This window comes from Xyrauchen texanus, chromosome 8 (genome assembly GCF_025860055.1).
Source record: "Xyrauchen texanus isolate HMW12.3.18 chromosome 8, RBS_HiC_50CHRs, whole genome shotgun sequence".
Lineage (NCBI taxonomy): Eukaryota > Metazoa > Chordata > Actinopteri > Cypriniformes > Catostomidae > Xyrauchen > Xyrauchen texanus.
In genome coordinates this window covers 31,712,412-31,851,393 of record NC_068283.1, presented here as the reverse complement: position 1 = coordinate 31,851,393, position 138,982 = coordinate 31,712,412, and the positions used below count along the sequence as shown (strand labels likewise).

The window sequence follows — 138,982 nt, the reverse complement described above, 5'->3', positions numbered from 1 at the left end:
TCCACATGAAGTAAGCAACATATGCAAAGTAAGACAGGGCCCCGAGGAAGAGCCCCAAGGAACACCATATGCACGCATAGCAGATCTCAGGCGCAGATAAATGAAAAATTAAGTGCATGGTAAATTATATTCAGCACGTAGATCACATAGATCATTAAACATTCGTAAACCATTGTCACCCCAAACATCAGCCAAACCTGAATCCCTCTATCACTCCAGTCTGAGAAAACAAAAGGCTTATTATCTGAAAGAAGGCCATGATTACGGAATAATGGAGAATGAGAATGCCATTTATAGTCATCATGGGAATACTTTGAAGCCGCCCGCCAGGTAGAAAGAAGTTATGCTATTATTATGCCAAAACGCTGTTTTGCACTCTTCAACAGAGAATCACAATAAATTAAATCCTGTAATCTATAAGGTAAAACCAGATTAAATTCAATTGGTTGCCAAGATACAGCAGAGCCAGGTTTTAACCATACCGTGAGAGGTCGTAATGTAAAAGCCCAATGATAAAGCCTAAAGTCCGGAAGTGCAAGTCCACCAGCATCCTTGCAACGAGTTAATGTTGAATACTTTATACGGGGGGGACTTCCCATTCCATATGAATTCATAAACTAATCTTTGCAATTTAGACCAGAAATCTAAAAGGTGGAGACAGAGGTATCATAGCAGAGAAAAAATTAACACGAGGCAAAATATCAATTTTGATGACAGAAATCCGAGCTTGTAAAGATAAAGGTAGTGTTTACCAATGAGTCAAATCCATCTCTACATGATTATATATACCCTGGAAATTTTTCAGAGCTATTGTGTGTAGAGACGGAAATATATCCACACCCAAATATCTAAAGCTGGTGACTGTAAAAGATGGCAAAACCGACTTAGAGGATGAAGTATTTAAGTGCATTAATGAAGATTTGTTCCAATTAATTTTATACCCAGAGAATTGGCTAAAAGAGTTAAATACTGACATTTAACTAATAGACACAGCAGTATCACTAACATATAAAAGAATGTCATCTGCATATAACGATATTCTATGAGAAGTGTTAGTATAAGTGATGAGACTAAACAAAGAATGTTGACGAACTTTCTGTGCAAGAGGCTCAAGATAAGAGTGCAAACAAGAGTGGCGAGAGAGGGCATCCCTGACGAGTCACATGTAATATAGAACATTTTGAAGAGGTGATGCCCACTGTCATGACCACAGCGGAGGGAATGGCATATAATACCTTTACCATATTAATATAATCTCTGCCTAAACCAAGGTGCTCCAATACTGACCAAAGGTAATGCCATTCAAGCCGGTCAAGGCTTTCTCAGCATTTAAAGACAGAGTTGCACACAGTATGTCTATTCCACTGGTCACGTGTATGATATGCAATAACCGGGGAACATTATTGGCCGCAAGATGAGATTTAATGAAACCAGTCATGAATGCATATAAACGGGAGGCCAAAACTTTGGCGAACAATTTCACATCACTGTTTAACAGAGATAATGGTCTATAATTCCCGCACTGGGACAAGTCTTTATTAGGCTTAGGTAAAAGAGTAATAATGGCCATATTAGCACTATTAATAAAAAAAACCCCACCCGAATAGAATAATGAATCATATTCAACAGAGGCTGCCCCAGCTCATCCCAGAAAGAAAGGTATAGTTCAGGTGGGATTCCATCCCATCCCGGAGACTTACCCCTCTTCATACGTACAAGAGCATCCCTTAACTCATCTAATGCAATATGAACATTTAAAGATGTACCCTCTGCTTCCGAGAGAAATGCAAGAGTCAAATCTTGAAAACATTTGTCACATAAAATTTTACTGAAGACTAAATCTCTCTCACTATATAAATTCTGATAAAAATCTTTAAACTCTCTATTTATAGCTTTAGGTTCACTTATCAAGCTATTAGGAGACTGAATTGCCATAATATTTGAATTATTTTTACCATTCCATAATCTAAGTGCTAAAAGGTGACTTAGTTTAGCACCACTGAAGTAATACGTTCTTCTAACTTTGTGCATTAAAGACTCAGCTCTGTGCCGTAATAATGATTTAAGTTCTGTATGCATCACCTTTATTTCTTTCTGAACATCTTCAGAGTGACAAATTTGCTGACAATTCTCCAGCCTGTTTAATTTTGTCTCGAGAGTGCCTATTTATATCTAGACTTATTTAATTGGGATGCAAAAGAAATGGAAGACCATATGCAACCCTTAGTAGCATCCCAGAGAAAGCGGGGATCGTCCACCGAACCAGCATTTATCTCTATAAACCAGCTCAACTCTTTTTTGAGCATTGCACAGAAATCTTTATTTTGTTACAGTGTGGTATTAAAACGCCAACATGACGCTCTAGAAGGTGCAGACACGAGAGATTTTAGCTGAGACCACACTACGATCAAATAAAGGACATGACTTTATATCAACACTGTGTAATTCTGAGTATGCAGCATGAGATATAAGAATATAATCCAACCTAGAATAACTTTTATGTCTGGCAGAGTAGGAGGTGTACTGTCTCTTTGTAGGATGAAAAATGCGATATACATCAATTAGACTAAGAGCAGACATAAACTTACGTAATTCAGTAGATAATAAAGATTGCGTTGGATAATTTTGCATGCAAGAACAGTCAAAAGAAACATCAACTACTGTGTTCATATGTGCACAGATTATAAGAAAACAATCTTGTATGCGCAATAAAGTTGTAGTGAGAGCTGGAAGAAAATTTTGATCAAAACGGGATGGGGGCATATATTGAAATAAATACAAAATTCTTATCCGCAGTAACTGTTTTAATGTATGATACTCTGCCTTCCACACAACTATATCTTTCTAGAATGTTAAACGAAAGCTTTCGTTTTAACACGACCAAAGTACCCCTTGATTTACTATCTATTGAGGATGAGGTGGCTACATAATAAAACTTGTTAGAAAACCTTTGAACATCAGACTTTCTTAAATGTGATTTCTGGATAAATGTCAAATCAACATGTTGCCTATGTAAGTAATCCAGACAGGCAGTAAGTTTAATGGGACCATTTATCCCATTTGTATTCCAGCTAACTATATGAAGCATTTCTGCAGCCATGAATTAGCTATAGAATAGCATAAAAATATCAAGAATACAATTCACTGGGCATAAAACAATAAACAGATGCACCAAAGAAAAATACACTCTACAATGGGAGAAATACCCACCCACCCTAGTCGCCACAACCCAAGAGAACACCCAATTACCCACAAAAAAGAAAAATATCTAACAAGGCATCCGCTAACAAAGTAAAATAATAAAAAAAATGAAATATAACAAAAGAAAAAAAGCAATCGGGTGACCCATTAACCACCTTATGGAAAATGTGACCCCGAGATGGGCGGCAGACACAATGTCACTGCTCCCCACTCATTATTAATATGTTAATGACCAAACTTTGCAATGAACAAAATGAACAGAGAAGCTTACACTAAAAGGCAAATTTATCCTTCCTCATTCTCCTGTGTTACCAAACCATTGAGAAAGTCTTCAACCTCCAAAGGAGACTTGAAAATGTGCTGAGCCAAACCTTGCGTTAACTTCAGCTGTGCGGAGTACATTAAAAAGGTCTGAAAGCCCATTTTCTGAGACTTGTTAGTAGCCTCCATAAAAGGAACACCGCCGGTTGGTAGTGAAAGCGTTATAGTCCGCAGCAAATCGGATATCTTTCCCATGCACCTTGATTGGAGATTTTTTGGAAGCTCGGATAATTAAATCACTATCCATATAGCGTAGCATCTTCATAATGACAGAGCGAGGCCGGCCAGAGTTGTTGGGAGGGCCGATGCGATGAACTCTCATTATCTCCGGTTTAGCACAGGCCAACGAAGGGAAACATATGGGTAAAGATCCAGAGATGTATGCCGTGAGATTCGTGGCTTCCACGCCTTCCGGGAGATTCGTAATACGAACATTATCCCTACGGCTCCAGTCTTCCAAATCAGCAATCTTTTCCTGGAAAGATTTTGCGATTGACACAACCCTAAAAATGTCTGACTCCAGACCCCCAGACTACTGAACTAGGGAGCTGAGTGAGAAGCACCCCAAGAAAGTTGTTGCTTGTGCTTAAATGGTGCTTGTTTAACAAAACCAGAGTAGATTATTTTCGAGGTTGTTGTTAATATGTCATATATATATATATATATATATATATATATATATATATATATATATATATATATATATATATATATATATATATATATATATATATATATATATATATCTCGAGTCACAGATGCCAACGTTCCCGAATGAAGTATGTCCAGAATCTATACTAGCATGCCTAAAGAACGAGCTGTTTTAGGTGTGTCCTTCAGCAAAAACGGTACATACTCAGACAGTAGCCTATGCCCTACGTGATTTCGGACGAAGCTACAGATTAGTTGATGAACAAAGACTAGTACTGCTAGTGAAACTCAAATGTAGCGACGTATGATTAACCAGTTAAAAAAAAAAATCTTGTTGCACTTAAATCCATTTTGAATGCTATTCTGGTGCTAGTGAAACTTTGTAGTATGGCACTTTTCGTACAAATGTCTCCTTTAGATGATTTGCTTATGTTTTCCTCTTTTGTAAGTCGCTTTGGATAAAAGCGTCTGCCAAATGAATAAATGTAAATGTATGACGAAGCACGTACACAGTGTGTTGTATGTTCAGAGGTGCTTGCAAATTAGTTTAAAAGCAGTTAAATTAATAATAAGACACTTACAAAAACCTTATGATCAAAGATAGGCCAGTAAAGTGTAGGATTAACAAGCCAAAACAATGACCAGCAAAACTGCAGTGTGAAGTCACATTTACCGCTGATTTTAATTAAATAGTGGAGGATGATTTACAACTAGCTGTGTTGGGGAATTTACATAAACAGTGTTGGGTAAGTTACTATAAAAAAAAAGTAATTTACCACAAATTACTTCTGAAAAATTGTATTCAGATTACTGGCTTTAATGATTATTTAATTAAAAATTAATCAAATTACTAGTTTCTTTTAACAGTAAAGCTTAAATGTTTTTCCACTTAATGAATTCAAAATAAGGTCTATATTTCTTTCTTGTTCATTGACATGTTAGGGGGCACACACCCTATGTCATATAAACACAAACAGATGTTCATATAAATCTAATTCAGCCACCACACTAAACTCTGTCAATTAATAATTAGTTCTATTTATTTTATATCATTATGTGTAGCTCGCACATTATTGTTATATTATTTAAATAGTATGTCAAATGTTTTAACACACATTTCTTAATGGATTATGGAGGAACATTCGGGGGGCGTGACTCACATTCAATAAAAAAACACCTGGCATCCCCCATGGTTGGGGTATAGTTATACAATTCAACCAGCAGGGGGAAATATTGGACTGCTGAATGCCAATGCATTGAACACTCATTTTATTAGCATGTGCTCAGAAGCTAATGCGATAACTGCACCTATTTTAAATAAAGCCAATAAAAACTTTTGTGTGCTTGTTAACAAATCAGATACAGTAAAAAATGCTGGATTAAATACAACACAATTTGGGTTATTTTGGCAACCCAGTGCTGGGTAAAAAAAGGGAAGAGCTCAGCACTGGGTTGCTTTGACCCAGCTGGGTTGGATTAAATGTTTGACTCAGCATGCTGGGTGAATTTTTTTAACCCAACTATTGGTTAAAAATGACTAAATTGCTGGGTTAAACTTAATCCAATTGGGTTGGAAATTTATGGACAGAAATCTTGGTCATTAAAAGAACACACAAACTCACGCACGCACACACGCACACACACACACACAAGAGTAACACTAACAGGCAACAGTAATAATAAAATGGTAAACATGCACAACTAAAAACTGTTTTCAGTATGTGCATGATTTTGTGCAAATTAAGTGAATTATAAAGGATACAAAATTAATTTTTGCATTCAACCAATCTTTCTAATATAACACACTACAAGCAAAGCAACAAGCACAGAAAAACTGTCAAAATTATATATATTTTTTGTAGTCATAGTAAAATTACTAATTCTTAAAAAACAATTCATATCAGTTTTTTGCCCTTGACCCTGGCTCTGCACTGACAAAACTCAATCAAAATAAAACATTTTAATTATAATGTAAATGCTTAAGATGAAAACACTGTTTTGAAAACGTTATACCAAATGTGTAGAATACATTAAATGCAAATATCTACAGCAATATAAGAAGTTTAGACAGATGTATGAGATATGTATGCTTGCAGAATCTTTATAGTGGGGGATTCCATTCCAGGAAGTCCATACACCAAAATCTGTAAAACTTCCCACACTGGGGAACACAGTTTGGGGAAATTGACATCTAAAGTGTAGAATCTCTTAAAGCAAACATCTACTGCTGCCAGCAATGTGTTTTGCTCAAGTGGTGCTACGTTTATAACAACAAACGGTTGAAAGCACTAAACAAAAATTGCATTTTGTTTCTATTTAGAACTGCCCCAAAGAAGCTATTTGACATAACACATCCTCACATATATTCCACAAGACTAAATAGTAACTGAATGTTACACATGATCCTATTAAGTTTACATTCCCGTGGTTTCTAAAATGGTGTGTTGCTTTCTTGATGATCAATGACTGTTTGTGTAATAATTGTTTATGAATCCCTGCTATGTCCTGAGCAGTGAAGATGTGCAAAAATTACAGTAAATTTATTTGGTTTCTCTGCATCTGCACATTTGAGTTCTTCCCAAAAGTGGCTATATATGAGGTCCAGATTTTGACAATTGAGGGACTAATACACAACTATTACAAAAGTTGTAAACAATTATTGATGCTCAAGAAGTCAACTGAAGAAGAACCAAAGGGTGCAAACTTTTGAACAGTATATAAAGTTAATAAGAGTACATTTTGTGTTATGTAGCTTTTGAAGGGCAGTACTTCATAAAAAATATAATTTCTTACAGGCTATTTGTATACATTCTGAGAGGGTTATGCAAACTTCTGCATTTAACTGTATAGGCTATATAGTTTTTGAACATGTATATTTTATTTTAGATTTCGTTTTTTCATGATTTAACCACAGTTTAGCTTCTTTTAATGTACAAATTCCATGTAGCCTATACTATCCATATGATGCCATATTGCATGTGTAATTATGAAACAACTTAAAAAATAATTCACAACATTGTAACTAAAAATTCAAAATACAACCCCCACATCTGAACATACTATAAGTGCTTGTACTACATACAAAGTGCATTGTAGCTGTCTAAATGTGACATGGTCTGATTTACCTCCGTGCTCGTGGGGAAATTAACATTACAGAAAAATACTCGCTTACATATTCACGTGCTGCATGAAGAAATTGATCAGCTTCTTTCAGCTCGTTGTTGAAATTTTTTTTATTGGTGCATTTCTACTTGTGCTGACTGACAGGATGACAATGCGTATGACGTATGACATCATTGTCATGGTATCCAAATTTCAGCAGATTTGCAGAAAGACTAGAATGAAAGTATCGTCAAGTCAATGTGCAACGCTTTTGCAGAGAAGAGAAGCAATTTCAAAGACAACAGAGAGAAGGAAATTTAGTATACCAAATGTCAGTAGAAAAAAAAATTATTGAGCCTACCAGCTGAAACCAGAACATAATTACAATGTTTAGAGAACTGTCGGGAAACTAGAACACACCTCTTCAAAACGGGACGTGTGGTCACCCTATACGATAAAACAATCCTGCAACAAGAAAACAATCCCTCATACAAAATGTAATGCCATGACCTTATCAACGAAGTTAACAACAAAGACTTGTTGTTCCGATTTAAGAACTTTTTAAGGCCCTTTTAAGACCCACGGAAACCCTGTATACTGTAACTGCATCAATGTAAGAAGAATACAGTTCTTGATTTTTTGGTCATTACACTTAAAGCACTCTAATTTCATTGAAGTAGTTAATGTGACTCACAATTACCTTGTATGCTGCACAGTATACAATGCTGAAATCCAACATGGTAGCTTCAACAATAAAATCCATAACTTCCAGGCTGGCCCAATCGGCGTACGACTCTTGTATTATGACTATTTCGAGCATTGCATCTAAGTCTTCCTGAACAATCTTTTTCTTGTGTTCTGGAAGACTATAGGGGCGGCTACGAACCACCACACCCGGGGTGGTCTCGATATGGTGCTCTATGAGGTTCGTGCGACCGGGTAGGGGTGAGAACAAGTCCGTGAATTCCGCTTGCAACCTGGCAAAATCTGAAAGCTGCGACAGTGAGAGATGGTCTCCGCAAGGGACCGGGGTGAATGAACATGAATTTGGGAATACCTCAAGCCCCAGCTCCGCCCTCTCCGGAACTACAGTCACCAGTGCTACAGGTACTGCCTCCCTCCCTAGTTTGAGGAGGTTGAGAGGTAGGTTTGACGTGCCCCTCCCTTATCTGTTCGCATAACCTCATAATCGAGATCTCAGACTCATCGTGTGACCTCAAAGGGTCCTTGCCACTTGGCAAGTAATTTGGAGCTCAAGGTGGGCAGTAACACAAGCCCTTTATCTCCCTGTGCAAATTCCCGTAGTCGAGTGCCCCGTCATACGGCGTTGACGTTCTTGCACTTGTAGCAAATTCTCTTGTGTTACCTGCCCCAAAGTGTGGATATTTGTTCTAAGGTCAAGAACATATTGAATTAGATTTTTACTATTCAAAGGTCCTTCCTACCAAGCTTCCTGTATGACGTCAAACATGCTACGTGGACGACGCCCATACAGCAGCCCAAACAGGGAAAACCAAGTGGAGGCTTGTGGAACCTCTTGTACAGCAAACAGCAGGGGTTCGAGCCACTTATCCCAGTTTTTATCATCTTTGTGTACGAACTTGAAAATCATATTTTTTAAGGTCTTTATAATCATTCGACCAACCCGTTGGTTTGCGGGTGGTAAACACTGGTGCGAATCGACTTAATGCCTAATAATTCATATAGTTTGCAAAGTGAATGTTGTGCCTTGGTCAGTGAGGATTTCTTTCGGAATCCCCACTCGGAGATCATTTTGAAGAGTGCCTCCGCAACACTATGTGCTGAGACGTTGTGCAAAGGCACTGCTTCCAGATATCGCGTTGCATATTCCACCAGAACTAATACAAAGCGATGCTCTGCGTGCAGTCTTCTCTAATGGCCATACGAGATCCATGCCAATTCTCTTGAAGGGTATCTTGATCAACAGCAGTGGGTGCAATAGCGCTTTTAGGGTGGCCGGTGGATTCACCAACTGACATTGATGGCACGCTGCACACCACTTGCGAACGTCTCCGTGAATAACCAGCCAGAAGGAACGGGCCATTATATGGTTCAAAGACTTTTCGTGACCTAAGTGGCCAACCATTGGGTTATAGTGAGCCGCCTGGAAGAGTTTTTCCCAACAGCTTTTCGGTACTAACAGCTGAGTTGTAGTCTCTTTGGTTTGAGTGTGCTGCATCACTCGATACAACCACTCTTTAATAATAGAAAAGTACAGGTATGTGAGTGCAACACCGGGCTGGAGCTGTTGAACATCAATTACTTTCACTTGATCAAAGGAGTGCTTGAGGGTCATCACACCACTGCTCCAGAGGGAAATCCCCCTCGGGGAAGCCCCTGAGGACGGGAATCCCCTAGTCTGCGTCATCCTGATGTGCAGCTGCTGTTGACAGCCCTGGCACTGCCTCACCAGCACATCATACACATCAGCATAGATATTTAAAACCGGGCCAACTGGTTCCCAGAATTAGTTGATGGGTGAGGCGGGAATTAGTCGCAGCCTCGACTCTATGCCATTTTCCCCTGAATCGTATCTCAATGGTAACCACTGGATACTTGTGAATGTCACCATGCACACACCTCACCCTCACCAGTTTATTTTTATACAATGCCCTGCCTTGCACCAAGCATAGACCTTCCCCGACTTCCTAGGTTGCCTATAACAACCTGTAGACTGATTTTTACGTAAAGGGAGCGGGTCGGTTTTGCCGGGAAACTGTAAAGAATGTGACGTACATACGTGCTCCCGAGAGTGCCTCTCTCCTCTTCTACAGCAAAAAACAGTGTGCAACACTAGCTAATGTTAGCTTAGAGATTGAATCCACTAAAAAAGTGTCTGCATGAGAGTGAGCACGAGCAACAGGTAGCTGGCTGCAGTTCACTTAATGACCATCGGTGTCATTAATAACATTAATAACGACTGGACTGGTAAGGGTTTAGAAATTTTAGATTTGATTACAATCTAATAGTTGAAAATGTTTTATTTGATTTAAACATTACTTAAAGGTGCAGTATGTAAGATTCAGAAACCCTTGTTATTAATGACACCTGTGGCCGTTAAGTGAACTGCAGCTAGGTACCTGTTGCTTGCGCTCGTGCACACACTCCATAGGGATGCGAGCCAGTGAGCATCGACAAAAACAATGACGTAACGTACAAAGAGACAACGTGATTCACCGACATAATGCTGACAGATGAGGAAGCATAATTAAAATTAAACAATTATGATTGTTTTAATAAAAACTTTTAAACTGTATATTAGCCTATATTTGACTGTCCAGTGCTTGAACAGGGCTAAAACAAAGTGTGGATAGTAATCACTTTTTTGAAGTAATCACTTTTCTTTGCATGATACATTGACTGCATTTATACAATAGCTTATGTCGGCATTAGCTAGCTAGTCAGCTTTATCAATAGCTGTTAGCTTAATTTGGTGGATGATGACAGTAGCTGTTTATAAAATAGACTGTACATTATAAATATGTTGAAACAATTCAGTATTGATGTGATTTCATCACAACTGTGTGTCTTTGCATGAAAATGAGTGTACTGGCTTCAATGGACAACCTAAGAAGTCCGGTAAGGGCTAATTTTTTAAGTTGGTTTACAAGCCGTTAACACATTGGCAAAAAAAGGGTGGATATTACATAAAAGATTGTTACATCTTGCAATTTTAAGTTGTTGCACACATCCCTAACACACACACCACCCATCATTATGGTGGATATCTAAACAGCCCTTAAAGAGGAAATCACATGCACAATCAAACAATCAAAACCTATTTTATATATACCTGGAAAAACCAATCTGGTTCTTTCTCTAAATTCATCTGATAAACCAGGAGTCTGTCTTCCTCTGCAGAGCCTTTTCAGTATATTCCGAAGATGCTCCTAAAGGAAGCCTGTGGCAGGTCTGTGACTTCGATCTGGACTGAACATGCTTCCTGAAAAAAGAAAAAAAAAAAAAAAAAAAACAGCATCAAAATGTGACAGTTTTGGTTACAAATGTGAAGATCTGTTAATCCGGTGATTAAAAAAAGATTTCCATTTAAGTTCAGCAGAAGGTTATTTGTTATAACCATTACGTTTTTTTTTTGTTGTAGCACCTCGTATGGCCATAACTGGACACATTTTTCACAATGTCACTGTACTCACATAGCCTTTACCATGGCTGTCCTTAAGGCATGGAAGCTGTTCAACTATTGATGAAGCCAATTTGACTTTGGTATCTGCAGTTGGACTAAAAACAGCAATGATATAATTATAATTTTAACAATACTAAAAAATATAGACATAAACACATCCACTCTGAAACTTTAAACATAACACAAAAAGTATTTTATGGGAATAAAGTATTTTAAATTCTATTCAAATGTGTACTTACTTTTCTGCAAAGCACTTCATCAGATGTGACACCAATATCCGTACCATGGCTTGTCAACCTTGAAGTGAAATGCAGTACTTTTCTTCAATATTATCCAACATATCTCAGAAGTAAGAGACATCAGAAGGATGTCTCTTACATTCTAAAAAGAAAAAGTTTAAATAACCCCACATATTGCTTAAAAAATATCTTAATTAAAACAGGTTTCGTTAATTAATTATTAAAAACAGACTGGTCTTGTCTAGTAAAACAGACAAATCTAGACTGGTCCGAAAAAGTAAACCTACAAATGTTGCTACTTGCTCCACAGATATCCTTTGCTCAGGGCCATGTTGTTTTTCTCCTAGTATTATGGGTTCTTGTCTGGTAGCAGTGCCAGGATCAGGCACTGTTCTTGATTCCGTTAAAATAAAATATAACTTTTTTATTGGAACTACTGGAAATTTTCAGTGAAATATTTCTTTCAGTGAAACTTTCAAGATCTTCATGACGCCATCATTTTAAAAACCTCTCACCATCTATTGGGATGTGCCATTGATTATTTATTTGTTCACAATTAAGGTAGCGTTTGGTAGTAAGTGCAGACAAGCATTACTTAAATTAATGACAGTTTTGCCCATTCTCGATTAAGGCTGATGATACATTGTCACATTTTGGCTTGAACTGGAAAAATGCCGTAATGTCAGAAATCTTATTTCCTTAATCATGGATGGAATAAGCAGTATCAATCATGTGCTTTTCAAACTGTACTGCCAAAATTAAACAAAGTATCATCAGCCTTCATGGTTGCCTTTAAAATAGCCTGATTACCAGAGAAATGTAATGTCTATTGTCATTCTCCTTAAAGGACATCACAACATGGAGAGGGTGGAAGTCATCAATAGTCCAGTAAGTCAAGTGCAGAAGAAGGAGACACAGAGAAGGCGAAAAAATATCTGTAAAATCCTACTGTGTCCCATTTTTTCGCTATTAATTTGACTTTGGATTCAATGACCACAATGCTTAGAATGGTTCCAAATTGGGGTTCACCATCAGCAGAGTGAGAAACAAAGTGTCATTCCTTATCTGTAGGCAGTGCCCTTACCATTTAATCCATGATGGCAAATAGACATCTGTGAACAATGGAATGCCCTCAAAACCAAATTATACCTTCTCAAGGTGTGGGGTATACTGGACCAACTTCTCACAAGTCATGTGAGAACAGCTGACCAGAGAGCAGGGTGTAGCACAACATAATTTGGTGTCTGTAAGCCTGTGTTTTGCAGATATTGTGAAAATTGCAGGTGACATGACTTAGTCTTTTGGAAAAAAAACATGCTTTGCCTCAAAACGCATGCACCAAAACTGAACCAAAGGTCCAGGTTTCCTGATGGCTCCAGAATAATGAAGCATAAATTGGTGTTTCGGCTTTAGATATCTGTCTGGATAAAGCTCCAAAAATAGCCTATGGTGTTCCTCAGTCAGATGCCCCAAAAATATAACTGCCTCTTCAGTCAAGGCTGGAGAAAACACCAACTTCATACAGCCAAGTAATGAAAGGAGTAGTTCCCAGTGTTTGTTACATTCTGGAATCAAATCTCCTATCATAAGAGGCAGCAGCCTTAGAAGGCACCACATCTGTGCTGCTGTGGCCCTATCAGGGTTTTTAAGATTCTGAGGTTTGATGGCAGATGGCTTGTTGTGACTGTCAGAAAACCCATAATCAAAGCTTGTCAGTCTATTATTCAGCTGATCAAGCATCAAGAGTTTTTGTTCAATCAAAGCATTGAGAACAAGTTTGATTTCATAATCTCCAACCCCTTCCAGAATGTCATGCATTGAATCTGGAGTTTCATTGTCAGTTACATGGTAGTATCAAAGTTTTTTTATTGCACCCTCTCTTGATGCCAGTTTCAGTTGGATTATTCTGAAATAAGTCAGAGTGGTAGTTAACCCTTTTGTGCATCACTGACAGATCCTCAGTACCCCTCTTTGTAGCTGACACCATCAACATACAGTTTTGCCTGAGAAGATTTCTGTGTAACCTAGAATGCCATTAAGACCAAGGTCATCCCCACAAGCCTGTGTGACTCCTGCTTTGACATTTCCCTTGAAATTTTTTGTGTCAACCTGAATTCCTTTCAACTCCATGTCCTTAATCTCACACACAATTGGGTCCAAAACAGCATTTATTCCATGAGATTTTACATAATCTGTCTTGTACACTGCCATCAAGAAGTGAGAGTTTAGGCTAGAAAGACACTCAGGTGGCAAGCTGTTAAGAGTGAAATTAATAAAACCTAGCTTGTGAACTGAGGATTTTGAACCAAGTGGATTCACCATAACATTCATCACTGTAATGTACAAGTGGAATGGACAACTCTTTGTAGAAGAGGTAATTTGTTTTAAAGATTGTCCCATCTCTAAAATCTTCAAGTGTAATACATTCTTGATTTCTCCATTCAAAGTTTTACTCAATTGTTCCTGGACTTTCTAAAACCTGCTCCAGCAAAGGCTTTAAAGGAACACGCTGAAAGGTGTCCCGGACTGCCACTTTTCTAACAGTCCCTGTCAATGTGTCTCATTCTTGAATGTATGAAAATCCAGGGAGAGGTACTTCCTCTGGCTGCACAAAGCATCCAGACTGAGTAAAGTATTTCATTTGTTTGTACTCTGTCTCAAATCCCCTAAATGGTTGAGCTGCACATTCAAACTGTTCTAAAAGTTCCTACCCTACAGGACTCTCACTTTAAAAAAGAGGCTGTTTTTCTCTGTAGATATCCAACAACATCTCCAATAAGGCTAGATGTGTGGTCAACCACATAATTAACAGCACTTAAAGTCTGGGAGGAATTTGATCTTAATTTTGCCAGAAACAGTTACTCTGTCCTTTATATTTTCCTCCCCTAAATCATCACAGTTGTCTTCAGCAATTTCTTCACAGTCTTCGTCGCACTGCTCAACAGTATCAGAAACTGGAGTGGATGAATTGTCTTCAGGCTCAACCAAAGGGGTTTCCTCCATGTCATTTCCAAGCTCATTAGCATGATCCAGTAGGTGTCTCCTGAAGGATCTAATGAGACTGAATGAGCGATAACATCCAGCTTGAGCACACTGAAAATAACAAGATGTAGAAAATACATGATGTGCAACTATCAAATGTGCAAAAAAAACTCTGATATCGGGTCCCAAAGACCTTTTTCATTTAAAGCAGATGTAAACCATGCCTTCTACACCTAAAGCCTTGCACTTACGTCAAGCATGTTCTTGAGGTACTTCTGGAATTTTAGACAAGGTCCAATAACAGACATGGAGTGTGACGTGCTGAGTGAAACAGAAAACACGGGGCAGACAACAAGGGAACGTGACATAATCCCCCCTCAAAAGGACCGGATTCCAGACGGTCCTAAGAAACAAAAAAATAGCAAAAATAAACAAATGTTCAAGGAGAGAGGGGCTAGAAAAGGGGGAAAACAGACAGACCAAAGGGGGCACAAGGGACACAGAGACAGACCAAGGAGGCACAAGGGACACAGGGACAGACCAAGGAGGCACAAGGGGCAATCAGGCAGTCCACGGAGGCACAAGGGATGGACAGGCAGACCAGGGAGCCTGAGAGGGCCGACAGGCAGTCCATGGGGATATGAGACAGGGACCGGGTCAGGTGGCCTGGGGGGCGTCCACCGGGTTGGGATAGGTTTAGGAGGTCAGGGTGGCATCGACCGGGCAGGGACAGGTTTAGGTGGTCTGGGAGGCGGCCACAATCTGGGGACAGGTTTGGGTGGCCCAGGGGCTGACCACAAGGCAAGGGCCGGTTCAGGGGGCCTGGGAAGTGGCCACAGGACAGAGGCCGGTTCAGGGGGCCTGGGAGGAGGAGTGGCCACTGGGGGAGCTGGCGGAGCCGCGTGAGGCGGAGCCAAGGAAGACTTCTGAGGCGGAGCAGTCGAAGACTTGGGTGGTGGTGCCGAAGGAGGCACAGGTAGGACCGCAGGAGACCCTGGGGGCCGAGCAGAGGCAGGCAGAGCCATGGGGTACATTGTGGGCAGAGCCGTAGAAGGCTTGGGAGGCGGCGCCGTGGAAGGCGTAGGCGGAGCCGAAGGAGGCGATGGCGTAGAAGGCTCAGGAGGCGGAGCTGAGGGAGCCACTGGAGGCTAAGCCGAGGGAGGCGAGGGCGAAGAAGGCCCTGAAGGCGGTGCCGAGGGAGGCTTCGGAGGCGGAGCCGTGGTTGGTGGAACCATAGAAGGTTCTGAAGGCGGAGCCGAGGAAGGCTTGGGAGGCTCAGGAGGCTGAGCCGAGGGAGACTCAGGAGGAGGAGCCGAGGGAGGCGGCACCATGGAAAGCTCTGGAGGCTCAGGGGCACAGCCATGGGAGGCTCAGGAGGCAGAGCAGAGGGAGGCTCGGGAGGCGGAGCCCTAGGAGACTCGGGAGGCGGAGCCCTAGGAGGTTCTGGAGGTGGAGCTGTAGGAGGCTCGGGAGGCCACGGGGGGTTCTGGGGACGGAGCTGCGGGAGGCGGAGGCTGGAGAGCAGAGGACATTCCCCTTCTCCTCTTCCTCCGGACGGATGAGACTGGCGACGCTGGAACGCTGTGCGTGGTTGGCGTGGCGTCAGGCTCGCTGACCGTGGCTGACGTGGGCTCAGGCTCGCTGTCCATGGCTGACGTGGGCTCAGGCTCGCTGTCCGTGGCTGACGTGGGCTCAGGCTCACTGACGAGGGCTCAGGCTCGCTGACCGTGGCTGACGAGGGCTCAGGCTCACAGACCGGGGCAGGCGTGGGCTCAGGCTCACAGACCGGGGCAGGCGTGGGCTCTGGCTCGCAGACCGGGGCTGACGTGGGCTCGGGCTCGCTGACCGTGGCTGACGCGGGCTCAGGCTCGCAGACCGGGGCAGGCGTGGGCTCTGGCTCGCAGACCGGGGCAGGCGTGGGCTGGGAGGCGGAAGCCCGTCTTCTCTTCCTCCTCCGGGCGGACGAAGTTGACCGCACTGGCTCATGGAAGGTGACTGGCATGGGGGTTTGCTCACTGACCGGCGGGGCTGGTGTGACAGGGAGGGCTGAGGACGACTGGAGAGTCACCGCCGTGGATGGAGAGATAGGGTCCTCCTCAGCAAGTCAAGTCAAGTCAAGTGGTTTTTATTGTCGTTTCAACCATATACAGTTAGTACAGTACACAGCAAAACGAGACAACGTTCCTCCAGGACCATGGTGCTACATAAAAACAACAAAGGACCAACATAGGACCACATGAGACTACACAACGAAATAAAATACCTATATAAACTACCTATATATACCTATATAAAGTGCACGTGCAAACATGTGCAAAAAGTACAGGACAGTACAACAAATTACTGACAATGAACAGGACAATAGACAGTGCAGCGCCGACCAGTACTCAGTAGTGCAAAAAGATGACAGTTTCTAAAATGTAAACATAACATACTATGAGATAATGTTCTATGCACATAGCAGTTATTGAGGTAGCAGACAGTTATAAAGTGACAGTAATTAAAGTGCAACTCAGGACACGTGTGTGTCAAACCAGTCTCTGAGTATTGAGAAGTCTGATGGCTTGGGGAAGAAGCTGTTACACAGTCTGGCCGTGAGGGCCCGAATGCTTCGGTACCTCTTGCCAGACGGGAGGAGGGTAAAGAGTTTGTGTGAGGGGTGTGTGGGGTCGTCCACAATGCTGGTTGCTTTTGTGGATACAGTGTTTTTTGTAAATGTCTTTGATGGAGGGAAGAGAGACCCCAATGATCTTCTCAGCTGTCCTCACTATCCTCTGCAGGGCTTTGCGGTCCGAAACGGTGCAAGTCCCAAACCAGGCAGTGATGCAGCTGCTCAGGATGCTCTCAATAGTCCCTCTATAGAATGTAGTGAGGATGGGGGTGGGAGATGTGCTTTCCTCAGCCTTCGAAGAAAGTAGAGACGCTGCTGGGCTTTCTTGGTGATAGAGCTGGTGTTGAGGGACCAGGTGAGGTTCTCCGCCAGGTGAACACCAAGGAATTTGGTGCTCTTGACGATCTCCACAGAGGAGCCGTCGATGTTCAGCGGAGTGTGTTCACCTTGTGCTCTCCTAAAGTCAACAACCATCTCTTTTGTTTTGTCGACATTCAGGGACAGGTTGTTGGCTCTACACCAGTCCGTCAGCCGCTGCACCTCCTCTCTGTATGCTGACTCGTTGTTCTTGCTGATGAGACCCACCACGGTCGTGTCATCGGCGAACTTGATGATGTGATTCGAGCTGTGCATTGCTGCACAGTCGTGAGTCAGCAGAGTGAACAGCAGTGGACTGAGCACACAGCCCTGGGGGCCCCAGTGCTCAGTGTGGTGGTGGTGGAGATGCTGTTCCCGATCCGGACTGACTGAGGTCTCCCAGTCAGGAAGTCCAGGATCCAGTTGCAGAGGGAGGTGTCCAGGCCCAGCAGGTTCAGCTTTCCAATCAGGTGCTGGGGAATGATTGTGTTGAATGCTGAGCTGAAATCTATGAACAGCATTCGAACGTATGAGTCCTTATTGTCTAGGTGGGTGAGGGCCAGATGGAGGGTTGTGGTGATGGCATCGTCCATTGAACGGTTTGAAAGATACGCAAACTGCAGTGGGTCTAGTGAGGGGGGCAGCTGGGTCTTAATCTGCCTCATGACGAGCCTCTCGAAGCACTTCATGATGATGGGTGTAAGTGCGACGGGACGGTAGTCATTGAGGCAGGACACTGAAGACTTCTTTGGCATGGGGATGATGGTGGTGGCCTTGAAGCACGTTGGAACAACGGCGCTGCTCAGAGAGATGTTGAAGATGTCGGTAAGAACATCTGCTAGCTGGTCTGCACATCCTCTGAGCACTCTGCCAGGAATGTTGTCTGGTCCAGCAGCCTTCCGTGGGTTGACTCTACGTAGAGTTTTCCTCACATCTGCCGTGGTAAGACAGAGCACCTGGTCGTTGGGAGGAGGGGTGGACTTCCTCGCCATCACGTCGTTCTGCACTTCAAACCGAGCGTAGAAGTCGTTCAGCGCATCTGGAAGGGAGGAATCTTTGTCACAGGCAACTGATGTTGTCCTGTAGTTGGTGATGGCCTGGATGCCCTGCCACATGCGCCGCGTGTCACCGCTGTCCTGGAAGTGACTGTGGATTCTCTGGGCGTGTCGCGCTTTGCCTCTCTGATTGCCCGTGACAGTTTGGCCCTAGCTGTTCTTAGGGCTGCCTTATCGCCTGCTCTGAAGGCGGAGTCTCGGGACCTCAGCAGCGTGCGCACCTCCGCAGTCATCCACGGCTTCTGGTTGGAGCGTGTGGTGATGGTCTTGGAGAAAGTGACATCATCAATGCACTTGCTGATGTAGCTGGTCACTGATGCTGTGTATTCCTCCAAGTTGGTAGAATCGCCATATGTTGCAGCCTCCCTGAACATGTGCCAGTCAGTACACTCAAAACAGTCCTGAAGAGCAGACATGGCTCCTGCTGGCCAGGTTTTCACCTGCTTCTGAAGCGGTTTTGTGCGTCTGACTGAGCGGTCTGTATGCTGGAATTAACATAACAGAGATGTGGTCTGAGTAGCCGAGGTGGGGGCGGGGCTCCGCCCGTGCAGCGCCTGGGATGTTTGTTCGCACGTTACGCCCTCTCGTTGCAAAGTCCACATACTGATGGAATTTAGGGAGCACTGTCTTGAGATTTGCATGGTTGAAATCTCCGGCGACAATAAACAGTCCGTCGGGGTGAGCGTTCTGCAGTTCGCTCATAGCCCCATACAGTTCACAGAGCGCTTCCTTAGCGTTAGCGCTGGGGAATGTAAACTCCGGTTATGCAAACAGTGGTGAATTCCCGTGGTAGATAAAAAGGTCTGCATCTAACAGTCACAAGCTCCAACAGCGATGAACAGTAACTAGAGACTAGCATAGAGTTCTTGCACCATTCCGTGTTGATGTAAACACACAAGCCACCACCGCGAGTCTTACCGCAGAGAGCTGTATTTCTGTCGGCACGAAACGAGGCGAGCCCGTCTAGCTGAATAGCGGCATCCGGAACTCTGTCGCTGAGCCACGTCTCCGTGAAAACAAAGACGCAGCAGTCTCTAAACTCACGCTGCGTAGCCTGCTGGAGTCGGATATAGTCCAGTTTATTGTCCAGGGAGCAAACATTTGAGAGCAGGATAGACGGGAGAGCCGGCCGGCTAGGGTTTGTTTTTAGCCTAGCATGGACCCCCGCCCTCTTTCCGCGCTTCCGCTTTCTCGCACACCGCTTACGACGTCCTCTCCCCCGGCCACCGGCATCAGGCGACACCGAGGGCTGGAGGCCTGGTCTCCGCAGCAAGCCGAGTACGCGTAGCGCCTCCTGCAGGTCATCATGCAGCTTGGTTTTTGCATGAGTCTTATATTTGAGTAGTGTCTGGCGATGGTAGACACGAACACTGGTTGCTCCGATGTCCATGTGTTGCAAAAGTCGGGCTTTTTTAACAAAAATAGCACCATTGTGGATCCAGAGTGGCCGCTGCGTGCTACCGCGCCGCCATCTACCGCGGAGCGGTTCACATGAGGCGCGGTAGCCGGTGGCAACGCCCACGGCGAGTCGCAGACCAGTAAAGTCACCTCCATGAAGTTACGGAGCGTCCAGTCGCACGTCGCCGGTGGCAACCGCTCCTTGATTGAATTATTCAAATTGCCCCTGAAGAAGACCACCAGGGCAGAGTCCGGGAAGTCCGAGACATTCGCCAGGTCAAGGAAGTCGCGGATGTGGTCCTCCATCGGTCGGTCCTCTTGCTTTAGGCCGAGCAGCCGGTAGTTCTCTTGCTGAACCGCTGGATCCATTGTTGGTCGTTCGTTCTGTTATGCGTGTGTGGGAAGCAGGAGAAGGCAGACGGGGGGTGCGGATCCAAACGCGGTTTTATTAACAAACAAATAATAATAATACAAACACAGGAACAAAGGAAAAGTCCACAATGGGAAAACTAAACTCAAATACAAAACGACACACAGGAGAACACAGGTTGGGTAAAACATCCACGAAGGGTAAGTAGAAGACAGCAATCACAGGGTACTTTGGCAAAGAACATGACACGTCAACGAACGACAAAGGAAAGGGAAAACAAGCGGGTTTAAATACACAAGGTGATGGAACTAAACGATAAGCAGGTGAAAACAATGAGTGAGTGCTGGCAGGTGGTGAGGGCAAGGAAAGATGGGAAGTGTAGTTTTCTTAGACAAGGACTGGTGAAAACATGGGCCGGACCACTGGGGAACGTGACAATGAATTGAATGTTTTAAGTATCTTTAGATTCTGACCTTGTGGATAAAGAAAATATTTGTATATAGTTCTATAACATATTTAGTATAATATATAATATACTTGATTTGGAATGTTTTGAGGGTTAGTAAATGATAATTATAATAATAAACAGTTTTGGGTGAACTGTTGCTTTAAATGTCATGTTTCTGCCCTTTACATTTGTCAGTGGTGTTTCACACATAAAATTTAATTTAAAATCAGTCTGATCAGTTCATTATGTAGCTATTTGAAGTTGCCAATTTGCAATGACTACAGGAACCCTGTTACATATTATAAATTAATCCACACCTTCAAATTAACTCCTCAAGATCCCACTCTGTCAGTTTACTTTTCACATATTCATCCATCTGTAAGAAACTAAATACCAGTTAAAAGGCATCTTATCATTATGGCCACATTTTAATTATATCCCAATTAGAATGGCATGGCAAATTTGACAATGAAAAGTAGCTAAAACCTGCTAAAAAAGTCACTAAAAGCACAAGTGGAAGAATACAAAATTAGAGATATTTCACAGGGCATGGAAGGATAGTGTCTGTAGGAACAGGCACTAAAAGCTGCCAGGTCAGCGTATTTTAGCGAACTCATAGAAATATTTTCCTCATGTGCAACTTCAATCCTTCGCTGTCTAAGGTCATGAAGTGCTAACAAAACTTATCGAAACATCAAAAGCCACAACATGTTTGCTAGATCCAATACCAAACAAACTCTTAAAAGAGGTATTCCCTGTAATCTCAGAACCTCTTCTTAATATTATTAATTCCTCGCTATCCTTCTAACATGTCCCAAGAAATTTTAAAATGGCAGTTATGAAATCGCTTATCAAGAAGCCACAACTTGATCCTGGAGAACTGGCTAATTATAGACTGATTTCAAATCTCCCATTTATGTCGAAAATACTAGAAAATGCAGTATCCTCCCAAATATGGTCATTTCTACAGAAAAATAGTATGAACAATTTCAGTCAGGATTTAGGCCCCACCACAGTACAGAGACTGCACTTATCAGAGTTACAAATGACTTGCTCTTATCATCTGATCGTGGCTGCATTTCTCTTCTAGTGCTTTTAGATATTAGTGCTGGCTTCGATACCATAGATCACAACATTCTCTTGAATAGGCTAGAGAATTATGTTGGCATTTGTGGAGTTGCATTAGCATGGTTTAGTTCATATTTAGCAGACCGCTACCACTTTGTCTATGTAAATGAGGAATTGTCAAACCAAATAAAAGTAAAGTATGTAGTGCCACAGGGATCAGTTTTAGGGCCTCTGCTTTTCTCATTGTATATACTTCCCCTGGGAGATATTATCAGAAATCGTGGAATAAGTTTCCACTGTTATGCCGACGATACCACACTTTATATTTCCTTAAAACCAGATGAGAATTCACAATTCTCTAAATTAGCAGAGTGTTCCATGAAATAAAAGATTGGATGGCCAGAAATTTCCTTCTACTCAATTCCGACAAAACAGAGGTCCTAATTATTGAACCAAAAACTGCTAAAAATAAGCCGCTAAAATATAATTTGACTCTCAATGGATGAACTGTTACATCATCTTCAACATCAAAGAACTTAGGTGTTATATTTGATATCAGTCTGTCCTTTGAAAATCAAATTACCAATGTTTGTAGAACAGCATTCTTCCACCTCAGAAATATTGCTAAATTACGACATATGCTCTCAGTTGCTGATGCTGAAAAAGTAATTAATGCGTTCATGATGTCAAGACTTGATTATTGTAATGCATTACTGGGAGGATGTCCAGCAAGATCAATAAATAAACTTCAATTGGTTCAAAATGCAGCAGCCAGAGTGCTGACGAGAACCAAGGATTATGATCATATTAGCCCCATTTTATCATCGTTACATTGGCTACCTGTTAAATTCCGTATTGATTTTAAAATTCTGTTAACTACATACAAAGCTTTGAATGGTCTAGCTCTGCAGTACTTAAGTGACCTTCTACCACGATATATTCCATCACGTTCATTACGATCGCAAAATTCTGGCCTGTAAATAGTTCCTAGAATATCATAATCCACAAAAGGAGGAAGATCCTTTTCATATTTGGCTCCTAAATTATGGAATAGTCTCCCAAACACTGTTCGAGATGCAGACACACTCAGTTTAAGTCTAGACTAAAGACTCATATATTTAGTCAGGCATACACCTACATTATCCTTCATCTCACAATTAAGATGCTTTAGTTGGGTCTGCCGGAACCAGAAACAGTGATCATGACCTATAAATCTGCAATAAATTGAATGGCATCTATGATAATATTATTTTACTTGTTTCCCTGTCTCAACCTCAAGACTCCTATCCAGAGGTCACCAGAACCAGCACCATTCCTGCTTCGTGTTGGACTCCACTGCTACGTGTCTCTGTGTGATGATGACTATTAGCAGCCGGTGCCAGCCAACTTCTGCAGTTAATCCAGGATGGGCTTCAAAGACATTAGTCATTAATCTTAAAGTGCATACTAAATCTTTGTTTAAACACTGACCCTTAACTCTTAGTTTAATCATTTTAAACTATGGCTTGTACAATGCACAAGTAATATTGGCATTATATTCATGTTAACCAGAGGGGAACCGGCCCCCACATTGAGTCTGGTTTCTCCCAAGGTTATTTTTTTATGGAGTTTTGTGTTCCTTGCCACAGTCACATTCGGCTTGCTCATTGTGGTTCTAAATACAATTATTATTTAATTACTTATATTAAACACAATTCACAATCGCATTACATCAAACTACACAATGATAACTCTTAAGACACCAATGAAATTACATTTTTATCTTCTGTTACTGTCTGATGTCCTGTAAAGCTGCTTTGAAACGATGTGTGTTGTGAAAGGCACTATACAAATAAAAATGACTTGACTAAAAGTCTCTATATTATATCATGCGGTAATTAGCATATTCATGATCGTCATAACGTCGTATTTGCATTCTGCCTTGTGTCGGCCCTTTAAATCTGTTTGCTTCTCTCCTACTTTTTGTGCTCACATACTGCATTTTAATACAGCTGAATTCCCAAAAAAGCTGTTCTCATGTACTTATTTGTTCTGTTGTCATACAATGGAACGAGTATGAAATAGTGACTGAAAGGCCACCCATTAAGACTACATTTGAACCAGTAGTCACTTCCAAAACTGCTGCTCTGCACAGCTAAAATCCTGATTTTATAACATAAGTTAAAGACAACAGCTGTGCTGTGATTTCGGCTATATTTACATGTAAAATTATCACTCAGAGAGAAAGTTAGAAGCGACAGGATGTTTTATTTTTTCTCTCACAGATTATTGATTGGTCCTTGGCAACTCTGTTTGCACATGTGCAGCTCATTCATGTGTATCAGCTGCCGTGCGGTCAACTGAATGTGCTGCTCCTCTGTCTGTCACTGAACAGAGTAGACACAGAGAGGTGTGCGGAAAGCAAGACCTCCCGCTCGCACAGCACTACTGGCGACTCTTCTACAGAAAGTAGCTAAGATTTGTCCAAAAAGTCGCTAGATTTGTCGCTAGGTGCTTTTTAGAAAAAATTAAAAAGGCGCTAAAGGGGTCTAAAAAGTCGCTAAATCTAAAGTTGGCAACACTGGGCACGGGAGTCATTCAGCTATGGGGCCAACGAAGTAGTCGAACTAAACCCAAAGCATTAGTCTTGCTGTCAAGATGCACACAAATTGAAAGATTCTCTGAATAAAGTATGTGAGGGATCGACATGATTTTAGCATCTTTACATTTAAAACATTTTTAAATCACTCCTTTCAAGGTCCACTTCAGCTTTTATATTTCCCACGCACAGGTCACCGCATCTGCAGTCTTGGTGTGATAAAAATTACTCCAACCAAAACTGGCCAGCTTTAAAAGAACACGCTTGTCCCTGCAGACAATTTAACACTTCTCTCTCCATTCCACTTTGATTCACTATTTTTAATTTTACACACTGTGGAGCGGAGGGGGGTGGGGCCGGGTCGGAATATCGGATAAAGGCGGCCGGTGACGATGGTTTGAGAGAGAGAGAATTACGGGCATGTCCGTCATGTGTGTGTTGATGTTTGTGCTTTTGGTTTGAGTTTAATTAAATTATGATTTATGTTGACAAGCCGGTTCTCGCCTCCTCCTTGCCCATCTTTTAACTGTGTTACATTGGTGCCGAAGCCCGGGAAGGAGGAGGGATGCCCGTCGCAGAGTCCTCGACACTGCCGTCCACCTTGGGGAGCGCCGCTGCCATTTGCCGGGTGACGGAGTAGCCCGACCGCCTGGATGCGGTGAACGGCCGCAGTCTGCGGGGCGAGTAGGGACTGGATTCCCCGACCTCCTGGAGCGATGGAGCCACTGCCAGGGGCGGAGGAGTGCCCTGCCGTCCCCCAGAAACGTGGAGGGGTTGAGTGAAGACCGCCGTCCGCAAGGGGAGGAGGGAAGTAACTCCCCGATCGCCTGGAGTGGTAGGGCCACTGCCAGGAGCGAAGGAATGTCCCCAGGTCCCGCCAGAAAAGCGGAGGGGCGTTCTGTCCGCTGGGGGTCGGAGATTTGACTCCGGTTCGCCTGGAGAGGAGCGGCTGTCGTCCGCCATAGAGTGTGGAGGAGTGTTCGAGGACCACGTGACGGTACATCAGAGAACTGGTGAGTGAGCTTTTTCTCTCTCTCCTCTCTCTCTCTCTTTCGCAACGTGTTGGCCTTTTCCCTCGCCTATTTTGTTTTGTTGTTGTTGTTTTTTCCCCTCCTGTCTCCTCCCAAGTCGAGGAAGGTGGGGATGACCACATGGGACGCAAGATACACCCCGCCCCAGGGATAGGGGGGATGTACATCATGCCGGTGGCACCCCGGCCTGAGATAACGCTGGGAGGAGTGTGGAGCGTAGGGGGGCGGGGCCGGGTCGGAATATCGCGCGCGAGGGATAAAGGCAGCGATGGTTCGAGAGAGAGAATTACGGGCATGTCCGTCATGTGTGTGTTGATGTTTGTGCTTTTGGTTTGAGTTTAATTAAATTATGATTTATGTTGACAAGCCGGTTCTCGCCTCCTCCTTGCTCATCCTTTAACTGTGTTACACACACATATTCCTGTCATGAGCCTTGAAAACACAGATGGGCGGAGTGATACTATATGAACACGCAAGAGAACCGTTGGAACTTGTTTAATGTCAGGTGCGTGCTCTCTATCACGTCTGCACTCCCAACCCAGTGCTGTTGGGTAGACAAATTGGGTCAAATCAACCCAGCTTTCTTACCCAACAGTCTCAACCCAGCGGTTGGGTAGACAAAATAACCAAGCATTTTTTAATGTCTCTGGTATATTCTGCTTTGACTGAAGATATGAGACATGAACGCAATGGAGCATGTACTCTTTCTTTCTCATCTCCTAAACCATTGAACACGACTTGAATCGAGTCAAGCTATTTTCTGTCTGCAGTGTTTTGATCACAGCTTGCATCCATCCGCACCTTGCGTTTACAACCTGGATCCAGTTTTCTCTGCTGCTCTTCACTCGTCTCTGACATTCATTTTAAATAATAGTTTTCAAAGGATGGACGAAGGCCATGAGAAATAGGGAGTTGCCACACTGCCAAAAGTTTATGTCCCACAAGGTTTGGCCGTTTCTCAAAGCCGTACTCTCCTGTGCTGCTGGGTAAAAGTGCTGACCTCGCAGCTGAACCCACTCTATTCACAAGCAAACTTCAAAGCAATAGACATTGTATGCATACTTTCAGTGCTTGAAGCGGAAGGAAAAAGTGTAGGTACTCTCCGTAAATTAAGAGTTGGATTTATTTACTTTTTGGTAAATGATACTTGGAGACCACTTTTGTTCACAACATATTTTTATTTAAAAAATTATTAATTTGGGGGTTTCTATATACGGCAGACCTTTTTAACTACTTTCTTCGTGTACTAGATGATCCAGATGAAAGCTCAATGGAGACCAAATATTCTTCCATATTTTTATACCCAACACTTTCATTGGAACTATTTGTTAACATGAAAAATCAACCACTGTTACTAATGAATGTTTGTATACCTTAAAATAGCCAGGAGTATTTAATTTATAATTTTTAAGGTCTGGCCATAAATTTCCTTTTTAAGATCTGGCTAAAGAACAACATTGAACCCTCAAATAACTAATAGATTGTAATTAACTTTAGTTTTGAAAATAAAAACATACAGTAGGGTAGCTGTTTATGAAAACAGAGGAAGAAAAGTCTGTATCTTTGGCAATATTAACACACATCAGAAAACAATGGCAATCTAATGTAGAACTGTCTTTGTTAGATAAAATAATGATAAAATAAAGTGGTGTAGGGGGTAAAGTTTATGACATCATAAAATCGATGTATTCGGACAACAAATGTGCAATATGAATTGGCAACATACAAACAAACAAACGGAGTTCTTCACCCAGAAGAGAGGAGTGCGGCAGGGCTGTAGTCTGAGTCCAACACTGTTCAACATTTACATTAATGAATTAGCGGTGCAGTTGGAACAGTCTACAGCCCCTGGACTCACTCTGCAAGACAAAGACATTAAGTTTTTGCTCTATGCAGATGACCTGGTGCTGCTGTCACCCACCCCACAGGGACTACAGCAACATCTAGACCTGCTGGAGAACTACTGCCAGAACTGGGCCCTGGCAGTCAACCTGAAGAAGACAGACATTATGGTCTTTCAGAAAAAGCCCAGATGTCAGTAACACAGATAACAGTTCTCTCTAGGCAGCACCACCCTAGAGCACACTATGCAGTATACTTACCTTGGGCTGATTATCACTGCATTAGGGAGTTTCAGTAAGGCAGTGAATGCACAAAGTAAAAGCTTGAAGAGCTCTATACGCTATTAAGAAAAAGTTCTATAATATTGAATATTGAATTCCAATCTGGTGTAAGATCTTTGATAGTGTCATACAGCCCATAGCGCTGTATGGAAGTGAGGTTTGGGGTCCACTCAGTGATCAGAACTACACTAGATGGGACAAACATCCAACAGAAGCCCTACACACAGCCCTACACACAATTCTGCAAATTAAATGTGAAATTACAAAGGAAAACACCCAATAATGCATGTAGGGCATAATTAGGATGATTCCCATTGATTATTAACATACAAAAAATATCTCAAAATTTTTGGATGCATTTAAATTCAAGTCCCACAGAGTCGCTAAATTTTAAAGCGCTACAAACCCAAGAACTGAATCCTGAAAACAGTCCCCTCAGTCAGCTGGTTCCGAGACTCACTAACCCGGTTAACACTACAAACATTAACTAGACTCAGACCAGCACTGCTTTACAACCAAACATCAGAATAAATCAGATCATCAAACAATTTGAAATCACCTATCTGGAACATTGGGATCAAGAAACTAAAACACAAAGCAAATTACAATTAAAAAAAAATCAAAGTATGAATTAGAATGGTAAATGGTCTGCACTTATATAGCACTTTTTTCTAACCTCAGAGGTTACCAAAGCACTTTACACTGTGTCCCAATCACCCATTCACACACACACTCATACACCAATGGCGGCAGAGCTGCCATGCAAGGCGCTAGCCTACCATTGGGAGCAACTTGGGGTTCAGTGTCTTGCCCAAGGACACTTCAGCATGTGGAGTCATGTGGGCCGGGATTTGAACCACCAACCCTGTGATTAGCAGCCGACCCACTCTACCACCTGATCCACAGCCGCCCCTAAAGAAGAGTATCTCCTGACTGTCAGAGATACGAAGCAGAGACAGATCCTGAGCAAGTACAGGCTCAGTGAGCACAGTCTCACCATCGAGAGAGGCAGACACAGAAAACATGGTTACCCAGAGAAGAAAGGGTGTGTGCTCACTGTTCGACAGGTGAGGTTGAGACAGAGGTGCACTTTCTCCTTCACTGCCCAAAATGTCAAGATACAAGGGACATTTATATAGATAAAATAACAAACAGCATAGACAAATGTATAACCATGACAGAACAAGAAAAAATTTATATACTTGGAGAGGGACACACAGCAACACTGGCTGCCAGATAAGTTTTAACGTGTCACAGCCTGAGAGACAGTGGGTGAATCTTTTTGATATGTTTTACCCCCGTGTGTCACCCCAATGTTCACCACAGTGACCCTCAATTTATGTGTGTATATTCATTTATGTGTAAGTGCTCTTCAGCTATTTAAACACTGTGGTCTTCAGCAGTTCTGAACTTGTTTTTGTATTTATTTTTATTATTTATTTACTTTTATATTTGTTAAATTTGTTAAACTAAATTTAATTATAGATGAAGGTGTAGTTCTGTTTTTACGCAACCTCTGCTTTTTATTGTATTATTTACATTCATGCCAATAAAGCCACTTTGAATTGAATTGAATAAAATAATGAAAAAATTACAATGTCTGTTCCTTCTTTTTCTCTATTATCCTCCCATTCAGGAGGGGAAAATGAGCCTTTCCTTATCCTGCACATATGGTGAATTTGTGCAGGAGACAGATATTTGTGCATATAGTCATTGGTAAATGGAGAACAAACTGATTAGACGATGTTTTGAGATTGAGAACTCTGGCACACGTCTGATTATTGAACCAAACACAATCAGGATATATCCATTTATGCAGGTTTAATGATGCTTAATGTTATAATTTTTAACAAGAATGACTGACCCTAAACAGATGAGACAAGCCTGTTTAACACTTGAAGAATGGAGATTAAAGCAAACATTTGTGTATTTAAGGTTTGGTTTTCATCATCAATGTATCTTATGTAGAAAAGGTTGTGCATTTGAGCTGACATCCCTTCTGTAACAACTTTTAGTGAAGTATTTTTAAACCTGTAGATTTTACACCTATGTAAATACATTTGTTTGAATGAGACGCAATTACAATGTGCTCACTTAAAAGTTGCTGGTTCATGTTTTAAAGAGCAGTGTAACTGAACTATGCCCAGACAAGCTTAAACACACACGCTCCAGTTCAGAACTGGACCACGAATCACATTTGACGACTGCTGATGCACGCACCGGGTCAGATAATTTGGCGAGCCGCATCAAATCATCCACTGTATTACAATAAATAAAGATATTACATCGTACTGGGAGACTGGGTGGTATGCAAAAAAATGTCCGGTAGCTTATTTTGTTGACTAAATTAGAGAAGTGCAGATACTGTATACAGGTGAGTAGAACTACCCACCCAATTCAAGCGCTGCATTCTTTACATGTATGTATAGACTGCAGCACACTAGAGTTACCTGCATCAGGATCAGAATTTAACTTTTTTTTTCTCTTTGGGGCAGTATTTGCCTCCTTAATCTGAAAACTCTGTGTCATCCTTTTGCGTAAAATTCTTTAATTTAATCAATCCATTAATATTAATTCCAAATAAATCCATAAAAATTACTTTTGTTGGTGTAACCTAATTTGTCAGCCAAATGTACTCAAATTAAATAAAAATGTACAATTCAATAAAACCAGTTAAATCATAGATGTTATCACATTACGGACATATATTTAGCGTGGCTAAAGGCCCCCTGTGCCCGTATCCGCGCATGCCCAATCAGCAGTCCTCGCACTCCGCTAAATAACCGCCTCGCGGCTTTCCTGTAAAACCACTGAAACGTTTAAAATAATTAGAGGTCCACTACAGTTCGTCATAGATATCATATTATCCATAAGCCATAAGCTTTTAGTGAGCGAGTTACCCGAACTTTGCGCATTTCCTTGCACAAGCTGCTCTCCGCTCACCAGTGAAACTACACCGGAAGCGGGCGGTTAGAGAGAGAGAGAGAGAGAGAGAGAGAGAGAGAGAGAGAGAGAGAGAGAGAGAGAGCGATACATGAAATTTCGCGAAGCCCACTCGAGGTTGAGATAGACGGGGCAGAGAGGTTGCCTTTCTGGAGGTTTGCTGTACTTTATGCGAAAAGACAGCGGATTTTAAAGACCTGCCGAGGTAGGTTTCATACTTCCACGCGCTTGTAGCGTGCCTTAAATATTGTTGGTCGATGTCAAATGTTGTTGTTCTAAGGGCATAGTTGGCTATAAACAAATGTGCATGGCTGATCTTGTTGAAGATTCGCGGGGTTGGACTTTTAATGCCGAATACGGTGCTCTTATGACATGGCTGAAACATGTTATTTTAAGAGTTCCTGTTCAGTTCAGACTGCGCGCATTTGGCACCGGTGTTTCGCAAGCCACAAGTTCTTGCTCCCTGTTTTTATCGGATCAACAGGCAGGGAGACCAGCCCCCCTCCTGCACGGCTGTCAAGCCTCACGGACAGTCCAGCTCACATTTCCAGCTCCATTCCAGTCTCTCCAATAACCAATTCAGCTCCACAATCGCGCGCGTACTTTGAGCGTTTATTCTGACATATTTAACATTTGACGGAAAACAAAGCTGCGCTCTGGGCGAAAGTTTTCTTAATTATTATTATTATTATTTTAATGAAGCTGTTGAATTTGTTATAAGGAGAGAACATGAGCGCTTGTGCGGCTCTTTGGTGCTCCTGTTTGATCGATGTAGATGAAATTTTATACACGTTAGCAGAGTTCATGATTGAAAAGACGAAATATTTCTTTATGATTGATCGTGATGTTTTATAATCGCCATGACACGTTATGGCTGTATACAGAGATTTAAATAGGACATATGTTGTTATTAAAGCCATGTATCTTGCTGAATTGTAAACTGTCCTTCCGTTTGAGGTGTCACATTCATTTCGCCACTAGACAGACAATGTGCAGCCAACTCGAGTTACGGATGAACAAGTACAGGAAAGCTGTGCATGTGCGCTCATACGAAATGAGCTTTAACCGTTAGCCTATGTGAAAGGCATGAGAGCCTTGTATCATCCTTTCTCAACATACTATAACTACTTGAGTTTATTAGTTCCTGACACTTAGCAGTTGCACATCCGACACACTGCCATACATAATGAGAAAGTTGAAGGCATGCTTTCTCTGTTTTCCACATTTGATTTTATCTTCCGCAGCAGATTCTTTTATCTCCCATCATGCACTTTTAGTTTCCGTTCAACAGTGTGGCAAGTGCGTGCGTGCGCTTTTGTGCGTTCAAATACATGTACATATATGCGCGCGATTTGTTTATATCGATGTTTTGTTTGTATGTTTGTTTTGCACGGGTGAGCACGTGGCTCATACATTGCGTTTGTTTTAAGGTCTTGGAATAGAGACAGCACGTTTCTGTCAACCACATCTGTTGTTAAAGTTAGATGTATTGCCTAAAAAAATATCAATGTACCTGGTTTTGTTTTGTTTTTTGGTAGCATGAGATCGACGATATTTTTTCTATAGTCTATGTTGGTGAATTAATTATAGGATTATTTAGATTTTTTTTTAATATTAAGAATACAAGATTCATTTGAGAAATTAAATGACCAAAGCACTGTAAATGTTAAAGCATCTTCAGGTTTGTCAACTAACTAATATTGTAAAACATGATTGCTGAATATCCACACTTCCCTGCTATTTAGTATGGCAAAAACAGTAGGCCAGTGGAGTAGTTCAGCCGTGGCCAAAAGTATTGTCAGTGACATAAATCTTGTGTTTTGCACAGTTTTTTGCTTCATTTGTTGTGGTGTTGATTCACATTGTTTCTATATTATTGTGCAGAGTGATCAGATGCATTTTAATTAATTGCAAAAACTTAATTAAAGGCCAAAAAAAAAAAAAAAAGAACTTTATCACAAAAACCCAAATTTCACTTTTTTTTGGCTTTGGCACAAAATTACCAGCTAACATCATTTCACTAATCATATCAGCAGCACATGGGAAAGTGTGAACGAGTACTTGTCAGGTGAAATCACTCTATTATTCTGACTGGATTATAAGAGCAGACTGATTTCTATAAAAAGATGGAAGAAGTGCTTCCAATCATTGTGTTCTTGTTAGCAATGGTTACCTCTAAAGAAAGACGTGCAACCATCATCGCGTTGCATCAAAATGGACTCACGTGCAAAGAAATTGCTGCAAAGAATATTGCACCTGAAAGAACCATTTACCGGATCAACAAAAACTTAAAGGAGAGAGGTTCAACTGCAGTGAAGGCTTCAGGACGTGCCAGAGTGGCCAGCAAGTGCCAGGACTGTCTCCTCCTGAGGTGTCAGCTATGGAATCGTGTCACCACCCGTGCAAAGCTTGCTCAATATTGGCAGCAGGTTGGTGTGAGTGCATCTGTACACACATTGAGGCAAAGACTTTTGGACAATGGCCTGATGTCAAGAAGGGCAGCAAAGAAGCCACTTCTCTCCAGTAAAAACATCAAGGACAGACTGCAGGAAGAACAAGGATTGGACAGAAGAAGACTGGTGCAACGTTATTTTCTCTGATGTAGCCCTCTTCCGACTGTTTGGGAGATTTGGAAAATCGATAGTCCGGAGAAGAAAAGGTGAACGCTACCATGAGTCTTGTGTCATGCCAACAGTGAAGTATCCTGAAACCATCCATGTGTGGGGTTGCTTTTCATCCAAGGGAGTGGGTTCTCTCACAATTCTGCCCAAAAACACTGCCATGAATAAAGTATAGTATCAAAACGTCCTGCAAGATCAACTTCTCACAACGATCCAGGAGCAATTTGGTGATGATCCGTGCATTTTCCAGCATGATGGAGCACCATGTCACAAGGCAAGAGTGATAATGAAGTGGCTCGGAGATCATTACATTGAAATTTTGGATCCATGGCCAGGCAACTCCCCGGATCTTAATCCCATAGAGAACCTGTAGTCAACCCTCAAAAGGTGAGTGGACAAGCAGAAGCCCACAAATTGTGATCAACTCCGAACACTAATAAGGCAAGAATGGATCGCCATCAGTCAGGATTTGGCCCAGAAGCTGATATCCAGCATGCCAGAGCAAATTGCAGAGGTTATGAAGAACACTGTAAATATTGACTCTTTGCATATATTTAATATTTTTGCCAATAAAAGACTTTCAAACTTATGACTTATCATTGTTTTCCAGTATACCATAGAAACATGTGAAAAAAAAGACAAATACTGAAGCAGCAAACTTTGCAAAACACAAAATTTATATCACTGCCAATACTTTTGGCCATGGCTGTATGTTCGAATCCTCAGTATTCATAAAACGTCAACTGAGAAATACCCGGCTGAGCTACTATTTCTGGCGAGATTCTGAATTTCGGACTAACTGGATAGTTAAAAAAATCAAGTACTTGTAATTGGATTAAATTACATTTTAAAATACTCGTAATCAGACTACAGTTACTTTTTATTGATTACATGATTACATATTAACAAGTCAATAGGAGTAAATTGTTAATCATTTATTGATCATCCTAATCAATCTCTTTTTTTTCATAATTTTAAATTTTTCACTCTAAATCAGCATACCGCTGATATACGTTTGGTTAGACCATGTGTTTTTGGAAGAGAGGGGGAGGGTTGTGTGTATTGCACTCAGAACTGATACTCGCTACTTGCCAGCCAGGTGAAGATGGAGCTGTCTGCTTCAGCATTTAACCACTGGATCTATAGAGATAATTACATTTTTAAGAATGAAATTGCACCAATGGTGTGCAGCTCACACATTGAACTTAATTGCTTCCAAGGATCTAGTGGATGCCATCTCTAATGGTCCTGCCATCAGGGTTCACAATAGTTCAACTGTAAAATGTGCAGCAGTATAACCCATCGCTTTACGGTTACTGCTGAGGCAGTGAAGTCTACTGCATGAAACTTGACATAAAACTTGACAACATTCACAATTGCATGAAACTTCACAATTTTGTGACTCTGTGGAATCAGGGACTATTAGCAGAGAAAGGGCACTTCTATTAAAATGAATGGGAGAAATTGGAAAACCCAACCAAGGAGCTCTAGTGCCCAATGGTCAAAAGATGTGGAAATTAAGCCCTGCCTTACAGGTAAAAGAGCCAATCAGCTTTTAGGTACAGACATCGCCTGTTGATCAACTCAAGAACGTGCACAACTATACAAGCCGGGAAAATAGCTGTTTTTATAGAGGTATATGAGACAAAGAAGTACAATTTATGATACAACTTTGTACGATTTTTTTATGAAAATTGTATCTATGAGATTACGTTACCGATTGCATTTTTTGTCATGTAATTTGTAATCAGTACCGGATTACAATCAGTACTGGATTACAATTCACAAGTAATCTGCTCAGCACTGCACTTGCAAAGCTTAAAGTGCTCTGATGCTGTTTGTTGCTGGAAGGAAGCGCTTTTTAAAAGGTAATAACATTTTAATTATCAATTTATATTTTTACACAAACGTATCGATTTGCATCAGAAGACATTCATTCATTTTACTGGAGTTGTGTGGTTTATGCTCCCTAAATGTGACTTTTGGACCGTCAAAGTGCTAGCCCGTTTACTTGCACGATAAGGACCTGACAGAGCTCTATCTTCTGAAAATCTTAATTTGTGTTCTGCTGAAGAAAGACAGTCATACACATCTGGGATGGCATCAGAGTAAGTGAATAATGAGAGAATTTTCATTTTTGGTCAAACTATTCCTTTAAGAACGCACTGTTTAACCAGCGGAGAAGTACATACATCATCAAATACAGTACAAACAGTGAGAGTACGTGATTTTGGTCACAGCTGATAACTTTCTGTTCTACACTACAATATTACAATTCTGATTAATAGGAGAGTGCAGATAGTCATAGTTGTCCTTCACAGCAAATATAAACTAATATTTCTTTCTGCACTTTGACTTGCATGTCATGTTACCTCTCGTGCAGTGTGCTCAACGACGATCAACTGCCAAACACTTGCACTGAGGAGAGTGTTTAGGAGCGAGACTTTGGCGATAGGACATCACTATAGTGGTCAAATTAAACTCCATAAAGAGATGGGGAAAGAAAATACAATATTGAAAATATAAAAGAAAATATTAGGCTCATGATTTAATAGATTGTTGGTAAGAACCTCAAGTCTGTTGAAATATCACATTTCTTAAATAAGTGAACAGGAGGTGAATTTGAACATTTGGTCCTGTTGGCACACTGCAAATTTTTTTAGCTGGACTATACAACCTTGTATGACCTATGCTGCCAAAGTTTGTGCGGTTGATGTCCTCTTCTCTGAGTTGACACAGCATTGGACAGGTTTGACTGGGACATGATTGCTGCACAGGGAATATACTCAACATGTTGACCAGCACACTGTGTACTGAAACAGAGCGAAAGATAGAAAGCCAGAGGGAGCTGAAAGAAAGTCTATATATCTGTTGTGTGCTGTGGTTGGCTACATATTTTGTTGGGCATTTCCAAGGATCTAAATGATCTGCTTTATCCAGCACTTGGAAATGAGAGAGGGTTTCAAAGTCTGTACAGCAAGATCAGGACAATATCAGGTAATATTATCATCTTTTTCCTGACTTATTGCATTGGCCAAAGAAGGTAAAGCTTATAGTTGAAGTATGTAATATAATTGCAAAAATAAAGTTGTTTTCAAAACAGCTTTCTGAATATGCCATTGGTCAAACAAAGATATAGTCCCACCCGCAACTCAGGCTATTGTTTGAATAACGTTGTTGGGGCGGGTCACTCAAAACAGAGACATTTTTCATAGTGCCATAAAGACACAGTGCTTACAGTTTTCGAGACAATTTACCTATTAATGGCTTACTTATAGTTGTTTCTGCATATCAAAGGAATAGTTCACCCAAAAATGTAAATTCTCTCATCATTTACTCGCCCTCATGCCATCCCAGATGTACAGTATATGACAATCTTTCATCTGCAAACACAAATGAATATTTTTAGAAGAATATTTAAACTCTGTAGGTCCATACAATGCAAGAGAATGGGTGACAACATTTTGAAGATCCAAAATCCACATAAGGGCAACATAAGTTCTCCAGATGACTCTAGTAGAAAAATCCATGTCTTCAGTAGCGATATAATAGGAGTAGATAAGAAATAGATCAGTATTAATGTCTTTTTTTTCCCACTAAAATTCTCCTCCCTGCGCAGTCTCACAATCTCCACATTCACTTTCTCATTCTTCTTGTGTTTTTGGGGATTCACAGTCTGCATGCATATTGCCCCCTACAGCCGGGGTGGAGAATTTATTTTAAAAATTATTTAAATATTGATCTGTTTCTTACCCACACCTACTGGAGTCATATGGATTACTTTTATGCTTGCTTTATGTAGATTTTGGAGCTTCAAAATTTTGGCACCAATTTACTTCCATTGTGAGGACCTACAGAGCTGAGATATTCTTCTAAATATGTTAATTTGTGTTCTGCAGAAGAAATAAAGTTCTGCATATGTAAGATGGCATAAGTGTAAGTAAATCATGAGAAAATTTTCATTTTTGGGTGAACTATCTCTTTAAGCTGGGATAGGCGAAAGTATTTTAACACAGAAAAAGTTACACACTTCAGCTTTAAGATGTAGATTCCATTTGAAATTCATGGAAGCTAGTACCATATGTTTTATCATTAAAGGACTCTCTAAGGAAAGCCTCACATGCACAGGTTCATTCTGGATGCTTTAAAGAGGCCCAACTATGCTTTTTGAGGTTTTACATGTCCTTTAGTATGTAACAGCTCTTTGTGCATGTAAAAGGTCTGCAAAGTTACAAAGCACAAATTCCACGCAAAAGCGATTTATTGTCTCCCACAGACAACATTGCTCAAGAACTACATGAAATGGCTGGTTTGTAGTCCAGCCATTTCTTCCGTATAGTATCTACATGTCACTATGTAACACATTTGCATAAAGTCTGCCTGAGGGCTACTTTGGCCCACCCTCAAACAAACACAGTTATAGCCGAGGTCAAGATGAGTTGGGTTAGTGTTGTCGACATGTCGAGAAGATGCTGTTTTCTTCACTGCAAAAGCAAAACCTCTTTGTTTGGACTTCCAAAGGTAGACGAATTGAAGTATCAGTAGTTAAAATGTATTTTTACCACTGTTCCTCAGCAGTACATCCACAACCAATGCTGGATTTTCAAGTCTGTTACCCCTGAAAGATGGTGCAGTTCCTACTTTGTTAGGACAATCTGGCACTTCAGGATCACAATTTGTAAGTTTGCTTGATTATTTGTTGGTTTATCTGCTACCAAGTGTTCAAATATGGAGTTTTGTGTTGTAGCAACGGTGTACACCCAGTGTACAGATGTAGGCCCCTGCTAACCTGTTAGCTTATGTTATTGTGTTGAAATAGTTTTGCTAATCAGCTGCGGGCCCACGTTTACCTACAATTATGATGAATTATGCAGATTGTTTGTCGTTCTTACTATCATGAATAGTGATCAATTGTGGAGATGTATTTATTTTTACAAACTGTCATTTTACGTCTGTAACTCAGTTATGGTAAGGACCGTTACATTTCCGACACACGCTCTATGGGGTTGACCAATCACAACAGATTAGGAAAACTGACCAATCATAGCAGACTGGGCTTTTCGGAAAGGGGGGCTTTAAAGAGACGGGAGGTAAATCAGAGAGTATGAAGAGCGGGGAAAATAAATGTACAGTATGAGAAAACATTTTTATTCAAGTAGAAACCCAAAATAAAATTATCAACCTGTAAATTAGCATAATATGCGCTCTTTAAATATGTGTAATAAGTGATTTATTTATGTTTGAAGAGTTTACATAATCGCCCTGCCCCGAACGGACAGCCCTCACAGTTTTTGCCACATGGACTGTTGGATAATAGTCCACTGTAATGTTCACATCAGTGCAGGCTCAGCAGAAGGGTGCATTGAGGGTGCGCAACGGCCACAAAGGGGGCACTCGTGAGCACCCATTGGAAACCGAAAATGACAGTTCTTCTGGATTCAAACATGTAACGCAGCATTAAACTTTGTTTGACATTTTATTGGGTTGGATGTTAGTGTAAAATGTGAGCGGTTGAAAACTGTGCAATGGCACAGAGCCACCAAAAACTAAACAGCTAAACAGAATACCTAGCACTGACCAACATCATAAGATTTCAACAGTGTGTTCTACTTTTTAATTTCCTCTAAAACTATATTTAACTAGGTCTCAAATGCTCTTTCACTTTCTCTCTCTCTCTCTCTCTCTCTCTCTCTCTCTCTCTCTCTCTCTCTCTCTCTCTGTGTGTGTGTGTGTGTGTGTGTGTGTGCATCTTCGCTGGCCTCTTCATCTACCTACCTTAACCTGAGTGTTTGTGTCTGTTACTGGGGTTAACAGATTATCCAGTGAGTTGTGTTTGTTTTGTGTTTCATGTGATCTTGCAACTGACCTTGACTACCCCACCTCTCTCCACCCACTGTTTGCCTTGTTCAGTGCAGTGCTCGGATAGACATCGGAGCATCAAATGAGAAAAAGAGAAACTGCTGTGGTTCGTTTTAGACTAAAGCCTGTTAGCAATCACTCAAATGTAGGGTTGGGTATTAATACAGATTTCACGATTCGATTCCGATTCACAAGCTCTCGATATGATTGGATTCAATATTGATTGATATAAGTTTATTTCAGTTATAATGTCCCTTTTGCTTACATATAAAATAAATTATCTAAATTATCTTATGCTGTGAATCATACAGGGGTAGGTACAGTAGGAAAATATTAATTTGACTAATTATATATTATACAAATGTATTTAATCAATAAATAATTTATAAAATATATCTCATATATATATATATGCATCTGATTCTATGAGAGTGCAGCTGTCAGCTTCTCTTCTCGTAACCTGCACAGGTTATAGTTAAGTGGTTTTAATGGCACAGTTGTTGCTTCAGAAATGTATCAAGCATCACTTATGCAATGTTGTTGGCATGTTATTACGAATAAACTCTCCCACTTATATGTGCATGAGTTTGTGAAAGAATTTCGGGATTGTAGTTTCATTTCAGGGCACAAATGATCATGTGTTTTATACACCTAGTCTGTACGGAATTAGCTTTAATAAGTGAATTATGATTAATTCACTTATTGAATTGATATTATTCTCATGGCTTATTGAAAATAACATCACAGGTATTTAGGTACAGCTTTGAAGCGAAATCTTTTAGAAACAGGGATGAGATTATTTATCAAAATATACCACAGTCAAGTTGTCTTTGAACACAGACTTTCTTTATTACTATTCTAAACATAAATCTAATCTAACACATATACATAAGGGTAGGTTCACAGGTTGGTGAAAAGAGTGACAGAATGTGAAATAAATGATCAGTAAGGTGAAAATGAACTTTATGGAGTCCGTTACCTTAAGAACCATTTATCCTTCTTTGAGGCTACATCGATTTGCTATCGGATTACCCAAATGATTTAATTAATACACCAGCACTTTGAGCACAATATTGGAGATTACTTGCGTGTCTTTGTCATGTTTCCTTGCGTTCTTTGTGTTGGTTGGTTCTTGGCCCTAGGTCGAAGTTTGTTCCACCGATGTTTTTAACTTCTGTATGATTGAATTTATTGCCTGTATGAATGATGATATTAGCTTTGAAGAGAGGCTTTGCTGTAAAGTGTATTGTGACATTTAAAAAAAAACATTACACCACTCATTAATGAACTCATGCTGGGGATCCATCAGTACAGGAGAAATTCACGTGCCAAAGGGATAATAGGATGAGAATACTTTGTGTGAATTTATTGTAAAGAAATGTAAAACAATGTAATGTCCTCACTGCAAAATATTAATAAAAATGTCTTCTGACCAAGAGCTGCTAATTTGTGTTGGTGTCGTCACAGGGCTCAACATTAACACTTGTCCACTGGTCTGGGAGAAGTAGATTGTTTCAGGGCCAAGTGAAAGAGAATTTTACTTGCCTGACAAGACAAGTAGCCTGAATAGAACGTCAATAGTGAGAAAATAACTGGTTATATTTGTGATATAGCCTTGTCCTGTGTCACTTATCACAAAGTTAATATTCAGCTGTTGAAAATAATTTTGAGTGTGTAGACTGCTGGCTGTATATAGTGTAAGCTAGAGGTGTCTTTCCAATGTGCAAGTTAGAACTAGCAGTTGTTTGGGGACAACAATAACACTTTGCTTGACCAATCAGAATTCTATTTGACATTACCTCAGGCAGCGAGCCACGTAGTCTTAATTTTCTAATTACATAGCGATCTACTCATTGGCAGCAATGTTTTGCAAGCCTCTGCAGCCCGGCCTAGCACCTAGTAAAATGGCAAAACCCCAAAATAGAACCGTTAATCAAAAAGAGGTTACCAATCTAAAAGGTAGAGGAAATTCTTCCTTACCTGGAAGGATACATTTGGTTGGGTGCGGTATGAGGAATGCATACGACTTGGCTGACTAGTTGATTGACTAGGCTAGACTATGTTCTCAACTTGGAAAATAAGTGGCTAACTGACGATTGAGATCAGATTAAGACGTAGAGATAGGGGACGTACATACTAAAATTGTGGCACTGTCTTTCTGCAATATGATCTTAATGTGATCCTTACTAATAAATTATGGCGATATAAGCTTTTCTTTTTTTCTCCCTTTCATCCTTTTTATCTTAAGACAAATCACTTTCTTACTCTGATGAATGAATGCCCAATTTACTTGTCCTAAGGACAAGCACATGACAATGCTTAATGTCAAGCCCAGAGTCAAAACAGTTGGTCAATAACAAGCCAAAAGGAATAGTTCATGTCTGGATGATATTATGTTTTAGGTATATTTGTGACATTGATGTTGTGTTATACATGTTGTATTACTGACCCCAGTATGTATGAATAATTACTAAATAATTTTAAATGCTAAATAATGGTATGATTAATGATAACTGCATTCTATAACCAAAGTGACTACATAAAATACAGGAGCCAGAATTGCAGGTTACGACTAGTTGTTTTCATGCTATACATCAGCACGCAAAGAGTCACAGTCAACCCTCACACATATACATTGTTATTATACACACTTTTTATATCTTGGCAGGAATAGGGTCATTGTGTGTTCTGAGAAGGAGATGACTCCTGTTTGGGCAGAGAAGGGAATGCAAAAACATTTTTAAATAGCCTGTTATGCCAAATTGTTTAGAATTAAAAGTAAATCCTTAAAGACACAAAGTCTTGATATTTAGCTTTCTGTCAATTTTTATCACTATGGTTATTAGCCATTGCTAAAGCCTGTTTCGAGTTAAGATAAAGGGTTTGACTTCAGTTGCCTGATCATACAGACATTTGATCTGCTGCTGTCTGATGTTGTATGTACTCAAATCTCAAAAGAGTTACACTTAGTAAATATGGTTGTTGGCCCCAAAAGCTGAGGAAATGTTGACATAGCCATTTCATCTAACACTGACGGGAATATTCCACTGGGTTTGGGAAATGACTAGGTATTAATAATAATAATAATAATTCCTTGCATTTATATAGCGCTTTTCTAGGCACTCAAAGCGCTTTACATAGTATAGGGGGAATCTCCTCAACCACCACCAGTGTGCAGCATCCACCTGGATGATGCGACGGCAGCCATAGTGCGCCAGAACGCCCACCACACTCCAGCTATTGGTGGAGAGGAGAGAGTATAGTTATGTAGCCAATTCAGGGATGGAGATTAATATGATGCCATGGTAGATAGGGGCCAATGGGGGGTATTTGGCCAGGACACCGGGGTTACACCCCTACTCTTTACGAGAAGTGTCCTTGGATTTTTAATGACCACAGAGAGTCAGGCCCTCGGTTTAACATCTCATCCGAAGGACAGTGCCTTTTTTACAGTATAGTGTCCCCGTCACTATACTGGGGCATTAGGACCCACACAGACCGTAGGGTGAGCACCCCCTGCTGGCCTCCCTAATACCACTTGCAGCAGCAACCTTGGTTTTTCCCCAGGAGGTCTCCCATCCAGGTACTGGCCAGGCTCAACCCTGCTTAGCTTTAGTGGGCAACCAGTATTATTTTTTATTATTCACTGGTCGTATGCACTGCATAACTGGATAGTAATAATTGTATCCAATAATTGTTAATCTTTTTTTATGTGTGCGTATGCAGTTTCAGCTGGTCTACCGTAATATTACTAGATTTCTTTATTTACATTTGTGTCCAAAGGAAAAGATGAAAGATTTGTATTTTCTCAAAGCACACAAGTTCATGAATATTTAGCATTTTCCCAAATGCACTGTTTATGTACTAAAGATAGATTGTAAAAGTAAGTAGCTAGTTTTATGTAACAATATACAACTGTAGGTGTGAAGACATTTATTTTATGTGGATTGAAATTACATACTCATTCAAACAAATTCAATCTTAAATACTTTGTAATCTTCACGCTTGTTAAAACTTGGCATTTTTTACCCTCATAGAGCGACTGCTGCAGATAAATCTTTTTGGGGAAATTTTAATCAAAATAAATTTGACTCAAAAAATTTAATAGGCATGACGCTTCTAAACATCAGGCATTTGTGTGGAAATCAGTGTGTGCTGCTGACAAATGGCTCGGTATTTAAAATGATATAAAACGAGTATGTATAGAGATTTAGGCTATTTCTGAAACCGAAGGCAGTTGCTTTGCTTCCTCACTGCCATGTCAGATTGAAATATTGAAATATTTGATTCAAAAAGATAAAAATATCTGATACGTCATATCTTGTTGTGAATCATAAGCATTTTACTGTAAGAGGACAGCATCACATAGTGAGAATGCTGGAGCCGATGTGTGTGTGTGTGTGGTGGGCAGCAGATGTCAAAGTTCAGAGCAGAGGCCTGATTAGATTATCTGACCATCAGGTTCAAAAAGCGGTCAGTTTACCTAAACTGCAGATGACCTGATGCAGCTACTTTGAATATGTGCTTATTTTCCAATCATCCAGACAGAACAATATATTATCTATCTCTCTGTCTACCCTTCCATCCATGTATCCATTCATGTATGCATCCCCTGGCCAATCTTTATCAGTTCATGTTCTGTTATGCGGTATGCATCAGTGTGCATGTATGTGGCCAACATTGTAGATCTGTTCCAGTTGACTTGAAACGAATGAGTAAATTCTCTCCTGACTGCTGTCTGGCGACCATGCTGTGCCTGTTTGTTTCTCTCTTTTTATCGCTGAGAATAAATCAGTGATAGAGAGGCAGGCCATAAAACCAGAGTAGAGAGCAGTGAGGAGAGATTTCTGTCATTCTTAAGCCTATTACAGGCTTACTGGTCCAAGAAGTGCCTGTTATGTATGTAGAAAGAGAGAGAATAGATAGCCAGCAAGAGATAGATGTTTAGTTGTTCATCTGAGAGTATTGAAAATGTAAAAACACTCCACACAGCTTGACCGATGGTGTGGAAAACCTGTACACCCACGACAGCTCAGAGTTTAGAATAATTGTCATAAACAACAAATAGGTACACACAGGATCGCCATCAGGGGGGGGTCAAAGGGTACAGATGACCCCGGGCCCAAGGCCCAGGGGGGCCCATGCAAAGGTCTATAGTTGACCCTTAATGGGACCAAGTGCAACAATTTACTTACTGACTTGTATCACCGGAAATAGAATGTATATGTATTTACATGATAAATAAATTTTTATCATTAAAACACATTTTTATCATTAATACCCCATCCCCCTGCTGTTATTGTTAAAATGGTTCGGTCGAAACACCTGGCCAATCAGATGTGTGGAACACACACGATGTGCATTGTGCAAAGCGAGACTGACTGCTTTGGCCAAAGGCTAAAATCAGGAGCACAAAAAAGAAAAGGAAGCAAACAGAGAGCAAAAATGAACGAAAGTAGAAGAGAGGCGATGGCCAAATTTCTTGCCAAGCATGAAGCACTAGGTGTGACAGGCGAAGCTGAACGTGGCAGAAGCGAGGAGCTAGTGTAGACTAGCAAATAAAACTGCAGCTAGCTTGCTTAACCTTTAGATAACATTAGCATGTTCACTTAACTAGATTAGATATATATGCCCATGTAAGTAGGGATGGGTACCAAAACCCGGTATTAAATGGGTCCAGATGCTAAATTATTAAAGACCGTAGTATTGATAAAATCCGACATTATGGTTCTTTTATAATGTTTTGGTATAATTTTATATCAATTATTTAATAATTGATAAAAAAAACGAAAAGGAGTATCTATCAGAGTAATAGTATTGATAAAATCCTAACGATACCCTACTTATAAAGCAATTATATTGCAGCCTGCTGGAATTACTAAAGCTTGCAATTAGCAAATTTCTAGGTCTGAAGTCAGCAAGAAAATAATCAGACTCTTCCTATGATATCACCCTCTATCAGAAACTGAGGGAGAGACCAGCATCCCTAAACAGTGAGTGAGTGAGTAACACAAGGATGGGTGGGTGGTGGTGGTGGACAATGCAGAGTGGGTGTGAATGAGGGCAGTGCCACGGTAAGCAGGGACGGATTACCAACCCAGCCAATTTTCTACTCTGTAATAAGACTTATTGCAGGGTCTTTTATTCATTCCATTTCTAAAAATAATATTAGAGGTAAGGGATATCAGCAAAAATGTATAATGCAATATTCTATAAACTTTTTACAAATGTTTAAGGAAAGTGAATAAAAACAGGTTAAAAGTTTTTTTTTTTAAATGTCCAAAGTAATAGTCGACCTGCCATATCCACTATGAAACCACTATTAAAAACAACAATTTATCTTTTCTATTCAGCATAGTTTTTGTAATCCAAGCGCTTTGAGGAAAAGGCACATTTTACATTTTACATTTAGTCATTTAGCAGACACTTTTATCCAAAATACAAAATGAGGAACATAACACTAAATGTTCCTTCAGGAGATTATACTGTATATAAACTGTTTATATCTTCAGTTTTTTGGCAATTTCAAGCATTGTATAGCTTAACAATTATTGACCGGCGAGTTTCTAGAGAAAGCCTAATATTGACCTTATATTGACCTTCATTTTTGACCTAATATTGACCTTAAGACATGCCAGTCATACTGTGACAACTCAAAAACAAACACAAAGACAATGTTAAGCTTTATTTAACAAACCAAATATCTTTCAACTGTGTTTGATATAATGCAAAGTGATTTTCTTGTATCAAATTAGCAATTTAGCATGATTACTCATTGGTATGGTGTTGTAGTGATGGCTGCTTGAAATGGGGCCTGTCTAGATTTAATAAAAAATGACTTTTTTCAAATAGTAATGGTGCTGTTTTTTACATCAGTAATGTCCTGACTAAACTTTGTGATCAGTTGAATACCACTTTGTTCATTTAAAGTACCAATTTCCTTTTAAAACTGCAAAATCTGTACATTATTCCAAACTTTTTGCTGGCAGTGTATATATAAAGTATGTACTGTCCATATAACATTTCAGTTTAACACACGCAGTGTTTTTGCTTACTTATGGTTTAATTGGTTCTAAATTTCCTTGTAAAATGTGAAAACTTTTTCATGATTTATAAATTCTGTATGAAAGCATTCAGTTATGCACAAATATGTGATATGTGCGTACACAAGGTTAGTAAATGAGATCCACTGTTCTTGGGGGAGGTCTGTGGCACAACCCTCTAATTAAGGTCATGCATTTTGGCGTTTTGACAGAGGGATTGCGGAATGCCTTCAGGAGATTAATTTACGGCAAGACAAACCTTACAACAGTGCAGAGGATGATGGTAAAAGCTGTACACACACAACAAAGATCCATATGCTTTAGTGATTAGCGCTAGCTGCTCTGACATGTAGCTAGTCTTCTAATCTGCCACCAACAGCAGGTTGTTATGCAGGTTGAATGTTATGACTATGTGACAAAATCTTAACCTCCTCTAATTATCTCTTCACTTCTCTCCTTTTGTGTTTGTGCTACTCCACTTAGATATTGAAGTACAAAATGGAAACGGTCCAGGCCCTGAGTGGGTATTAAAGTTGAATGGTGGTGAATGTTTAGCACATAGACTTTAATATGATGCAGTGTAAAACATGTATGAAATAACCAACCACGGTCTTGGCAGAGCTACCTCATGGCAAATTCAATGCCCTACTTAAAGAGATGTGAAACTTAGAAGTGTTTCTGCCAAGAGTGTGTGCTTGCTTGGGGACCGGGAAAAGTTTTACTAAAGTAACAGAGATACTGGCTCTGTTTAGAAATGTCCTGTAATGCATATAATGTGCAGACAGAAAAGTAATAATTAATTAGACCAATGCATGACTTTTTAAAGCTTTAATTTATTATCATATTCATAAAACAATGAGTATCACCAGGCTATGGACAAACTAGCCCTAACTAGTGCATTTGCTTAGAAGTATGTCAGGTCAATTGAAAGTTTATTTAGCAAATTTGCTGAAATGCACCATACAGCAATATCTCTTGGCCATGAAATGTAATTTCTAAAAGCTCCAAATGGTATCACTTTGTTTTAAAAAGTGGTGGGGACAATTTTATGCTGATTGTGATGTCATGAAATTAATGAATATTAATTAGGTTATGCACAGATCATTTCATATAATCTTTAACTGTTTTAAAAAAATTGTCATTCTTGATGGCCAATCCAAGAATTCCAATAAATAGTTCACATAATTACTTTGATAACTTTATCCCTGTACCAGCCACTGTTCGTGTCAGTGGCAAAATGCATGGATCAGCAAACTGATAAACATGGCAACTGTGTGGTTAAATGTTCAGCTCCAATACAAGGAGTTCCCGGTTCTGATCTGCCCTAATATAACTTTGTTTTAATAAACCAAGATTGCGTCTGCACATCAGTGGAAGCAAATCATGAATCACGACACGTTTTCATTTTCCTTTGCAATTTAACTGGAAAGGAGCACAAGCTGTGGAACAGCGGTGCGAGTAGAGCTCAGTTCTGTGTTCACGAGTGAACATTGCTGTCACCTGTCATCCAGCATCACTTATAACATCCGCAACGAATTCTCATCATAACATTCAAATTAACACTACCCAGCGCAGGATGGCCACTTATTATAACACATACGAACTAAATGAAAACTCCTGCATTAGACACTTAACTTATGAAAGCTATTTCTATAGTGGTGGGGACAAAATCGGCCAAGCCAAAAAGTAGCGGGGACATGTCCCACACATTCCACCCATAAATGATGCCTAAGCTCCAAAGATAATATAAATGTAAATCACTAAATTAAAGAAGTTCACCCAAGAATTTTAATTCTGTCATAATTTACTCACCCCATGTCCAAACCTGTATGACTTTCTTTCTTCTGTGGAACAGAAAAAGGAGATGGTAGGCAGAGTGTTAAGGACTGAAAAACTCAGTCACTATTCACTTTCATTGTATCTTTTTGCAATGAAAAAGTGAATGGTGACTGAGGCTGTCTAACATTCTCCCTAACATCTCCTTTTGTGTTCCTCAAAATAAAGAAAGTGGTATGGTTTTGTAACAAAAGAAGGGTATGAATAAGAATTTACTCATACTGTAGATTATTGTTTTTATTTTTGGTTAAACTGTTACAGAGAACACTATATTGTGTATTGTGCCATTAGCTGCTCCCTTTGGATTGGGTGCTGCTGTTATAGCTGTACTGTACATGGCCCGCTTAAGGGACCTTTTAGTCCTCTTTCCGCAAGCTCGTGAAAAGCATTTTGTTTAATCCCCTTCTACATATTTTCCCCCTCTCTCTCTCTCTCTCTCTCTCTCTCTCTCTCTCTCTTTCATTATCTATCTCTGTCTCACTGCTTGCTGTAAACAGGTCAACACTACAGTTCTGTATAAATTCTTTGTTGGTGCTGGTGACCACGTGGCTCAGCCAATCAGCTCTCTCACATTGATGTCCTCCTGCATAAATTGTGATTGGCTGGAAGCTGGGCTAAGCTGAGTGGAGAGGTGGTCTCACTCTTTATTTAGATTAAAAGTGTGAATAAAAAAATGATGTTAAGGCATGAGAAGAAAGTAGAAAGAGTGCCTGCAGCATCAAACATTAATGATTTAATACTGTTAAGTATCTCATGTCTCACTGCAAGAGCAGCACTGAAGTTGTTACAGCGGAACGAATGATATGGGCTCACAAAACACAGGAACTTTGTAGTGGACAGCACATTCAACTGATGAGCATGGGTACAGTATGTGTGAGTGTTTGTATGGTTGTGTTTGCACTTGTCTCTGGAGTTCTTTGGTATAGAACCACTCTGACACTGCATAATACATAGAGTTACATTTTTAATTGGTGGGTGAGACTCTAGCTCTCTAACTTTAAATTGAAGGAGTCTTGGCACAGTGAAGGGAGGGTGGAGAATTGCCAATAAGGATATAGGACTCTGGTGTGTTATATCATACATGTCCAAGGGGGTTCAAAACGCTTCTATTTTGCAATTTTCTATTTTGATGCAAAAGTTTTAATTACAAATGGTATTATCAGCACAACAGTTTGAGGAAAAGGTTTTATTGAAAATGTACATGAATTTCTGAATTTCTAAGTATTTGTCATGTTCCCCTTTTTGTATGCTCGGGCTAGCATGGACACCACAATGATGCATATTATCCCAGCATGAATTGACAATGTTCCAAAGCGCACTTTGTGTGCTTAAGTGGAAACAAGGACATTTTACCGTTTGTACAAAGGAGTTGACAAAGTTAATGTCACAAATTTGCTTACATTCTATTAGTGACTTAAAAGTGCAAAATCTGAAATATTTCTACATTTTAGTGCTGGTCTGGTTATAGACTACGGTCCGTTTTGTGGAGTGACTTCGATTTGACCACGGTGTTTAGTCTGCTCTCATGTCTGTTGTGCTGTTGAAGTCTTGCGCATGTAGAACAGCATTTACGTCCATGAGTTTGAATTCTCCGCTGTTGCTGCAATGTGAGCTCATGCATGAGGCAGCGCTGTGATGGTGGAAGAACGCTCAGACTCTGGTAACGTAAATGCGTGATGTTCTACCAAGTATAACTCGGAATTTACGCATTTACCTAATTTTTGTGACTTAGCTTCAACATTCATTTTGAAACCAAAAAAACTAAATGGCTCAATATAATGAAAGAATAATCACTTTCCCCTTAACAATAAACATAATGAGTGCCATCATTATTTTCAGTGATGTACAACCTGTACATATCTGTTCACATCTCAAAGAATGTGTTTGTGGTTCCATGACCCTTTAATACTAACCATGATTTGTGTCAGTAGATCATTATTATTAATTATACTTACATTCTTTGTAAATTCTTTGTAAGTTCTTAACATAGTCTACATCAAATTAGTCCTAATGAGCAGTCAAGCATATTTCCCATGCATATGTAAGGAGCGTGCCACTGTCATAGATATATGCCTTACAAGAACGTAAGACAAAGATGGTCCAAATTTCTATTCTTCTAGGCTGATGCATTGCATACATCCCATTTACACTACCAAATTCTTATGAACGGGCGGTCTTCATTTATATCAATGTTGCTTGACAGGTAATTAAATATATAACAGGACGCAGGTGGCACATTAACTGAAGAACCTCTGAATTAAATTGCTCTTGACCAAACATATTTACACTTTGCTCATGCTATTTCACCAACCCACTAGACTTGCTTGCTTGCACAAAAATATCATAACTTCATGGCCATGCCCACTGAATTTTTGAGTATGACATATCGCATAGCACTACTTATGCCATAGTGCTCTTAAAATAGGGCTCATAGACTGCATTTGACAGCATGCCACAGATGCAGTCGATAGAGTTGAACTTTTACTTGGACAAGAAATCAATAAAATAGCATCATCTTACAAAAACAATTACTTAGTTTTTGAAAATGTTATAAATTTTTAAATGTGTAAACAATCTTGCTCTAGAATTCATATGCCAACTAATAACAAAACAACATAGTAAGGGGATCACTTCAAGAGGGGTAACAAATCAGAACCACAGAGTACATAAGAAAAACTAAATTTGGACAATCCACATTTTCTGTTACACTGCTTTGGAACAAAATACCAGTTGAACTAAAAATACACACAAAAAATAAATAAATAAATAAATACACATATAGTTTAAACAAAACCAGGTTTGTGAACACTGGTGGCTGTACTGTCTCAGCCTTTTGTTGTTGTTGTTTGCTTTTTAGTTTTCTTTTAATATTTAAATTGTATTTTTTATTTTTAAAAAGCCTAACCAGGGACTTGGGCTGCAAATTAGCCTATGGCTAGAAACCTTCATGTAAAGCATCTGCTGCTTGAAAATAAATGAACAAAAAAATACTTAACCTGGGATATTCCCTTTGAAACAAGGGTGACACAATCAATAGGAATCTTTTAGCACACACACACACATATATATATATATATATATATATATATATATATATATATATATATATATATATATATATTTGTCAGGTAATGGGGTAAATTAATTGCTTGTGTAGGTGTGTGTATACACTAAATAGTATGACACACACACAAAAGCCAGAGGTCTTGACGGTTTTCAGTGGCCCTTATTTTATGTTGCATGCATCAGTGGACCAGACAGGTCATGCTATTAATTAATTCCTCAAACACCATAGCAACTAGTCTTGCTGTTTACTCCATAACAGTAGAGAACCGTTTAGGGCGAACTTCTCTTGTAGTGAAGAAATGCCACACTAAAACCTTCCTCAGTGCTTTCTGTTACAGGAAGTTCACGAACAAACAATTTCATGCTGAACTGATGTTAATGCTCATGATCATAGGATTGCATTTTTAAATTACATTTACGTTTATGCATTAGGCATAGAATTTTATCCAAAGTAACTTAAAGTGTATTCAAGGAGCATTTATACTTATTCACTATGTGTGTTCCCTTGGAATCAAAGCTAAGTCCTTTGTGTTGCTGGGTCCAGTTGTGCTATAGGAACACGGATTGGTAATATTCTGCTCCAGTAAGTAATGCTCAGAGGTGGTTTGAATTAACACTGGTGCTGTTTGTTGTTTATTCGACACAGTCACTGACATTACTAAAATATTCAGACTGGATAAGCCAGCAGATATGAAACGACCTTCGTAAATACTTACGTGTAAGATCTGCTGATAAAATCTGGAGTGTGTGTGTGTGTGTGTGTGCGCGTGCATGTGGATATGTGATCTGGTGACGATAGTAGACAGTGATGGTAACTGAGAATCAGCTGCTATTTGACCCCCGACACATGACAGACTTCTAAAGGTTAAAGTGTATTGCTGAAAATGCTTGTGTGTTTATATGAGGAGAATAGAATGAAGCAAAGTGAAGAAAAATATTGATTTATGATTGAATCCAAACACTGAGGCTTTGTAAAATAGATGCTATAATTAAATACAAGGTTTGACCTGTGATAGAGGACACAACAGTTCTGTGATTTAATTAAAATGGTAAGGACCCTTGGCTTAACTCTTGTGCGAACTTCGGAAAATGTTTGTCTTATTAATTTTTTTAATCATTTTGTCTGTTAATGCCAATGGCATAAATTTAGCCAAAGGTGTGTATTTTGGGGGGAATTATGATATTTAATCTATAGTACACTGTGAACACAATTGTTACACTCAGGACCTTCAGGGCAGTAATGTCCCCATTGAAACCCATTAAAATTGCAATATTTGATCCCGGTGCCATTAAAGCATGAATTCTATGATATTTTGCTTTCATTCCGGAGCCCTGGGTTCAAAATGATTTTTTAAAATATTTTTTCCACCAGATTTTTTTATCATGTTTAGCCTATGGAGCAAATACATGCTTTTTTCCTATTTTCTGTTTGCTGTACTATAGAGCACTGCAGGCCAATTGAAAAATTATGCAGCTAAAATTGTGTGGTTGTGTAGGTATAGAGGTCAGAGTGTGTTTTGTGTGATTGTGAAAATGAATGAATATTTGGTAGTTATGATCAGGACTGATGTTGGTTAGAAAGAAATTGAAAGTGGAAAATAATATTAATATATAATATTTTTATGGCAGTTTTTGATGTGACATTTGATGTGAACTTTTATTATTTATATAAAGGGTTAAACAGGTTACATTTATGCATGTGGTGCTAAATCATAGAAACAATCATAGAGCTCTGTCCCTTTTCTGAATTTATTTTCTGGAAAAGAAATGGTTTCTGCAATGTTAGTGTAATTGGGAGCTTGAGTGACATATTTCTCTATGGCTGTGCAGGGAGGAAAACCTCTTCACCTCTTGCTTTGAAATGATGCTTATTTGTGGTTCTGTGGAGGAGGTTTGCATCTATCTGCGAAAAAACAAGGCAACCTTAAGGCCATGGCACACTCCTGGTGAAGTTCTTCTTTATTCTTTGCTCGAGAGCAAAAAAGAAGTTTGAAACAGTCGAGCAACGACATTCTGTTTGAGAACATGTAGACACTGGCCACACCACTGGGGGAGGGATTTAGAGGTGCATTTAAAGGACTACTTCACCCAAAAATGAACTCATCATTTAGTCACCCTCATGCCATCCCAGATGTGTATGACTTTAGGAGAATTTCTCAGCTCCTTAAGTCCATACAATGTAAGTGAATGGGTGCCAAAGTTTTGAAGTTCCAAAATCCACATAAGGGCAAAAAGTACTCCAGATGACTCTGGTGGTTAAATCCAGGTCTTTAGAAGTGATTTGATAGGTGTGGATGAGAAAGAGATCAATATTTAAGTCCTTTGTTTACTATAAATTCTCCTCCCTGCTCAGTCAATCTCCACTTTCACTTTCTCATTCTTCTTCTTCTTCTGTTTTTGGTGATTCACATCCTTCGTGCATATCACCCCCTTATTTGCAGGGAGAATTTATGACAAAAAATGACTTAAATATTGATCTGTTTCTCACCCACAGCTATCATATCATGTCTGAACACATGGAATTAACCACTGTAGTCATATGGATTACTTTTATGCCCCCTTTATGTGGCTTTTAGAGTTTCAAAATGTTGGCACCCATTAACTTAGATTGTATGGACCTACAGAGCTGAAATATTCTTGTGAATATCTTAATTTGTGTTCTGCAGAAGAAATAAATACATATCTGTGATGCATAAGTGTAAGTAAATCATGAGAGTATTTTCATTTTTGGGTGAATTATCTCTTTAAGGATGCTTAAGACTATATGTAAAACCTTAACTAATGTGACATTAAAATGCATAATGATCTGATCAACTGCACGTGTGTGGCACTCCAAATGAACGTGACTGGTTAACAAATAGGGGTGTAACGATCCATCGATCTGGATCGATGCATCGAACCAATGACCAATGATCCAATGTTGTCGATACAATGCGTAAATATTGATATTTAATACTCTCATGTCAGCCACATCCGTACGCCTTTCTGTCAAGCGATGAAGCAACCTTATTACATTAATTTGACATTGAGCACTAAATATGCTTTTCATGTGGAACACTGATGTGGGCGTTGTCTTTGAAGTCAAATTGTGCTCTGCTATCCATGCATGATTGTACACCGTGCTATTGTAGCTCAGCTTCGTCCATCATGCAGGTATACACCGGCTTAAGACCGCATATTGATGAACGGTCTCCTTTCTTTTTACCCATAAAAGTGTTAGATAAATGACAGTTATAAGCGCTTCATTTCAAATCAAATGGATATATATATGGAAAATATCCATGTATTTTACATTTACATTTGCATTTGCACATTTTTCTTGCACACCTTTGTTTCCTATAATGAAAAGTACTTGGATTTCTGTAACCAGGTTGCCTTGCATTCTAAAAAAAAACATGCAATTTGAATCATGTTGGAGTACTTATAAAAGTTTAAAAAAAATCGAATCGTCTATAAGTTTGAAAAAAATAGATTTTTTTTTGCCATATTGCCCAGCCCTACTTTCTACTTTTTTTCAAACCATACATTAAAGAAAGTGGGGGTGAGTAATAGAGTGAAAAATATGTTTTTAATAAAGTCATCATCAGCAAGTGTACTCATGATTTGTGTGACAATGAATAAAATGCACAGTTGTTGTAGCACCTCTAGTGTTCATTTCACCAGGAAACTGCAGTGAAACGTAGAAAGAGGCCCGTAAAATTCAGTTTGCAAAGATTTATTTAGGGTAAAATTCATTCTATGAGACCAGGTTGAACTCATACAGTAAAATAAGCTAATTTAACCTCTTGATGCTGATTTTAAGTAATATATATGCAGTAGATATGTGTAATTTGTCATCTTTATATTTTGGAATCATGGCGCTAATGCGCTAACGTGCTATATGCAGTCAGAATATGCGTTATTGTAATTTATGATGACACTGATACAACTGCAAAGGAGGGTGGATAAAAGAGTATTAAGGGGCAGAATACAGCACATGAGTAGGCAGCATAGGCACGTATGATTTTTTTAGTAGATTTGATTCATTTTGTAGATTAATAAACATTAAAAAAAAATCACATGACACGTTCTTGGAAAATGTCTAGGTCAATACACAAACAATCATACAGAAAAAGATACGTTTGCACCAGTGTGTACTTGTTGACTGATGTTAACCGACTGAACAACATAGGGCTCAAATTAAGTGCAGCTCCAGGTCACACCTACCGATGACATGGACCAATGGTGTTAAGCAGCTGGTTCAAAGTTTTTCTAAAATTTCGCCCTGGTGAGCTGTTACAAACCACTGAAGCAAACTCAAAAACATTTTGTTACGTATTTTGCTTGATTACTCAAGGTCAGTATTGTATTTTAAATACTTTGGATTACTTCTTCAGCACTGGTTGATTTTTTTTTTCACTTGTTTTGACTATAAAATCTCTAAGCAGTGAGACAAAATACACATGTTAAAAATACATTCTCTGAAAAACATAAATATCTTATGCAGTGTTGTTTCTAAAACAAGATCAATCAAATTGATCTTGTTTTAAAGATTTTTTTGATATTTTTACAGGAAAGCAATACAAAAATTATTATCAAGAATATGATTTTTGCCCTAATATCAAAGGTCTTACTAGAAAAAAGAAATTATGATTGTTTTACCTAAATATAGATGTTGAGTTTGTGTAATTTTAATGGTAAAGGAGACCAACACTTCTGCCTAGATGGCTTCCTTAATTCAATAAAATGAAGCTCAGGATGATAAATAATGCACCTCATTCACAACTAAAAAATATTCTGTCAGGAATTTACACCCTCTTTATGAAACACTGACCAAAAAAACCTTCGTAGAATACTATAAACAAAAATTATACAACTTTTGTAAAAGTGTGTAATTGTCTACTATCTCAGTAAAACATGCATACAGAGGTAAACACTGACTTCCCCAGCCGTTTAAACATTGTGGTTCTGTAGCGTTTTCAAAACCTTGTTCTGTTTGTTTGAGGAGTCCGACGTGTCCGAGTCTGATTTTAGGGCAGGATTTTCCGAACAGTGGCAGATGTGTGGATAGAAACGTGCTTGAAAAACAATTCTTATTCAAGCAATTGTTTTTCATGTGGCTAAAGACTCAAAAATGATACATTTCGCTTTAAAAGACTAAAATACATTCAAGCACATTTTTTCCCATAGGCATTTCAAATCCTTTATTTAAAAATTTTCTAAGCCATGAACCAAACCAACCAGCTCCCAGGTGAATCACAACTTAAATATAACTAGGGTGCTAGACTGTCTACACGTTTCTTGCCAGAATAAACTATAATCCCATAATGCATTGTGAATGAAGTAATTGAATTAAAAACAATGGAAAAAAATATAAAACTGTTGATTTAAAGTTGTCGATTATAAGTACAGAATTAATAGCCTATATATAAGGGTAATTGCAAAATATTCATATATATACTATATACAAATATCTGTAAATAGTTTGAGAGTGTAGGGTGAGTTTTTACAGGGAAACACAAAAGGAGATGTTTAGCAAATTGACAGCCTCAGTCACCGTGCACTTTCATTTTATGGAGTAAAGATGCAATGAAATTTAATGGTGACTGATATTAACATTTCATTGAGTATTTCACAGAAGAAAGTAAAATGGGGTTTGAAAAAAACTTGAGGGCGAGTGATTTTTGGGGTGAACTATCCTTAACTGTGTTCTGCTCTCAGGCAGGGGACCAGACAACATTGTTCATTAGTCTTAATTAAGCCTCTCTACCTCCTCTCTGGAACTTCACCCTCATGGGTTCTTGTTACCACACACATACGGAAACTGTGTGCAAGTGTGTGCGAGTGTGTATGTGTGAGAGAGAGAGAGAGAGAGAGAGAGAGAGAGAGGTGAAGGATAATCTTGGAGATCCTTTTTGGCCTAATTGCATAAGCATGAAAAGTTTGACAGGATTTGTATACATGGGATCACGTCCTTTGGGCCCTTGTTACAATCATTTCCTATGGGTCCTTATTTTGGTACATGTGAAGGTCGTCTAAAGGTCAGCATAATCTCTTGTGTGTATGTGTGTTTTTCCAGGTAATGCCTACAGGCCACTGTTGATACATATAGTGAACGGATCCAATGGTCACAGTTGGAGGAACTTATGCATATATAGGCTTTTAATTTACATTATTCTTTGATGCTATAGTGAATGATACTGTATCTGCTAAATGCTGTAGTGAATTATTGCTGACATGTGCAGTTTCAGTATGCATCAGCAATTCAGCAGTTTCAGTGAAATGGAACATCTCTCAGGGTTTGGAGGTATCATTATAGTCACTAATAGCAGTGACATGTGCTCTGAATTGCTTTTGCGCTGGTGGCATTGAGGGTACACAGATGGATAAACAACCCTGTTCATTTGTACTTGTACTACTTTCTGCCATTTGAGATGATGGGCAATACAATTGCGCTGCTGCTGTTTTGACATTACATATGTTCCACAAACATTTGGATGTCAAAATAGATATTTAAAAAAGTATGTTTAAATCATAAATATGATGAAAATGTTTTTTTTTCAATTGGCACCAGGCACACCACTGAAATTTTAACTTTAAAAAATGATGGCAACAATTGAACTGAAGTTTTTTGTTTCAGTATTCGTTTTCATACTAATGAAACTAAAACTAATTTTTGATCTGAACTTGTGAATGTTGTGGTTGGACTGTCATTTACATGACTTTCTCTTATGCAGTGTGCTATTATTTTTGTTATAATTTTGTGGTGAAGCTGTACTTGCTCCACATAATGAACAGAACATTAACAAGGACATCAGAAGGCCAAGAGTTTTAATATTAAAACACTTTGAATTTAAATTTAAAACTAATAGTTCTAATATTAAAGCACTTACTTTGATAATCGATTAATCTAATGATTATTAGAACAATTATTCTGTGATTATTACAACGATTAATCATTAGCTCTTAACCGATTATTCAGCTTGTGTCCTGACTTAAAAGGTTGTATTAAATGTGCTTACTAACAATAAAGAGGACAAAATCATCTTTTAAAATTATCTCTAAATGACTTTCTGTTATGAATGCAGACAAGGGCAGACAAGGAGTGGGATCTAAATGCGGGTTCTTTATTAACTGAAATGAGTAAAAACACAAAACAAGCAGGAACAAAAGAAAACATCCACGGGGGACAAAACTGAAACTAAAACATGAACACAACGGAGGAACACGGAACTAGGGAAACACGGCAGGAAGAAAACACGGCAAGACAGGTAATGGAGCAAACATAGGAACATCAACATTCAACGATCGACACGGAGTGGAGAAGAAACAGGGTTTATATACACAGGATGATCACAAACGACAATCAGGTGAAAACAATGAGTGAATGCTGGCAGTAGTGAGGGCAGGGAACTATGGGAAATGTAGTGCATGACAGTGACATGTGAAACGCGGGGCAGACAACAGGGAATCGTAACACTTTCACTGAATTAAAGGGAAAAATGCTTTTATTACGTTTAATGCAGTAAAAAATTAACTGCAAAAAATCCTATTGTTATCAAGTGTTTTTGTTTTCCATTTAAAAATGTCTAAAAATCCTTAAAACAAGATACATTTACTTGAGAAGCAACATATAAGATATTTAATCTTGCTTTAAGAGAATGTATCTTAAATATAAGTGTATTTTGTATATAAGTGTATTTTTTCACATGTTTATACTTCTGCAAGTGCAGTAAAGACAAAATATATTTATATTCAATATCTATTATCTAAAAGCAAGTCTAAATATATTATATGCTGCTTCTCAGGTGAATGCATCTTTCTTTAAAGGATGTTTAGATATTTTAAAATATTTGTATTCTGCAGTATAGTTGCTCAAAAAAATTACAGTAAAATTTTGTTTAATGTGATCTCATGTTACATAAAATTAGATCAAACAAATATTTGACACTGAAAATGTTTGACGTTGTCGATAACGTTGACTAATCGTAGGTAGAAGAACTTTGTCGGAAACATACCACGAATGACCACGAGGAGAGGCAAACGACTGCTGAAGAAAATGAAATAAACAAGTTCTAACAAAGATGTGGAATGCATTTCCTCCATTAATGTTATGAAATGCACGTCATGATTAATATAGATATCAAATTATATGAAAAACATTATTGTGATAATATTTTCAGCTGTATTGCCCTGCCCTACTCTCATATTGTTCCAGACCAACATGACTTACTATCTTCTATGAAACAAAAGGAGAGGTTTGGCAGAATGTTCAGTCACAATCACCTTTCACTTTCATTGTATTGGAAAACATGCAATGAGAGTCAGTGGTGACTGAGGCTATCAGTACCTCACATTTTGCATATTATTTTTAGTTAAAGAAAGTAATATGGTTTATGAACAGCACGATTAAATGATGCCAGAATTTTTATTTTGGGTGAACTATTTCTTTAATATGTTTTATAAAGTGTTTGTTTTTAGTGGACAAATGGCAGGCAGACTGAAAAAGCATATGTGACATCAGAAAAAAAAGTCTCCTCTCTGAGTCTCTGTGTTTCTGGCTGCTGTGGTTTGCTGGAGGGGTTGTGTAACCTCTTCTCTGAATCCCTGCTGGGATTACACTCTTTTCTCTTCTTTTTTTATCAAATCAGTCTATTTTGCCTGGTTATTGTGTGTTTTGATGTTGTTTTGCAAGCAATGCCACCAGAGAACCTTATTTAAATTCAACAAGCCGTGAAAATTACATCTATGAGAAGATGGGGCCCTTTTGATCTAGCCCTATCCAATCTGATTTGTGTATGTGTGGCTGCAAGAGTGCACGTGTGCAAGTTTGTAAGCAGTGTGTGTGTGCGAGTGTGTGAGTGTGTGAGCGTGTATTTATCACTTTGTGGGGACCAAATGTCCCCATAAGGATAGTAAAACCCGAAAATTTTGACCTTGTGGGGACATTTTGTTGGTCCCCATGAGGAAAACAGCTTATAAATCATACTAAATTATGTTTTTTGAAAATGTAAAAATGCAGAAAGTTTTCTGTGAGGGTTAGGTTTAGGGGTAGGGTTAGGTTTAGGGGATAGAATATAAAGTTTGTACAGTATAAAAACCATTATGTCTATGGAAAGTCCCCATAAAACATGGAAGCACAACAAGAGTGTGTGTGTGTGTGTGTGTGTGTGTGTGTGAGTGAGAGACTGCAAGTGTAAATATGTGCGTGTGTACAAATAAGTGTGTGTACAGTGTGGTACAGACTAGAAGTCTGCACAGTCCTTAAAATAAAATCTGACCGTACCTGAGACCGTGTGGCACGACCCTTCCAGGCCCCAACAATACCGATTATAAGCCCAAACCTAAAATCGCTGACTTACCGTTTATGTGCTGAAACATTACGTAGTGCAGAACATTGTGGAATAATATGAAACAATGCAACAGTCCCCTATTTACAACCTGAACTTGTTCAGAATGTTGAATCTTTGTGACAAATGCACTAAAAACAATCTAGACGCAGTGCAAAGAATGAATCAGAGCACAGGAGTCTCAACATGCGTAAATTTCTTTTTAACTTGACATGGTGTTTAAACAGTGCTGGTCCAGCGTAAGATGCTGAAGAAACAGCGAGACATGGCGCAACAGTGAAAGACATTCACCCAGCATGTGTTTACATAGGGAAACTATGGGAAAACAGAACATACGCGCGCAAAAACACGTTAGTCCTACTTGAAAAACTGATGTGGGTCAGGTTTTGCCTATTTTTTTTATAACATTTTTGAAGAGAAGAGAACCAACCCAGACTTCCCAAAAAGCCAGTCTTGTTAATTTTCATAGCTTTAATCTGCTCTTCTTTTTCTTAATCTCTCTCTTTCTCATGCACACTCTCATTCCTGCAGGGTAGAATGCAAGGTTATGACCACAATATTCAACTAGAACAATAAAACCTGAAATCACCTACATTGTGGTCCCTACAAGGAAAGCATCTGAATAAACATGAAATACCATATTCATTAAAAGTTTCTGTGAAGGTTAGGGGTAGCGATAGGGGATAGGAAATATCATCAGCTCAGTATAACCATGAGAGAAGTCAATGGAAAGCCCCCACCGTGATAGAAAAACAAATGTGTATACCAGGTCAAAAGTCCAAACAATAAAGCATTCTATAAAATATTAATGTAACAACAGCCTGAGCGCAATTAAAAAAAATCTCCTTCATTATCTGCACATGTTAAAAGGGCTGGACGATGTTTTAGCACCAGAACCTCATCTGTCGCTCTCTCTCTCTCTCTCTCTCTCTCTCTCTCTCTCTGTTACTAGAGGCAGTGTGCTTAGTTGGCCCCTTGGCTTTTTGGTTATATAAGAAGATTAACACACTGTTCCCTAACTCTCCTGTGGCAAACACACTTACCCACATGCACAAATCATCACTCGTGCACTCATTGGCACTGTTCCTTGCCTCTTCAATTGAAGTTCATTTCAGGTGAGAAGGGGAATAGGAAAAGAACCTGGGAGCGTTTTAGCAGCCAAACAACTTTTTCACATGCACTCACTAATATATATTTGTAGATATGATGGCATATTAACATACTTCATGATAATCTGTATCCCTATCTTTGCTTTTCCTCTTTAATAGAATACACAGGATTTTGTTGTTGTTTTGTGTGCTCAATGTATGTGTGCGTACTTGACTATAGTTATAATTAAATCTGACAAAACTTCCGGGAAAATTCGGGGATGTCCTCATTGATGCAAAAAATTTTATTTTAGGGTAATTATAATTAGTTCAGTATAAAAAACAGCAGAAGACTATGGGATGTCCTTATTTAGATTACTAGGTAAACGTATGTGGGTGTTGGTGAGAATGAGTTCATTACCCAGCATCTCTTTGCTCACTGAGTAATAAAGCTTAAGTAGGCATTTATGAATGTAATGATTAGTTGTTTGTGTGTGAGAGTGTTTGCTTTCCAAATGTTCGGTCGAAGTTCCTGAACATGCTGTGTAGTTTAGATTCCTAGTGTTCCTGGGAACAGCAGCCTAGCCAGATGGTCTTGGAAGTGATAGAGTGCCCTGACATCAACCCTAAGTAACCAGAACAAGGTGTGTATGCATGTATTAGCGTGAAAATTAGTTTAAAGCGATATACAGCATCTGTTAGGTCAAATCACATAATGGGTTCATGTTCTGTTTGTTTAATTGTTGCAAAGCCACAATCAGAATCCTATTTGAGCAACACAATTAAATGTGCTATAAAATTATGTTAGTAGTTCTGCAAACTTCCGCCGCTAATTTAGACTGTAACTCGCTGACAGATTTATATATAAAGCGCTCCAGATTAATTAAAGTTTAACATTTGCATTATTTCAAATATATTTGTCTATTAAAAGTGTGTTAACAAATCTAGTTAACCCATGGCACCAGGGTTGTGTTGTATTTCACTATGTATGAATAGAGGAGCACAAAGCTGTTGTCACTGTCACCTCTGCAGGTAACACAGAAACACAGAAAAGGCTTGATAAAATAATTAGGCTTCCTTCAAAATAAAGTCTTGAGACTGTATAGACATTTCGCATGCTCAATTATCACAGAAATATATTGCTATATATTACTGTAGGGAATGAGAATATAAAAATCTTAATAATAATTAATAATAATTTAAAGAATGGATCTTAAAAGAGAATGCAGGTGTAAACACCCAACAGAGTAACTGTTTCCATTAGCAGGAATGAATGGGTAAAACATGACTTAATTTTGGTCAAAAGGAATTACTAGTTTGTAGTTCTATTAACTTGTTCAACATAAGAGCTACTGTTTAATTAGATTTGTTGTTCTTTTAGAATCAGTATCTAAGCAGTGGCAAGCCAGTAATTGTTTTGTTCAAATTGTGCAGTCCTGTAATAAATTCTTTCTTCAAATTACCGAATAATTGTGATTAATAATTGTAATTACAATTTTAAGCAAAATTATCGTGATGATAATTTTCCCCATTAACGTGCAGCCCTAATATTACCATTTTACTAAAGTCTTAAGTTATTATAAAAATGTATTTATTTATTTATTTGATTTGTTCTCTGAAACTTTCCCGTAGCAACCCTTGGATGCCCCCTGGGTCCCTGGACCCTGGTTTGAAAAACCCTCATTTAGACCACCCTCTCTCTCCAAAACTCACCATCTAAAGACATGTCTGCAAATCTGATATCAGCATACCAGAACACTCAAAATGACTGACAAGTTTGTCAGAGGATTTAAATGGATATAGACTCCGTAAATATCAAAAAAGAATTTGACCTCAGGGCATTATAACTTAATTGTCACTGAGACTGATGGATATTTCAGAACACCTTTTTCCAGTCATGCCATGTTGTAAGGACAATGTATGTGTGGTCATACCTACTGTATGTTTAATGCATTTGCTTGTATCTCTAGCCCTTATGTGCCTAACATCTGTTTAGATCAGAGAGCAACAGAGCTTTGTTCCCACTCAAAAGGGCTTTTTCATTTCCAGTGATCAGTGTCATGTGAAAATAAGAATCTATCCTATTGCTCAAGTTGTTTTGAAAATGCTTCATGCTCCCTAGGGCCTGATTTTTCATGTCGGTTTGTGAGGAACACACTACTTAACAGATTTTCTATAGATCAAACAGAATTGTAAAAAATTATGTTTTTGTAACTTCTATTTGAATGTTGTATTGTCTGCCATGTGAAAGTCTGATTGCTTAGAAATTTAACAGCACACCTCTACTCAACAATTTGCATGATGTGTGGTATCTTTATGTCCGTAGCACAAACGGTGCTGGTTATGCACCAAATCTTACTTCTCATGGTTAGGGGTGTGTTTAAATACCTAGCCCTAAATATGAGCATTGCATGTTATTGCCTTAATGAGCACCACCAATTATTAATGAGTTCATTTTGATTTGGATGGGAGAGGTTTTTAATAGCAGATGAGAAGGACATCACTTCCAAGACTTGTTAACTGACCCAGGGTTCCCACAGATCCTTTTAAAAGTCTTAATATGTCTTAAATTCAGTTTTCCAAAATGTAAGGACTGAAAAAGTCTTAAATATCTTAAATGATTCAACAAAAGTCTTATAATTTAAAGAGGTCTTAAATTTGGGGGCGGAAAGACAGGAATTGTGATATGACCTAATATGATTATCAAACTTCAAAAGAACATGATTGAATTAAATAAATGCCTGCGCTGTGTCCTTCAGAGTGAAAACATGACACTGTTGTATTTTCTCCAAGCATGCAGGGGCTAAAGTGTTGTTGATAAGTAATGTTAAGGTGTTGTTGAATGTGTGTCCCTGCCTGTTTAAGTAAGAGTTTGTGATACATGATTTATTTTGAGATTGTGTTGGTTTGTTTTGGTATTGGTATACGGTATTCATTTTATATATTCAGGTTTTGAAAAAGGTCTTAAAAAGTCTTAAATTTGATGTAAAAAACTCTGCAGCAACCCTGAGACCACAAATAATATCCCTCAACAGAAGTCACATCATGATCTTATCTAAGATTTGCACAAGCAAGTTGTAAAGCTTCTGCAAATTATCTGTCTGGAACTTATTGGGATTTGCAGGATCATTTGCATAAGATCTATTGCCCAAAGGAAATTGGGCAATTGTTGTACTTGGCTAAGCTGTGCCATTGCCCTCTGCTGCTCTTCTTCTGATTACACAGCATCCAAATGACAAGAACATGAGTGTGTTCAGATTTGGCTCGCTCCCTTCAGTGCAGACATGAGGTGTACACTTTGACCAAGTGAAACACAGTTTTTTTATGTGTATATGACATAACCAGAGATCAAGGTCTTAAAGGTTTCATTTAAACTAGGGATGCACAGATCTGATACCTGGCTCGGTATCAGCTCCAATATTGATGCTTTTAAACGGATGGTGTATCGGTCCGATGAGCCGATCCAAATCCAATACTGTGTATTAGTCGTGTTCCATATTGTCAAGTTCAAAAAATGACATAAAAGAACCATAAAAACACCATTAAAGTAGTTCATATGACTCATGCATTTTATTTAAAGCCATTTGATGATGTGCGATAGCTCTGTGAATCACAAAAGGCTGTGTTTTATAAGTAAATATAAAATTCTCGCGTAGCTCCATTGCGTCAGTGAATGGCGCTGCTCTGTTTGCACAAACACACACGCGCGGCTAGACTTCACATGGTGCGCAATATTTGAGTGCTACTCAAACAACATCTCAGATGTAGATGCTCAATAGTTTGGTTCACTTATTCACTTATATGCATCTAGAATGGAACTGGAGGTGCTTTTTTACAAGAATTTGAATAAGAAGCTAATTAAACTACTGTGAACTTGCCTACAAACAGAGACATACAGGACTTCCTGGAGAGTTCAGAATGTCAAAATAAAAGCATGAGGGTTTAAAAGTTAAAGGTGTCACGGAGGCAGAGATATGAACTCAGTAGCAGGGTTAATTGAACAGATGATTGAAACAGTGATGTAAACATTGTGAGTAAATCCAGTTGAGCAGAGTGGCAAACAGCAGGTGAGTAATATCCAGACAGGGTATAGACATGATGAACAGATAACTTTGCAGGCAATAATGAAACACCTGAAACTTCAGAATCAGCCTGTGGATTAATTATTTATTTTAAATTTAATTTATCCCAAAAACAGTGCAAAATTACTAAGCAGATGCCATTGAATTATTAGTGTCAGCCATGTAACTCATAACTGTGACCTTCTCAGTGTCAATGTAATTTAAGGAATATTTGAGAATATGCACACCCCAAAGGGAAGAAAAAGCTTTCAAATGGGGGAAATGCATAATAGATGTTTGTGGCTTTCAGCATTCATTCGTTTTTATATGTTCGGGGAAAAGCACACATAAAACATTGTGTTGTTTAACTGGAGGAAAAATGTTCATTGTAAATGTTATGCTGAATGATAGATAATGTGATGCCAAGGCTAACATTGGGAATAAGGTGCATAATGGATCATTTTCAGGACAAGCCCTTTTTTCATTCTCCAGGATACTCTGTTTTATCTCAGCTCCTGGTGCAACAATATTGTAGATTGTTTAAGACGTGTTGAAACTAATATATTAGGGTGATAAATGCATTACCCAATAAACGTACCAAACAATGTGACCCCACAGATTTATTGTAATAAGCTTATCATATTGCATTACTGGCCTTTTATTGCACAACTTATTAAAAGTACCGGACGATAGTCAATATTCTGTTTTGCTACATTGATCATTCAGATTTCTAATGCCTACAAATATTCACAGTAGCAAAAGATTGTCAATAAATCTGAGAAATGAAAGTGATGTTTTGCCAGTGTTTTCCATACCAACTTTTGATTTTTAAACTCTTTTAATCAGTTAAGTTAGACATAATTGACAAGGATATTCTTAAAGCTGCAGTGTGTAATTATTTCTGCGCCACTAGTGGCACCAAACAGAAATGCCATACATTTGTTTGCATTGTCTGAAAAGGCCAGGCACTACAACATTGGTGTTGCAACACTACACCCAGCACTACAACCAGTGTTGTGAGATTGGGGTGGATTACCTGGTCTATAATATGGCAGAAGTAAACAGTCATTATTTCTGCAATTCTGTTTGGTGCAGTAAGTGGCGGAGAAATTTGTTGCATAATCAAATTCATCCTTACATCCTCTCATACACCTACTTATAAAAGTTTGCTCAATTAATTTTAATTGAATAGCTGAAACCTGCACTATGGTAGGGATATAGAGGATGCATCCTCAGCTATAATCTGCTGTGACTGGGGATTCTCTCTTAGACCATCATCATTCAATGCTGTAGCATTCTGGGTGATTTAGAGGATGACAGACCTACCAATGTATCATGGGTGTCAGTCTGGCTGGATTAAAGTGTGTCTGGTATTTGATGACTTAGCATATGGTGGCAGGCAGTCTCTACATCAAGACGGCAGCTTGATACATGGCCTCATGTTAAAGCGGTCAGGGTGCTGTCCTGGGATGCTTCAGTCACTTTAATTCTGCTGCACAGTGTCAATCTACTGCAGTCTGCTTTGAGATTAAAGGGTTAGTTCACCCAAAAAGGAAAATTATCTCATAATTTACTCACACTCAAGCCATCGTAGGTGTATATGACTTTCTTCTTTCAGCCAAACACAATCTGAGTTATATAAAAAAATATCCTGGCTCTTCCAAGCTTTATAATGGGAGTGACTGGTACCTTAGATTTTGAAGCCCAAAAAAGCACATCCAATCATCAAAAAAGTAATCCATACAACTCCAGGGGGTTAATAAAGGCCTTCTGAAGCGAAGCGATGCATTTTTGTAAAGAAAAATATCTATATTTATAACTTTATAAACTATAATCACTGGCTTTCGGTAACGGCCGTCCGTGCGTTCATGAGGCTGACGCCGGTCCAAACCTAGTTCGAAGCGGGTCGAGCGGAACCGGTTGCAGTGGTTCCGTGATCCGGATGGAAGTGATGTTTAGGAGGTTGAGCGTATTGATAATATTGTATTGCCAGCTTGCTGCTGATTTGCAGCTTTAATCTCAACCAAAGATGACGCAACTGGCTGTGGCAATAATATCTTTTCCTTTAAGGTAATATTACTGCTGCAAATAATAAACAAATTCTGGTCTTGTATTATAGTGCTACTGTTTGAACACTACAACGGCTTGAAAAAGAGTGTAGTGGTACAAGATAAACTCTTCAGCTAGATCTCTGAACAGGCTTGGATTAAAAAATTACAGCTGGGAGCTCCTGTTCCTTCCCTAAAAAGGTGAAAAGTTGCCTCAGACCAGATAACCTTTCAGTCAAATGCCTGAATTTAGGATTTGTATTTGCAGCATATATATTTTGCACTTCCCATTTACTTATGTTGAAACTGGGTTGTGGTGACGACATACTTTGTTGCAGAAAACATAATGTGTACTGCTTAGAAATGCAACAGGATATTAAACCCTTAAGAAATTGCTGTTTAATATGAGCCTGGCAGGGTTGGGGCCAGAAGGGTGGAACAGGGTGGCAGTTGCCACCCTTAAATTGAGCTTTGCCACCCCAACTCGGACCTCATACAGCAAGTGTGGTCATGATCAACAAGGTTGGGGAGCGATGCTATCACACCAGTCTCATGTTAACCTGTGTAATGTTTAAGTGCTATAGTAATACTTTTGATATCGTGTGATGTATGTGGTGCTGCCTTGCATTGTACATTTATTACTGTAGATCAGAGTCAGAAATGAACTTTTCCATCAAGGAGCTATATTTGCCCCACTGTATTTGATTTTCAGTGGCATTTTATACCTTTTATAGGGCAAATTTTTTTCTAAGCAAATAAAACCTAAAAGGTGTAAAATAAGGTGTGACATAATACTTTGTCAAATACTTAAATTTAATCAATCAATTAACATGAAGTCACAATATTAATAACTATATTGAGAATGTATTAACTTATCTGTAAAATTCAATCAATTTCAACTCCTACTTTTTACAGTGCTTATATTTTACATTTCTGGGACATTTTGTGTCACTTTCAGTGACATTTTTTCACTGAGCCCCCCTATAGATTTTGTCCCTGCTGTTGATGTACTGTACACAAATAACCAGTGGCAAAGTATCAGTGGTGCTTACTGATCCTTCAGCTGGTAATCAGCCCAAATAATCACTCCCAGCACGCTATATTGATCCTCTTACAGTATTAGCTGGTGTACATCTACAAACTAGCTTTTCCCTTTAAGCTTGACCTCTGTTTGATCCCAATCCTTTCAGTTGCAGGTGCCAGCAGTCATCATCAAATTACATTTTGGTTCACAGCATCAAGCTTTGAACCTACAATTATTAGCATGCCAGCCACACTCTTACACCTTTGCTCTACAAGCACTCTACCTGCCAGTGCAAGTGTCAAATTACTGTTAAACTTTTCTTTAGGGAATTTGTGTGCTAATGAATTGTTAACCTGAGCTCTGCCTCATTACTGCTGAATTATTAAAAAACTTTATATTAGTGAACAGAACACTGTAATTTCAAACGTCTTTTACAAGCACCTTCTTAGCATTCCACACTGATGTAATCGTGCTTATAGACCTTATTCACAGTAGCGTCATCTTTGGGTTTTTTACAGGGATGAAAATGAGGCTGTGAGGGATGGACTGGCCATCTCTTTAATGACACACATGGTTTAAAGCTCCTAGATCCCATCTGATTTCCCACAACTCACGTTAGGGGGGGTGGGTGATATACCGGTTACGCAAAACTGCCACCGCGTGGCAAGAATGGCAGCTCTGTGTGAGACTGAGAGAATTGAAGAAGCAGGGTATTTCAGGTACTGACCAGGTACCTGATTTCTGGCTGCCGGAGCAAATTCAATGACATTAATCCAGGGTTGGGGAGTAACGGAATACATGTAATGGGAATACGTATTTAAAATACAAAATATAAGTAACTGAATTCCACTACAGTTACAATTTAAATCATTGGTAATTTGAATACAATTACATTCAAATGGTATTTTGATTACTGAAGAGATTACTTTGCATTTTATTGTCATTTGTTTCATTTAATTCAAATGGAAAACATTTATACTTAAAAATGACGAGATCCAAAGTACATTTGAACAGCGGTGAAAAACTTTCTTATGATGTTACATTCATACGAGCAGACAATAAAGTAAGTTTGAAGTTTGGAGCAGAAGAAATAGAAATAATCCTTGTGTAAATTGTCAGCTTTACGCTAAGCTAAAATTTTACGTCTAGCTATTTTACATGCACATGTTACCAGACATGATCATATTTTTTTATCAATAAAATTCACGTTGGATCATAATTTCTTTTTTTCTAGTAAGACCTTTGATATTAGGGTAAAAATTGTATTCTTGATATTTTTTGTATTGTTTTCCTGTAAAAATATCTAAAAATTCTTAAAACAAGATCAGTTTGATTGATCTTGTTTTAGAAACAACACTGCATAAGATATTTATGTTTTTCAGAGAATGTATTTTTAACATGTGTATTTTGTCTTACTGCACTGGCAAAGTTGTTTTAGTCAAAACAAGTAAAAAAATCTACCAGTAATGAAGAAGTAATCCAAAGTATTTCGATTAGAACATAAATAATACGTTACTGATGTATCCCAACCCTGCATTAATCTCATGTTCTGAAAATTGAGTTCACGAATGTGCGCGCAAATCCAGCAGGCTTCCAGATTGGGCTCCAGAGACACATGCACTACTCAATCTGGTTTCTATCTATCATGGAACAAACTTAAAAACTTGCATGACCCATTTGAATTCTATCAAGTTTTTAGTTTTTCTTTACCTTAAAGCGCTATGGAGGAATTAAAACATCTCAAACTGTGAGAGAGCCCGACATTCTGACCAACTCTGATGAGGATACAGCTAAAGCAATGTGTCATGTGCCAACAATTATCTGTCATGCTGATTATTTTAAACTTCACATCATCACCCCTTAATAAAATTAAGTTTGAATGAAGTAAGAAAACAAACCGGCTTTGCTTTCAGATATTCAAATGTTGTCTACAGAGATGACTTAAACCAATTAGAGCCTAATGAAGTGTTTTATAATAATAATACTAGTCAACAACATCAGACTGAAATGTGAAGTTTAACATTGTAGTAAAGTTTATTAGCACTTTTTGAATACAACCAATTGTTTTCTTTTACTGTGTTTGTCAAGTTCCAAATAAAGATATGAACGATATGAGGAAGTAGTTTTCATTTATAAAGTATTTAAATCAATGACTAGATTTTTTTTCTTCTTCCAAAAATAGGGATTACAATATTTATTGCAATGTTATTTAATATATAAACCAATTTTTTTATTTTTTTTTTATTTAACAATATCATGATATATATCGTTATCGTGATATAAAATCAATGATATCGTGATATAAGATTTTGCCTACTAAATGTGCTTGGAAATATATTTTTTCAATGTTTTGTCCGCTGAATGATCCAAAAACACTTTAAACTGCTGTAAAGCTCATTGAAGAGACTACTTCTACACTGATCAGCCACAACATTAAAACCACTGACAGGTGAAGTGAATAACATTTAATATCTCATTACAATGGCACCTGTCAAGGAGTGGGATATAATAGGCAGCAAGTGAACAGTCAGTTCTTGAATTTCATGTGCCGAAACAGGAAAAAGGATCTGAGCGACTTAGACAAGGGCCAAATTGTGATCGTTAGAAGACTGGGTCAGAGCATCTCCAATGCTCCAGCAGGTCTTGTGGGGTGTTCCCGGTATGCAGTGGTTAGTACCTATACCAAAAGTGGTCCAAGGAAGGACAACCGGTGAAACGGTGACAGGGTAATGGGTGCCCATGGGCTCACTGATGCATGTGGGTAGCGAAAGCTACTCTGTCTGGTCCTATCCCACAGAATAGCTACTGTTGCACAAATTGCTGAAAAATGTAATTCTGGCCATGATAGAAAGGTGTCAGAACACACAGTGCACTGCAGCTTGATGCATATGGGGCTGCGTAGCCACAGAGTGCCCATGCTGACCCCTGTCCACGGCCAAAAGTGCCTACAATGGGCACGTGAGCGTCAGAACTGGACCATGGAGCAATGGAAGAAGGTGGCATGGTCTGTTTTCTTTTAGATCAGGTGGACGGTCGTGTGCATGTGCATCATTTACCTGGGGAAGAGATGGCAGCAGGATGCACTATGGGAAGAACGCAGGCCTGGTGGAGGCAGTATGATGCACTTGGCAATGTTTTGCTGGGAAATTTTGGTCCTGGCATTCATTTGTATTTTACTTTGACATGTTCCACCTACCTAAAGATTGTTGCAGACCACATATAGCCCTTCATGGCAACGCTATTCCCTGATGGCAGAGGCCCTGCCACACTGCAAAAATTGTTCAGGAATTGTTTGAGGAACAAGACAAAGAGTTCAAGGTGTTGACTTGGCCTCCAAATTCCCCAGATCTCAATCAAACATGTCCAATCCATGGAGGCCCCACTTCACAGCTTACAGGACTTTAAGGAGATCTGCTGCTAACATTTCGGTGCCAGATACCACAGGACACCTTCAGTGGTCTTGTGGAGTCCATGCATCGACAGGTCAGAGCTGTTTTTGGCAGCACGAGGGGGACCTACACGATATTAGGCAGGTGGTTTTAATGGTGTATACTTCACAGCCTCGTTGTCATTCCCATCAAAAATCAAAGATGGCTCTGCTGTGAATAAGGTTAAAATAGGCTCTGTGTGGTTTGCAAAAAGCTACGTAATTTTCCCACAATGCATGTGGAAATAAAACACATGGCATCCGAGGAAGACTTCACTATTTTATTCTTGATTTTATAGTTGATTTTCTTTATTTCCAGATATTCCAGAATTGTTGCTTTTTGTTTTTCCTTAACTTACTGTTTCCCTCTTACATAAAACTCAGAGTTTCTCCCAATGAAGGAGTGCATATACAGACATGAGGGACAGTCGATATTTTACATTTGTGTGTATAAATGGTTATAGTTTATAGTTTGTGATTTAAATTTTTTTTTCCTATTGTACTTCCAAAAATGTTGAATTCTTACCACTGTGTTGAAATGTTGTTGGGCTCCATCCTATGCCGTTTATTATCCCGGTCTGCTCCATGCATGCACACTCTTAAAACACCCATCAGAACTCTGCTTATGCGTTAAACCTGACTTTTTTAAATCAGTTCTGTATGGAGGAATGGGACAAAATTCCCCCCCAAAAAAACTTAGTATGAGAAACTTGTTGAAGGCTACCCAAAACATTTGACCCAAGTTAAACAATGTAAAGGCAATGCTACCATTTACTAACAAAGTGTAATGAAAAAAGTGTGATGAAAGAAATAAAATTGAAATAAATAATTCTATTATTCAATTCTATCTAACAATTATTCTGACATTTCACATACTTAAAAAAGTAATGATCCTAAATGACCTAAGACAGGAAATGTTTTCTATGATTAAATGTCACAAATTGTGAAAAAACGAGTTTAAATGTATTTGGCTTCTGAAATTTGAGTGAAACTTCTGATTTCCACTGTAATTAACACATTATTTTACTTAAGCTTTAAATTATATTTATTTTTGGGCTTTTCTCAGTAAATGTTGATTTGCAGTTAATTCTGATTAATTTGATTAATTAATCAGCACAATATTAATAATCTAATAATATTTTTAATCGATTGAATGCTTGCAAGTACATTTAAATTGACTTTTAAATTAAATTTGTTTGTATGTGTGCCTATACAAATATGTGTACAATTATATTTGTGTTTGAGAACAATCTTGTACAAAAATGTGTTAACGCAGCATCTTGCTGACTAAAACAGTTACTTTGTGGTCTGGGACCATCAAATCTCACACTTGACTCTCTCCCTGTTCCTCTTTTAACCAACTTCACAAGTGATTCATAAAACTGATTTAGATTTGTGTGTAAGAACATTTTTACTTTTATAGGAAATAAAATAACAAACATGTTATTAACAAAAATCATGTTTTAATGAAAATGTATAAATGTAAAAAGATTTGAGTGAAGTTAAGTTTTAAGTTAAGGGGTAGGTTTATGGCAGGGGTTGGGAAAATCTTTTCACCAAGGAGCCAATGTTTTTATTTTTGGTTGCTGCTTCTTTTTTTGAAAGAGCCATAGCACAATCAAATAATTTACTATTTTCAAACACAAATTCCAATGCACATTATATGGGTCTAAATCTCTCATCTCTGTATCGCTTGCAGTTGGTTCAAAATGCAGCTGCAAGGTTGCTTACTGGTGCTAGGAAGAGGAAAAATATTTAACTGGTTTTAACATCTCTCCACTTGTTACTGGTGCAATATAGGATCCATTTTTAAGATCTTGTTATTTGCTTTTAAAGCTTTAAATGGTGTGGCCCCTTCTTATCTGTCAACAATCCTCTAGAACCCTCAGATCCTCAGACAAATTTCTCCTGCAAATACCTCGCTTAAAGTTTAAAGGGGATTGTGCTTTTTCTGTTGCTGGCTGTAGACTATGGAATAGTATACCTCTGGACATTAGGGTTGCGCCATCCCTTCCTGTTTTTAAATCATGCCTGAAGATGTATTTGTATTCCTTGGCTTTTACATGAATGTATATTGTGGATTTTATGGGTAATTTATTTGTTGTTTTTGTATTGTTTTTTTCTTATTAGTCTTTTATTCATCTGTATACTGTTATTGTTTTATTTGCATATGTACAGCACTTTGGTATAAACTAGTTGTTTTTAAATGTGCTATATAAATAAATTGACCTTGACTTCAAAGATTTTTAATAAAATAAAATGTTTATATTGAGTCTATGGGCAAAAAAACAAACACATATGCAAAAATTACTAGGTAACATGTTGCAATATGGAATTGAGTACACGTGTTTGTGCAGGTTAAATTTAAATTACTTTATTTTACAATAGCTCATGAAAAGTGTAACTTCCCATTTGGGCTGGGCAATATGTGAAAAAAATATTTTAACTATAATTGCCTTTAAAATATCATGATATCTGATTATATCGTCAACTACCATGCCAAGGGTCGGTGAATATTTTTGCTTTATTGGCTTTGCTTTAAAAAATGTATTAAATTTATTGAAACATGAAAAATGTTTCTTAATTCAAATTGCACTTTAAATTATAAGAAAAAAGCAATTCAAATAACTATGTGATCTTATATATAGCCACCTCCCCGTCTCCCATTTGCTATCACGCAAGTATCCGTCAATGACAACAGCTGGAATAGTACTAATAGCCTACAGATTAAGAACTAAAGACAAATATAAATGTAAAGATAATTATAGCAATCATCATAACAAATAAGCCTAATAAATTCTCTTGTGTTCCCAAAAAATGCTATCAAATGTGTGTTCTTATTGAATGTGTTTGTATTGTGGTTTGGTAATACAGTTAAAGCTGCCTAAAGAAAATAAAATAGTACTCAATTTTAGATTCAAGGTGTATGTGTATTATATTAATTTATGATTTAATCACTTTCTTCTGTTTCTTTAATACAAAGATATATATTACTAAACTTGCAGAGTTGCATTTAAAATGTATGTTAACTGTAAAATAAAGCAAACTAAACTCGCAGCACTTCACAAGATGATCGGAGATAATTTGCAGTATTCTCATAGACAACATTATTCTTGCAAACAGATTTCAGTCGAATGTTTCACTAGACAGGCTTGTGCTGCACAACTCTGAACAAACAGTGAATCAGACACGAGCATAATAAAGTGTGTATCTTCAAGTGCATGTCTTTGTGACTAACAGCATTTCTTGTAATGTGTTACTCCGAGACGTCTTACAGGTCACCCACCTTTTGTGGGTAGATGAGCAAAATTACCTGCGCATGAAATACATTGGGACAAATGAGCTTGCGAACTGGATTGAGCCTTGTTGCATTCGAAGTGTGGCGGGTACTATTTCACACCCTGGGCACACACAAAAATGTATGAACATTCGTAAAATCGCTTGTAGAATATGCTCTTAACCGCTAAGATCGTTATAAAATAGTTATTGGGAAATGAGGCCCAGATGTGCGTGTTTTGGAGAAGCGCTTTCATTGCATTCATGTACAGTGGAGCTAAGTGAGCGCACATATCAAATCAGACACACATCGGCGGATTTCTTTTGTCTGTTCTTCAAAATATCATGTTTCAACAAACGCTCGTTTTTGTGTCTAATTTCGTGTAATATATAATTCCGAGTAGTCTTACAGGTCACTCTCCACAGTGGCTGGTACATCAGTAAAATACTCTGCATGAAAAATCAGCATTTGGCGGGTGTTCATTTCAAACCTTGTTCACCAGGAGTAGGCTGTATGATTCGGGAGAAAGGAAATCAAAACCATGTCATTGACTTCAAGTTTTGCAATCGCACCCACACTTTCTGTTGGAAAATGATCACTAGAAAGTTTTAAACGATCATGTGTTGGTGAATGGTGAGACACCCAGCAAGCCACTCGATTTTGAACAAAGAGCCACTTGTGGCTCGCGAGCCATAGGGTCCTGATCCCTGGGTTAGGAAATAGAAAGTCCCCAAAATGACTGAAAAACAAGTGTGTCTTCCCTGAATAAGTTATATTTAGGGGTAGGATAAGGCTTTTGGTTATAGTTAAAACTGGGGTATATTTTTTGCCATGTATCTTTATGTATCGAGCATTCTAACTTTCCAAAACCTAGTTGGTAGCACTTTATTTTACAGTGCATCTACCTTCCTGGTACATATATATGGTAAATATGTTTTACCTACTGACAAATGTGTATTAACAAGAGGTACATACCTGAAGTGTTCATAAATGGTAACTAATATGAAACTTTACAGTACGTCTCAATGCTAAACATGTATTTGCCCCCGGACATAAATGCGTAACCATGACGTTCTCTAGCCTTTGTAATACCCGCAGTACTTATGGGCAGTGGTGGCTCAGTGGTTGAGGCTCAGGGTTACTGACCAGAAGGTCGGGGGTTCAAGCCCCAGCACCACCAAGATTGCCACTGTTGTGTCCTTGAGCAAGGCACTTAACTCCAGGTTGCTCCGGGGGGATTGTCGCTGTAATAAGTGCACTGTAAGTCGCTTTGGCTAAAAAGCGTCTGCTAAATGTAAATGTAACAATATGCAACACAACTAGGTACATTCACTAGTACGTCCATGGTAATTCCCTGGAAATAGGACTGTGCACTGGATTTACCAGTTATCTAGCCTTTGTAATATAATACATAAATGCCACATTTGTCTGTAAGTTACCGTGCATATATACCATAAGTGTGTGCCTGTAATTTCCCCATACTTGTCTGGAGGTACAAGATAATTACCATGCACAGTATGTATACCATTGATAAGTACAGTAATGTTTCAGATTATTTACCATTTACGAACACTTCAGGTAAGTACCTCTTGTAACTATACATTTGCCAGTTGGTACAACATATTTACCATATATGTACCAGGAAAGTACACGTACTGTAAAATAAAGTGCTACCGTTTTGACCCTGAGCCCGTACGGATGGGATTTAGGCATGTGCAACACGACTGCTTTGTGATACTCTTTAGTATAGTCAAAGATGATGTGCACAGACACAGATTGTCTGCCTGTCAATGAAAAAACTGTATGTCAATATGTCAGTTTATCTTTCTTTTTGAATATTCCTGCTCTCATAGTGAAAACGTGACTCTATATACATTTTTTAAAAACTTGCTGTACGTGTCTCCAGGTACAATTCCCTGCAGTTTTCAGGAGAAATTAACACTAGAGGCGCTACAATAAAACTGTGTTTTATATTCTTTCACTCAAATCGTGACTTTAATATCTGATTATGACTTTATAAATACTTGTTTTTCTCTTTATTACTCAGACCCTGCTATTTTATGATATCGACGCACTTTTACCAGAGACTATTTAGCAGAGACGGGCCACTTCTATTTAATTGAATGGGAGAAATTGGAAAGCCCAACCAAGAAGCTCTAGAGCCCAACAGTCAATGGATGTAGAAAGGAAGTCCCGCCTTACAGGTAAAAGTGCCAATTACCTTTTAGATACAGACTTCGCCTGTCAATCAACTCGCTAATGTGCTTGTGCATTAACTATACAAGCAGGGAAAATTGCGTACTTTTACTCAAACACATCTTTTGAAAAACAATAAATTTTAATGCTTGTATTACAGACTTGCTTACATATATCCACCTTTTTTCTGTGCTCCACAATTCAACTGTTTTCAATTTCCAATTCCATGTGATTTGTAAACATTTTCAAAAAGATGTGGATTTAAAGTGCGATACTTAACAGAGTCGAGATTACCATTTTTTGACAGAGTCTCACCTGAGTATGTATATATAATTAAGCGATGGTTCAAGGTTAGTTATGTTGATATCATTAATTACTTTGAGTTGTTATGACTGCCAACAAGTTCAGCCTGAAATGATTTTTTACTCCAAATAACACTTAATTGTTGGTTGTTCTCCATCTGAATCACTCGTTTCAGGTAGTTTTTACATTGTGTCTTGAGACCAGAAACATGAAACAGGCAATTAGAATCATCATGGTACTGCCCAGTGGTTGCTCAGGAAAACTGTGGATACTCATATTACAACATGAATAGCTTATGAGGTAGCTCTCTTGATAGGGCATTGGACTTAAGAGATGCTGGACAATGGTTTCAAGTAAAGCCATGAACTCAAACTGACATGTGACATAACAGTCATGGCAGCGGCACGAAATTAGTTTTTTTTTACGTCTCTTATATATTTTAAAACACTAATGGGTAGGTTTAGGCATTGATTTGGTAAGGATTTCTTTTTTAAACATCTCATTTATATTTTTAAACACTATTGGTTAGGTTCAGGCTAAAGTTTTAGGTTAGTGAGTTATGTTTAAAAAAAACAAAAAAAGTCTAAAATTCACCTTAAAACCAGGTCTGAATACAACACCATTTTACTTGCTTTTGGCGCCCCCCCGCTGGACATTTCACTAGAAACCTGCAGCCAAACGTGTTATACAGTGTATTTTGAATTGCAAAAATGTTGACATGTTCACGTAAATTTCATGAGACCAGGCTGGTATATTCTGCATGCTTTGTAGAGTTTTCTGTCTCTCATGTCGTTATGAAGTTACTTATTGATCTCTGCGTCTTTTACAGCTCTACATGAGGCAGTCTGTCTCATTCCTCCAGCATTCATTCTCTTTCTACACTTGTTCAGACAACACAATGTCCATCATTCTCTCTCTAACTTGCACTCACCTCATTCCCCTACACACTTTTACTGTCATTCCTTCCATCTTTGTATATTCTCATTCTAACACACTTTAACTCTTTCCCCGCCAGCGTTTTTAAAAAAAGTTGCCAGCCACCGCCAGGGTTTTTGACGATTTTCGCTAAACTTTAATGGCCCGCAGAATATTTTCTTCCATGAATATATGAAGATGCTATATATCAAAATAAAGATCTGAACCTCTGCTTTTAGGCAAAAAAAAACATTTATCTTCATTTGTTCTTTTTTTATTGCCACTTGAACAGAGGTAGGTTTTGTCAAAAACAACATTTCGGACAAAAAGCTGAGAAAAACAAGTGCTTTAGTATTAGTATGGTGTTCCACTTCTTCACGTTTGAGACGATCGCAGTCTGTTTCTTTGATCAAAGAGTTGCGTACTCTTTCAAAACATGCGCGCGGGTCTTCCTTACCGTATACCACCTAAAACACGGATACCCGGAAAGTTCAGTGTTTGGCGGGGAAGCGTTTTTTCATAAAACCCGGAAAATTCCGTGTTTGGCGGAGAAAGAGTTAATTAAAGCTCTTTTGGAGTTTGAAAGTGCACAGAACTTGAGTTATTAGCATGCAAAGGAAGGTGGGCTTGCATTTGGGTTGTGCGCATGCTTGTTATTTGTTATGTGTGTATACAATAAAGAGAATGTAAGTGGAAAGAGAGCAAGAGAGTGCGAGTATGTTCTGTTTTCCAGTGAATGGTTGCGCACTGAACTGGATCATCTTGCAAAAGTGTTGAACAGCGAGCAGCTTTAGCTTCAGCCGCTCAGGATTATTGAAAGTGAATCTGTGAAAAGTTAGTCTTTTCTCTTGCAATGATACCTGCAGACATAATTTAAGTTTTTCAGTGGGTTGAGTCATCCAGCATAAGCACACACAAGCACATTTTGAAAAAAAAAACCAGATACAAATACAATTGCAAAACTAATTCAGCTTTTGTATTACATTCCTCCTCTCTTGTAAACAACACTATACTTCTGTATTTTTTGTATTTCACGCGTCAGTTCTCGCGTGATCTTGCCAGTCCATTTACGGCATGCGAGAGTCTGCATGACTTCGACCCTCGTGAAGGTGCATACCACAGCTGGCCTGAAGTAAACATTTTAGTAAAACATTTTAAATGTTGATTTATTTCTTACACCTTGTGTTTCAATTCAGAAGACATGCATTAATCCACTGAAGTAGTATGGATTACTTTTATGATGGTGATATGTTCTTTTTAGAGCTTCAAACTTTTGTCACCCATTCATTTGCATTGTATGGACATACAGAGCTGAAATATTCTTCCACAAATCTTTGTTTATGTTCTGCTGAAGAGAGCAAGAGATATTTGTACACATCTGGGATGGCATGAGGGTGAGTAAATGAGAGAATTAAAAATGTTGAGTGGACTTATTTGAACTCTACTTGAGTGAATTCACATTTGGCTAACTTGTGGAGAAAATTTTGTCCTGAAAGGACAGCCAAGTAAACCCTCTCCCAGCACACACCCTCTCTCTCACATAGAGAATCATGGTCTGATATTGTGTGTTAACGAAGAGTGTGATGTTTAAAATTAGCTTCACAAAGTCCTTTAAATAGGTCAGCAGACACTAAATCACACATCAGAGGTAGAAAGTAGTGAATTACAACTACTCCGTTACAATACTTACGTACATTTTTCAAACTTTCCTACTTTTTCCCCTGTATAAATAAATAATAGTACATTTACTTAAGTTTATTCAAATTTAACTTCATTGAAATTGAACTTCGCTAGTTATTTTTCAGCACAATTACAAAGTACAAAAATGTTTTAATATTTCAAAATTTTTGGGAAGAAGAATGTTAAAGTGCTAAATCTGTTTATAAACTTAAACGCACAACAGAAGCCCGCTGGGCACGGCACAGCAGCTTGACTAAACTGCCAACGGTGTCCTCTCTTTACTAGCTTCTTCAAAGACTTTCTTCCCTTTCACTATACAAGAGCTGCAATACTGTGATTTTCTGCATATTTCATTTTATTCCGGAAAAGAGATGTTCATTCAGGTACGAGGGAAATGTCTGAACACATTTAACCACTGATCAAACTTTAACAGTGTCAAACATTAACACAATGTAGTTTGACATATATGTTTTGGCACATTGTTTACTTGCTAATGTCTAAAATTACATTTTAAATACCTTAGAAAGAAACAATGCCAAAAGTGTCAGAAATTAGTGGGGACTCTAATGAACAAAAATATACCAGAAATTCAAAATGTGGAGGAAAAAATGCCCACACGACGATTTCCCTTGTTTTATTAAAAATATCTGATATAGGGGGTCTGGGTAGCTCAGCAAGTATTGACGCTGACTATCAACCCTGGAGTCGCATGCTCGAATCCAGGCTATGTTGAGTGACTCCAGCCCAACCAAATTGGCCCGGTTGCTAGGGAGGGTAGAGTCACATGGACTAACCTCCTCGTGGTCGCAATTAGGGCTTCTCGCTCTCAATGGGAATCGCTCTCATGGTAAGTTGTGCATGTGTCACGGGGAGTAGCATGAGTCTCCACATGCTGTGAGTCTCAGCGGTGTCATGCACGACGAGCCACATGATAAGATGCATGGATTGACGATCTCAGAAGTGGAGGCAACTGAGACTTGTCCTCTGCCAACCGGATTGAGATGAGTAACTGCGCCACCACGAGGACCTATTAAGTAGTAGGAATTAGGCATTCCAAATTGGGAACAAATAATAATAATAATAATTATAAAAAAACAATAATATCTGATATAGTTACAATTACATACATTGCGATCTTCTTTTTGTCTTTTCACAAAAAGACATGCTGCAGTTTATCTGTCTGAGAAGCCTCAACCGCTTGAGGCCAAAAGTACGCAAGTTATGGATGCTATAGCAAGAAGGTATGAGAAATCACAAAACATAATGCAACCAAATGCTGCAATTGACTTAATAATAATATCTAAATATGTTAAATAAATGTTAAATGTTAATTAAGACTTTATTATTACAACCGTAATACAATAATACATTTATAGAATAGCCACTTTAAGTTTTTGAATCAATCATATCTCTCACTAAAAACTGTGTGAAATGTTTATTTTTGCCTTATCCCTTTTAATGTATGATTATCTGTAAAGCTGCTTTGAAATGATGTGTGTTGTGAAAGGCACTATACAAATTAAATTACTAGTTTTGTACAATATGTTCCTTTAATAGCCAAAATACTTGCTTGGAGAAGAAATTAGTGAGCGATTTCAGGTATGGGTCCGGTTCGGACTTAAAATCTGATGGTACGGTTTAGGCTTCATTTTAAGGCCCGTGCAGACATCTACTTCAAGGACCCCATTTACACCTGGAATTAATATATATTTTGGTGATCTGATAACAAGTTATCTATGCTAAATACAGGTCTAAATGGGTCTAAAAATGCTGTGATCAGATCACAAACACCACATACTTAGGTAGTCAACAACGCATGTGACCACATCACATTTGAGGCGTAAACACTATCTGTCCTGTATGCATCCCAGACAGCAGCGAAGCGCCACCCCTGACCAGTCAATCAACCGCTATGCTAAACCAAAAGTTTAAACTTTGCCTTCTACGAGCGGCTTTAAAAGGGAAAAAAAAAATTTAAAAGCGAAAAGATACACAAGCACAAGAACTTCACGAATCTTCATGAGTGTGTCTGATATAAACATGCATGGACACATATGCCAAGTATGCGCATCTGAGGATTTTTTTATATAGATAATTCACTAAAATAACTGCATCAGGGAGAAACAGCGCACAGTTTCTTTACCATGTAAGGGGGGATTAGGAAGAATCAAGTAAAAATAATATTAAGGGGTCCTGGGTAGCTCAGTGGTAAAGACGCTGGCTACCACCCCTGGAGTTCGCTATTTCGAATCCCAGGGCATGCTGAGTGACTTCAGCCGGGTCTCCTAAGCAACCAACCTGTTGCTAGGGAGGGTATCGCTATAATGTGGTTCGCTCTTGCTGGGGTGAGTTGGATGCCGCAGTGGATGGTGTGAAACCTCCACATGCACTTTATCCCTGCAGTAACGCGCTCAACAAGCCACGTGATAAGATGCATAGGTTGACTGTCTCATACTCGGAGACTGTTGAGATTCGTCCTCCGCCACCATGAGGACGAGCACATTGGGAATTGGGCATTCCAAATTAGGAGAAAAAGGGGAAAATAATATAATAATAATTATAATATTAAAAGTTAAAACATGTTACTATATCATATACCACTGCCACGCATACTGCTCTGTATATAGTTGTGTTAAGTACATTTGTTTAAAATCATTGCATAATGCACACTCATAATAACTGTTAAAACAAATATTTAAAACAAAAGTTTGATTGTATCTTATTGCCATGTACATCAATGTGTGTTATACTTTTGCTCAAAAACCTGCATGTTATGAATTAGACGTGATTTTGGCCAGGGATTACACTGGGGTTACACCCCTACTTTTTTGGGGTTACACCCCAAGTGTCCTGGGGTCAGGACCTCCGTTTAACATCTCATCCGAAGGACTGTGCCTTTTTTACAGTATAGTGTGGGTGAGAAACAGTATTTAACAATATTCAATATTCAAAATTCAATATTTAAATCCATTTTGACCATAAATTTGATTTGTATGAAGAATGTGCATTTCCAAAAACAGACGGAAAAAGTGAATGTGAAGGAAAAAGGACTTAAATATTGATCTGTTTCTCAAAATGTTGTCACCCATTCACCTGCATTGTGAGGACCTACAGAGTTGAAATATTCTTCTAAAAATCTTAATTTGTGTTCTGCAGAAAAATGAAAGTTATACACATCTGGGATGGCATGAGGGTGAGTAAATGATCAGAGAATTTAAATTTTTGTGTGAACTATCCCTTTAACTCCTTTTAAGGTCCGATTTCCTTTAAAGCTTCCTTTCTACAACTAGTGTTCATATTTCAATAATTAACTTTTAATTTTATTATTGAATTATTAATTTATTATTGAAATGCTCAAATTGTTATGCTTTTAATATAATTTGTGAATGAAAATGAAAACAAGTTTGTATTAAATTAGAATGTTAATAATTTAATAACATATTGCATTATTGTCTTATAACCAAAAGCATTTAATCAATTTAAAACCAGATCATCTATTTGAAATAAAACGAATAGAAAGAGGCCCAATGAAGTGGTAGTAATAGTATAGTATACAATTTAAAAATGTAAATTTACAATTGTATCTTATACACCAGCAATGTTTTGCAGTAATTTGTTAAGCAGATGTTGGCTGAGAGCGCAAGTTTGTGATAATAATCTTTGAGCGTTTTGAGTTTGGACTGTTTATTAATGGTGATACAATAGGAAACAGACCAGGGGTGAATTTATCACCTACATTTGTGTCCACCCAGCTTCGAGCACTGTGATGTTGCTGTCCGCCTAGTCTCAAGAAAACAATTCATTCGCTAGACAAATTAAATGAATGAATGAACATCCCCATTACAGGCACTTTGGCCTTGGTCTTAATAGGGCCCAAGAGAGCTTCCCACATGTTTTTCAGTGTCCATTGTGCATGTTCTCTTTAAAGATGAACTGGGAAACCGGAATCAATAAGTCAACGTGCAAACCATGAATAACTTTGCTTAGCTAGTGTAGTAGTCAATCATTAATAATATTGAATAATAGGCTAATTATTTTCTTCATTTTGGCTTGATTTCATACATTTCTGTGCAGATTACAGGGTAAAAACTGTGATCAAAATGCACTTGGAAAAAATTTTATGGTACTGTGTTTCCTTGGTTTCCTTGGCCTTGTTTGGGACTTGCACCGTTTTGGACGCAAAGCCCTGCAGAGGATAGTGAGGACAGCTGAGAAGATCATCGGGGTCTCTCTTCCTTCCATCAAAGACATTTACAAAAAACACTGCATCTGCAAAGCAACTAGCATTGTGGATGACCCCACACACCCTTGACACAAATTCTTCACCCTCCTGCTGTCTGGCAAGAGGTACCGAAGCATTCGGCCCCTCACGGTCCAACTGTGTAACTGCTTCTTCCCCCAAGCCATCAGACTCCTCAATACTCAGAGACTGGACTGACACACACACACACACACACACACACACACACACACACACACACACACACACACACACACACACACACACACACACACACACACGTCCTGAGTTGCACTTTAATTATTGTCACTTTATACCTGGCTGCTACCTCAATGACTGAACACTATCTCATAGTATGTTATGTTTACATTTGGCATTTTTAGAAACTGTCATCTTTTTGCACTACTGTGTACTGGTCTCTCACTGTGCCCATTGTTCTGTTAATTTTTTGTAATTTATTGTACTGTCCCGTACTTTTTGCACACGTTTGCACGTGCACTTTATATAGGTATGTTATTTAGTCTGTGTAGTCTCATGTGGTTCTGTGTTTGTCCTATGTTGTTGTTGTTTTATGTAGCACCATGGTCCTGGAAGAACGTTGTCTTGTTTCACTGTGTACTGTACTAACTGTATATGGTTGAACGACAGTAAAAACCACTTGACTTGACTTGTGTTCCTCTGCTGCTTAATGTAATCACTGCACCGAACACTCTAAGCTATTCATGCTTTTTCGAGTGTGTGTCTGCCCTCTGTCTGGTCCAGATTTCATTGGGTGTAAACAATTAACCTTCGGACTGCCATATTCTTGGTGCCTTTCTTATTTACCACAACAAGCCTTGTGTGTGTATGTGAGCGGGTTTAAGTGGTTTACAAGGCCATTTTTTAGGTTATAAACTGTTAATTACAAGGGTATTATGCTATAAATGTGGTTTATGAGGACATTTCTAGTGTCCCCATAATTAAAATAGCATAAAAGACATACTAAAAATAAAAAAATGCAGAAAGTTTTTTGTGAGGATTTGTGTGTGTGTGTGTGTGTGTGTGTGTGTGTGTGTGTGTGTGTGTGTGTGTGTGTGTGTGTGTGTGTGTGTGTGTGTGTGTGTGTGGTGAATAGTGTACCAGAGATTTTCCTAACCAGTTAATTTGACCTTGCTATTTGATGAAGTTTATATATAAATCTTGACTGAAGGAAAAATAGGCTTGTATGCATGCCTTCATGCACACATACAGTACACACACAAATAGACATTATACAGTATACAGATACATGTACATACACATACTGAGTTAAAACGAGGCTTTCGTCTTTGAAGCTATCTAACATGAATGATTATTAAGACCTATAAATTCACAAATGCGCCCAAAAATTCTGTGCTGAATTCAGTTTGGTTCACTTCTGTGGCAAAACATCTAGCAAGCCAGTTCTTCATGTTTGGAGCTAGAGTTGGGAACCAAGAAAGGGTTCTTGTTTTAGGAACCCAAACCGAAATAGTTAAATTTTGTATGATTCCCATTCTTGGATATGGAACACTTTGCTTGGTGTGTGTGAATCAGCTCTGTAAAATCCCAAAAATGTGCGTGACCATGCCGCATGTTTATAAATGCGTGGTTATAATGCTCTTCCTTATAATTTAATGAATAATGTTGTTAAAATCCCCAGAAAATGAGCACAAACATTTCATGTAATAAAATTCAATTCACAACCTGCACAACCTCCGCATAATGGTACCAGGAAAATGGCCTTGAATAGCCTAATTTGCATAGGCGAGTTTACGCTGAAAAGTCGTAATTTGAATATTTGTGGTGCAGCGCAAATCCAGTGCATTTTGCATCAGCTTAAAATGGATTGTGGGTGTGTTGTAAATAAGACCCAGGGTGTTGCGCTCAAATGCCACATGCTAATCTGGTGCAACTGTTTGAATTTGTCCCCGATTCTTATTTATATATTTTTACTAAATCTGAACCAGATTGTAAAATCATCCATTACTGGCTGACCAGCTGAGTGCTTTTTCACTGCCAATGGAAAATGATTTTCCCAGATCGTCCTCTCCACTCGCAGCCATCCAAAATCATTCCAGCAGCCCTTCATTATGTTACTCCATGTACCAGCATTTGCATGCAAACATGAAGAGCTGATTCCACACTGCGTACTAATGAAGATGAGATGCAGTTAATTAGAGAGCATTCATTAAAACTTGATAATGTGCATGAAAAATTACATGTTATTACAAATATACAAACATAGAAACAAACACTGTCTGTGTGGTGTTTTCTTCGCGAGTTAGTGCAATTGGCTGATAACCTGTAGGCCTAATGCACCTTTCGCAATTCACCATGGCAACTAGAGGTTAGTGATAGGTGTGGCAATTATGGTGAGTTGCTATTGTTCACCAGTCACACCAGAATCAGTGAGATATCCATGTTGCCATATGCATGACAGATTTGTTCCTGTGTATTTAAAAATTAAATGACGAATCTTTCCCTTTCATTTAAGAAATTGATTGTTGTTTTGGGGTATTTTAGAAACTGAGATATTTATAAATATAATGAGGGTTTGTCTAACTTGATCAGATATGTACTAGCAGATGGTATGCAAACACACACACACACACACACACACACACACACACACACATTAAGTCACACACAGGCATTTACGCAGCATTGAGTCACTGCCTGTTAGCTCAGATAGCCTGACCTTTTAATCAGGATTTAGACTAATGATACTGAACACACAAATGCTCTCTCTCTCCTCCATACAAACACAAACAAACATGCATAGATCCTTTGCAGAAATGATATACTGAAGAGATACTTTTTTTATGAGTATACTGTGTATATAATTATGAAATAAAACTAAATGTGAGTAGCTCTGATTCTTTTGATGGCATCTTTTTGGATTAATTCAAATCGTGGAAAATACTCTATCTTTCATTCTATCATTTAGCATAAATAACTTACAGTTGTCTCTGTATATTAAGCTGGGATAGAAGTATGATAATGTAGCAAAAATAACACTTTTCAACTAAAGAAAACACTACTCTATAACTGATTAAGTTTTGTATACTTTTCACCATTATTATATTTTAGACTGATGGAGCAGACAGCTTGTTTACCAGCTCCTAGTAGTGAGGAGCCTCATCTACTGTAGAAAGAACAGAGTCTGGAATGCAGTGATTTTGTGTGTGTGTGTGTGTGTGTGTGTGTGTGTGTGTGTGTGTGTGTGTGCGCGTGTGTGTGTGTGTGTGTGTGTGTGTGTGTGTGTGCGTGTGTGAGCGTGTATTTATCACTTTGTGGGGACCAAATGTCCCCATAAGGATAGTAAAACCCGAAATTTTTGACCTTGTGGGGACATTTTGTTGGTCCCCATGAGGAAAACAGCTTATAAATCATACTAAATTATGTTTTTTGAAAATGTAAAAATGCAGAAAGTTTTCTGTGAGGGTTAGGTTTAGGGGTAGGGTTAGGTTTAGGGGATAGAATATAAAGTTTGTACAGTATAAAAACCATTATGTCTATGGAAAGTCCCCATAAAACATGGAAACACAACATGTGTGTGTGTGTGTGTGTGTGTGTGTGTGTGTGTGTGTGTGTGTGTGTGTGTGTTTCTGTTCCATAAGGTCAGCTGTCACCAGTCCCTCCCTGCTGTCGGGACTGTTATATCCTCACCAGCCATAAATATGCTTTTATTCATCCTCCCAAAGACATGTCATCATATGGCATTGCAGACAAATGCCATTTTGTCATCTAAAGCAAAAATAGACTGAAAATCTTTACTGCTAATCACAGTTTTCTACTTAATCAGTTATCGGTTCTTAAATATTATTTAGCTGAACTAACATTAAATGGTACATAACAGAATGTACATTTATGTAAATGTAATGCCATTTAATTTGAGAAATATTATAATAATAATACAATTGTAAAATGAATCATTTATTTTAAATAATAAAATATAATAATATTAAAATAGCAAAAGAAAAAGTAGAAATTAAACCTTAATTACAAAATATTTCTCCATATTTGTTATTGAACACACACTTTGGTATTTGTATCAGTCATAAATATACACCATCATTCAATCTCTAGTTTATATTATTTTTCTAACTGCTTTTCTATTAATTTGCCATTTTTATACTTTTTTAATATGCTTATAATTTTTATACTGCCTAAAGTTTATAATGTTCATAATTCAGATGTTCATACTTTATCATGTTTATATATGCAAGACTTTCATTCCCCTCACTTAATATTTTAACCAGCCTGAGGCATATATCTATTATAAATCCACTGTCTTGTAAATACTCTGTGTACCATTTTATTGATGCCAAGTTATTGTGCGTAATTGTCTTTTGTAGCAGTGTATTTCATTGCTTGCAGAAAGAACACAGTCATATGTCTGCATCTTTACAGTATGATATATTTTGGACTGTTGTTTCTTGATGAAACCTCATTTCTTTTTTGTCCATTACTCTTTAAAAATGACATTAAACCTGACTTTGACTTGCTTCCTCTTCACAAGCACTTGCATAGAATTGTTTTTGTTTATCTTTCTCTCTCTGCACTCACATCACATCACATCAGATCAAGCACAAACTTCCCCTCCTCACCTCATTAACATCTGCCGCACAAGGTTTTCTACATGAATTCCCACTTATCTTTCCGTGACCTCTGTCAAAAGAGGAAGATTGCATAATTCTCCCCATGGGGTCTAATCCAGGCCGGCTTAAAAAGTCACTTGTGTAGAAAATATGAAAACATCTCATCTGTTGGGCTACATGTTGAGGCCGCAAGCATGTGTTAAAATTTCCAGACTGTTAAAGAAATAGTGAACACAAATATAAGAATTCCTTCATCATCTAGTCAGCCTCATATAACTGAAACATTAATGTTTTTCTGTGAAAAATAAGCAGGACAATACAAAAGGAGATATTTAGCCGAAAGTTCAGGCTAATCTTTTCCATCCAGTGAAAGTGGATGGTGCCCATGGCTGTCACACTCAACAGCCTTAAAAAAAGTAATCGGTTCTTGTGACATCATTCTCATGCAAAATTGACTGGTTCCAGTTTTATTATTATGGGAGCATTTTTGTTTGGTTGCATTTTGTCACTTGTTTACAATATGGCCATGGTTCACAAACATGCTGACTGCAACTGGCCTATAATATATATACATTTGTCAGGATTTTGATTTTGGAGAGCTAGGCCGTAGACTTAATTCATGGCTGAAATTCAGGCAGTTTATGTTAGTATTTAAAGGATCCTTTCAAAACCCATCAAATCTCATTCCTGTTTTTCTAAAGCTGCTTTTGCATGAGAATTAATCATAGATTTAGCTGTTCTCAAAATGTTTTCCTAAAAGTCACCTACAGTAAATATGACAAAACGTTTCTTTTTGAGGACATTGATGGGCATCTTTGTTTAGACAAATTATTAAAATAAAAAATATTTATACTAAAAATGTGTTGAGTAATTCGAAGGATATCAATCATAAAACAAAAGTCTGTGGTATGTCCCCATTTAGATCGCTTTGTGTGCATGTGTTCATGCGTGTGTGCATGTGTATGTGGCCTCTCAGTTTCCTCATTCAGTAGCTGTGAATGTGTCCAGTACCATATGAACATATTTCATAATTTCATGTTTCAACTGTTTTCCTCTTTCACTCTCTCTCTCACTCAGTTTTTCTTTCTTCGGTGGAGATAAGGACAGACTGAGAGGAAGTTACAGTCTTGACCTGAACAAACTATTGTATTCTTGACTTATGTGTACTTAAAGACCAAAATATTTTGTATTTTGAATGCAAGCTGTGAATTAATTATTTACTAAAAACAGGAATGCCTTTGAATATCCACTCCTTGTTGGTTGGTACAGTGTTTTTCTTTGCTCAAAATTTGTAAAGATAAAAGACAAACCTGCTCATAAAATTCACTCTCATTTGTGTCTTTCTCACACACAGGTTTTCTGTGTTTCCTCTCCAGAAGTTCCTGTTCTTAGATGGTAACAGAGAGCTTAAGATAAGAGGTAAACCTTGTGAATTTCTGCGTACTGTATGTGTGTGACTGGTAGCCTTGTTTATTCTGTTCATTCCTGATGTTCTGTTATTACTGCTCTTATTGTGTTTGTTTTGTTGTTGTAATTATTATTATGCTGTATGTACGTATACTTTATGTTAGGGATGCACCGATACTGGTCCCGATTCCGTGCTCATGTATTTGTACTCATTCTCGTAAAATTGCTCCGATATCAAAAACCAATACCTGATGTACGAATGTCATTACATAAACATTCAGAGCACAGATTAAAATGTCATGTCCTATTGAGATTGTTCAACAGCGAAAGCTGCGATTTAATTAGATAAATATGTAGTTTGCACGTGAAGCGTTTTAAATATGAGTGCTTGTGAATGTGTGCAGCCGGTGTTGTGCAGACATAGAGACACAAACTGCTCATACCTTTTTAGAGATCCTTGGCTCATACATGGAAAACACTATTATGAGCATCGCATGTTCTGTTTGTAGCAGATGACAGCAGGCAGAGCACTAATCCACTTTTTAGCACGAGTCATATACAGACTACATATTTATTTATTTAAATAGTAAATAAAGCAGCAGTAGTTGTGTGAATAGCAGTGATTATTTAAATATAAATAGCAATGACTCATGTTGCACTACACAGATTTGTGTGCAGTCAAATGCTCTCTAGAATGAAAGTGCCTATCTCCCGAATACTTGTGGGAAAACTCTTCTGCTATGTCCCAATGCATGCATATAGGCCTTCTGTGTAATCACATTGTATTGGCAAATTTACATTCATGTTAATTTACTTAAAGAGCTCATATGAAACACATTAGACCTAACAGACATGACATAATTAAGTAATGAGCATTCATGTGGCCATTATCGCAAAATAATCCCTGACAGGTTTTTCAGGACCCTGGCGCTTATTAGATGGCTACAAAATAGATAAATAAATGGACATGAAATAATAATTTGAGTAAAATTTTTATTTAGACTTTTATTATGTGAGAAGGAAGAAACTATGGACCTATATGAGAGACATAAAACTATCACAGCTATGTAGAAAATCTGTTGCCTGGGAAAACTGTCAATTATATAGTTTAGAGGTCATTATACAAAACAAAATGAACACAGAATACCACAATTACCAATGAGAATGAAGTATTTCACAAAGCTATGTAATATGTCATTGTAAGATAGTCTACTTTGTCACTATAGCACCAGCACTGACAATGTGCACTCTTCAGTGCACCCCTCTCCTCTCTCTGTAAGTCGGCATTGTACTTGTTTAAAGGAAACTTTACATAGCTGACAGCTATGGAAATGAAACATGCCTTTGTGATTTGTTTGTGCTGAGAGGTTTTGTATTATGTACCTCCTCCCTGTGGAGGTTCAAAGTATTTAAGAAGATTGTACTTCATTATTTTCTTAGCCTCCTCCACAGCTCTGTGGTCATAAAGGTCCTGAAGCTAAGAAAGTCCACATAACTTGCTTCCTTGATGCACAGCCTTGAAAACAAGGATGTTTTCATTAATGTGTGAGTTCAATATATTGTATGAGTCCAAAAAAGACAACATTAAGGCACTACAGTTGTACACTGATTTACATAAATTGTAATTTACCTGTATGCTTCATAATACACATAGACTGCATTGTGATGGGCAAGTCTGTTTTGAGTCGTGAGAATAAGGATTCTAAATGCAAATAATAAAATGCATCTAACCATGTAATCAGGAAAAGTTAGAGTAGCAAATCAACTTATCAACTTTTAAAAGGGAGAAAATTCTTCTTATATCTTTTGTTGTTGGCTTTAAAGGCATCAACCAATCATCCAATCAAAATGTGCTGGTATTAATTAATTTAAAAAAAAACATTGGCACACATTTATCTGTCACATGGTTGCCCATGTTGTCTAGATTTGGCAGGAATCAACATGGGCATGTTGTTTCCTTAAAAAACATTAACAGAATTATGCAAATTAATTAGAAAATATGACCCAGACTACGTTAACTTTGTGCAATCCTGCTTCCTCCTGCGTTTTGTCTTCGCTATATGCTATGCATAATTTAATTTAATTGAAACTGACTGATCCCAGTTCAGGACAGTCTTGACTGTCAGTAAAGGGTTAAACCTTTGACGCACTATGTCATGTGACAAAACAATATGGTGGCGATATTGATTTATCTAAAAAAGTCACACTATTAAACACAATGATCACAGATGTGGATTTTTCCTTAGAAATTGTTTATTCACTTTGCATTATCACATTGAGAATCAATGGGTTTATCCAAAAGCTGAAACATTTTGCTTTCAAAACCTTTATATGGAGGTATGATGAAAGTAAGGTGCATTTTGAACTGTTCTGAGACCAGTGCAGACAGACAGCACAGTGGAAAATGCACACAAAAGTCATGCTTGGGAAGTTAAATACAGGTTACGGGTCTGTTATTTTGTAAGGTTGCTGCTTGATGTAAAACCTGGGTCTTGAAGCTAAACCACTTCAGAATCACAGTTTTTGGTGTTATCATCACATCATAGCATGTTATCCAGAACTGTATAACTACATATTAAAACCGTGGTTCCCCTAAAGTAAGTTTATCACTGGCACTGCATTTCTGATCATTACTGTCAATCAGTAGTTTTTGATTTACTGATATCTCCATTAAGTTGTTGCAGCCCTATCAGACTGTGGACTCAAATGATGTGTCATCTGCATATTTAGCCATGAGACAGGGCTTCTCTGAATATGGGCAATAGCAGTGGGAAGATCCTTTTAGAAGCCCCAGTAGAAACAAATAAGCATGAGACAGTAGTGCTGTTGATTTTAACATACTGCTCTCTGCAGGTAAGAGAGCCAAGAATAAACTGCAGTTGATCTGATATTTTGCCCCATTGAGACAAAGGTAGTTAAATGCAGATGAGAAGTCTAGAGTATCCTTGTGGAAAAGCATGGCTTCTTAAGATGGGTTATGCATAACAGTCAATGCTGAATAGAAAACCTAATTGTGCCTTTATAATCACAATGTCTGCCTTTTTTTTGTAAGTGTATGTTTGGTAAGCTAACTGGAAATCTGTGGTTTTTGTGTCACTGTGTAGATGTGTAATTTTCAATATATGTATGTCTATGCAGTGACACTGCTTGGAAACACACACATGCTCACACATATGCACAAACAGTGTAATGGGACAGGAAGATGTGGGCTATGAACTTCTTTCTAAGTTAAGAGTAAACTTCTAAACTTTTAAAAGGGAGGAGAAAACACTTCCCATATCTTTTTTTGTTGTCATAAAAAGCTGTGTCCATTGTATGACTTTTGTACAAAGTCATACACCTTGGTAATATAGCTAATGCTAATGTACATGTTCCATATTTTAGCTGGTAAATCACACTTCAGCTTGTTTATTTAGAAAATTTTACATTTCTCTATTTATTAGGAATATCCTGTCTGTGTATGTTAATAATTTTACATGTTGGTCATAAACAGTTCATAGTGCTCATTCGTACATTTTCAATGTTTTTAGGAAATTTTTGTTACTTTTTGCATGATAAACAGTTTTGGTATTGTGTTTGGTTGCAACTTGATGGCCAGGGCTGGACTGATAATCTGGCATACCGGGCATTTTCCCGGTGGGCCAACACACTTCGGGGCCAATCTGGGGCGTACTGGCCATCGGAAGAACCGAGCGGGCTGGTGGATCAGCTGCGAAACGGGCCGAATGGGCCTCACTAAGCTGAAATGAGCTGGCGTTTTATGCAAAACAGACCACAAAATGGCCCTCGATATGCAGAAAGGACATCGAACACCCACCACCCGCATGTGGCTGTTTTACTAAAGGGGAATATCCCTATTACTTTGAGTTTATGACAGGTGCAGATAATAAATGCATGTCTGAAGCACAAGTACGTACTCAAGCATTTGACATTGCAACATACACTTTTGAGAGAACACAGGTGTTGTTCCCACCGAAAGTGTTTTTGCGCATGTCTGCACTGTTTAATTTTTTGTATAATGTAATCACGCACTAGACGGACATATAGTCATGACTACTGCAGCCCATCTTGCTATTTCTTTCTAGTAAAAAGAGCTTCAATATTTAAAATGCACCTCGAGACATCTGCGTTCTGTTTCATATTTTGCACCACATCTAGCTTGCTTTTAGCGCAGGTGTCACTAAAATTCGATGTTCTGAAGAAGTTCAGGTGTCAAAGAGGACTTTATGTAACTGTTGCACCAGTACACATGATTCCAGATTGTAAAGTTTCAGTCCAAATTAAGTCCAGTTCAGTCCAGTTTCAGCACATGATAAACAGTAAGCCAATATTTTTTCCCTTCTGCTCTGATTTTTTGAGGGGCCACTGTGCCTTGTTAAAACTGTTTACTGTTACAGAAACTACTCTATGACTATAGGGCCCTTGCTGTGAACTAGGCATCTAACCTCAGGTTCCTCCATGACAACTGTCCCTGTAATGGCTGTAATGTCCTGCACATTGGATGAAAGAATTGGCCGAATGACAATCTTCTATACTTAAATTCTAGTCATTAATATGAAGTTGAACGTAGTATTCAACATATATTTAATTAAATAACAAATGTAAATTGAAAAATAAAATGGATTACAAAAATAATACCAGTGCTATTTGCATTGAATGCCATTGGAAAAGGTCCTAAGCAACCCACATTTCACATGATGAGTGTGTTTTTTGACCCACATTTGCATTCTGAGGTTACTCAAATAAAAATAGTTATATGTCCTAGTGTGATTATTAAACTGTGTCATTATTAAACTGGCAATTTAATTAAATAAATACAGTCTGCATGTGCTGTGTGCTTCAGCACACCACATTTTATAAGCATCAGATGCTGTGCTTGTTGTAGTAGATGACAGAAGACATCAGCACATTTACTGTATTCATATATATATATATATATATATATATATATATATATATATATATATATATATATATATATTCATATAATTAAATCGCTGCACTTTAGGCTTTAATAATCACACTTGTCCATATAACCAACATCTTAACCAGAGGTGTAAAACTACAATCAAAAATGCATAACCGAAAAGCCTTCACCTTAAAATAAAAGTTTAATTTACTGTAGTGATAATAATAATAATTAAAGGGGTCATGCAATGAGGAATAACATTTTCCTTGATATTTTGGCATATAAGAGTGTCTTTCTACTATAAAAATATACTGTAAATTCCAGAACTCAAAACTTAATCCCTATACAATAAAAGCATTTATTGAATCCAAGCTGCTGAAACACCCCATTTTCTACTTCCGCGACTTCTCTACGTCACTTGGGGTACTTAATAATTCAAGATGGCCTTTGCCTATTTTAAAATCATCGCACCCATGGCCCCACCCACTGGTGCTCACTTGGCTTGTAAACAGAGGCAGAGAAAAGGACAAAAGGCTTGTCTGTGGCCTAACCACTCCTGGTCACAAAAGGTGAACCATTTGGACTATTTTGAATTATTTCAATATATATAAAAGACGCTGTGTCAAGTTTCAACTCATGATGCATTTCATCAGCTGCTGTGGTTCCTGTTGTTTTGTTGCTTAAACTGCTCAACAAACTGTTCTTTCGCCTATCAGCGCTATTTTTAATTGTTGGTGTATGTAAGCACGCACTAGATGGCCATCTTTGACCATTTTGATTTGTTTCCGGAGATGTGCACCTCAGTACAGGATGATCAACTGGATGCGTGCATCTTGTGAAGCAGTTAAAAACAAGTCTTTGCCAACGATATGGGGTAGTTAAAAACACTATTGGACCCGATCGAAAATATTAAACAGCTTCATTCATTAATATTTCAAATGTCAAAATTGTTTATGAGGCTGACGCGGTCTTCACCAGACGTGCCCGTTGACGTGATGCGACACAATGCAACGGGATTGAGGCCGTCTACACTGGGCATATCCATTGATGCAGTGCAATGGCTTGAGGCTGTCTATGCCAGGTGCATTGACACAAACTTTCTGAAATCTTTCTTTGTGTTGTTGGCAGTGGTCGTGCCAGCGCAAAATGGAACGGGACACATGTTTGCTGTTGGCGTGATGCGCTGCAACGGACGCTTCCATTGTAGAGCATCCATCATTGATTATAGCGTCCGGTGTAGACCGAGTTTGAGTGTTAACCGTTGTGCGTGAGATGAATAGTGTAATATATTCTGATTCAATGTGTTGGATGTGCATTATGTGTAAACTGTGAAATGTACATTTCTAATATTTTGGTGCTTGTTTATTCTCTTCCGGTGGAGTTTCAAAAATGAATTTGAGGGACTGCACGCTGTTAGCCAATCATAACAGTGGGCATTTACATTAAAGTTTAAAGGAGGAGCTGAGGCAAAAATCAAACACAGGGAACCTGGCACAGGGCATAAACAAAAACATTCATACATGCAAGAACTGACACAGGAAACAGGGAAACCAAGGGCTTAAATACACAAGGGAATAAACAAGGGAACGAGGAACACCTGGGGAAACAATCAGGGAATGAGAAATAATCAGGGAGAACCAATCAAGGAATAAAACTACAAAGGACTACAAAACTAACAGGAAACAGGAACTAAATTATTTATCAATCTATTTCTGCCTAAAGTGCGAGTTTAAGAACTCCAGCTTTAAGAGCTTTGCACTCGTGCTGCTCTATCCATTAGGGCTGCAACTAACGATTATTTTGATAATCGATTAATCTGACGATTATTAGAATGATTTTTCGACTATTCAGCGATTATTACAACGATTAATCATTAGCCCTTAACCAATTAGTCAGCATGTGTCCTGATCTAAAAGGTTGTATTAAATGTGCTTATTAACTATAAAGACTTTTAAAAAATACCTCTAAATGACATTCACTGAATTAAAGGGGAATAAAATTATTATTAAGTTTAATGTAGTAAAGAAAATCATTGCACAAAAATCCTATTGTTATCAAGTGTTTTTATCTGGTTTTCCATTTAAAAATGTCTAAAAATCCTTAAAACAAGATACATTTACTTGAGAAGCAACATATATGATATTTAGACTTGCTTTAAGAGAATGTATCTTAAATATAAGTGTATTTTGTATATAAGTGTATTTTTTACTTGTTTATACTTCTGCGAGTGCAGTAAAAACTAAATATTCTCGTATTCAAGATCTGTTCGTTAAAAGCAAGTCTAAATATCTTAAATGCTGCTTCTCAGAGAAATGCCAGCTTTGGAGTTTGTAGTTATTTACATGATCTGCTTCGGTATTATTTGAACTTTAATAAAGCTATAACGCATTAAATATAACTGTATTTAAGATGTAATGGCGGGGTGTTTCTTTTAAAGACGCTCGACACGCAAGTTTTGCTTCAGCAGAGCGGCAGCTCCAGCTCCAGCTCCAATTATTCCACAACGAGAGTTCTTCTGTATTTACTTGGTATTTTTACATTATAATTCCCTCATACTTTGCGATCTACATCACCTGAAGCTGTTTGGAAGGTTTAGAGTGCATCTGGACTGTGAGCGGTTTAATTGTTCCTCTCCTCAATCAGGCTCGAGCTGCAGTGCTGCTCTTGCGCATCATTATTAGAGTTTAATGTGATCAAATGAGAACATTTTTGTCAAGAATAATTTATTGTCGGTGTTGTTGATAATATTTTAAGCCCTACTATCCATTGAGACGTATCCAACTACAGAGCCATACTTTGAATGCCCCCATTGAGAATCCCTTATATAGACAGACAAATCCAGTGAGATTAACAAACACATAAACAGTAGAGACATGCCAACATTTCAACACACAGACAAGGTACTTCCTGCTCTGTGCTGCACTGTTTTGTCTTTCTCAATAAAGTTTCCTAATTTTAACTGCATTGTATTTGCATTTTTTCTTAAAAAAAATGAGTACTTTAAATGAGTATAAATGAGTAAGAATGGGTGTCTTTGTGTGTCTCTGTCTGACATGTGAACACCAGATTGAGAAATACATTAAGCTCATTCATTTACTTCCTCTTCATGTGGTCTTTTTTGTCTTAAGTCTCTCTTTTTGCACACACAGGCACAATGCCAACAAAGTGGCTGTGTTTACAGGAGGTTCCCCTTCTGTCGCTCTCTCCACGTTGTGTCGGAGAAGCGACACTAGGGGTGTCTCTTGAGCGCCGATATCCACCTCTGATCTATGAAAAAAGGCCAATGAGAGTTGGCAGCCAGTATTTGCATGTCCCGCCCCCGGACATACGGGTATTTAAGCGGCGCAAATACGGGAGTTCATTCAGAAAATTTCTTCGGAGCCGATGGTCTGTCTGCAGTTTGCTGCGAGTTACACACCACTTTAAACGTTCCTGTTTCCTCTGACGATCTGCATGCTGTTGGATCTCTCACTGCGAGAACATGACCATGACCACGTTGCGGTCGCGGCTTGCTTTCTTCAGAAAGCAAGCCACCCCAGCTGCACCCCGCATTGCTCCTTCTTCCCACGGGATTGAGGACGATGCGGTTGGCGCTGGGGGCGATTTGGGGGCGGCAGCGGGTGCAGTTTCGCGGGTAGCCCCCGCGAACCTCCCGTTCCCCAACACGCTCGCTGGTCCCCGTCTACTCTCGCGGCGATAGCGGCTCGCCTCACGGCCCGGCTGTCTATCCTCCTGAGCCTGAAGCAGATGAGCTCGCCGCTGCATCGGAGAGTGTGATGTCTGATGCCGAGGACTCCCTGGACTGCCGCCGGGCCAGTAGGCCCAGGCTGAGGCCGACGCTCAGATGTCTGACATGCTTTCCGGGCGCCGTGAGCGTGGGGTTGGATTGGAACCCTCCATCCTCCCCACAGCCTTCACAGTTGGATGACTGGTTCCTGGGGGCAGCGCCGTTCGCGGCCTCGTATCCCCTCGGTCCCGTTTTTCCGGAGGTGCATGACGAGCTGACGCCTACGTGGAGAGCCCCGCTCTCCGCCCGTCTAGGTGCCACCCGCTCCACTCTCACCACCCTCGACGGCGGAGAGCGCCACGGATACGGGGCGATTCCCAAGGTCGATAGGGCAGTTGCGTACCATCTATGCCCCGGTAGCCCTACCTCCTGGCGTGGCCGCCCCGTACTCCCATCCAAGCCCTGTAGGACAACATCTTTGCTCAATGCGAAGGCCTACAGTGCAGCTGAACGCGCTGCCTCCGCCCTGCATGCGATGGCCCTCCTGCAAGTCCACCAGGCCAAAGCACTCAGAAACATGCACGGAGGTGGACCTGATCCTGATGTGCTGCAGGAACTGCGCTCAGCGACCGACCTCACCCTGAGAGCGACGAAGGCCACAGCGCAGGCACTCGGACAGGCGATGACCACCCTAGTGTTCCAGGAATGCCATCTTTGGCTCAATCTGGTTGAGATGCGTGAGGCCGACAAGAACCGCTTCCTGGACGCACCTGTCTCTCAGATTGGCCTTTTCGGCGACACCGTCGAGGACTTCGCCCAACAGTTCTCCGCAGTGAAGAAGCAGACGGAGGCCATCTCTCACTTCATGCCTCGCCGCAGACCTGCCGCTACGGGCCCTGCCCCGTCTGCCCGCCGAGGGCGTCCCCCTGCGAAGAAACCAGCTCCTGCTCCGCCTCAACCCGGGCCCAGCTCTCAGCCCCAGTGTCGAGCACCACGCAGGCAGCGCACGCCCCCTGTCTCACGAACCCCCTCTAGGACCCGGAAGGCTCCCAAGCGTTCCTGAGACAGCCGACCCAGAGCCGAAGACGTTAGCTCCGGAGGTGGTAAGACCGCTCCGTCCCCCGGTGGAGGGCCGGGTGGAGAATACTTTGTTTTTTCATTTGCCACACCCCCTGACAGGGGCTGTGGTACCCACATTCTCAATAAAAGAGCTATTTCCTTTGTCTCTGTGTCACCTGGCCCGGAAATGCCATTCTCACGGCAATCTGCTTTCAGATTACGACAGTCCCGGTACACCGGACGCGGCGATCCCGCCTTCCGCCTGCCCACGACTGTCCCCCGGCCGGCCGGTTCAGACGAGTCCAGAGGACGCCAGCATCAGACCTCCTCCTCAGTCATGAACCCGCCCCTGCCGGGTGCGCGGAGCAAGGTAAGTACTTTGAGTCTATTCTCAGCACCTCAGCCTCAGGCCGCAACGAAGCCACCCGACGCTGCACTACCTGTTCCGCCCGCTGCGAGGCACCGCCGGGTATGTCCAAAATACTTGTCCCTTTGGTGCCCCTAGCGCAGAGCTGGGAAGCGTGGCTTTCGCTTCCCAACGCATCACGCTGGCTGCACCGGACCATTGGACTCGGTTACGGACTTCAGTTTGCCCGGCTCCCGCCCCCCTTCAGGGGCATCCATTTTTTTCTGCAGTACACGGCGAGCATGCCAGTTCCCTGCGCACGGAAATCGCGATCCTCTTAGCCAAGGGCGCGGTAGAGCCCGTCCCTCCAACCGAAATGAGGAAGGGTTTCTACAGCCCTTACTTCATTGTACCCAAGAACGGCGACGGCTTACGACCAATCCTGGACCTGCAAGTTTTCAATCGGGCCTTGTTAAAACTCCCGTTCAAAATGCTTATGCAGAGAAATATTCTGGCTGGTGTTCAGCATCTAGATTGGTTCGCAGCGGTAGACCTGAAGGACGCGTACTTCCACGTCTCAATTCTGCCACGACACCGACCCTTCTTACGGTTCGCATTCGACGGCCAGGCGTTTCAGTACAAAGTCCTCCCCTTCGGCCTGTCTCTGTCCCCTCGCATCTTCACAAAGGTCGCAGAGGCGGCCCTTGCCCCGCTACGCGTAGCCAACATCCGCACAGAGACCAGGTGCTCCGGCACCTCAGCCGCTTGGGGCTTCAGGTCAACTGGGAAAAGAGCAAGCTCACTCCGGTTCAGAGCATCTCTTTTCTCAGGTTGGAGTTAGACTCTCACGAGCGAGCGTGCTCAGTCGGTGCTGGACTGCCTCGCTTTCTTCAAGCCAGGCACAGTGGTCCCTCTAAAACTTTTCCAGAGGGGTTGATGCATATGAGACCACTCCAGCACTGGCTCCAGACTCGAGTCCCGAGACAAGCATGGCACCACGGCACGCATCGGGTAAGGATCACCCCGCCTGCCTCAAAACACTCCGACCCTGGACAGACCTCTGCTTTTTACGGGCAGGAGTGCCCCTGCAGCAGGTGTCCCGACGCGTTCTGGTCACAACCGATGCATCCCGGTCCGGGTGGGGTGCCGTGTGCAGCGGGCACGCAGCAGCGGGCCGTTGGAAAGGGGCCCCCGCTGCGTTGGCACATCAATTGCCTGGAGTTGCTGACCGTCCTTCTTGCTCTCAGGAAGTTCCTCCCGTTAGTTCGGGACAAACATGTCCTCATGAGATCGGACAGCACCACGGTGGTGGCGTACATAAATCGCCAAGGCGGCGAACGCTCCCCGCCACATGTCACAACTCGCCCGCCGTCTCCTCCTATGGAGCCATCAGCGACTCAAGTCGCTGCGTGCCACTCATATCCCCGGCAAGCTCAATGTCGTAGCGGACGCGCTATCACGACAACGCCTGCCTGGTGGGGAGTGGAGGCTTCACCCCCAGTCGGTCCAGCTGATTTGGGAACGGTTTGGCAAGGCCCAGGTAGACCTGTTTGCCTCCCAGGAAACCTCCCACTGCCCGCTCTGGTACACCCTAACGGAGGCTCCCCTCGTGACAGACGCGCTGGCACACAGCTGGCCCTCGGGGCTGCGCAAGTACGCATTTCCCCCAGTGAGCCTTCTTGCACCGGTGCTGTGCAAGGTCAGGGAGGACAAGGAGCAAGTCACGTTAGTGGCCCCCTACTGGCCCACTCGGACTTGGTTCTTGGAACTCAGACTTCTCGCGACAGCTCCTCCCTGGCGAATTCCCCTGAGAAAGGACCTCCTCTCTCAGGGACGGGGCACGCTCTGGCACCCGCGCCCAGACCTCTGGAACCTCCACGTCTGGTCCCTGGACGGGATGCGGAAGAGCTAGCCGGCTTACCGGTGACCGTTGTGAATACAATTAACCAAGCCAGAGCCCCCTCTACCAGGCACCTTTACGCCCTAAAGTGGCGCTTGTTCGCAGTCTTCCTGAACTGAAGACCTGCAGAGATGCGCGATCAAGTCAGCGCTCCTGTTCCTACAGGAGAGGCTGGCAGGAGGCTGTCCCCGTCCACCCTCAAGGTGTATGTTGCCTCCATTGCCGCCCACCACGATCCTGTAGACGGCAAGTCTTTGGGTAAGCACGACTTGATCCTCAGGTTCCTGAGAGGCGCCCGGAGGTTGAATCCCTCCCGGCCAGGCCTAGTTCCCTCCTGGGATCTTTCGGTAGTCTTGGCAGGACTCCAGAGACCTCCCTTCGAGCCGCTTGAATCAATTGGACTCAGGGCCCTCTCTCTTAAGACGGCCCTGCTGATCGTGCTCGCCTCTATCAAGAGGGTCGGGGACCTGCAAGCGTTCTCTGTCAGCGACACTTGCCTGGAGTTCGGTCCGGCGGATACGTCTGTGATCCTAAGACCGCGATCGGGCTATGTGCCCAAGGTTCCTACCACACCCTTCCGAGATCAGGTAGTGAACCTGCAAGCGCTGCCCCGGGAGGAGGCAGACCCAGCCCTTTCGTTGCTATGTCCAGTGCGCGCCCTGTGCATTTACCTGGACTGCACACAGAGCACCAGACACTCTGAGCAGATCTTTGTCTGCTTTGGGGGACGGCAGAAAGGGAATGCCGTCTCCAAACAGAGGCTCGCCCACTGGGTTGTCGACGCCATCACACTGGCTTATCACACCCAGGCCGTGCCCCTACCCTTGCGGGTCCGAGCTCACTCAACAAGGGGTGTTGCGTCCTCATGGGCACTGGCCAAGGGCACCTCCCTAGCAGACATCTGTAGAGCTGCGGGTTGGGCAACACCCAACACCTTCGCGAGGTTTTACAACCTCCGCGTCGAGTCGGTTGCGTCTCTTGTTTTGTCAGGTCCGAGCCCGTAGAACTCGGTAACACGTAGACCGACCGGCCGGGTGGATCGCTTGCGCCCAGCGCCCTTTTCCTGACGTCAAGGTAAAGTAGTGCGCCTTCTTCCCAGGGTGCCCCACTCCGAGTCGGGACCCTGGTTGATTCCTCCCCAGCCCTCCAGGTCCGCGGTTCAGCGGAGGAACTCGCCGACCCAAGCCACTGCGGGTACCGTGATGGCTACCCTTTACTGGTATAGGTGCTCCACAGGTAAGGCCTCCTGCTCGGACTCCCCCTGTGTGTAATTCCACGGTTCTGCCCCCTTACGAGCGGACTCCCGTGTCTCCCTTAGGCAGTTACAGCTGCCCCGGTCGCCGTGCTGTAGCAACTCCCCCCTTTCGAGGCTGGATCTACCACCGCACTGTTGGGTATCCAGGTCAGGTTTGGGGAATGTATGACTAATATTAATGATAGTAATCAATGATCAATCATACGATGTGACCCGGACACCAATACATGTAAAAACATCCCAAAAGGGCTTATATAGTCCAAGAGTCTGCTTCAAAATTATATAGATAATTAAACACGACGAATCATACTTAATTAGGAATATACATTTTATGCAGACAGGCTATATTAATTTTAATAACCCCGTAATGGAATTGACCCGTAGGCTACCGCAACCAGTCAGTTCGTCCGCCGAACCACTTTATTTGGTACTTTGGATCAATTCTCCAGAGGGGTTATGCTTAGTTGTAAGCTTACTCATCAAAAGCACGTTAACTTACTTTGATAATATCAGCTCGTAGCTTAAAATCGCACATTAAAGAGGCTTTGTTTTATGACCACCAAACACAGACAATTACGCGTATAATTGATTTTAATACAAGGCACTATGATATATCACTACACTTGACAAACATACATGTAACATAGAATAAACATAAAATAAACAAAATAAATGCAGTAAGGGAAAGTAAAGAATTATTAGAGGTATGGCAAACTTATTACAACAATTAACCCTTTGAAGCCAGCAAGGAAATTACACACTGTGATGCATTTAAATTTCAATGGAAATACTTGCACAAATAGGCCTTTGCGTGTGGCTAAGGCTGTGTGTATGCCGTGTCCTTGGGGCGTCCGTGAGATGGAGGATTTCGGTTTGGTGTTTCCAGCACGTGGAGTTGAAACTCACTTGAAGAGGAATTGAAGGGTTGTTCCAAGAACTTCGAAGCGTCTTAGGAATACTTGTTGAATAGTTGGCGAGTGTTCCGGAGGGTTGCAGAAGATCGGGAGAAGAAATGAGAGATGTAAGATGGCTTGAAGAGGTCCGGGAGAAGAGAGGATGAAGAGCGCAGCAAAAGAAAGTTGAAGTAAGAGTTCAAAAGGAAGAGAAGAGAAGGTCCGTTGTTGGTGCAATTTATGCCCTTAGATAACGTGTCCCACCTCTCATTGGCTCGACCAATAAGAAGAGTGGAAGTTTCAGGCGGGAATTTGGTTTATTGCCCTTTGTTCTGCGAGGGGTGGTAGCCGATGAAGAAACTAGAAAATATTCTTGTAATACTATGTTGTTGTTATCGACATATCATGTACACAGTCATTTCAATCTTCAAAATACCAAGTTATAGAGACCAAATATGCCACACATATGATTTCGGTTAACCATAGTATGCAAAGTCTGAAACATTAACCCATTAGAGTTTGCAAGAAAACATAGATCAAGCAACATTTAAGGGAAATTGTGAGATGGCACATTAGATACATGTCAATATTTTTACCACATGGATTATATATATATATAGAATATATAGGATTAAAAGGGGTTCATTTCTCCTTCTCAGTACGAATTTGGTGAGAATCAGCCCTGTCTGAGCCTTCCTTTGGGGGTCATAAAATTCTCCTTCCTTTGGGCAGGAGAATGATTCCTTTGTCCCGTCAGGCTCATTTGCATGTTTATGACTGTGTTTATGACGGTAAGAGATTTTGGGCTGAATGACTCAAAAGATGGTAAACATAGCCGAAATACAATTCTAAGGTGATCTTATATTTATATTCAGCTAGGACAAGTCGTAAGGTTTAATTTGATACCAAGAAAAGTATATTTGGTACCCTTAAAAGTGGATATACACTATGAGGCTGTTAGATATACGGCCTCAGAGTTTGAACTCTACAACAAAACAAGTTTCAACTATTTTTGATCTAACATCAGAAATACACAACAAATTAAACGTATTTTCTTAAGAATAAAACATTTCTAGGTTTTAACTGGAAGACACACACATTCTCTGTTGCCAACTTTTCACGTGCCCTTTTCTCACGTGGTGAAGCACAGAGTGTCACATGTGCGGGGTTTTTAGAAAGCACCACGAGGATCCTCTGTCAATAGTTCCTTGTCTCTTTGTCAATAGTGCATTGTGCTGTGGAGACTAGTCGGCGCTATTGCAGTAATTAGGGGAGTTTTAACAGTAAGTTCTTGTTTGTTCGGAACCTGCTGAGTTAATGATTATCCTTCATTGATTCCTCCAGACGCTACAGCACCATACTTTCCACACGAGCCCTAAGACGGCCGTGTGACGTGTCTACCACTTTTCCTCCCCAAGAAAAAGGGCAGGTGTGGGCTCCGCAGGGTCTGGGTAAGACCCCCTTCCCTATATGCGTGTAAGGGCCCCTGATTGCTCTATGCGAGAAACATAGAGCGAAAAGAGGCCCAGCCAGGCTGGCCCGTTCCCATGTTGGCAAACATCGCCTTGTTCCCCTTCCAGGGTAACTAGAAGGATTCCGATGTTCTAATGGGGCATTGGGGAAGGGTACGTGCAGCCAGGTACAGACGATGCGCGGCACTGGATGAAATCCCTGCCCGCCTCTGTATCGGCGGTTCACGTACACGGTTCAGCGCATGGCAAGATTGGAATGGGTCCCCTAGTATCGCTTCTCCAACACAACGTGGAGAGAGCGACAGAAGGGGAACGTTTGGTTACGTATGTAACCTCCGTTCCCCGAGGGAGGGAACGACACGTTGTGTCTTTCCTCCGCCATGTCGCTGAACCGAGCCACAGTTGTGGCCGGACCATTTCCGGCTCCTCAGAAAAATCCTGAATGAACTCCCGTATTTGCGCCGCTTAAATACCCGTATGTCCGGGGGCGGGACATGCAAATACCGGCTGCCAACTCTCATTGGCCTTTTTTCATAGATCAGAGGTGGATATCGGCGCTCAAGAGAGACCCCTAGTGTCGCTTCTCCGACACAACATGTCGTTCCCTCCCTCGGGGAACGGAGGTTACATACGTAACCAAACGTTTTCCCTCTAACCGTGGGATCTCAAGACTTTTGACTTACTCAAGATTCTGCACACTTTGGTGCTGTGGCCTAGTGGTTATTGCATCAGCTTTGACAATACTATTCTATTCTATAACTATTGCAGGTTGGCACTGTTTTGACAGCACAAGGGAAACCCACACAATATTAGGCAGGTGGTTTAAATGTTTAAATATATTTATGATGTAAATGTAAATACGAATACATACGTAATTAAAAAAAATATTTAAGTCTTAAATTACAATAATTCCTTTTTTACCTTGGAATTGGAAGGGTAAAATGTGCTTACTTGTCATGAAACTAATGACAATGCAAAAAATCTTAATAGGCTTAAAATAGGTGGTTTTGGGGTGAAATATGGCCTGGACATGATCATCTTGACAGGTCTCTTGAGATTCACCCATTTTAACACACTCCCTGTCTCTCTCTCTCTCTCTCTCTCAGAGAGAAAATGGCAGTATGGATCCAGGCCCAGCAGCTGCAGGGAGATGCTCTTCACCAGATGCAATCTCTCTATGGGCAACACTTCCCCATAGAGGTGCGACACTACCTGTCCCAGTGGATAGAGGGCCAACTCTGGTATGTGAAGTGTTTGCTTGAGTGAATTTGAACTGCAAGTGCCATTTTGTCATTTTTTTAAATTAACAATATATTGTGTGTGTGCTCTGTCAGGGATGCAATAGATTTAGAGAACCCTCATGAGGAGATTAAAGCCAAGCGTTTATTGGACAATCTGATCCAGGAACTAGAGAAGAAAGCAGAGCATCAAGTAGGAGAGGACGGATTCTTACTCAAGATCAAATTAGGACATTATGCTTCACAGCTAAAGGTAACACACAAGCCAGGGTTCCCACACTCATGGAAAACCTGGAAATGTTAGGGATATTTTTAAATGTTATTTTCAGTTTATAGTGAGCCTGGTCTCATTAAATATATGTGAACATGATGACATTTTTGCAATTAAAAATGTGCATGCTGTATAAAACCTTTGGCTGCAGGTTTCCATTAAAATGTCCAGCTAGAGGCACCAAAAGCAAGAAAAATGGTGTCATATTCAGATGTGGTTTTAAGATTAATTTTAGATATTTTTTTAAAACATACCTATCTAACCTAATACTTTTACCTGAATCTAACCGATAGTGTTTTAATAAATAATACTGTACTATAAATGAGACATTTAAAAAAGACATCCTTACCAAATCAACACCTAAACCTAACCATTAGTATTTTAAAATGCAGAAGCTAAATGAAAAAGCACATTTACTGAAGCAACCACATCATTCCGTGCTGCTACTATGACACTGTCATGTCACCTGTCAGTTTGAGTTCATGGCTGGTCTTGAACCGCAGTCCCCGACTCTTTAATCACATGAGCTATCATGCCAGCTGCTAATGCTGGAATAAGTCTAAATATGTAGGTGGGTCTGTAATACATTCCACAAGCATTATAATGTATTGCTTTTCAAATATGCATTAGAGTATAAGTGCGTCGGTATCATAAAATAGCAATAGTAAGCAAGTAATAGAGAAAAATATTTATAAAGTCATTATCAGCCATCCCCGCGACCCGACTTCGGATAAGCGGTTGAAGATGGATGGATGGATGGATTATCAGCCATTAAAGTCATGGTTTAGACACAAATCAAATCACTGTATTGTCACTCATTGCAGTACCAAGCAACATTGAAGTCATGATAGTGAAGAGACATATACCAATCTACAATAAACATCTAATTTACACACAACATAATTTACACACAACACAATATAAACATAATAATATACAATATTCACAATATAAAATACACTGTATACAATAAAAATACAGATGCAGTAAGGTGTTATACAGTAAGACACGTATAACAAGTTTTGCAAAAAATGTCACATTTTCACTATAAGACCAGCTTGCGTGATTTCTAGGCCTGGAAGTGTTATAGAAATTAGTACAATCTTAAAAAAAAAATTACTTAAACTTTTTGGTTTAGCTATAGCTATAAAAATATTTCATTAGCTACAGTAGATATTGCTTTCTGTGAGTTCTTGTGTAGAGTAAAAGCAAACTAAACCATCAGACATCTTTATTAATATACTCTATACTATACTATCTATATTAATAACTGTAATCAGTTAAATGTATTCATTCCAAAGATATATGCCTGGCGTACATTATACAGTTATCAGGAACTACTAGAATGATCATGAAAGTGTCATTTGTGATTTTTATTTCCTATAGACATGCCCTCTCTTCTAGCTACTGTTCACTTAAGTCAAATTCCATTGTAAGATTAAGAACAGTTTGTAATAGTAATGTTGTGTCTAAGAGCACATGCTCATTATGGGATATTCTGGGATATATATATATATATATATATATATATATATATATATATATATATATATATATATCATTATGGGATATATAGTTTGGTAGAGTAAAAGTGTGTGCATGTGTGTGTGTGAGCGAGTATTTATCACTTTGTGGGGACCAAATGTCCCCACAAGGATAGTAAAACCCGAAATTTTTGACCTTGTGGGGACATTTTGTCGGTCCCCATGAGGAAAACAGCTTATAAATCATACTAAATTATGTTTTTTGAAAATGTAAAAATGCAGAAAGTTTTCTGTGAGGGTTAGGTTTAGGGGTAGAGTTAGGTTTAGGGGATAGAATATAAAGTTTGTATAGTATAAAAACCATTATGTCTATGGAAAGTCCCCATAAAACATGGAAACACTACGTGTGTGTGTGTGTGTGTGTGTGTGTGTGTGTGCGTGTGTGAGCATGTATTTATCGCATTGTGGGGACCAAATGTCCCCATAAGGATAGTAAAACCTGACATTTTTGACATTGTGGGGACAATTTGTTGGTCCCCATGAGGTACTAAATTATGTTTTTTGAACATTTATAAATGCAGAATGTTTTCTGTGATGATTAGGTTTAGGGGTTGTGTTAGGTTTAGGGGATAGAATATAAAGTTTATACAGTATAAAAACCATTATGTCTATGGAAAGTCCCCATAAAACTTGGAAACCCAACATGTGTGTGTGTGTTCGCGTGTGTGTGTGTTTTCAGAGCACATATGACCGCTGTCCATTGGAGTTGGTGAGATGCATCAAACACATTCTATACACAGAGCAAAGACTTGTCAGGGAAGCAACCAATGTGAGTAGCACTGGGTTTGTTAATGAGATGGTTAAAAATAATCAAAAGTGCAAGTTAAGTCTTATTTTTTGTACTGACATATTTTCTTAACTACAGTACTGCTGTTAATCACTAAGTTTTCAAATAAGTTATAAAAAGTTCATCAAGGGTTGAATTGTTTATTGTTCCTGGATGTCATCCACCTTTTGGTTTTACTCGAGTAATTTACCAACACTTAATGAATCGGCTTAGATGAATCTTTAAAAAGAACCAGTTAAAAACAAAACAACAATCTGGTTGTGAATCTTATATTTTAGGTTCAAAACTAAATGTTGGTCATGAATCAGACAGCACAAACACAGAGACAGACATTGACATTACACACTTACATTTTACAATAACAAATTCATATAAAATACATATAAAATACACACATGCATGCATGCATATCACACATGCATGCAATGGAGCGAATGCTCCATTTTGCGAGAGCAAAAAAGGAAATTTCAGATTTTATTAGATGAACTGACATCTCACATAAATCTAGATCTAGAAGTCCCTATAAACAAATATACATGAAAATGCACACTCATAATCTATTGCCATAAACACACCTATACACCCACTCAAATACGTTGTATGTATGTTCACATAAAATGTGTGCACAACACAAACAATATTTTGTTTGTTTAAACATTCATTATCATGCACTCAGTCTTGCGCGGGTGTACAGGAATATGTTGTTCAAACACAATGGGACAGAGACGATAAAGACTTCAGCACATGTTGGAACTTTCTTTATCTTAATAGTTTAAAAAACAAAACCAAAACAAAACCGCTTTGGTGAGTGAAATCCTTAACTAAAAATCTCCACAAATGTTTACTTATGCAGAAATCTCTAAAGGATTCACTGATAATGTACTGTCATCTATTTAAGGACTCCTCTGAATCTCTGAATAAAAACATGGTACCTTGCATTTTCAAGGAACATATTTGTGTACAATTTTTAATTATTACTTGCCCCAATGGCTTACAACACGTTGTCAATTAATTAGTTAGCACATATACATATATAAATATATATATATATATATGGTGATTAAAGTCCTGGCACTTTAATCACCAAATTATGTCCAGAAGGAAAATTCACAATAATTATTTCCCCATCATTACTAGCTTACATTATTCTCCTTATAGGAAGTAAATGTGAATAACCCATTTAGAGGGTACTGAAGTACTGTAATATTCTCCACATACAATGACTTTTCAACTTATGATTAATTAAGTGTTAGAGTTGGTTGTCACTCATATGTGTTTGTGACTCTGATTTGCAGTCAAGTTCACCGGTGGGCGGATTGATGGACAGCATGTCGCAGAAGTACCATCAGATAAATCAGGTGTTTGAGGAGCTCCGAATATTGACTCAGGACACAGAGAATGACCTCAGAAAACTACAACACAACCAAGAATACTTCATTATACAATACCAAGAGAGCCTCAGGATACAGGGTATGTACATACACACAACCAGTAGTACACCCAGACCATAATGCACATGCACTTACATGCAAAACTGAGTATCTCATTATTCAATTCAGCTTACAGCAAAATGGAAATTATAATTTTTTTACTTGAGCTGAAACGAAGAGTGACATTGTAAAACATATTTGTCTGACATTTTTTGTCAAATAAATTGTTAAATGACAGTAATTTGATTGAAAACTGGGGAGACTATGAATCAGATTTGAGGCAAATGATTATCACAATCACTTGAAAATAGAAAAGTATAATTTGATGTGTGTAGTGCAAGTAAAAGGACTACTAAAAAAAATCACGATGATGCTGTAGCATATTTAGGAGTTTCTATGAAAGTTTGTTGTGTTATGCTATTAGTTTAGCTGTACTGTGTTTACAATATGGTGTTGGCAGGTTGCGCATGCGCAGTAGATTCCGGAAGAATCTCTTTAGGACTTCCCGTGAACTTTCAGTGCCATAGCAACCAACACCAGTGATTTGTGATCTGGGTCAACACTAATGAAAACAGATTCATCGATGCCTATGAACATCAACGCATTCCACAATGCAAAAATTCAGTAATCAGTTAAAGAGTCCAGATTCTCACACCAATATATGTAGCGAATTTGGTATGATAAATATACATTGTACGGGTTAAAGTGTCATGTACGTTACCATTGTTTGAAAGGGAAACAGTATGTGTGTGCTAGGAATTAAATTAAACGGTCCTATTTCTACATTACTATGTAAGGAAATTTATAATGGAATCAGTCACGTTTAATAAATGTTATAATTTGGATAAATGACAAATAACTAGATTATTTGTCTGAACAAATTCTCCACAATTAAAATCGTAATACAACGTCTCATTGCATCAGGTCACAATTTATACTGTAAGGAATTAGCTTTAATAAGAGAATTATGATTCTTTTATTGGAGTAATATTATTCTCATGGCTTATTGGCAATAATATTACACATATAGGTATAGCTTTGAAGCAAAATCTTTTAGAAACAGGGATGAGATTATTTAATTTTATTTATATTTTGAGATTATCAAAATATACCACAGTCAAAAATATCTTTAAAAGTGAAACATGAATAATCAATCATAACTCGTTATAATTAATTTTGAACATTTGGATTGGTTAATAGAATTAACTTGATGTAGATGAGTTAATATTACAATCAATTATCTGTTCGTCCAGTGAACACTCAGTATTGATTGTCTTATCAATTCTCAGAAAGGATATTTTTCGTGGCCACACAAAAATAACTTTTACTTTGATTTACAAGCAGAATCAACTCGCAAGAATGTACACCTAAGTTTATTTAACTAAAATACGAACACATAACTAATCTAAACAAAAACATAAACAGAAAATCACTCATACATGGGAAAGAGACAAGTGAAAATAAAATGAAACTGGAACAGAATAAGGGAAATGCAGTTATGAAAGGAGTAGTTTTGATCATCTGAGAGAATCATCGAGCTCTTAATTTAAAAGCACCTTTTTTACAAAGGGGTTTTCATCTTATACTAAAACTATGTTCAGTTAGTTACTGGTACAATACTTGTAATTGCCTTGGCTGTTGAGAGAGCCCGGATGCAGTCGCAGGAGAACGTCTTGATTGTTCCTCAAGTCGATGGTGTTCAAGTTGCACATGGCTTGAGGTGTTGAGGCCTGCCTGCCTCATGGTCGGGCCAGGGTCCCAGTCCCACACGAACAGCAGCGGGACGTGTCTTTTAAATTCTGCTGGTGGTCCCTCCTCTCGAGTCTGGCTTGACCAATGAGAAAGATGCAATTTCCAAGCGGGAAATGTTCCTTTGTTTGGAAGCTGACTCGTCTGCATGATTGGGGTTAATTTATAATGTGTGCCTGTAAGGGGGTTAAGATGGGCAAGGAGGAGGCGAGAACCGGCTTGTCAATATAAATAATAATTTAATGAAAACTTAAACCAAAACACACAAACATAAACACACATGACGGACATGCCCTTAATTCTCTCTCTCTCGAACCGCCGTCACCGGCCGCCTTTATCCCTCGCGCGCCCCTATCAGGCCGATTGGGGACCGGCGTGCGACATTCTAGCCCAGCCCCACCCCCCTCCGCTCCACACTCCTCCCGGCATTACCTCAGATTGGGGTGCCACCGGCATGACCTACACCCCCCCTCTATTTCCCTGGGGAGGGGCGTGCTTTGCACCCCATCAGGTCATCCCCGCCTTCCTCGACCTGGGAGGAGACAGGAGGGGAAAACCACAACAACAAAAAAACTAAATAGGCGAGGGAAAAGGCCAACACGGTGTGAAAGAGAGAGAGAGAGGAGAGAGAGAAAAAGCTCACTCACCGGTTCTCTGATGTACTGTCGCGTGGTCCTCGAACACTCCTCCACACTCTCCGGTGGATGACAGCCACTCCTCTCCGGGCGACCCGGAGTCAAACCTCCAACCCCCAGCGGACAGAACGCCTCTCCGTTTTTCTGGCGGCACGTGGGGACACTCCTCCGCCCCTGGCAGCAGCCCTACTGCTCCAGGTGGTCGGGGAGTTGCTTCCCTCCTCCCCTCGTGGACGGCGGTCTTTTCTCGACCCCTCCACGTCTCTGGGGATGGCAGGGCACTCCTCTGCCCCCGGCAGCAGCTCCCTCACTCCAGGCACGGCAGCCGTTCTCCGCGTCCGGGCTACTCCATGACCCGGCAGATGGCAGCGGCGCTCCCCTGGTTGGACGGTAGTGTCGAGGACTCTGCGACAGGCATCCCTCCTCCTTCCCGGGTTTTGGCACCAATGTAAGGGGGTTAAGATGGGCAAGGAGGAGGCGAGAACTGGCTTGTCAATATAAATAATAATTGAATTAAACTCAAACCAAAAGCACACAAACATAAACACACATGATGGACATGCCTGTAATTCTCTCTCTCTCTAATCGTTGTCACCGGCCACCTTTATTCCTCGCGCGCCCCATCAGGCCGATTGGGGACCGGGCGTGCAACATTCTAGCCCGGCCCCACCCCCCTCCGCTCCACAGTGCCCCTTTATGCTCTGATCAAAATAGCAAACATACAATGCATGTTGTCAGAATTATATATATATATATATACCATTGTTCAGGATGTCACACAATGATTCATTTGGTAGGAAACATGATAGAAATCATTTTACATTAGCTGGTAGTCCTGTCATAAGTCATGCATAAAACAGTATACAGTACAAACAACTTTACAAGACAGTAATGATCCTATACACAATGTCCTGGGGATACACATGTGAATTTAATGAAGGAAAGTCTGTTGTTCTGGGCCATTTAACATATCTTATGGGGGAAAGATTGCTCTGGCATGTAGCTAACTTCCCCCACTTGGAATGTCACTGGGGGTCCACTCTTTGCTGGTCCAGTAAAGACAGTCTTGACAGGCTTGATAATGATCAGTGGGGGAGCAGACATAACAGAGTCGGCTTGGGCTTACTTGGACCTTTTCCTGTTACAGTCTTGAGACATCTGTTGGCTTATTCATTAAATAATAAATAATTGTGTGTCTGATTGGTCCAGATGCTACAATGCAGTAAACTCTTTATTTACTATAGCCTTTACTAACGCCTGAATTAATTAATGTTAAGTAATTCGCTTTAATTTACCTTAGAGCAAATGTAGACGTCCTTGCTGATGTTATACATGTTCATTAGGGAATGAGGGCTGACACATTTTAATCATTAGTATACTCTTCTCAATATTTATTTAAAGACTTTTTTAAAAACAAAGAAAAAAACAGAATGTGTATCCTCTCTAGGTACCTCATGTCACTATTACAAGTGACCCAGCAAAAATGTTTCTTTTTTTTTTTATCATTTCTATAATTCAGATTAAAACTGCTCAAACACACATTACTCCCATAGACTCTTGTTGGAAAAAAGCAAACAATTGTCAGAGACGCTTTTAAGGTGGGGCTTAGCAACAGACAATTATTAAATTCTAATCAAACTTCTATTCTTCCATAAACTATGGGGTCTGTGGTTGTGATGGTTGATTTGTAAAATAAAATATCCAATCTAGCTATATTCAGTACAGCCCACTTTAGTACTGTGGTAGTACGAATTTAGTACATTCAAGGTTCAGTTGCCAGCTAGCATCAAGTTGATTCTATAAAACTGCTTCATAAAACAATATGCCAAAATTGCTTTTTTTGTTTGGAAAGCTTGTAATTGTTGTCTAAGCTGTCCTCTCTGTTGTGTGCAGCTCAGTTATCGAGTCTGGCTACGTTGCCCCCAGCAGACAGACAGCTCAGAGAGCCCAGTCTGCTCAGCAAGAGAGCCACTGTAGAGGCCTGGCTGACCCGAGAGGCCAACACCTTGCAGAAATACAGACTGGTACACATACTCATCAACAAACACACAAAATTACATAACATAAGGGGCCATTTCCTATATTTTTGTAGCATTTATTTTTTTTCCCCTAAAATAATGATAGCTCACCTAAAAATTTAAATTATTTCATTATTTACTCACCATTCCCTTTTATTTCTTCTTTATGAATACAATGAAAGTGAATGGTGACTGAGAATGTCAGTCCCTTGCGTTCTTCCCATTTATACTTGATGCACATCGTGTTGCACTCTTCACCAAACTGCAGACGGCAGAGCAGAGAAATATCAGCTTATCCAAAAAGAAACAGCAGTGAAGACGTGCTTTGCTGAACTTTACGTTTACCTAGCCAGGTATAATAAATAGTTAGTTCACTGGTTATATGCAAGAGGTGAACAAAACAAAAACACTGAAGAATTACTATTAGGATATTTACACTGTCTGGCTGAGGCTGTTTTATATTGTATAGCCTGGTCAAGATAATAAGTCCTATATATGAAATAATTGCATTAAATCCAATTACATTTAAACAACCCTTAATAAAATGTTTTTTTGTTCACTGTTTAAAATAACAAGAGCTGTTTAGTTTTGTATTAATGAAACCAAACTTTAGTGTTTTGTTTAGACCTTTTTATTCAGTGTACAAAAGGTTGTGATAAGTTGCTTGTCTTTCAAAACAAGAAAAACTGAGGAAATGCAGCAGATAATTTCACTGTAAAAACATCGTCCTTTTAACATGATTTACAGTAGTTTGTAGGGCCCCGCATGTAAAGTTACCAAAATTGTCATGTGCTCTACTATGCAAAACGGAGCCTCGACAAGGCTAGGTGACAACCGCAATGACATCACTTTTTGCACGTGAACCCTCGTGATCAAGGAACATATAAACCAGGCTTCTTAATATAAATTACATCTGTTATGATTGGTTAATTTCTTTGTGTGTGAAGTCTTGGATCTCTTTCATTTCAAAATGCCAAAAATCTGCTTTCCATTATACATATAATCATTTATCCACGGAGTCAAGTGGGCTGTAATTATTTACATGAGCACAGTACATATGTTTCAAGTCTATATGTAATGCTATATAATACTGTGTTTGTGCTCAGGGCCTGGCAGAGAAACACCAAAAGACACTGGCATTGCTACGGAAACAGCAGACGGTGATTCTTGACGACGAGCTGATTCAGTGGAAGAGACGTCAACAGCTGGCTGGCAACGGAGGACCACACGAGGGGGGTCTGGACATACTACAGTCATGGTACGCACACACTAAGAGAGTTATGTAAACAGTGGGAAGCATGTGCATGTTGTGATTTTGCACAGAGCATTTGCATTTACATCACATGCACACACACACACACACACAATAACAACACAGATAGCAGACTTTTCTTTTATGCTTTTGTTTTAATGTCAAATTATTTATATTAAAATATTTTTCAACTATGCAAAATATACAAATATAATAAAAAGAAAAATAATTAAAGAATGTCAAATAATAAGAATAAAATTAGAATAATATGAGAAAAATAAGATGACAGTTATAGATAGATAGATAGATAGATAGATAGATAGATAGATAGATAGATAGATAGATAGAATATTTACAGATATGTTATGTTGAAAAGTATAAGTGGGATAAAGTGTATATGCATTGATTATTTGGGTGTGTGGGTGTGTTCAGGTGTGAGAAGCTAGCTGAAACCATTTGGCAGAATCGACAGCAGATCCGGAGGGCGGAGCATCTGAGACAGCAGCTGCCCATTCCTGGCCCCATTGAAGAGCTGCTCACCGAACTCAACAGCACCATTACAGACATCATCTCAGCTTTAGTAACCAGGTGTGTATGTGTGAGAGAAAAGAGGTTCAATGATTATTGCCATGAAACACACCGAACACACTTGTCTGTCAAATGAACTCTTGAACTAAAGAATGTCTGCAAAACAAAACATCACATACAGAATGAACCAATCATGAAGCTTGTAACATAAAACGTATTTAGATAGTTTCTCACATGTCCAAACAGAAGCCAAACACTCCTTCTCAATTTGGGCATAACGCCTTTCTGCCGTCCTAAGAGTTCGAGAACAGAAGGCTACTGGGAGCATCTTTCCATCATGCTCTTGAAGCAGGGCACCCCCTATCCCATAACTACTGGCATCAGCAGTGATGACTGTCGGCTTTCCCACGTCATAGTATGTCATGATCGGGGCTGCAACCAGCATTTCTTTTACTTTTGCAAATGCTTTCTCCTGGCTTGTGTCCCATCTCCACCTGCATCAGCTTTGAGCAGCTCATTCAGTGATTGAATTATGGTAGCACTGTGCGGCACAGCTAATCATGCCTATTATGCTTTTTTTGTGGTTTGCTGAGCTGGATGGCATGGACATTTTCTGGCCAATGATGCATTTTTCCTTTCGAAGTTTCAGCCCCGAAGCTTGAATGGTCTGCAACACTTCACTGATTATTCCATGCAAGTGTGACTGTAGACTAGAATATTATCCATGTAGTAGCATACTCCCTTGACATCAAAAAGTAGCTCAGCCATTCATTTCTGAAATACCTCTATTGCACTAGTTATGTCGCAGGGCAAATGACAGAAACAGTATCTCTTATAGGGGGTTATAAAAGTATTCAGCCTCTTACAAGCATCATCTAATGGAATCTTCCAAAAGCCGTTGGCAACATCCAGCCTTGAAAAGACAGTTTCCCCTGCCAACTTGGAGATGATGTCATCCAAGGTTGGCAGCACATACTTTTCATGAATGACAGCTTCATTCAGTCATTTCAGATTGACACATTTGAATGTCTCTGTTCATTGTGGTGACGAAGGAGTAGGCTCATAAACCTCCCCAATCATGCCCAGTTGCTCCATTCTATCCAGTTCTTGTTTGAACTTTGTTAACAATGGGAGAAACACCCTCTGAGGTGGATGCTATATGGCTCTGCTTTGCTTTTGCACATTATTGTAACTGGTTCGCATGCCATTAGTCCCAAGGAGCCTAACACACTCTCTCTGATATCATCCATTATTTTTATTAGCCCCATTTGAAACTGCATCCTAGAAAATTATCAACATGGCCCCTCTCACCACTTAAACGTCCATCCAATATGTTTCCTTGTCCACGCTTACTTTTGTTTTCAGCTGGCCCATACATTCCAACATACCCCCGGGACTATTCCGGATGACATTTGTTTTGCTCAGTGATACTTTGTTTTTCAGGCTTTTGTAACTTTCCTCAGATATCACTGTAGCATCTGCACTAGAGTCGATTTTGAAATTTAGCATTTGGCCTCCCACCAGAATATTAACTCTCCATGGTGGAATGGTATACATTGGTTTTCCACAGAGCCCAAGAACATTACTGATCCATCATCTCCATGAGATGTTACTTCCCGTACAGCTTTCGTGTGGCACACCACAGCAAACCTGCCCACCTTTTTGCACTTTTTTAGCTGGACAGTATTCTCTCTGGTTATGTGTTTTGTTGCATCTAGAGCACGTTCATTTCTATTGCCCGTTTTCCATCTATCAGCATGTATGTTTTGGCCTCTGCCATGGTTTCTTTGAGAGAATTTAATCTCCTCTACTTTGGGTTCACCATGTACAGACTTTTGACTCTTAATGAGTTTGTGATTACATGCTTCCTCAATTGGTCTCATAAACGCCAATGTTCCTTGCAGCTGCAGCTTTTCTGACAGTGATTTATCTCTCAGTTCGATGACTATCCTGTCACAAATGTATTTGTGTTTTATTTGTCCAAAATCACAGTGCTCCGCGAGCTTGCAACATCCTCTTACGAACGTTTCCACTGACTCCACTTCTCTCTGACACCGCTGATGAAAGCGAGTACGTTTGTAAATAGCGTTCCTACAGGGAAAGAATTTCTCATAGAATTTCTCTGACTCGAAGTTATCACAGTCATCATCTTCCTCAAATGCAAATGATTTAATTATGTTCTTTGCCTTTATTCCTCATTGAGTAGATGACCTGCACATTGCCGTCCTCCAGTGACAATTTGATCACTGTTCTGTAGTGTGTTGTCCTCCACTGCAGTTGACCCTATTCACTGAGCAATTCTCACAACACTTCTGACACCATGTCATGAAACACACCGAACACACTTGTCTCTCAAGTGAACTCTTTACTAAAGAACTTCCACAAAACAAAACGTCACATTCAGAATGAACCAAGCATTAAGCTTGTAACTTAAACAATATTTATCACAATTACAAAGTGCAGAGAAACAACCAATATCCTCCATGTAATCAGTATGAACATGATAAATGTTTGTTTATATGTGCCCTGTCTAAGCCCTGTTAGAATTTCAGTGAGGACCTCATAGTACAGTTCTACACTTTGTAGAATGAGACATTCGCCTCCTTCTATTACCACCACCTGCCCACAAATACTGATTTTGGATCATGATGGCTGTGACGTAAACCAAAGTCTATTGGCTAATTAATAAAAGGGACAAACCCTTTGATATGTACCATCCAAAATTTCTGTTTCAATTGGAAGTACGTCAACACAAGAAAGAAAACTGCATTCAGGGGGTCTTTAAATTACAAAAGGCTTGTTGATGTAATTTCTTGTCAGAGTTTTTATTCTTATTATTTCTAAGAAGAAATTTGCCAAAAATTGCTAGATAGCTTTACAACCTAATTTGCACATCCAGATGGTTCTTCTACATTTAAGAATATTGATTATTTTCTTTGTCGTTGTTGGTTTTTGTTTTGTTTGTTTGTTGATTCAAGGCACATATCAGTCGCAATATTTGTGTGTTTGTGTGTTTGAATGTGCTATGCTTTCTAGTCCCATTCTGTTCAGTGATGACCTCACAATACAGATCTATTTTGAGTGTATCATGGTTGTCATGACGACTCTTCCAACCATACATTCAAAGATATACATTCTCTACCTTCCTGTTGTCTGTCTCTGTGTGTGTATGTGTCTTTTATCAGTCAACATTGGCCCAATTTTAAATGTCTAATAGGTTTCAGGTTTTACAAACTAGATGTAAAGAACAATATATTCAATGAGTAATCTGGAAGTTTTGATTGCAACAGCAAAGACTTACCTGGTAGAGGATGTAAGGCAGAATGTTTACTATTCCTCAGTCGCTATTCGCTTTCATTGCAATAGCATACAATGAAAGTGAATTGTGACTGAGGCTAACATACTGCCTAACAACTACTTTTGTGATCCATGAAAGAAAGATGATATGAGGGTGAGTGAATGATGGCAGAATTTTCACTACCCATATAATTTCATTGCATGTTCTCACACCATGAGTTCAAAAGATAAGCATCTCAGTGGCAAGTAAATGAGTATTAATGTATTACTCACCCTGCATGTGCTTATGTGAATGTGTGAGTAATGAGAACAAATGCTGTGTGTCAGAGAGTCAGCTCATCAGTGCTTCACTGGGGAATGTCTACAAACTTAGGCTCTCCTTCAGTCTCTTTGTATCAGCTCATACATCATGCACCTACCACAGGAGATCAATGTGGGGTTTCGTGTGTGTGTGTGTATGCTTGTTGTGTGTTTAGTGCCTCAGGCCATGTAGTCTATAAAACACTGAGCTTAATGCGAGCTGTGCTGCTTTTAAAGACCATCAGTGTCTGAATAGATTTCCAACATGCTTAGAAGTGTTATTGTGGCTCTGTGGGTGTGTTTTTTCCAGCTATCTAAATGGAGAGACACCATGCACTTCTGATTATTTTCATTTTGATCTAACTCAGATTATGACAGACTAACATTAATCAAAACCCTAAACCTACTCGTAATTTGTATTTATTATTTATTAATTTTTAGAATTAAAATTTAGTTCTTTTTTTTTTTTTTTAAAGGTGCTAGCCTGTGCAAAACTCCCTGCTGCTATACTAGTGTGTTGTGAATGGTTGCCAGACCTTTGCTATGTTCTGTGTGGTTGCTTGGTGGTCCCTTAATGACATAAGTTAGAAGTGGGTCATCCTTCAATGAGGTCTCTCCTTTAGTGTAAATCTATGGTGTCTTGTCTATGTTTTACTGTGTGCCAGGCCAAAAATGTAAGCCTGATCACCTAAATGCAATCACAACAAAGTGATCGTGCACCTCTCCCCAACAACCAGTACAATATATGAGGTATCTTTCATTTCCAGAGCACAAACAGTTTAGGAAGAAAAGTTTAAGTGAGCCAAAGTTGAATATTCTGTAAGGGTTTTGTTCAAATCTGTAACTCTTGGTAATAGCAATAATAATATATATGTTTGCCTTTATTTATAAACCAGTATACTCCTTGAAAACATACCCAAAAGTGGTTTAAGCTGCTGTTTTTTAACCAATGTGTCCCTGAAATATAGCAAGGTTAGAAATGCATACAGTATGTGGTCAAAGCTATGGCTTAGTGGTTAGTGCACACAATGAGCCATGGTGCTCCACATGCCGAAGTGTCCTTGGGCAAGACACCGAACCCCAAGTTGCTCCCAATGGCAGGCTACCGCCTTGCATGGCAGCTCTGCCCACATTGGTGCGAGTGTGAGTGTGAATGGGTGATTGGGACACAGTGTAAAGAGCTTTGGTAACCTCTAAGCTTAAAAAAAGCGCTATATAAGTGCAGACCATTTACCATTACAAGTGTATGTGTGTGTGTTTTCTCTGCAGTACCTTCATCATTGAAAAGCAGCCTCCTCAGGTGCTGAAAACACAAACTAAATTTGCAGCGACTGTGCGTTTGCTGGTGGGCGGGAAACTCAACGTGCACATGAACCCGCCACAGGTCAAAGCCACCATCATAAGTGAACAGCAGGCCAAAGCTCTGCTCAAGAACGAGAACACCAGAAAGTGAGTAGAATCAACACACACACCAAATTCACACCTTGACTACGTTCACACCACAGCTGAATGTGGCCCATATATGATTTTTTCACTCAGATATTTTAAATGGATTACCATGTGAACAGTCAAAAGCACTTTGAATCTGACATTTTCAAATCAGATCTGGGCCACTTTCGTTTTAGGAAATAAATCGGATAAGTATCAGATCCAGGTCAGATTTAATTTGTAATTTGTGCACATGATTTCCGTGTTATGGTTTAAAACTTTTAGATCAACTTTTAATTGGGAGTCATATCTTTTGTAGTTAATGCATACATTTATTTTTTAAGGAAAGAAAATAAAATTAATGGCTCACATAGTGAAATAGATTAATATAAGTGCTTACATTGACATTTTTAAACTTTACATTTTTAATACAATTTAATAGATTGTTCATATAATAATGTTGAACATGCCAGAGTTTAATGCTCAGGTCAGTTAACAAGTGTCGGCTGTTCAGACTAGTATTTGATAAGGGCTACATTTAAAATGCCATGTGATTTGAGCAGAAATAAGATTTGGGTCAAACGGCGGTGTGAATGTAGCCATTGTATTTAGTAACTCATCTGTGTGTTGTTGATGAGTTATTGTGAATTGAAATAATAAACCTGGAGCTGCTAACAGGACCCAGAGCATGTTTTTTAAGGCACTAAACAGGCACCACCCTTGATCTGCCATCTTATACACATTTACTGATATAGACGCACATATACAGCAGCCCCAAAAAGTAGTTGGACATTTGAGCCAAACTTTAAAATATATGCATGTCATTGTATTACATAACAAAATATCAAACTATGTGGAATCTACCTACAAGAGAAATAGCAAACGCACAGTTTTCAAGCAAACCATTTCACAAAAATACATTTGTAAGTGTGTTTACATTCATAAAACAATAGATAAACTGTTCAAAATTAAGACAATTTCAGGTTGTTAGATGTTAGTGGAACATGTCCATATTTAATGTGATGAACTATACTTGTAGTTACTCTGTAGTAGCTCGAAGGGAACTGCCTTTATACTGTACATACAATAAAAATGCTATTGAGACCAGCTGGTTTAAAGTAATTGCAAAAGTTAATTTAAAAAAAGTGCATTTAGTTCTGAGAAAAGGTTTAGCATAATTCTTTTGCAGATGCCACTTGGTTTGATATTACATAATCCAATGCACTGACATTCAAACAGTGCATTGAGTGAGTTAAAAAAATAAATAGTAAATTACATGCAGAACAATTTCCAGAAACATCACACCTGTCTTCGTAACAGCGGCAAAAAATATAGTTTGTTTAGCCAATCAGAAGACTTTCTGCCTGTAAATCATTGTGCACGTTCACAGGATATCCCATATATGCTTGTACAAGTGCATGTACTGGTAACCTGCTCCCACGAAATACTCATTGTTGGATGGCGAAATGCACCCCCGCCTTTCATCTGCTCTAATGCAATGGTCTCCAAGTGTGTCTTTGTGCATACACGTTTCTTTGGTGTGCAGGGTTATGGAAAGAGGGAGCGTGGCTAATTCAGCGGATATACTTGTGGAAGTTCAAGAATGGCTAAAAGGGCTTATAACAACTTTTAAGTGTCCAAATACCCTCTGTGCACACATTGATCTGAACTTAGATAAAATGCGTATTGCCAAGAGACGTCTCCATCTTTCTGGCTATAAAATAATAATGTCTCTGTGTCTGTCTTACAGTGATAGCAGTGGAGAGATCTTGAATAACAACTGTGTGATGGAGTACCATCAGACCACAGGCACATTGAGTGCACACTTTAGAAACATGGTGAGTGCAGTGTTGCCATCATTAAAGGCTATCTTTGCCATCTTTCTTCAGTTTTTCTTTATTTAAATTTTTTTTGTTGTACAATGCAAGACATGTAAACAATTTGAAGTGTGGCTTAAGTGCCCAAATACTTTTTGGGGCCACTGTACTGTATATGCAACAAACCCTAACATTAAAGCCTACATTAAAGTCTATTTTTCTTTCCCTCTCCTTATCATTTGTTATGTAGTCTTTGAAGCGAATCAGACGCTCGGACCGTCGAGGAGCGGAGTCTGTTACAGAGGAGAAATTCACCATTTTGTTTGAGTCACAGTTTAGCGTTGGGGGGAATGAGCTGGTATTTCAGGTTAAGGTGAGATTCAGAAGTATTTTGGTTATGAGCTACTTACCATTAAACGTACAGTAAAATATATATATATTTTTTTAAATCACATAGAAGGGGAAAACAATCATTGTTACTTACTCTACATTGGTTCGAAAAAGTACTTTACAAAGATCCATGCCTTAGTGTGTCCTCTGCCTTAGTTTTCATATTGTCCCTAATGTCCTTGAAATTCCATAATTGTGAACACATTCACACACAACGCACAGTGATCTAGCACAGTACAGTGTAGTGTTTACACTTCATGTGACTAATGTTGTTTTTAAGTTCATTCCGTTCATTCAAAAAATTGTTCATTCCAGTACAAAACAAACCATTATAGCTATTATATTTATATGTAATAATTTTATGTAACAAGTCAAATCTAACTTGGTTCATCCCTTTTTTCTCTTCCACACTTTTGTCCCAGACCCTCTCTTTGCCGGTGGTGGTGATTGTCCATGGAAGTCAAGATAACAATGCTACAGCCACCGTTCTTTGGGACAACGCATTCGCTGAACCGGTTAGTAACAGATAACATCTGTGCATCTTGGGTGGGTGGGTGGTGTGGTGTTGTGGTTAAAGACTTCATTAAATTGCTTGAGCATAGTTTTCTATCGTTGTTGATGTACATTCTTTTAAAAAGGTTAGGGGGAGGGAGATTCTCATTTTAGAGAGCATTTGATTGGATAAAACTGTGTAGTGCAAGATGAGCCATCAACATTTTTGGTCCATTTTCCCATAAGAGAAATAGGGATAATTTTTAATGCTTGTATAAAAGTTAATTTTGTTAACTTTCAGGAGTATACTAGCATATAGATGCTATAGATGCTTCAAAGCTAACAGACATGGACTAAAAGTAATAAAACTCCAATGCTGATTTGAATTGTGTCTCAGGGTGGGAAAACGGAAGGTTGTTGGTTTAATCCCTGCAATGTGTGAGCCAAGATCTATCATCTTTGTGCACTTGAGCAAGACACCTAAAGGAATGTTCCGGTTTTAATACAAGTTACGCTCAATCGACAGCATTCGTGGCATAATGTCGATTACCACAAAAATTAATTTCGACTCGTTCCTCCTTTTCTTTAAAAAAGGAAATATCTGGGTTACTGTTAGTCACTTACAATGAAAATGAATGGGGCACATTTTTGAAAGTTAAAAGTATAGCCACAAGATGTTCGTGTAAACGTGATTTTAGTGTGATAAATAGCTTCACATTCCTGTGTTTTAAACCCTCCAAAAATTGGACACATTCACTTTAATTGTAAGTGCCTAATTTTTTGTTGTAATCAACATTATGCAACAAATGCTCTCAACGTGGGTGTTGATTGGATGGCTTGTTGGGCATTTGGGGGCATTTTTAGATCTGAAAGTTATACTATTTCATACCAAATCAAAATTTGGTTCCTCATGATTTGACCCCTTTGAAAAAAGACTTATAAACAAATGTAATTGTGAAACAAGGTTTGATAGTGTGACTTGAAGCACACCTGATGAGATACACATTCCAAATGACAAATGTTAATGGAGCGTTTTTGAATTGGGTCCTAATTGTCATGTCCATTCCCAGGGACGAGTGCCCTTCATAGTTCCTGACAAGGTGTTATGGCCGCAGTTGTGCGAGGCTCTGAATATGAAGTACAAGGCAGAGGTGCAGTCGAATCGAGGTCTGTCTGAGGAGAATCTGGTCTTCCTCGCTCAGAAAGCCTTCAGCAGCTCTAGCGTCAACCCTGAGGAATACCGCAACATGAACATGACCTGGTCACAATTTAATAGGGTAAGAGAATACACTATCCACACTTCAGAATAACACTGACAGTAACCACACCTTCATCAGGGTACTGGACTAAACTGCCCTGTATTTAGGAAGTCAAACTCTGTTTACTGTCAGAGTTTGGAGTTAGCACTCATACTCTGACACATTGAGGTGTGGTGCCTATGTAGGTAATGCCCCCTTCATATCTTCATATCTTCATTGTTAGGAATAAAACTCGGATCTCTTTGCAGTTATTTATACAAATTTTGTAACTTGCTCTGCCTTTGAAACTACTATGCTTTTCTGCTGACTTCAAAAATCCCTCTTTCTTTTCAAGCTTCTGTGATATGTAATGCCCACTTTTCATAATCCAATCAAGTCCCATCAACAAGGAATATGCCAGATTACAGAATTAAAATGGGCTGTTGACTTTAATAATAATAATAATAATAAGTTTATTTTATATAGCGCCTTTCACAAACCCAAGGTCGCTTTACATAGTGGAAAGGCAATGAAACACAACTGCAAACAAACCAAAACAATTCAACAAAGACATGTTATCTGTATGATGCTATGAGTTTGTTGTGGAGAAATGATCATTAAACAGAAAGGTTTTGAGATGTGCTTTGAAGAAAGGAAGAGAAGCACAGTCACGAAGAGGTTGTGGGATGCTGTTCCAGAGTTTGGGGGCCAATGCACTGAAGGACCTGCCACCCAGGGTTGAAAGTCTGGAGCGAGGGATAGCCAAGAGATTTTGGTCAGAGGATCTCAGTGAGCGTGAAAGAGTGTACGGGGTCAGGAGGTCGTGGATGTAGGGGGAGCAAGGTTGTGGAGGGCTTTGAAGGTGATTAGTAGTACTTTGTATTTGATCCGGGACGGAACTGGTAACCAGTGGAGTTGGTGGAGAATGGGTGTGATGTGTGCTGATCGTCTGGTACGGGTGAGCAGCCTGGCTGCCGAGTTTTGAATATATTGTAGCCTTTTAAGTGATTTAACAGGGAGACCAAGGAAAAGTGCGTTGCAGTAGTCAAGACGGGACATAATGAAGGAGTTTACCAAAATCTGTGCATCACTAGCAGAGAGAAAGGGTTGGAGGCGAGCAATGTTACGGAGGTGAAAGAAGGCAGTCTTAGTGAGTGATTTTATATGAGGATCAAAGCTAAGGGTGGAGTCAAGCAAAATGCCAAGGTTTTTAACAACAGGAGTTTTTTAACACCAAATAATCATCAAATTTAATCAGGATAAAGCTACTGTACACAATTCACATCCGAATTGCTTGTGTACCAATCATGTTTACACAAAAAAAGGTTTATATTTACGGATATTGATTTCAGCTTGTGGTTCAAAGTTTAAAATGGTCAATCACACATTTTTCTTTACTTACCAATGTTCTTAAGAAACAATTTGTCAGCCAGTTATACTACTGACTGCTCAATTTATATAAAAAAAGCTCACAAATTAATTCTTGCTTACAAAATGATAACTTTGACGGTTCAAAAATGTTGAAAGCAGCTTGGCCTGCTACTATGTAACAATAACTCTGACCGTGACTTTGACCTGTTGTGTGTTACCCAACAGCACTGTCGAACGATGTTCTCACAGATGGTTTAATCCTAAACTAGCCTCTCATGATTTCTGACTTAGCTTTTTTGATATTAAGTGCCGAACTTGCTGACCCAGGCAAGATTCATTTCTATAGTTAATGGTTATTCAGGAAGTGAGTTTTGATCAGAGAGCTTTTAATGTCCAGGCCTAAGGCTGTGGCTGCCTTTGAAATGGCCCTGTGCTGATCTGCTACATTGAGCATGCAGTGTTCCTAACAAAGGCCTGTGGAATTTAGGCATCTTTTATGTTTCTATTAGTTTATTTACACATTATAATTTATTGTTAACAATTGTAACACTTTACAATAAGTTTCCATTTGTTAACATTAGTTAATGCATTAGATGTCATGAACAAACTATTGGAACATTGTTGTAAAGTGTTACTGACATAACCAATACCTTTATATTATGACAATATTGTTATCTTATTAAAAACATGCAATGATTTAAGGCATTTCCGACTTGTGTTTTTGTCATTTACTTTTATATTTATTAATTTGGCTGACGCTTTTATCCAAAGCGACTTACAAAAGAGGATTACATTGTAAGCTAATCATCTTAAGGAGACCGTATTACAAAGTTTCACTAGCATCAGAATAGTAGTATTCAAGACAGATTAAAAAACAAGAATTTTGTATTTTTTGTGACTGGTAAAGTGCTCATGGAAAAGATGTGTTTTTAGCTGTTTTTTTAAGTCAAAGTGAGTCAGTTTCACAGATTGGGGTTGGGAAGGTAATTTCACCAATGTGGTACGATGAAGCTGAAAGTCCAGGAAAAGTGTGTTGGTGCCTCTGTGTTTTGGTGGGAATGTAGCTCTGCAGAAATGATTTTAGGTATGCTGGAGCAGACCCAGTGACTGTTCTGTATGCCAGTATCAGAGCCTTGAATTTTATATGTGCAGCAACCAGCAGCCAGTGAAGAGAGACAAGGAGTGGTGTAACATGTGCTCTCTTTGTTTCATTAAAGACCAGGCATGCTGCTGCATTCTGGATAAATTCCAGGGGTCTAATTGCACCTGCAATGAGAGTGTTACTGTAGTCCAGTCTAGTTATGACAAGTGACTGAGCAAGAAGTTGTGTGGCATGTTCAGAGAGGAAGGGTATTATCTTCCTGATATTGTAGATCTAGAACTACATGATCGTGCTGTCTTTGAGATGTGAAATTTAGTTGGTTATTGATGGTTACCCCTAGATTTCTGTGAGTTGCTGTAGTGCTTAGTCTTTCCAAGACAAATGAGGCCAGGAGAGCATGAAGTTCAATGGGGCTTGTCTTGGTGTTTGTTGAAATCTCCAAGAACCACAAGTGGCCTACCATCCTCCGGGAAGGAGGACAGCAGGACATCATATCCAGGGTCTAAAATGAAAACTAGTCAAGTGCCAAATGCAAGTATAAATTGGCTTTGTCAAGGAAATACAGCTCACCAGTTACTCGCCAGTTGGCTAGTAACTTTATTTAGAAATGGGTTCAAATCCAGGTGTTCATGTGTACCTGTGTGCATCCATTGGTCTGCTATGCTAACTGTTATGATTAGGATTCATGATGCCTTGTTCTAAGAAAGAGAGTGATAAAAGAGAAGAACACTTGTCCTAAGTACTGTGACTTTGCTTGTGGATCAGTGATTAAAAACTGAGTGAACATGAGGTAGAGGATCATGTTCTCATTCAGATAGTCATGCCTGCATTTCATAAGCCCTAGACCTTTCCTTTACCACACTCTCAAGCACCAAGTGCCTCACACTTAAGCTGTTTACTGATTTTCCACTCTGTCCATTTCTAATGAACACAATGCTAATGAGGAACATGTACCAGGAAAACAACAGTTTCTGTACACTGTTTTGTATATTTCATAACTGACATGCATTTGGTGCACACTCTTATCCAAAGTGACTTATATGTTAGTCTGTATGTTAGTTCAGTCACAATTCACTTTCATTGCATCTTTTTCCATGCAATGAAAGTGAATGGTGACTGAGACTAACAATCTGCCTAACATTTCTTTATGTGTTCCACAGAAAATAAAAAGTTATACAGGCTTGGAACAACATGAGTAATGATGGCAGAATTTATATTTTTGTGTGCACTATACCTAAAGGTATATATTGTATCAATACATGTACTGTATTCCCTAGGGATCAAATCCATGACCTTGGCATTGCTAGCTCCATATTCTACAGGAACATGATGCTTAGTCTTAATAAGCACTCTGTTGACCTTAACATGTGTAAAAAGATGCTTATACTCTATATATTTGCTTTGTCATTACAGGAGAGTTTACCAGGCAGGAACTTCACTTTTTGGCAGTGGTTTGATGGTGTCATGGAGCTTACTAAAAAACACCTGAAGCCTCACTGGAATGACGGGTAAGGTGACTGACATTATCTTTGTGTGCACAATAAATACCCAAATACAGTATATATCATACACAAACACCTACAGATTTAGCGGTCACGGCACTGATTATGATTCATCCACTTGTGTATAGTCTGTCCTTTTATTATCGCAAAATATTTTGAAGTGTTTGAACCTGAAGAGGATTATTTTGCGATAATCACCAGCTGACTGTACATCATCCCACTTTTGGTTATTTATCAAATAATTAAAGAAATTGATGTGAAATGCGTATTGGAGTTTACATTACTTTATTATATGAGAAGATTGAGACTGCTGAGTGCTGTGAAATACTGAAACAAATAAAGCTATTAAGGAAAGCAGTTGCCTGGGACACAGGCCAATAATTCAGTTTGGTGGTAATTATACAGCAGCATTTAATGGCAGACTACTGTAATTGACCAATCAGAATGAAGTATTCCAAAGAGATGATCTGGAAAAGATCCTTTTGTTGCTGCTTGGTCAATATATTACAAAATAAAAACAAGCAAGTAGATTAAAGAAAAACTGAATCTACTCTGTCTGACCTAACTGCTCTAATGGACACTTAAAGGGATAGTTCAACCAAAAATGAAAATGCTGTCCTCAATTTCTCACCCATATGTAGTTGTAAACCCATATACCTTTCTGTCTTCCGTAAAACACAAAATGAAATGATGGGCAAAATTGCAGCCTCAGTCAACTTTCAATTTTAATGAATGAAAAAAGATCCAATGAAAGTGAATGGAGACCATGATTAACATGCCCTTTTGTGTTCCATGGAAGAAAGTCAGTCATAGAGATTTGGAAGTTATTTCTGGGTGAAACATCCCTATAAGAATATAAAGTGATTGGCCTCAGCTTGCGAAAGGGCTGCGAGTCCAACAAGCTTACACTGACTCTTAATTGGGCAACCTGTTAAGGCTGGTTTATACTTCTGCGTCGAACCAAAGCTGTAGCCTGACGTGCACCTCTTCAAAATGTAACTGCGCGTCGTGTCGATGCGGACCACAACAGCTGTGATTGCTCCATTTCGTAACCAGAGACCACCCCCCGGGAACGATAACAATGATTTTTTTAGTTAACGTTGCATTTTATCCAAGATTATTGTAGATCTATTCATCATATCACATTGTATTTGGACTCAGTACCATTAAAGCAATTTTCTTAATCAGAGCATCTGCTGGTTTTCTTTTCTTTTTTGTTTCATGAAGTTACAAGCATAACGGTTCTGTCTTTAATCTGTGTACAGCTTATATACTCAACACTTTTTTTAACTTGATATTTATTTGATATCTGAGTTAAAGAATATGTTGTATTCTACTTGGGCTCTTTCTGATCTGCGCTATGTTTTGACCGTATATTTGCAGTAGTGTACAGCAATGATCACATTTCATAAATTATGCAAACGGAACACTTCTAATTTGTCCGAAAATGATTATGAATTATTATTATTTAAGCAACTCAAGAGAAAGCATACAGTAATTTTCTGCAACATATAAAACAACAAATAATATTTTCTTAAATTTCAATAATTTGAACTTGTTTTAATGTTAAAATAATGTAATCCTTGTAATCCACGAATTACGTTGCTTACAATGGCATTATTTATGAATGTATAATTAGCAGTTTGGCTGTGTACTCGCAGAATGATGCAGAAACACCAAAGCCGAACTATAAATGCAAACCAACGAAGTAGCCACTTCACAGAGCCTATTCTGCAGTTTCGACACAGAAGCATAAATTAGTCTTAAGCCAAGCCTTATGTGCAGTCATGTAATAATACAGCTCAGTCATGCTTATGGTTGAATTTGTTATACATTGTTATCTACAATATGCCTAGATTCTATTGATGTCCCTCTTTGTAAAGAATGTAGTGAAGATGTAGCCTAGTATTTAAAAAATACATCTACCTTATGTTGATGTAAGATGTTGTTATATTCTTGTTCTTTTGCTCCTCTCTTTTTTCTGTCTTTTTTCAATCAGTATTTAATGGATTAACCTCATTGTGGAGTGATTCTTTGCCATGGCAACTGGCTGATTCTGAGATAGGGCTGGTTAAGACTATACATTAAGGCAATAAGCCATGGATGGATTAACACAGTAGCAAGATCTAAAGACTTTTTGCGGGCTTGATAAGATCTTCACGCTCTGTCCGTGTCTACCTTTTGCTCACCCCCCACCCCCAATCCCCCATATCTTGTTATTCTTTGTATAATAATCGCAATAAACCAATACAGTACACTTTGATAACAGCTTCTCTACATTTTCTGTGTTAATGTCCATCCCAGTATGCATGTTTGTGTACACATGTGTATTCATGCTCTTGTGTGTTTGTATATTCCAGGGCGATTCTTGGCTTTGTGAACAAACAGCAAGCTCAGGACATGCTGATGTCCAAACCCAACGGAACCTTCTTGTTGCGCTTCAGTGACTCGGAAATAGGTGGCATCACTATAGCCTGGGTGGCAGAGAACCCTAACAAAGCAGGTAGAACCATTTTTTATTGCACTTCTGCCATTCCTGAGAGTAGAAGTGTCATACATTAACATTGCAAGAATGTGTCTTATAAAAAAAGCTGAAGCATCATAATAGATGTAATTGTTTTTCAATAGTTTTTCTATCTACACATGCGCTAGATGGACATCTTTGACCATTGGGTCTCGCTGTTTTTCTGCATCTCACGCATGAACACTGTTTTGTAGATGGCATGCCATTTAAAAAGAGCCTCAACTTTTAAAAACACGTCATGAGATGCCCGCGTTCTGTTTTCATTTGTTGCACTGCATCTATCTTTTTTTAGTGCAAGAACACATTCGGTGAGAACAGCCCCTTAGACATCTTGGGAATTTCCTGTAGAGCTAGCCCCTGAATTTGGCCACCTCCAATCCCTTCAACCACACACCCTCTTTCCAAAACACAGCCCTCCCAAAACATGTCAGCAAACCTTATGTGAGTCAACTCAAAAATGCGAAATGATTTACGGTCATTGAGGTGCTTCCAAGTTTTCTGATTGGCTAACACAGTCAGTCTAGGACTGTCAGTGAGGCAGGTGTGATTTCTCAGTACATCTTTTTAAAACTATAAAATAATTCTGAGTTTGTGTTCTTCACAGGAGAAAGGATGGTCTGGAACCTCATGCCGTACACAACCAAAGACTTCTCCATCCGCTCTTTGGCGGATCGCATCAGCGATCTGAACCATCTCTTGTTTCTCTATCCTGACCGGCCCAAAGACGAGGTCTTCTCCAAATACTACACCCCTCCGCTGTGTAAGTGCCCTCACTATTCTCACTATGCACTGACTGTGTATGAATAAGGGTACTACAGTTTTAGTGACAGGGTTTCCACAGTCATGGAAAACCTGGATACATCAGGGAATCTTAAAATATTTTTTTACTCATAAAGAACTTAATTGTTATTTTGAAACATGTATAAAGATGAAGACACTAGTCAGATCAGTAACCTTATAAAAGCTGCTTAAATCTACATGGGGAGTCTCCTCATGGGGGCTGCCATGTTAGGATCACATGACCAGCCACATACTACTCGCTTAATCTCAGTAACCACCTTGTTTTTGGAAACTTTTAGCCATTGATGAAATTCATCATGGCTGACTGTAAATAGTGAATTTCTAAAATGGCATCGGTTACTATAAAGTATTGCGTTTCAATGATGCTGCATCCACTCCACTAAGTGTCAGTGTAAGTCCATGACGTCATGCATAAAACTGACTGAGTGCACCTTTAAAGGCTGATGGAAAAATCAGTAACACTTTACAATATGTTTGTATTTGCTAACATTAGTTCACTAAGTTTGGTTACATTTAGTTTTCTCAACACTTATTAATTTTGGTTTGTGTTTATTTTAACACACACTGATACATATTTAACATACATTTGTTTTTATAATTTAACATTATTTAATGCAATATGAACAAACATGAACTGAAAGTGAACCCTATAGTAAACTTGTGTACATAGCAGGATGTGTCAATGTGATGTTATATTACATAATTCATACATCTGTTTATCTCTTACCTCTTCAGCTAAAGCTGTGGATGGATATGTCAAACCACAAATCAAACAAGTTGTTCCAGAGTGAGTACACACAAACACACCACAACCCCTTCCTCTGTCTCTTTGAGTCTCTCTGACCACTCATTACAGGTCTTACCATCTTTCATATTCAGGCAGCTAACCTGTCATCTTCGAGCTGTGAGCCTAATTGCATGCATATTAATGCTGGCTTTTCTCAGCAGGAATTTATGGGTTGCCATGGTAACTTAAGACCCAGCATATACTTAGCTCTGTTAGCCTCGTTAGCAGCATTATTTGTCCATAGGTGGATGAGACTCTAGCTTGTTAGCGAGGCGCTCACTTTAGTCAAACTCAGCAGGGGGCGATATGTCATAAGCGTGTGATAATTTTCTTCTTCTCATAAGCATTCAGAGGTAGTGATTATCAAATTTGGAGAATTTGCAAATGACGTGACTGTACCCAGAAGAGCTTAAAACAGCTTTTGTGTCCTTTTAGATTCTTTTTATTACACTTTTATTGTGAAAGTAGATTGATGACAGGAAATGTAAAAGGAATGGGGATTGTGCAACATCAATTAGATTCAACCCCATGTCATCCAAATGAGCACCACAACATAATATGTTTGGAAGACCTAACCGCTAGACCACAGCTCCAGTTAATTAAAACAATTTATTTAAAGGAATAGTTCACCCAAAAATGAAAATTCTCTCTTCATTTACTCACCCTCATGCAATCCCAGATGTGTGTGACTTTCTTTTTTCTGCAGAACACAAATGAAGATTTTTAGAAGAATATCTCAGCTCTGTAGGTCCATACAATGCAAGTGAATGGGTGAATTTTGAAGCTCCAAAATCCATATAAATGCAGCATAAAAGTAATCCATACGACTCCAGTGGTTAAATCCATGTGTTCAGACAGAATATGATAGGTGTGGGTGAGAAACAGATCAATATTTAAGTAATGTTTTACCATACATTATTCTACCTGCCCAGTAGAGGGCGATTCATCTGGAGTACTTTTATGCTGCCCTCATCTGGATTTTGGAGCTTCAAAATTTTGGCACCCATTCACTTGCATTGTATGGACCTACGAGCTGAGATATTCTTCTAAAAATCTTCATTTGTGTTCAGCACAAGGAAGAAAGTCATACACATCTGAGATTGCATGAGAATGAATAAATGATGAGAGAATTACAATTTTTGGGTAGACTATCCCTTTAACAAAGGATTTTTTTGATGATGGTAAATAATTGTCTGTTTTTGTGTACGTTTCTGTAAATGCAGGTTTGCGACACCTAACCCTGATCCAGCAGCAAACCCCACCTACATGGACCATGTGGCCTCTCCAGCTGTAAATCATCCTCATAATTATGGACTCTATCCTCCCATGTGAGTTCACAGATGTGTTTTTCTGTATGTTTCAACATACCACATAGCCCACATCAACACTAATCCGTGTTTAGTTTTCCAAAGTATGTGGTAATGTTGAGCGTTTTCAAAACGCTCTGATTTCAATGGAGGAAAACACTGTTTTAGTGTGGATGAGGGTGTAAATGTAGCTAAATCAATGTGTTTCCAAACTAAAATGTATTTGTGTGGAAGTGGCCATAGACAGGCTCAAACGGAATCTGAACCTGCAGATTTCCCCAGAGTCCCACTCATATTTTGCATAATTTGATAATTAATTCAGTTACTATTGCTAATGAGAGTGTAGTTATTTTACCATGTTAAAGTGAAATCTGCACAATTTCTGCAAATTGTTCCTCAAAATTAGCATAAAAAAGCCTGCAGATAATGTATAATAATGTGCGACCATCTAAAATGTTATCAAACAACACTATCTGGTGTTTATTTGACTTAACTTCTTGTCCCCCTTTAGTGGTGACCCTATGCTGGACGCTGATGGTGATTTCGATCTTGACGATACCATGGATGTAGCCAGACATGTGGAGGAACTTCTCCGTCGACCAATGGAGGGCCAGTGGAGTGGCCAGCAGTCATGACCTCTTGACTAACGCCTGTGACGTCTCTCTCTAAATATTAATGTTTTTTGTTTAAATTCATTACTCTTACACCTTCTTTACCCCCCTCTCATTGTGGGTCTTTATGGTTCTTTTCTCTCTCTCTCTCTCTCTCTCTCTCTCTCTCTCTCTCTTCTTTCTCTCTCTCCTCTCTCTCACACTTCCTCTTTCATTTTCTTTCTGTTCTTGTTCATTTTTAGTTTACCTCTTTTTCTTTTCCAGTAAATGTTTTTTTCTATAGAAGAGAAAGGAACTAATGGAAGAAATACTATGGGCCTTCCTGTTATTAAATACCACCAAACAGTATTGTAGAAAAAAGAGAGAAACATGTAATCTTTTTAACTTTGTGTTGATTTTATTTTTCAACTTTCGCAAGACGGCAAAACCCTTAAACTGATATGTTCTACTGTAAGGAACTTTCTTTTTCAAACTGTTTTGTAATTTAATTTTGGGTGTGTTCAGATATCTATTGCATCTAAAGTAAATACATATTATCCTTTGCACTCTTAAACAAATGGATTCTTGCAGATGATGGCATTGTTCCCATGGCGATTGCAATGTAATGCCTCTGTACACTAAAGAGTGTTTAGGCTGCAAGGCTGTTAATATTCGACACACATGCACACAAACAATGCAAAAACATTTTCTTAATCAGTATTTTTGTCTTGTTTTCCAGTCAAATCAAAAACATCCTTAAAACAAACATATTATTTATCATTACGTTTGTTAACAGACTTATAATTATATTATGTAAGAAATTATTGGGGAAGAATTTTGTTTTGTTTTCAGGGAATATATATATTACCTTCCATTTATTTTTCTCACCCTATTTGCAAAATTGTTTTTCTTGTTTTAAGCATTTAACTCACAAAATTTTGTTAGATTTGGGCTTAAAACAAGAACAAAAAATGCCATTGGGTTGAGAAAATAAACCCAAATCAAGATACATATATGCTGAAAATAAGAAGCACAATTTTGCTTCTCTAGTAAAATTATCTTGTTTTAAGGATGTTGAGATATTTTAGCTGGAAAACAAGACAAAAATACAGATTGAGAATTGTTTTGCTTTTTTTGGCATGCGAGTACACCCCATCACCACAGCACCACTTGAACCAGCAGCACACAACCTAACATCTTTTAAAGTGAGGCGCACATGACTGAGAAACACGCACACTCACACACCTGCTCTTGTTTTGTCCCCTGAATTGGGGAGCACTGTTGAGGTTCTTGCTGCAATGGAAACACACAGGGGGTACGCTACACTACACAGGCTCTCACTGTCTGTCTCTCAACAACGCAACAGGTGATGGCTGCTCTGACCTCATTCTTTCCTCTCTGAACATGTGCAAAACAAGAGCCCCTGTTGTCATGGTTACACAAGCTGTTCATACGCTTTTAACTGGCCATCCTATGGTTGTAGTATTTCTTGATGTTACCTTGTTACCAACCTGCATTATCTTTTCTTTTCTTTTTTTGTTGCACAAAAGCCTTGCCCACTCAGGACATTGACACACAATTTATGTAAAATAAAAGTGTTAATAAAAAAAATTTAAAACAACTAACAAGCATAGAGGAAAATCCATATATCCAGTATATATGAAATTATTTTTTGTTAACATAACTATTTTATTACTGTGCACACTATGACTCTGTCCCACTGTGTCTCAGTAGAGGACACCCTGACATGCTGATCTGAAGTCTGTTTCTGCTATAAGCCTGTCTAAAAACCTCTTTGATCATCGGAGGTTATGGCATAACGAAGCCATCTCTGTTTCCTTTCAAATCTCAGCTGAGCTTTCATAGAGTGAAGACGTTGAAATTAGCATGAAGAGACGTTTCCTGTGTGATTATATGTTACCTGCAAATCCAACTAATGAAAATTACTAATTTTTTATGCCTCGTTCTCAAAAAATGGTTTGTTCCTCAAATTGGATCTTGTGTTCAAGTTTCTTTTTTTTCCTACTTTCCTTCTGCACAAAGTTAGCAGAGACAAATTGGAAGTTTTGTGATTTTTCTTCATCTTTTTTATTGTCAAAATGATCTGTCTTGTTGTGTACACTTTCAAACTGTAGGTGTCAATGTTTTTGTATGTGTGTGCATGTGTTGTATTGTTCAGCTCTGATCTGTTTGTGTTTGTATCATGTTTGTGGTTTGGCTGTAGAAAAGAACAATTTAATTAACAATCAAGTTTTTTTTTATAATTTGGACTCCAGCAGAAGTGGTGTGAGCATGATGTCTTCTCTGTGAAAATGGAGTAAACTTGGGTGCATACTTGTTGATTTCCTTACATTGAAAT

General features: G+C 39.2%; 1 protein-coding gene across 6 annotated transcripts; it reads left to right on the top strand.

The window, feature by feature from the left end:
• The first annotated feature begins 30,712 nt into the window (after positions 1–30,712).
• On the top strand, positions 30,713–137,014 carry LOC127648465 (signal transducer and activator of transcription 5B-like). 6 transcript variants are annotated; one of them, XM_052133152.1, is made up of 21 exons: positions 30,746–30,848; positions 77,370–77,526; positions 90,612–90,676; positions 107,332–107,466; positions 107,560–107,716; positions 109,958–110,047; positions 111,361–111,535; positions 115,773–115,903; positions 117,004–117,155; positions 117,582–117,737; positions 122,544–122,723; positions 124,453–124,540; positions 124,770–124,892; positions 125,332–125,424; positions 126,472–126,678; positions 130,526–130,620; positions 132,975–133,117; positions 133,743–133,898; positions 134,675–134,726; positions 135,950–136,054; positions 136,545–137,014. In XM_052133152.1, exons 4-21 carry the CDS (start codon positions 107,339–107,341, stop codon positions 136,666–136,668), a joined length of 2,355 nt encoding a protein of 784 aa, XP_051989112.1. In that variant the 5' UTR covers positions 30,746–30,848; positions 77,370–77,526; positions 90,612–90,676; positions 107,332–107,338; the 3' UTR covers positions 136,669–137,014. The 6 variants fall into 6 exon arrangements, with proteins under 6 accessions (XP_051989111.1, XP_051989118.1, XP_051989112.1 ...); XM_052133154.1 differs by lacking the exon at positions 77,370–77,526 and adding an exon at positions 83,573–83,609 and having other exon boundaries at positions 30,777–30,848; XM_052133151.1 differs by lacking the exon at positions 77,370–77,526 and having other exon boundaries at positions 30,713–30,848.
• Positions 137,015–138,982: the final 1,968 nt, after the last annotated feature.

Excerpts from the sequence above, each read along its gene's own strand:
- LOC127648465 (XM_052133151.1), top strand. The coding sequence starts at position 107,339 with ATGGCAGTATGGATCCAGGCCCAGCAGCTGCAGGGAGATGCTCTTCAC. Across the intron at positions 107,467-107,559 it reads TGGATAGAGGGCCAACTCTG|GGATGCAATAGATTTAGAGA; the intron begins GTATGTGAAGTG and ends GTGCTCTGTCAG. Across the intron at positions 117,156-117,581 it reads CTGGACATACTACAGTCATG|GTGTGAGAAGCTAGCTGAAA; the intron begins GTACGCACACAC and ends GGGTGTGTTCAG.